Below are 142,344 nucleotides of genomic sequence, written 5' to 3' on the forward strand. Positions count from 1 at the left end.
GGACAGGAGAGGAGCAGGATTGTCCCAAGCGAGAGCCAGCAGTGTCAAGGAGCTGTCCCAAGGAGCAGACGCTGCAGCCCAAGAGCTGCCCTGGTGGGACGATGTGAGTGAGCCAAAGCTGTCCCAAAGGGAGGAAGATGTGAGCAGGCAGGAGCTGTCCCAGTGGGGACACAACATCAGCTCTGGGCTCTGGGACAGACCCTTGTGCCCAGTGAGTGACGAGGAGCCTCAGCCCTGTCCCCCAGAGGGGCCCGGCTCTGCCAGCCCCGTGGGCACAGAGGTGGCAGCAGAGGCAGTGCCTGCCCTAATGTCACGGTTTGACGCTGGCCCAATGCCTGTGCCCCCATGAAAATATACTTTTTTAACATAAATGCTGTGAGATGTGATCAGGAACAGAGCAGTGGAGGCTTAAGCTTAACAATAAAGGAAAAAAAAACTTTATTAAACTACTACTACTAGAAATGACACACACGGTAAATCTAGTATGAAGACCTTCTAAAACTCTCTTCCTCCCCCTACTTAATTTTTAAAAAACTACCGTGAGACACTCCCCAGGATTCCTGATCAAGTTGCCACTTTTCAGATGATCAATATTTAGTTTATTAAGGGAGAGAGGAGTCTCTCTTGCACCATAGACCCCCCCCAGGAAACACAATTGCTACTCTTGTGTTTCCATGTCACACATGGCACTGCCTCGAGAAAACCTGTTAGTGTGACACTTTCTTTTTCATGTCACAGCGCTCTCACTGCTGTGCATGGGCAGACTGCTCAGAGGGCTCCTTTAAGGATGCTTTGCTACGGACTAAAAGAGACAACAGTTTAGCTTCTCATTTTGGGACTACAGTCCCCCCCTGTTTCTTCCTCCCCTGGGGCTGAGGGTTTAAGAACAGAGATCATCTTCTTCCTGAAGACAGAGGGCATCACCACACCCTCCTCAGCTTTTTTCTGTTCTTGCCATTTCTGTGTTGGTAGTTGCTGAAGCAGGTTTCTTTGGTTTACTGTTGTATTCCTTTAAAAATGCAGTCTTTATTGCAGGAGAATTTGGTTCAGTCCTTGGTTAACAGGAAAAGTCAAGCTAAAAGTTACTCTATTATTTCCTCCTGACTAAAAATTTCTTCTTTTAACATTTCAGGTCTTGGACTGTCTCTCTTCTACTTTAAATCGAGGAGGAGTAATATTTTACAAAGCTCTTATTTCTTAGGATAGGGTTAAAAGTTCAGACTCCCCGGATGGCTGAAATTTCTGCCTAGAACTTAACTTCTACGCTGGGCACCTTCCCGCCCCCTTCTCTTCCTCCTCTGCCGGCAAACTCCAGGTACTGTCAAACTCTCTGTCTCTTTCCCTCTGGGGGGGAACAAAGGCAGCTCCGCTTCTCTCCACCCTTCTGTCTGCAGGAGCTGGCTCGGTTGCAGTCCTGCAGCTTTTTGGGTTGACCTCGACCAGGCTCCATGGCCTGCCCTCTGCCACCCAGCCTGTGGCTGGGCAGGGGAGAGTCTGCGCTAAAGAGAGACAGTTCCCCTGGGAGTTCTTGCTCTTAAGCCCCTGTGCTCTCAGAGGCGTGTTTATACCTTCAGTGCTCACTCTAAATGCTAATATCTAACCCTGACTATTGACTGCTGTGACTACTAACTTTTTGAAAAAAATCACTTCTGTGTCAAACCATGACACCGAACCAGCGCCTCTCCTTCCCTACAGAGTCCCACGGAGGCCGAGCCGGCAGCTGCTGCCCCGGCAGGAGCTGCTGAGGACGAGGAGGAGCCCCCCGAGCCTCTCCTGTCCCAAGGGGAAGATTTGGGAGACCAAGAGCTGTTCCCGGGGGAGGATGATGTGAGCTCCAGTTCTGGGGAGAAGCCTGTGGGCACAGTGAAGGAGGAGGACACGCAGACTTGTCCCTCGTCCTGTGATGAGGAGCTGTCCCAGGTTGAAGAGGCCATCGAGCTCTCCCCAGGGGACAGCAACACTGAGCCAGAGCTGTCCGAAGTGGAAGAGGAAATCGAGGACATTCCATGGGATAGCACAAGTGACCAGATGCTGTCCCCAGTGGAAGTGGCCATCGAGGTCTTTCCAGGGGACAGTGAGAGTGTCCAGGAGCTGTCCCCAGAGGAAGAGGACACCGAGGTCTCTCCAGGGTACAGCATGAGTGTCCAAGAGGTCTCCCCATCAGAGGAGGGCATCGAGGTCATTGTAGGGGACAGCATGAGTGACCAGGAGCTGTTGTCAGTGGAAGAGGCCATCGAGGTTGTTCCAGGGGACAGCATTAGTGTCCAGGAGCTGTCCTTAGTGGAAGAGGACGTCGAGGTCTCTCCCGAGGACAACATGAGTGAGCAGGAGCTGTCCCCAGTGAAACAGGACGTTGAGGTCTCTCCAGGGTACGGTGCGAGTGTCCAGGAGCCATCCCCATCAGAGGAGGGCACTGAGGTCATTCCATGGGACAGCACGAGTGACCAGGAGCTGTCCTCAGTGGAAGATTTTTAAAAATAGTATCTTTTAAAAATAGTATATAAAAATAAAATTTTTCTTTTATTAAATCTATTGATGGCAGAGATGTTGCTTCTAACTACCTTTTTATGACTTTTGACCCAGATGTATCTATACTGGTTTATCTGTAGCATTTGTTATGCCTTTGGAGCTCCATGTACAACAGCCTAGTGCCATCGAAAGTTGTTTTAGCTCTCCCTATTAGACTAAAACCCTGGTTTGTTGCTCCCAGAGTGACTGACCCCCGTGTGTTGGGTGTCCCATCGCACAGCCCCGGCCCCGCTATCTGCACAGGGGATTTGGCCCGGGGGCAGCCGTGCGGCGCTGCTGCCGCGGCCGAGCGCAGCCCTTCGGGCCGCTGTCCGGGTGCCTTTGGAAGGGCACGGACACAATTTCAGCGCCGTGTGTCTTTGTGCCGCAGGTTTGTGCTGCCTGTGCGGGCGGAGCGGGGCCGGCGGGAGCCGCGCTGCCCTCAGAGCCCCTGAGGGCGGCAGCAATGGCGGCGCCGCTCCCTCAGCGCCCGGGCCCGGCCCCGGCGGGCGGGGAGCCCTCGGCAGCGCCCTGCTGGCAGCAGGGAGCGAGCCCCGGCCCGGCCTCTGTGCCCGGGGCAGAGCCGCAGAGGCCAGGGCAGAGCCGCAGGAGCTGCTGAGGACGAGGAGCCCCCCGAGCCTCTCCTGTCCCAAGAGGAAGATTTGGGAGACCAAGAGTTGTTCCCGGGGGAGGACGATGTGAACTCCAGTTCTGGGGAGAAGCCTGTGGGCACAGTGAAGGAGGAGGACACGCAGACTTGTCCCTCGTCCTGTGACGAGGAGCTGTCCCAGGTTGAAGAGGCCATCGAGCTCTCTGCAGGGGACAGCAACACTGAGCCAGAGCTGTCCGAAGTGGAAGAGGCAATCGAGAACATTCCATGAGACAGCACAAGTGACCAGGAGCTGTCCCCTGTGGAAGATGACGTCCTGCTGGTTTCAGGGAACAGCCCGACTGATGGGGAGGTGTCCAAAGTGGAAGTGGCCATTGAGCTTAGTCCAGAGGACAGCACGGCTCTTTCCCCAGAGGGGCCCAGCTCTGCCAGCCCCGTGGGCACAGAGGTGGCAGCAGAGGCAGCCCCTGCCCTGCCCAGCGCCTCTCCTGCCCCAGGCAGTGCCACGGAGGCCGAGCCGGCCACTGCTGCCCCGTCCGGAGCTGCTGAGGAGGCAGCAGCGGGGTCAGTGCTGGCAGTGCAGGAAGGAACGGACGACTCCAGTGAGGAAAGGAAATTTTGGCAATTCATGGATGGCCTGGAGCCTGTCCTGTCTGGAGACCTAGAGCTGTGCCAGGATGCATCTGACTGTGAGCAACTCACGGGGGAAGATCTCCCCCACGGGGAAGGTGAGGAAGTCATGAGCTACCACCAAGTCTCTGACCGGGATGAATATTTAGAGCAAGGCCTGACCCAGGGAGAAGTCAGCAGCTCCCAAGATCCCTCGGACTGGGATGAATACACCGAGCTGTCTGGAGGAGATGTCTTCAGCTGTGCAGAACTTTCCAACTGGGAAGAACATGTTGGCCAAAACGTGTCCAGAGGCAATGGCAGCAGACCCTCAGGACACTCCAGTGGGGAAAGCGACAGGGACACGGGGCTCGTGCAGGAGAACTGGCCCAAGCACAGCATCAGCACCAAGCCCTTGTACCCCGAGGATGATGAGTGGGACAACGTGAGCATCCTGGAGCTGCCTCCAGAACAGGAGGAAGTTTTTGCGGCAGGCGGGCTCGCAGTGGCCGTCCCTCGGGAGGCCTGGGTGGAGTGCCCAGCACAGGAGCCGTGCAGCCAAGGGCCGGCGCCTGCCCCGCACAGCCCCCCCAGCCCCTGGCCTGCCCGGCTGCGAGCCCAGGCCCTCCGCGGGCAGCCAGCTGCCCCCAGGAAACGTCCCTCCCGCTTCAGGCGGGCGCTGCGGGCGCTGCGGGGGCTGTTCCGCTGTCCCTGCCTGAGGCCACGGCCGGAGGAGTGGCACATTCAGGGCACCGAGGGCAGCGAGTGCTCCCAGAGCCTCCCTCCCTGCCGGGCTGCGGCTCTCACGGGGCTGCCAGCACCAAAGGGAGCTGGGGCCGGCAAACAGGAATAGGGAGATGGCGATGGAGAACACCAACACAAAGGAGGTGACAAAGACCACAAAGACCATGAAGAAGATCTTTGAAAGATTAAGAAGATGATGAAGACAAAGAAGAATAGGCATTCAATAATGCTCTGCAGTGCGGGGCCGGGGCTGTCGTGTGCCAGCGTGGCCAAAGCCTCCCAGGGCTCGGGGCACAGCAGGGCCCACAAGGCCACCAGGCCGGGGGCTGCTCCGAGCCAGTTCCTGTCTGCCCCGCTGCTGTTGGGGTGCCGGGGGTGGCCCTTTGTGACACAAAGGGCACAGGGTGTCACGGCCCTCTGTGATGTGGGACGTGGTGGTGGCCAGAGAGCCCTGTGAGATCAGGGAGCCCCGCCCGGGCTGAGGGTGTCCAAGGGGCGCAGAGCCCTGGGGTGCCCAGTCCCAGGAGAGCCGCTCTCTGAGGAGGAAGCAGCTCCCTGGCTCTGTCTGCGCCAGACGCCGATAGCGATAGCGGCCGACAGCGACAGACGACGAGAGCGACGAGGGCAAAGCCAACTCCAACTCCTGGTCCCACAGCCCCTTGCCCAGCTGGCTGGAAGCCCCCAGCGGGCAGTGGTCGGGGGCAGTGGGCAGCTCAGTCCTGCCACGGGCACAGGCTGAGGAGGAGGAGAGGCCCCTCGCTGACATGGATCGAGAGCTCTCCCAGTGGGAAGATACAGAAGAGACATCCCAGAGAGAAGGACCAGGAGTCCAAGAAATGTCCCGGCAGGGAGCCAGGAGCAGCCAAGAGCTGTACCAAGGCCAGGTAGGTGTGAGAGTTTGGGAAGTTTCCCAGTACAGAGGTGGGACACACCAAGAGCTCTATGAACGGGAAGAAACCGTCAGAGCCCAGGAGCTGTCCCAGTGGGAAGAGGACAGGGAGATGTACCAAGAGGTGTGCGAGCAGGAAGAACGTGTGACAAGCCAAGAGATTTCCCAACGGGAAAGAGATGGGAGTGGGCAGCAGGAGATGGGATAGGGAGAAGAGGAGAGATGCCAGGAGCTGTCCCTGCAGAGAGATGTGAGTGTCCCAGAGGATTCCCAATGGGACGATGCCCGAGAGCTTCCCAGAGGGAAGGTGAGAGGTAGCAAGACCTCTCAGCATGGGGACAAGATGTGCACTCCCACATCTCCCAGTGGGAAGACAGGAGAGGAGCAGGATTGTCCCAAGCGAGAGCCAGCAGTGACAAGGAGCTGTCCCAAGGAGCAGACGCTGCAGCCCAAGAGCTGCCCTGGTGGGACGATGTGAGTGAGCGAAAGCTGTCCCAAAGGGAGGAAGATGTGAGCAGGCAGGAGCTGTCCCAGTGGGGACACAACATCAGCTCTGGGCTCTGGGACCGACCCTTGTGCCCAGTGAGTGACGAGGAGCCTCAGCCCTGTCCCCCAGAGGGGCCCGGCTCTGCCAGCCCCGTGGGCACAGAGGTGGCAGCAGAGGCAGTGCCTGCCCCAACCAGCGCCTCTCCTTCCCTACAGAGTCCCACGGAGGCCGAGCCGGCAGCTGCTGCCCCGGCAGGAGCTGCTGAGGAGGAGGAGCCCCCCGAGGCTCTCCTGTCCCAAGAGGAAGATTTGGGACACGAAGAGTTGTTCCCGGGGGAGGACGATGTGAGCTCCAGTTCTGGGGAGAAGCCTGTGGTCACAGTGAAGGAGGAGGACACGCAGACTTGTCCCTCATCCTGTGACAAGGAGCTGTCCCAGGTTGAAGAGGCCATCGAGCTCTCTGCAGGGGACAGCAACGCTGAGCCAGAGCTGTCCGAAGTGGAAGAGGAAATCGAGGACCTTCCATGGGATAGCACAAGTGACCAGATGTTGTCCTCAGTGGAAGACAACATTGAGGTTGTTCCAGAGGATGGCAAAAGTGACCAGGAGCTGTCCTCAGTGGAAGAGGCCATCGAGGGCATTCCAGAGGACAGCATGAGTGACAAGGAGCTGTCCTCAGTGGAAGAGGCCATCGAGGATATTCCAGAGGACAGCATGAGTGACAAGGAGCTGTCCTCAGTGGAAGAGGACATCGAGGGCACTCCAGAGGACAGCACGAGTGACAAGGAGCTGTCCTCAGTGGAGGAGGACATCGAGGACATTCCAGAGGACAGCAAGAGTGACCAGGAGCTGTCCTCAGTGGAAGAGGCCATCGAGGACATTCCAGAGGACAGCACGAGTGACAAGGAGCTGTCCTCAGTGGAAGAAGACATCGAGGGCACTGCAGAGGACAGCACGAGTGACAAGGAGCTGTCCTCAGTGGAAGAGGACATCGAGGGCACTGCAGAGGACAGCACGAGTGACTGGGAGCTGTCCTCTGTGGAAGAGGACATCGAGGACATTCCAGAGGACGGCACGAGTGACAAGGAGCTGTTCTCAGTGGACGTGGCCAGCAAGGTTGTTCCAGAGGTGGGCGTGAGTGACTGGGAGCTGTCCTCAGTGGAAGAGGACATCGAGGACCTTCCATGGGACAGCACAAGTGACACGGAGCTGTCCTCAGTGGAAGAGCACATCGAGGACATTCCAGAGGACAGCACGAGTGACAAGGAGCTGTCCTCTGTGGAAGAGGACATGGAAGTTGTTCCAGAGGACAGCACCAGTAACCAGGAGCAGTCCCCAGAGGAAGAGGACATGGAGGTCTCTCCATGGGACAGCCCAAGTGACCAGGAGCTGTCCCCTGTGGAAGATGACATCGAGGTGGTTTCAGGGAACAGCCCGACTGATGGGGAGGTGTCCAAAGTGGAAGTGGCCAATGAGCTCAGTCCAGAGGACAGCACGGCTCTTTCCCCAGAGGGGCCCAGCTCTGCCAGCCCCGTGGGCACAGAGGTGGCAGCAGAGGCAGCCCCTGCCCTGCCCAGCGCCTCTCCTGCCCCAGGCAGTGCCACGGAGGCCGAGCCGGCCGCTGCTGCCCTGTCTGGAGACCCAGAGCTGGCCCAGGAAGTGTCTCATGGTGAAGAATGCCTGGAGGAAGATCTGCCCCACGGGGAAGTCACGAGTTACCACCAACTCTTTGACTGGGAAAAGTATTTGGAGCAAGACCTGTCCCAGGGAGAAGTCAGCAGCTCCCAAGACCCCTCGGACTGGGAAGAATGCATCGAGCAAGTGCTGTCCGATGGAGATGTCAGCAGGTGGGAAATACTTTCCAACAGGGAAGAATGCATTGGCCAAGAGCATTCCCAAGGAGAAGCCTGCATTGGCCAAGATGTGTCCAGAGGGAATGGCAGCAGATCCTCAGGACACTCCACCTGCGAAAACGACAGTGACACGGGGCTCGTGCGGGAGAACTGTCCCGAGCACAGCATCAGCACCAAGCCCTTGTGCCCAGAGGAGGATGAGTGGGACGATGATGTGAGCCTCCTGGAGGTGCCCCCAGAACTGGACAAAGAGCAGAAATGGGAAGTTTTTGCGGCAGCCGGGCTCGCAGTGGCCGTCCCTCGGGAGGCCTGGGTGGGGTGCCCGGCACAGGAGCCGTGCAGCCAAGGGCCGGCGCCTGCCCCGCACAGCCCCCCCAGCCCCTGGCCTGCCCGGCTGCGAGCCCAGGCCCTCCGCGGGCAGCCGGCTGCCCCCAGGAAACGTCCCTCCCGCTTCAGGCGGGCGCTGCGGGCGCTGCGGGGGCTGTTCCGCTGTCCCTGCCTGAGGCCACGGCCGGAGGAGTAAAACAGACACGGAAAAAGATGAAGAAGATGAAGACAATGAAGGAGACGACGAAGACAATGAAGACAAAGACGACGAAGACAATGAAGACAAAGAAGACGAAGACAACAAAGACTTCAATGACAAAGGCTAAGAAGACAAAGAAAATGGAGAAGACTTATTTAAGAATAGATAGAAGAAGAATAGTAATAAGAATTTAGAAGTACTTAGAAGAAGAAGAGTAAGAAAATAAGAATTTAAAAATATATGTAAGAAGATGAAGAATAGGAATAGGAATAGATATAGGAATAAGAATAGGAATAAGATTAAGAATAGAAAGATACATAGAAGATGTAAAGAAGATGTACAGTAGTAGGAAAAAGAAGACTAGTAGGAAGAAGAATAAGAAGAATAGGAATAGAAAAATAAAATCTAATGGATAAATAAAACTAGCAAATAATTTATTTTTATTACATATTGTATATTTCTATTAAAGTCTATGATATAGAAACATTGCTATACCATATGCTGTGATTACGATACATTATAATGTCCCCGCACTGTTCCCGGTATTGAAGAATCTGTGTGTTTGCTAATAACGTTTGTAGGGCACAGGAGCAGAGTGCCCAGACTGCATTTGCTGTCTCTCAGAGGTGCCGCTGTATTTTCACAGGCAGTGGCACGGAGTGCCCTGTGAGCAGCGAGTGCTCAGCCCCAGCGGCAGCGGGAGAGTTCCCGGCCGGGCCGGCAGGGCAGGGCTGTGGCTGCTCTCTGCAGGCAAACTGAAGGCGCAGGTTGAGGCCGGCTGCGAGAGAGCTGTGCTGGGAAGCCCTTTGCAGCAAGGGCTGCTCCTTCCCAGGCTTGCTGTTGCTGTAAAGGTGCTGTAAAGGCTCTTTTCCCCGTTTGCACTTCTAGTTTGCATACAAGACATCCACCAGGGGGAACTTGCAGCTGACCCTCTGCTCCCCTGTCCTGCCCAGGGCCAGCTCAGCAGCTGTGGAGTCACTTCTGGAGTCCCTACAACTTCTACACCACACAATGGCTGGGGTTGGCAGGGACCTTACATCTCATGTCGTTCCAGTTGATTATCTCTTGCTCTGTGTCTCTTCTCTCTGACAGGGGTTTCCTCTTCCTTTGTCTCTCCCTTCCTCACACTTAGGAAATAAAATCCATGTTGTTGAATAAAATCCCTCTGTTGCCATCCCATGGTCTCATTTGCCTGTTAATTTGGGCAGAGGCCTCTCTCCATCATCGCATCGCGACACGTGGGCAGGGACACCTTCCACTATCCCAGGTGGCTCCAAGCCCCATCCCTGTTTTTCACTGTTTTAGGATAACTTTCAGAGAATCCCAGGATCACAGCTGCAGGGACAGCAGCTCCTGCTCAGCCCCTGCAGCAGCTCCTGTGTGACAGCAGGGCCGGGCCCTCCCCAGCGCCGTGTGGTGCTGCAGATCCATCCCTGGAAGGAGAGCTGCTCTTGGAAAGAAAGGCCTTGTGTTGGCATAAGATGTTTATTGGGGTTTTCGTTACCTTCAGTTATTTGTTGTGATTTTTTGTTGTTCAGGGCCTGATCATCTGCTCTTCATTTAGGAATGCTCCTCAGGAATAAATATCACTGTGTCTCTCCCTTTTTTCTTAACAGCCTCTGGACTTGAGCTTGTAGAATGGGATTTGGGATGTGTTCTAGGCCAAAGTTTGATTTTAGCATTCTTGTGATAATTATTTCTATTTAATACCAGTTTCTTGTTGCTCTGAGGGGCCATGACTCTACATGGAGAGTGATAACCCTTCGAAAGGGCAGCCTGAGAATAAATCATAAACCCAAACCTGTTTGTCTTCCTGCCCAGCTGAGAGAGGGGGAAATATCAGGGAAGTGAGAGGTTTGGGGGAATTCTCCACCAGTTGGGTTGTTTAGCCTGGAGGAGGCTGAGGGGACACCTCATTGCTCTGCACAACTCCCTGGCACTGAGGAGGGGGTCGGGCTCTGCTGCCGTGTCCCAAGGGAAAGGAGGAGAGGAAATGGCCTTGAGTTGTTCCACGGGAGATCCAGATTGGAGATCTGAAAAAAAATTTGCCCTGTCAGAGTGGTCAGGCCTTGGGATGAGCTGCCCAGGGAGGTTTGGAGTCACTGTCTTGACCTTGAAGGTGTTGTAGATTCATATGATAATGTTGGCTTTTCACAAATGTCACAGTGGGTTCTGTATGTGTGGTGCTAAAGTAACTTTGCTACAAAGAGATGGTTTTCATTCCTGTTGGTAATTAAGCTCAGTGCAATAGCTGATATGGGTGTGCTTGTGTCAAAATGCCTGCTGGGATGGGATAACACCCAATGGACACAGGATGAGGACACCTGGCCAGATGTGCCAGCCCTCAGCACTCCCTGCCTGAAGGCAGCGTGGGCTAGGGCCCAGAACTGGAGGCGATGATAAAAAAGGACTAAAAGCACAACCAAGGAATACACATGCTCTAAAAAAGTGGACCCAGGAAGGAGATAAGCCAAACAATTCTTGGAATTGGAATCTAGTTTGGGGAGAAGTCCACTGTGCATAAGGGTCTATGAATATGCAAAGGGCTGATGTCATGAAAAGGTATTTAAGGGGTGTCCCCGAAGGTAACGGGGTGCTCTTGACCTTTGCTCTGTGGTCCTTGTCTCCCACTGTCCTTTATTAAACTTTTTACATTTTCACAGCAGGGTGAACGTGTTTTTTTTTTTCTTTCAACCCTGCTAATTCAGTGATTCCGTGACCGCTGCGGCGCTCCAGCACCAGGCTGGGATTGACGGAGCTGTTTCCGCAGCGCTGGGTGCCCAGAGCGAGGAGAGGCTGAGGCAGCATCGCCTGGAGCCGAGCTCCATCTGCCGGGAATCTCAGCGAGCCACAGCGGCCACGGCACACCGGGAGCCTCTTCCTGCCCTGCCCTGTCCCCTCCTGCCGAGCTCCGCCGGGGATGCTTCCCCCTCGGGCCCACGGGGCACAGCAGAACTGGCCAGGACTGTACAGGCAGGACTGGCCAGGCCGGGCTCTGGCACATCCCTCCCCTGGCACAGCCTGGCAGAGCCAAAGTGAAGCAGGAGCAGCCCCGCTGTGCCTGAGGGGTTTCTGTTTCTGGGCTGCAGAATTGCACAGGTGTAACGTGCAGAGGTGGAGAACATCCCGAGTTGGAAGGGTCCTGAGAATTCCCTGAGTTAGGCACCTCCAGGGATCCCCCAGTGCCAGCCCTGCCCTGCCCAGACCCCCACCAAGCCCAGCCTGGGCAGCCCTGGCAGCGCTGTCCAAAGGCTCCTGGAGCTCCGGCAGCCTCGGGGCCGTGCCCATTCCCTGGGGAGCCTGGGCAGTGCCAGCACCCTCTGGGGAAGAGCCTTTCCCTAAAATCCAACATGACCCTGCCCTGGCCCAGACCCTGCTACTCCCTGGGTGCTGTCAGGTCACAGGAGCAGAGATTCTGATCTCTGCTGGTTCTGATCTCTGCTGATTCTGATCTCTGCTGTCCCTTGGGAGGAGCTGCAGACCCCAATGAATCCCCTCTCAGTCTCCTTTTCTCCAGCTGGACAAGCTGAAATCCTTCAGCTGCTCCTCGTGTGGCCCCTCCAGACCCTTCACTATCTCTGTCCCTTCTCTGGATGCTCTCTGAGAGCATTAATGTCCTCTTCACATTGTGGTGCCCAAAGCTGCTCCCAGGGCTCGAGGTGAGGCCACCCCAGCCCAGAGCAGGGCTGTGACCTTTGCAGCCCCGGAGTTTGTTCAGCTTAGAAGGGCCCACTCCCATCCTCTGACCCAAATGGTTTCAGCAATGCCATCCGTACAGTTTGTGTTTAACCCTTCCAGAGGCTGTGGAAACAGCCAAGGTGGCTTTTGTCCCCAGGGCCTGTGTCTGTGACAGTCGTGGCCTCTGCCTGTTTCCCCCATTAAGTCCCTCTCCTCGCTGACAGGGAAAAATGATTTCTTTTTCCATCCACCCCAGCTCAGCCATTCTCCAGGAAGACCTGAGTCAGATGTTTGGTACCTAAACCAAATACCTGAGGAAGGTGGGGAAGAGGGAGACAATTGCTGCAGGGAGACACACAGTTACTGAACCAGCCTAATGTAAACAAGATCTAAAGCAAGAGTTCAAAGTTATTAAAACTAGGGGAAAATGCCAAAGAAGGAAATTCTTCTCTGTTCAGTCACTCAGCTCCGAAGCCAATGAAACCTGCTTCGCTATTCCTGAAAGATGATTTATGGGCATGTTTTTATAGTGCAGACAACAACAACAACGACTGTGACCCTTTTCATCCATGGAGCTCAAAGGGCTTCTCAAAGATCAGCGTCACTTGTGCAAGGAGGAAACTGAGGCACGGGGAGGGAGGGATTTTGCTCCAGCAAGTGGAGAAGCCAGGGATAAACCCTGAGTTAGGAACAATCTGTGCTAAGATGCATCACTCAGCAAACAGAAGTCCCTCAGAAACAAGGAGAAATGAGAAAAGAGGCTCCTGAGCAATTGAATTGAGAGAAATGCTGAGCAGCACCTGGGAGAAAATGAGGTTGTTCTCCTCCTTGAGGTATTTCCCTTCAGCAGCAGCACAGAAGAGAACCTAATTTCTAGGATGTTTATTTTGTCAAGGATAGAAAAAAAAAAAATCATGAGTTTTTGGTTTGGTTTGTTTTTTCCCCCCAGCTTTTTACAGCTGGAGAAACCACAATTTAGTAGGGACTGCTCTTGCATCTTTTGAATAGACAATGAAAAACCTCATTCTCTTAACAGAACTGGGGTTTGTCTCCTAGGGCTTTTTTCTGTTTTCTAATTGCAATGTCCACCTGGGAGGGATAAGAGATTGGAAATATAATTTTGCTTATTTAAAGGTTTGGAATAAATTTGACCTCCTGCTTGGCCCTCTTGTCCCCCAACTCCCTCTTCCCTCCTGTGCCACCAAAACTGTCTTTGTGTGGGAGGCACATCTCAATATCCCTGTTGAAATTACTGCAAACAGGCACAAAAATATCCCTCACAGAAGTGTCTGGAGGGGTGTCTCTCTGCCCCCACTCTCCTCTGAGTGTTCTGTAGGGTTGAGAAGTGGCAAAATTCACCACCCACAAAGAGGGGACTCCATGGGAGACTCATTTCTCATCTTTAGTGGAACCACGCTTGGAAACTTCTGGAATGTATTACGTGGTGTCTCAGTGAGAATTTAGGTGCATGGAAGATTTTAGGAAGTTGAGAATGTCCAGCTTGGTCATGGGACACTGAGGAAAGAGATGAACATTTTCAGCAGGTGATATGGCTGAAGACCCAGGGAAGTTGGGTCCCAAAAAAGGGACCCCAAAAATCAGCCCAGACTAATGGGATCACACTGGGAAAGGCAGGACTAAGAGGAAAAACAACACCTTAAACACCTTTGGGCTGCAAAATCATCCAGGTGACCCCTTGGGGTCACAGCCACGGCCTGGACAGCACTGAAAATCAACCAGAATCCCTGGATTTTGGCCTCTCACACCTGGGGCTGGTTGGAAATATTTGGGCTGGGCTGTGGTGCAACCTGCTGACTCACCCCAGCCTTGTCATGCTGCCTCCCACAAAGTGACAATCCTGCAAGGGCCAGCAAACCCAGCATTGGCAGGCTCCAGCCCTTGGCAGCAAAAGATCATTCAGCTTTCATCATTTTCAAAAGGATGCCGCTGAACAAATTTTCAGGGCCACACTGACAGATTTTTTTGCCATCTGCAGTAAGTTTAGATTTTTTTTTTGTGCAGAAAAGTTTTGATTTTCCGTTCTAAAAGAGAACAACTTCCACTCATCCAGCCCTGAAATCATCATTCCCATGGGATGGAAACGCTGGCTGGGATCACACATCCCTCAGAAATCACCTGTGCTGGGCTGACATCTCCGTGCTCCTGCTCTGCAGGAAGCTGGGGAAATATCAGAGATGAGGGATTAGAATTCAAAAAGAAAGGAAGATTTTCTTTCCTCCCTCCTCCACAAATTTAGCCACAGTTTTATGGGCAAAAATGAAACGGGAAACGTTCCTGTGTAAAATAACCTTGACTCAGAACAACTCATGTCAGAGGGGAAGGGTGAAGTTTGCCATAGAGGCTTCATGTAGGGATTTTGCTGGTTCTGTGAAAATCCACTGATTTTCAAGGAATTTCAGGTCCCTTCTAACCCAAACCATTCTGTGATTCTATGATCTGGGACGTCTCACTCCTGAGGGATGCTGGTGTGAGAAAACAGGGAAATAAACTCCAGCAGGAATAAGCCTGGTGGTGCTGAGCAGCACCTTCAGTTGTCAGAGCTCCTCAGGAGCCGTGCCTGGGTCTCCTCTGCTCACGGGATGTGTCCAGTGTAAATCTGCCACTTAAGCTTCCCCAGAAAAGCTGCAGTAAATTTTCTAGTAAATGTATTATTTCTAGTAAATTCCTGCTAAAATGATGGCTTCAAAAACACCTGTGTGGAAGAAATATTTTACCTTTTCCTTACGTGGTGGCTCAATGTTTTCTTGTTTTGCTTATGCATTATTAATCCTCATCAAAGCAAGCTCAATTTGTGTGAGGTTCTTTTTTTTTTTTTTCCTTATTATCTTTCTTTTTTTAAAAAGATGTGATAAATGTTGTTAGTTGTTAGTCTAAGAAGTCCAGGTTAATGCAAATGCAGGTACTACTGAATTTGAGTTGCTGTGGAGCTGTATTGATGTGTTGTGTTCCTGTGTTTGAGGCACTTTTTGGTGCTCCAGGAACAATTCTGGGTCAGGAGGGAGCAGCTTCCCTCTCTCACTGCTGGCCAGGAGCACCCTGGTGCTAGATTTTTTTTTTTTTTTTTTTTTTTTTTTTTTTTTTTTTTTTGTCTCTTATTTTATCCCGTATTAAACTTTATAGAAATTCTTTATCTTCTACTCCGTTTTTCACACTTCCCTCAGGAAAACGAGGTTTTTCCAAAGCCCTCAGCGCAGCGCTGCCCCCTCCTTGTGCTGCAAGCAGGCTGGGTTTGAAATCTGTGGATTAGATTTTCTCCTTAAATTGTTTTATCCTCCCGTCTAAAAACCCAAACAATTCCCAGACAGTGACTCGTGCTGACTAATCCAGTCTGGGAGACTTCGAGGTGTCCCTGTAACTTAAAACCAGCAAACAAGCTTCCTAATTCAGTAGCTAGACATTCCAATGAGGACCTGGAGGTTCTGGGCTTTTATTTTCCTTCTCCTCGGGGTTAAACATGCTTTTATCTGCGCTGTGCCTCCCTCCCCCAGCAGGCAGGAGTTGGGATGAGCTGGAATTTGGACATTCCTTTCCTGCCTACACTTCAAAGTCCTGCTCCACAGGGCATCCCGGTGGCAAAGTTATTGGGAGCACTCGAGCAAGGGAAAAGCAGGGAGCAAAGGTGGAGTTCTGCCAGGAGAACGTGGGGTGCCTGTGGTGCCCTGGGAAGGCTGAGCTAAAGCAGAGCTGGGCAGAGCTAAAGAATAAAGCAGGGATTTATTAAAGGATCTCCTCCATGGATCCACCTTGGGCAGCAGCAGAGCCCAGCCAGGGCTGCAGCCAAGAGGAACCAAAATGGTCCCAAAATGCACGAGCGCTCCCGGGGGCTCTCACTGGGATCAGCTCTGCTCCATTTGCACCTTGCAGTTCATTGTCCCATTCCAGCTTTAGCCCAGGCACTCCCATCCTGCTTGTTTTTCTCTCTCCAGCCCACGCTGTTTGTGCTCCTGGGCCTGAGCTTTGGATCATTTGTCCTTGGTGCCCAGCTGGAGAATTCCTTCTTGTTTTGTCTCCCTGCTCTGTGCAGAGAGCTCACCATCCCCTGATACGAAGCTCAGACCCACACACTAAAGCAGCACAGAATGTGAAAAATATAAAAGCTGAAACCTCAGTCATCACCTGGAGTAATAATTGAGATATTCCCAAATCATCTCACAGCCCTGGAAGAAACTCAGTGTCGCAAAAAGATGCGGGGACAAGGAAAAATGGTATTTTTGGCCCTTTTACAGTGCTGGGCTGAGTCAGATTTTAGTCATGTCTGGAAAGCACAGGGCCATTACAGTGGCAGCAGTGACAGATTTCTGAGCTCTGGAGGTTGTGAACAAGCTCTGTCTGGGAGCAGATAATGCAGTTTATTGTCTGCTCCGTGACCACACACGCTGAGCCAGGAAGCAGCATTCCAGGGAAAGGGATCTCGCTCCTGCCCCACGCATCCAGCAGGGTTGTGCTGCCACGGGGAAGGGGAGAAGCTGTGTGCACCCAAGGGAACACACCTGGGTTATTGATCCAGAAAATCCCTGTGGGGTTGGACACACACCTGGGCTATTGATCCAGAAAATCCCTGTGGAGATGGACACACACCTGGGCTATTGATCCAGAAAATCCCTGTGGAGATGGACACACACCTGGGCTATTGATCCAGAAAATCCCTGTGGAGATGGACACACACCTGGGCTATTGATCCAGAAAATCCCTGTGGAGATGGACACACACCTGGGCTATTGATCCAGGAAATCCCTGTGGGGTTGGACACACACCTGGGTTATTTTTCCAGGACACCTGTGTGGGTTTGGACACACAGCTGGGTTATTTTTCCAGGACACCTGTGTGGATTTGGACACACAGCTGGGTTATTTTTCCAGGACACCTGTGTGGATTTGGACACACACCTGGGTTATTTTTCCAGGACACCTGTGTGGGTTTGGACACACACCTGGGTTATTTTTCCAGGACACCTGTGTGGGTTTGGACACACAGCTGGGTTATTTTTCCAGGACACCTGTGTGGATTTGGACACACAGCTGGGTTATTTTTCCAGGACACCTGTGTGGATTTGGACACACACCTGGGTTATTTTTCCAGGACACCTGTGTGGGTTTGGACACACACCTGGGTTATTTTTCCAGGACACCTGTGTGGGTTTGGACACACAGCTGGGTTATTTTTCCAGGACACCTGTGTGGATTTGGACACACAGCTGGGTTATTTTTCCAGGACACCTGTGTGGATTTGGACACACACCTGGGTTATTTTTCCAGGACACCTGTGTGGGTTTGGACACACACCTGGGTTATTTTTCCAGGACACCTGTATGGATTTGGACACACACCTGGGTTATTTTTCCAGGACACCTGTGTGGGTTTGGACACACACCTGGGTTATTTTTCCAGGACACCTGTGTGGGTTTGGACACACACCTGGGTTATTTTTCCAGGACACCTGTGTGGGTTTGGACACACACCTGGGTTATTTTTCCAGGACACCTGTGTGGATTTGGACACACACCTGGGTTATTGATCCAGAAAATCCCTGTGGAGATGGACACACACCTGGGCTATTGATCCAGGAAATCCCTGTGGGGTTGGACACAAACCTGAGTTATTGATCCAAAAAATCCCTGTGGGGTTGGACACACAGCTGGGTTATTTGTCCAGGACATCACTGTGGGGCTGGGAACACACCTGGGTTATTGATCCAGAAAATCCATGTGGAGATGAACACACAGCTGGGCTATTGATCCAGAAAATCCCTGTGGGGTTATACACAAACCTGGGTTATTTTTCCAGGACACCTGTGTGGATTTGGACACACACCTGGGTTATTTTTCCAGGACACCTGTGTGGGTTTGGACACACACCTGGGTTATTTTTCCAGGACACCTGTATGGATTTGGACACACACCTGGTTATTTTTCCAGGACACCTGTGTGGGTTTGGACACACACCTGGGTTATTTTTCCAGGACACCTGTGTGGGTTTGGACACACACCTGGGTTATTTTTCCAGGACACCTGTGTGGGTTTGGACACACACCTGGGTTATTTTTCCAGGACACCTGTGTGGATTTGGACACACACCTGGGTTATTGATCCAGAAAATCCCTGTGGAGATGGACACACACCTGGGCTATTGATCCAGGAAATCCCTGTGGGGTTGGACACAAACCTGAGTTATTGATCCAAAAAATCCCTGTGGGGTTGGACACACAGCTGGGTTATTTGTCCAGGACATCACTGTGGGGCTGGGAACACACCTGGGTTATTGATCCAGAAAATCCATGTGGAGATGAACACACAGCTGGGCTATTGATCCAGAAAATCCCTGTGGGGTTATACACAAACCTGGGTTATTTTTCCAGGACACCTGTGTGGATTTGGACACACAGCTGGGTTATTTTTCCAGGACGCCTGTGTGGATTTGGACACACAGCTGGGTTATTTTTCCAGGACACCCATGTGGGTTTGTACACACAGCTGGGTTATTTTTCCAGGACACCTGTGTGGATTTGGACACACACCTGGGTTATTTTTTCAGGAGCTGGACGGTGCCTTGAGGGCTGATGGTGCTTAATGAGCCCTCACCGCCAGGTGTGTGGGAGAGCACGGGGACAGTGGCCTCTGTAATTACAGCTCATTAAAAGCTGGGTGTGAAGTGCCACAAGAAGTCAACAACGTTTTGCCTTCACCCTTGGCAGCCCCTCCTCTCACCACCTGCAGCCTCCAGCCTTGGTCTTCATCACCTTCTGTGCCCTTTCTTCCTCCTCCTCCCTCTTGAGCAGCCACACGGGGTGGGGGGGTTGAGTTGGACATTCCCAGTTGTCCAAACTGGTGTGGTGGGGTCACCTCTGGGTCCCAAGGGCTGCCCTGGATTCCCATGGGCTCTGAGCTCCCTCTTTTCCTGACAGGGAGGAAGGCAGAGAGCAGGAGAGGGAGCTGCTCCCGCTCCCTCCCCTCAGCCGGCATCGAGCAGGTGCCGCTGCTCTGGAGTGGCACAGCCACGCTGGAAACTGGGGAATTTGGGGATGGGAGGGATTCTCCTCAGTCCAGCTGCCTGGCAAGGAGGAGGACACGGCCCTTCCCACAAGGACAGGGAGTGGGATCCATGGATCTGCTCAGAATGGGACCCATGGATCTGCTCAGGGTGGGATCCATGGATTTGCTCAGAGTGAGATCCATGGATCTGCTCAGAATGGGATCCATGGATCAGCTCAAGGTGGGATCCATGGATCGGCTCAGAATGGGATTCATGGATCTGCTCAGGGTGGGAACCACAGATCTGCTCAAGGTGGGATCCATGGATTTGCTCTAAGTGGAATCCATGGATCTGCTCAGAATGGGTTCCATGGATCTGCTCAGAGTGGGATCCATGGATTTGCTCAGAATGGGATCCATGGATCTGCTCAGAGTGGGATCCATGGATTTGCTCAGAATGGGATCCATGGATCTGCTCAGAGTGGGATCTATGGATCTGCTCAGAGTGGAACCCATGGATCTCTTCAGAGTGGGATGCATGGATCTGCTCAGAGTGGGATCTATGGATCTGCTCTAAGTGGAATCCATGGATTTGCTCAGAATGGGATCCATGGATCTGCTCAGAGTGGGATCCATGGATCTGCTCAAAGTGGGATCCATGGATCTGCCTTCCCTTCCTCTCCATGGATCTGCTCTGGGATTCATGGATCAGCTCAGAGTGGATTCATGGATCAGCTCAGGGTGGGAGCCATGGATCTGCTCAGAGTGGGATCCATGGATTTGATCAGAGTGAGATCCATGGGTCTGCTCAGAGTAGGGTCTGTGGATCTGCTCAGAGTGGGATCCATGGATCTCTTCAGAGTGGGATTCCTGGATCTGCTCAGAATGGGATCTATGGATCAGCTCAAAGTGGCATCCATGGATCAGCTCAGAGTGGGATCCATGGATCTGCTCGAAGTGGGATCAGTGGATCTGCTCAGAATGGGACCCATGGATCAGCCCAAGGTGAGATCCATGGATCTGCTCAGAGTGGGATTCATGGGTCAGCTCAGAATGGGATCCATGGATCGGCTCAGAATGGGATCTATGGATTTGCTCTAAGTGGAATCCATGGATCTGCTCAGAATGGGTTCCATGGATCTGCTCAGAGTGGGATCCATGGATCTGCTCAGAGTGGGATCTATGGATCTGCTCAGAGTGGAACCCATGGATCTCTTCAGAGTGGGATGCATGGATCTGCTCAGAGTGGGATCTATGGATCTGCTCTAAGTGGAATCCATGGATTTGCTCAGAATGGGATCCATGGATCTGCTCAGAGTGGGATTCATGGGTCAGCTCAGAATGGGATCCATGGATCTGCTCAGGGTGGGATCCATGGATCGGCTCAGAATGGGATCTATGGATTTGCTCAGGGTGGGATACATGATCTGCTCAGGGTGGGATCCATGGATCTGCTCAGGGTGGGATCCATGGATCCATGGATCTGCCTTCCCTTCCTCTCCACAACCGGAGCTCTGCTGCTGTGTTCTCGACAAAATCTTTGAATTCCAGCAGCCTGCTCTGTTCAAAAGAGCAGAGAGCTCTTTTGAGCAGCCTTCAAAACCCAGCAGCAAATATTTCTGCTGAGATGCCCTTGGGTGTCATATTTTTGGGTTTGTTTTGACTATGGCTATTTGTGGCTTCTTTTCCTGCGTGTCCAAGCCAGCGACGAGATAAACACGTGCTCTGCCTCATCATGCACCTCGAGGGAAACGCTCTTGGGTTTCACGGGGTTGGAGGAGGAATCTGCAGGGGAGTCTCTTCAAAAATATAAGTGCAGTATTTTAGGGTCGTGCTGGAAAAAATGTGAAGGGGCCACGCTGAGCAGGAAAACCAAAAACCACATCAGAGATGGGGGCGCTGAAATTTCTACCTCCAAAGAGGCACCTGGGATCCAGTCACTGGTTTTTCTTAGTGCTTTGGCCTTAATTTTAAATAGATAATATGGATTATTGTTTGAGAGATGGGGGGTTACTCTACGAGCTGGCAAAAGAAAAATGCACCTTTGGTACTTTGCTTTGTAGCTGGTTTTTCACTTCACTGAGAGGAGCAGCTGAAAGCCAGTCCTTTTATATATAATATATATATGCAAATTGCATATAAAAATATATAAAATACACAAAAACTAAGTAAAAATAGATAAATTATATATAAAATATATAACAACCTGGTCTGGAAGGTGTCCCTGCCCATGGCAGGGGACTTGGAACTGGGTGATCTTTAAGGTCCCTTCCAACCCCAACCATTCTGTGATTCCCTGATTATTGTGGAGAAGGATATTACTGAAAACTTCTTTAATATAATGAAATACGTTGTGCGAGGCCAATATCAGAAGGTATTTTATCTATATCTACAGATGCCTGGATACAGAGTCTTTCAAAATGACCTTTCAATATATTTTGCTCATTTTGAAAGCTTGGTACACCCATAGTAATGTTTCATTAACACTTTTGTTTCATTATTTATTTAAATAGGAAAAAAAAATATGAATCTTTTAAGTAACATGACCTTAAAATCTGTTTTGGTGCTCCTTAAGGAAGGTTCAAACCATCAGAAGTGAAAAGGATCCAATCCCAAGAAGGAAAATATGAAGAAAAATAAGAGCTGTAGATGAATTTGAAATGCTGACATTTCATTGAGAAGCCAGGGACAAAATGCAATTATTGGACTTCTGTAGATGCAAAATCTCATTTCATGGAATCATGGAATGGTTTGGGTTGGGAGGGACCTCAAAGCCCATCCAGTGCCACCCCTGCCATGGCAGGGACACCTCCCACTGCCCCAGGCTGCTCCAGCCCCAGTGTCCAACCTGGCCTTGGGCACTGCCAGGGATCCAGGGCAATCCACAACTTCTCTCTGGGCAGCCTCACTGTAAAGCTTCCCTCCTGCTTTGGTGTCCTGTTGGATTTCAGGCTTTTCACCAGCAGAAAAATACCATTTTGACAAAAAAAGAATGAAATTGTTGAAAACCAAGAAGTATGGTAACCAGTTTTTGATGTTGTGAGTGACACACGCTCAGCACTCTCTTCTTGATGGTTCCTTTTCCCCCTGAGATGTTGGGGTTTTTTTTCTCCCAGGTAGAAAAAAAAAATGCACCAAGCCCACGTGCGTGCTTGTCAAACATTTTATTTGTCATTCACACTAATTATGATATTGAATTTACAGAGGAAACTGTGGTACAAAGAAAGAAAGAAAGAAAAGAAAGAAAGAAAAAAGAAAGGTGTTCATTAGAACTACTGCAGCAGTCCAGCTGCTCTGGGTAGTTGTAATGAATTCTTCTGTGGTGCTGGACACAACCACCCCTGTGGACAGCAGGAATTTACCCCGGGGTGCTATCTAGAGATTCCTGGAGTGGGGAAAAAAAAAAAAACAAACCCTACTCTATTCTCTTTTCCTATCTGGTTCCAAAAATCAGCAGCCACCCTCTGCCCTCCCTCCCTCTCCAGGAAGAAAAATCCCTGCTAATCAACCCCCCCCCAAAAAAAAATCCCCAACCTGATGGTTTCCCCTTCAGGAAAAGTTCAGCGTGAAAGGGAAAAAGTTTTGTAAACATAACCAGAAAATGCTGAACAAATTCCCTTTGGTGCCACTCTGATGGGGCTTGTCCCCCCTCAGCCTCACTAACTCCCACTGAAATTTTGGTTTTAAAAAGAGCTGGAATTGTCCAACCCAAAATACCACAAATAATCCACAGATTTTTTTTTTTTTTGCACATTTGTTTCCCCCCTACCACAAAAAAGTGAAGGATGTTGGATAGAGACCATGCTATAACTGTTTACAAAAGTGAATAAAATGTAGTTCCTCTTGAAGCTTAAAAACAACTAATTTGGAAAAGAAATAAGTCTCACTACAGTATTTCAGCAAACACAAAGGTAAGTTCATTAAAAACACAGAGAAAAAAAAAAAGAGAAAAATGCAGAGTAATTACAAGCACTAAATATTTTGGCTAGGAAGCTTTGGAAATCTATTTACAGACATAAATACAAGTAACTCTGGGGATGCAACTCTCGAAGGACAAGGAGAAAAACGCCGAGTGGTTGGGAGTGACCCAGCGAGGTGAACAAAATTCCAGCGGGAAAATGGTACAAGGCAGGAAAACAAGGCAGAGTTTTGCTCCGAGGACAGAAAACGGATCCACTCCTCCCTGAATTTCAAACACACCCACGGGAAAAGGTCACCCAGGAAGCAGCAGTGAATGTTTCAAGAGCGCAGGAAATTTGGGACGTTTTGGCAAAGGCTGTTTGGAGGAGAGGATTTCTCTCCTTCCCGGCGGAGAATTTGGCATCGTTGTACGAATCAAACCCTTCACAGCTGGGGTGCTCTCTGCATCCTCTTCTCCCTGCATTAAAGCTCCTCTGCCATGCCCTGGGAGCGAGCAGGAACTCTTGAATGGATTTAAATGTTGTTGGAGAGGGAAATATTCGTCCTCAGAGCCAGCAAAATTTACACTGAAGATGTTTGACGTGGCCAAGGAGCTGTGTCTTGTGAAAGGAGCAACCAAGTTGAGAGGAAGGACAGCCAGGAGATGAATTTTGGGAGGGTGAGGTACCTAAAGCACTCTGCTGACTGCAGCTCCAGAGCAGAAGCACGAGAATTCAATTTTTCTGATTCCATTCAGCCCTCAGGATGTTAAAACTATATAAATATACATATATTATATCCATATAAAAATATATTTATGCACTCTAATTTGGAGATGGGGATGAGGGAAATGTTTTACCCAAATGTCTTTTTTTTTTTTTCTGCCTGTTACGTGCCCTTAAAATATAAGAGGAAAGATGTGAGAGCATTTTCACAGCCTTGAAAAACTGTGCCATCCTTAGTGATGGCTACAAAACCAAATATTTGAGTAAAATGTGGTTTCTGATGAGTGAATGCACAGAAACCCACAGCGATTAAACAGATTAATCGCCAGGGATAATGAACTTGGCTTTTCCTTTCCTTTTCAGTGTTGGACATACCCAGAGAGGTTGGACCCCAAAATTTGGTTGCTGGCAATAAAAACACGGGAAACACTGGGAAATTCCAGAAAAGTGTCAATAAGGACACAGGGGAATGTGGTGGTGACCAGTTCTGTATTTCCTCATCCTGTTCGCACCAGGGAGAGCCAAATTAAACCTCACCTTCAGCATGAGTGGAGACAAAGGAGAGGCACAGACGTAAAAAATGTTTGATTTAGAGTCTGAGAGCTGCCAGCTCCCTGTTCCTGTGAATCCCTGATTTTTTAGCTTCCAGGGTGGGTGGGTTTCAATTCTGAGGGCAGAAAGGGCTGTGGCAGAAAGGAGGTTGTGGTGTCCCACAGGACTGGCAATGTGGTGACCACAACAACCTCACCTTGGTGGCCACAACCTCACCTTGGTGGCCACAACCTCACCTTGGTGGCTACAACCTCACCTTGGTGGCCACACTGAGCTCGCCTTGGTGGCCACATTGACCTCACCTTGGTGGCCACAACCTCACCTTGGTGGCCACATTGACCTCACCTTGGTGACCACATTGACCTCACCTTGGTGACCACAACCTCACCTTGGTGGCCACATTGACCTCACCTTGGTGGCTACAACCTCACCTTGGTGGCCACACTGAGCTCGCCTTGGTGGCCACATTGACCTCACCTTGGTGACCAAAACAACCTCACCTTGGTGGCCACATTGACCTCACCTTGGTGACCAAAACAACCTCACCTTGGTGGCCACATTGACCTCACCTTGGTGGCCACAACCTCACCTTGGTGGCCACAGCCTCACCTTGGTGGCCACATTGACCTCACCTTGGTGACCACAACCTCACCTTGGTGACCACATTGACCTCACCTTGGTGACCACAACCTCACCTTGGTGACCACATTGACCTCACCTTGGTGGCTACAACCTCACCTTGGTGGCCAGACTGAGCTCGCCTTGGTGACCACACCAACCTGACTTCTGCCACTGGGCTGAACTCATGGAATCATCAAATCATGGAATGGTTTGGGTCAGAAGGGACCTTAAACTCACCCAGTGCCAGCCCTGCCATGGCAGGGACACCTCCCACTGTCCCAGGCTGCTCCAAGCCCCTGTGTCCAGCCTGGCCTGGGCACTGCCAGGGATGGGGAATCCACAACCTCTCTGGGCACCCTGTGCCAGGGCCTCACAAATTTCACAGGGATGAATTTATCCCAAATATCCCATCTAACTCTGCCCTCCTTCATCTTACTACCATCCCCCTCTTCCTGTCACTCCATGCTTTTTGTTAAAATTCCCTCTCCGGGTCACCTGGCCCCTCCTGGCTCCTCCAAGCTCCTCTCCTCTCCCTCCCTGCCGTGTTTCCACTCCCAGCTCCGTGCACTTTGGTGGTCCAGTCACAAGGCAGATGTGAGAGCTGTAATCAATTACGATTTTAACTGAGAGCTGTAATAAATTAGGGTTTGAGTCGCACAGAACGTGCCGAATGGATTCTGCAGCAGAGCTACTGCTCAGTGATGTGGGACTTTTTTTTTAGGGTACTGAAGAGGTGAGAGTCCAACTATAGAAATGCTACAACCAGGGGGGTCTCTGTATTTCTGTATTCAGCAGCGTCTCCAGACTTCCAAAATGTATTTCTGATAGAATTTGGATGTTTTCTGTCTTTTTTTTTTTTTTTTTCAGAGCAAACTCTGGAAATAGAAAGGATATTCCATTAAATGAAAAGCACAAGGCCATGTGTTTTAACAGAAACATTCTGGGCTTTTGCTGAGATCTCTTGAAACACTCCCTATTTTCTGCACAAAAACGACCTCATTGATAATGGAAATTCTTCGATTCTTTTCAATACCAAAGTGCTACTGCATCCAACTCAAACAAAGAAGCAAAATCATATATATATATATATAAAAAGAGAAAACTTGAAAAAACAAATGGTTTTAAATAAGTCCAGCTGTTTTGCTGCCTGCAGCCAAGGATCTTTTTAATTTGAATCCTTTTAACTTCTTTATTTTTTTTCTTTTTTTAAACATCAAACACTGATCTAAAGTCCTGCTTTCAAATACTCTCTGAGTTGACCTGCAATTGTTTCTCTGGTTTGAGAGGTACATTAAATAATAATCAGCTCATTTGGGACGCACACGTGTCAACATCAGCAGTTTGGAGTTAAGGAGTAGTACAAGAGCTGCGTTCAGAGCAAACCCTCAATAAAAATAGTGCCAAAAACGTTACAGTGACATCTGATACGTTTGTGCTGGGACGACGGGCAGCGGTGACGGCTCCGTGCTGAACCTGCTCGTAGTAAAACCCTTGCAAGATTTACTACAGGGCACAACATTGGCTACACCAACTTTAAATACCTCTTCTCCCAGGAGATGCAAGTGGAAGGGTTGTCCAGGCCCCGGCCTTTCTGGAGCTTTCCAGAACAAGCCCTGTCTGGGAAGGGATGTGTTTGCCAGCAGACTGGAACGTGGCTTTTGTGCTGAGCAAATCTCACCCAGACTCCATCAGAGCCAGGACTTCCCCCTTGCCATGGGAATCACAGAGCCAGGGAATGGTTTGGGTTGGGAGGGATCTTAGAGATCATCCACCAAAATTGCCATGGGCAAGGACACCTTCCACTGTGCCAGGGTGCTCCAGCCTGGCCTTGGGCACTGCCAGGGATCCAGGGGCGGCCACAGCTTCTTTGGGAAGGGCCTCCCCACCCTCCCAGGGAAAAATTCCTTCCCAATTCCCATCCAGCCCTGCCCTCTGGCAGTGGGAAGCCATTCCCCGTGTCCTGTCCCTCCAGTGGGCAGGTATTTAATTAGGGAATATTGAATTTGCCTTAGGAAGTATCTACATCCTGATTGCTGATCCTGAGGGTCACCACAGGTGACAAAGTAGGAGGAGGGAGAGATGACTCCACCACTTGGAAAGGTACAGAAATTCCCAGGGATTTTGGTGCCTTCCAGCAGGAACTGGGCACCTCAATGCCTTTGGGGATCTAAGCTGAGTAAAACGAGAGTGAGATAATTGTAAACAACATTTATAGGGAATTAAGAGGTCACTTTTGCCCATCGTTATTCCAGCCTTTTTCAATGTGAGAAATTTGACTTTGGCTGCTACCAAAAAAAGGCAATTGCTGATATTTTTTTTAAACACAGGCATATTTAAATAATAATAGTATCAACAAATAAGAAAAGTCTAAATATCAGGCATAAATATCAATGAACTCATCAAAGAAATACAGTAGTTGAAAATGACCCAAGGCTGTAGCCGTTGTGTTAAAAAAAAAAAAAAAAGTCCAAGAGATAAAAAGTTAAATTAACTCATTGAAAAAGGGGCTGATTCTTTCAGTTGACAAAGCAAGAAAGAAGCAAGCATGATTAAAACAAAAAAAAGAGCAAAATCTTTTTTTTTCTTTAGCGATTTATAAGGTGCCAAGAGAAATAAAACAAATTAGATGCAAAGCAGGATGAGCTGCATCCTAAAAAAAAAAAAAAAACCAAAACAAAAAAAACCACCAAAAAACCTAAACCCAAAACAAAACAACAACAAAAAAAACCACCCAGTAATAAAAATTTCCATGTTCTTTGGAATATACAAACAAAACAAAGAAAAGAAAGAATGAAGTCCAACATATAAAACCTCTCATTCACAGCATTGCTAAAACAGAAGCGTTCACAGTTTCCCTCTGGGAATCTTCCTATACTTCCTTACACTTAAGATGTCCCTAAGATGCAGTAAACTCGCTAAGATTTAGTTTTGTTTTTTTTGGTTTTTTTTTTTTTTGTATTTTTTTGGTTTTTTTTTTTTTTTTAAGGTTCTAAGTCTTAAAAATAGAAGTGAACCGAAACACTCTTTCAGGGCTGTGGAGACCTTCAAGCCCAGGCACGTCGGGAAGCCACAGGCCTGGAATCAGGCTGGATACCCTTCTACCCACCCTCGCTACCTCTGCACCACCAGCTGGGCCGTCCTCCTTTCCAGAAGCTCGTTCTCCTGCCGGGAATTCTTTGCCGGAGCGACGCGGCTCCACCAGGGCCTGGGCAACGAGAGCCACCACCCCTGGGAGCGCCAACTTCGGGAGGGTTTGCTCCTGAAACTCACGGATGAGCGCGGCAGGGCCCGCAGGGAAGTTTCTGGGATCCCTCCGGGCGCCGGGAAATGGGAAGTCCGTTAGTCCTGACCCTCGAGCTCCTCCCGACCTCCTCAGTACGGCCTCCACACGGCCTCCTCCAGCCTTGCCGTGCTGGCCATGTTGGTGGGCGAGTTGCTGTGGCTCCCTTCGGCCTCCACCACGTCGCTTTGGTTGGGCAGGTTGGGGTTGAGCAGCGCGGAGCCCGTGGAGGCGTTGGTGCAGGGCGGGTGGATGCGCGGCGGCGAGCGGTCCCCGCCGGAGATCATGGAGAACTGGTAGGAGCCGGCCGAGGTGCCGTAGTACAGGTGGTAGGAGGGGGAGCTGGTCTGGAAGGGGCTGCCCTGAGCCTGGGAGGAGCCGGGGTAGGGCGGCGGGAGGTACGTGTGGTATCTGGTGGCCGTGGACATGGCCGACATGCCGATGCCGATGCCGGAGCTGACGGGCGTGGGCGTGTAGGTGAAGGCTCCCGGGTAGTGCATGCGAGGGTCGGAGATGGACGGCAGCGCCGGGAAGGAGCGGTCGATGCCCACCCGGGGGTCGCTGAACGCCGTCAGGTCGGACGCTCCTGGGGGGAAGGGAAGGGAAGGGAGGCGGAGGGATTGTTATGGGATCCTCAGGATTAATTAAGTCAGGAGGAACCTGTGAGATCGTCGAGGCCCGGCTTGCTCCGTGCCCAGCTTGTGGCCCGGAGTGCCACGTCCAGCCCTTCCTTGGGCACCTGCAGGGATGGGCACTGCAAAGCTCCCTGGGCAGCCCCTGCCAAGGCCTGAGCAGCCTTTCCATGGGAAATTCCTGCTGCTGGCCAAGCTGAGCCTGCCCTGGCCCAGCCTGAGGCCGTTCCCTCTCCTCCTGTCCCTGTTGCCTGGGAAGGTCCCCTCTGAGCCTCCTTTTCTCCAGGCTGAGCTCCTTTCCAGCTCCCTCAGCCCCTCCTGAAGCTCCAAGCCCTTCCCCAGCTCCTTACAGAATTCCCTGTGGCTGGAAAAGCCCTCCCAGCCCATGCAGTGCCAGCTGTGCCCACCTTGTCCCCAGCCCAGAGCTCTGAGTGCCACCTCCAGGGGACACCTGCAGGGATGGGCACTGCAAAGCTCCCTGGGCAGCCCCTGCCAAGGCCTGAGCAGCCTTTCCATGGGGAAATTCCTGCTGCTGGCCAAGCTGAGCCTGCCCTGGCCCAGCCCTTGTCCTCTCACTCTGAAATGCTCCACAGGAGAGTCAAATCCTGCTCTGCTTCGTCTGACATCCATGGAGTTACCTCTGGTCCCATCCTCTCTTTCCCTGCCCGGATTAAACAGGAGGAGCAGATCCTCTTGAGGAAGGATCCTCCTCGTGACTCAGGTTAATGGAAGGTCTCATCCCCAGAGCTGGCAGCTCTGCCTGGTTAAGATAACAACAATAATTACAGAAAAAAAAAAAAATTCCAGAAGAAAGACAACTTCTCCTGGCAGCCAAGGCGTGGAGTCTGCAGCAGAGGAGCCGCGTGCTGAAGGAAATACTCCTGAGGAGCAGCAGAGGGAAAACAAAGCTCTTGGCTCTCCCCAGATTCCAAGCCGGAGCAGACTGAGTCTGGGATTCTTGGAGCAAACACACTCCAGAGCCAAGCTGTGAAAGCTCCTCAGGACACATCAGCCCGCCTCGAGGAGCTCCTCTTAATTTCTTAATTTCTTAGAAGAGCTCTGAACTTGCTGTTTGCTTCCTTCAGAATTTGCCATCCATTTTTTTTTTTTTTTTTTTAATGGAAAATGAATGGGAACACATTTCATTCCCCTAAACCCCGTCACCTTTAGGTTTAACATGGGGAAACACACGATGGGATGGAGCAGCAGGAGCTTTGGAGGAGGCAAGGCTAAGGTGGCATCTGCCAGATTTTAAATGTTACCTCCACACCTCATTCCTGAGAAACTTCCTAAAACTGCCTGGATACATCGTTAATCAGAGGAGGGTTCGTTCTGCCCTGGCAAAAAGCAGAGTAATGACATTTAACGTCAAGATGGTTCAAATGTATCCCACACTGTTGTTTTTTCCTTGGAGACACCAGGTCTTGAGTTGGGAGGGCCTAAAATCCTCCTCAGATTTGCTCTTTGTTCTGCCAAGGAGAAAATTTTTTTCAAGTGTGAGTGACAGAAAGGGTTGTGACGGATTTTCCCAGGAATGCTGAATGACATTTAATGTAAGGAATTAGAACAGGAAAAGAAGGATGCTGATGTGGGAACAAAACCTTTCTAGGTTCCTTCACAAGGCATGGAGAAACTCTGCCAGCTCCAAGGAAAATCCCTGTGGCCATGGGCAGAAAAATCAACTCTGTGGAGAAGGACCTGGGGGTCCTGGTGGAAAACAAAGGGGAATTCTAATTTTTTGAGTTTTTGATTTCTAATTCTGTGTAAATAAAGAATGAGAAATTTTACAGACTTTTTTTTTAAAAAAAAAAAAAAAGAAGAAATGGCTCTTTCTGAAAAGTTCCCTGTGTTTTCAGCCCTCTCTACAATGCACTTATCACCCAGACCTAAGAAATAATTTAGATTTGGTGTGAGGCTTCCAAAGCAAGCTCTACATGACAACAACAGAGCAGGCTGGAGCACGTTCAAGAGGTTCCCTGTGATCTCAGGAGAAGCCCTGAGCCTTCAAACGAGAGCAAGATGTGGAGTTAAAGGAGGGATTTTTGCAAAAGCTCTATGCAAATTAGAGTGATATGGCTCTCACTCATTTATAGAAAATTCCTGCTGCTGCGCACACGGCTTGGTTCAAGATGTGCAGGTCAGGGACAGTTAAACTGGGTGGAATCGGGGTGGCTTTCACTCCCATTTTTCTGGTGGCTTCTCAAACTCTGCAGGACGATTTGATGGACGTGGAATACAAGAAATTCCAGTGCAACATCTAAAACGTCCGACCCCACCATCCTGCAGCCAAAACCTGCCGTGCTCTGCTCTGGATTTAGAGGGAGGGAAGGAAACTGAGCTGGAATATCTTGGAATGTCTCGGAATGCCATCCATTTCTTGGCAATCTAATTTTAATCTCTCCCTACACCTTCAAAGTGCTGCTTTCCCTCCTTTTCCCTTCTTTTTTGGCAATGCTCTGTTGGGCTCCCAACCCCAGGAGCAACCTGGGGTAGTGGAAAGTGGGGCTGGGAACGGGATGGGCTTTAGGGTTCCTCCCACCCCAAACCAGTTTGGGGTTCAGGCTGGACACCAGAGGGAATTTCCTCCTGGAAAGGGTGGCCAGGCCTTGGGAAGAGCAGCCAGGGAAGGGCTGGAGGTGGCACTCAGAGCTCTGGGCTGGGGACAAGGTGGGCATGGGGCACCGCTGGGACTCGATGACCTTGGAGATCTTTCCCAGCCCAGTCTGTGATTGGTTTATCAAACACAGCTCACTCGTTAAAATTCTCTTATTTCTCTGCTCTTCCCACAGATCCCCCAAAACTTGGAATGAGCTTCGCCCAGAGAGCTCCTGCAGGGCTGGGGCAGCACCTGGGCCACCAGTTTGTCACCAGGGAGTGTCCCCTTGGCATGGAGAATCCAGGGGTGGGGACAGGGCCACCAATTGCCACTGGGAAAGTGTCCCTTTGGTGTGGAGAATCCTGGGATGGGGACAGGGCCACCAGTTTGTCACCAGGGAAGTGTCCCCTTGGCATGGGGGCAGCAGGGGTGGGGCCAGGGCCACCAATTGCCACCAGGGAGTGTCCCTTTGGTGTGGAGGACCCAGGGGTGGGGACAGGGCCACCAATTTGCCACTGGGGAAGGTCCCTTCGGCACGTAGCGTCCAGGAATGGGGACAGGGCCACCAATTTGCTACTGGGGAAAGTCCCCTTGGCTTAGGGGCAGCAGGGGTGGGGACAGGGCCACCAGTCCCTTTGGCATGGAAGGACCAGGGATGGGGACAGGGCCACCAATTGCCACTGGGGAAGGTCCCTTTGGCATAGAGGACCTAGGGATGGGGACAGGGCCACCAATTGCCACTGGGGAAAGTCCCCTTGGCTTAGGGGCAACAGGGGTGGGGACAGGGCCACCAGTCCCCTTGGCATGGAGGACCCAGGGGTGGGGACAGGGCCACCAGTTTGTCACCAGGGAAGGTCCCCTTTGCATGGGGGCAACAGGGGTGGGGACAGGGCCACCAATTGCCACCAGGGAGTGTCCCTTTGGTGTGGAGGACTCAGGGGTGGGGACAGGGCCAGCAGTTTGCCACTGGGGAAGGTCCCTTTGGCATGGAGGACCTAGGGGTGGGGACAGGGCCACCAGTTTGCCACTGGGGAAAGTCCCCTTGGCTTAGGGGCAACAGGGGTGGGGACAGGGCCACCAGTCCCCTTGGCATGGAGGACCCAGGGATGGGGACAGGGCCACCAGTTTGTCACCAGGGAAGTGTCCTCTTGGCATGGAGAGTCCAGGGGTGGGGACAGGGCCACCAGTTTGCCACTGGGGGAGCGTCCCTTTGTCATGGAGAATCCTGGGATGGGGACAGGGCCACCAGTTTGCCACTGGTTTGGCATGGAGGACCCAGGGATGGGGACAGGGCCACCAATTTGCCACCAGGGAAGTGTCCCCTTGGCATGGGGGCAGCAGGGGTGGGGACAGGGCCACCAATTGCCACTGGGGAAGGTCCCCTTGGCATGGAGGACCCAGGGGTGGGGACAGGGCCAGCAGTTTGCCACTGGGGAGTGTCCCTTTGTCACGCAGGGCCCGGGGGCGGTGTCCTTACCTGAGAGGCGGCTGGAGAGCTCGGCCGTGAGCGAGGTCATGCCGCCGGCCCGGCCAGGTGAGATGGGCGTGGCCGGGTGCACGGCGGGCGTGGCGATGGAGCCCAGGTACTGGTAGGACTGGTCGTAGGACCAGGGCGGCGAGGGCTGCACCTGCCGGGTGTCTGCAAGCACAAACACACCTAAGGGACAGGGCCCGGCAGGCCAAGCAGAGGCTGGAAGTGCCCTGCTGACTCAATTTCAGCTCTGTAAATCCCCCCTTGTCAGGAGGACTTCAAGTGAGTTTCTTTCTGTAACATTATTTGATTTTATTTAATTTTTTTTTTTCCCCATGTGAAGCTTTTTTGCTGTTTCCCATTAATACCAGGCAGGAAAAATTACACACAGAATCACTAGGTTGGAAGAGACCTTTAAGATCATCAAGTCCAGCCCATGCCCTAACGCCAGAGAAGAAGAGAGGGAAAACCAGATTAAAATTTCCGAGGGGGAAACTCCTCCTCGCTCTTTGGGGCTGTGCGTTCACTGCTCTTTTAGCCAAAAATTGTCATGAAGGCCATCAAGGAGACCTCAGAGCCCACCCAGTGCCAGCCCTGCCATGGCAGGGACACCTCCCACTGCCCCAGGCTGCTCCAGCCCCAGTGTCCAACCTGGCCTTGGGCACTGCCAGGGATCCAGGGGCAGCCCCAGCTGCTCTGGCAATTCCATCCCAGCCCCTGCCCACCCTGCCAGGGAACAATTCCCAATTCCCAATCTCCCATCCAGCCCTGCCCTCTGGCACTGGGAGCCATTCCCCCCTTTGTCACTGCAGTTCCTGGGGGATGCAGGCTCTCTGTAAAACCACCAAGGGATTCTTCTCTGGCCACAGGACCAGTTTGGATGAGGTTTGGAACCAGAGAAGCCCAAAAAGGAGTTGGTCCAAATCAGTTGTCTCAACTCTCTCCTGCTTGTTTCATTTTGCAGGTGAAGTTGGGATTTTCTAATACCTCATTTTTGTAGAAATCAAAGTTTCCTCTCCCCTTTACCCACCCAAATTTTCCCCCTATTTTTAGCAAAATCTTTTCTATTTTCTTCAGCTTTACGAGCATCCTCCTGCAGCTCCTTTAAGTAAAATCTTTTCTATTTTTAGTAAAATCTTTTCTCTTTTCTTCAGCTTTACGAGCATCCTCCTGCAGCTCCTTTAAGTAAAATCTTTTCTATTTTTAGTAAAATCTCTTTTCTTCAGCTTTACGAGCATCCTCCTGCAGCTCCTTTAAGTAAAATCTTTTCTATTTTTAGTAAAATCTCTTTTCTTCAGCTTTAAGAGCATCCTCCTGCAGCTCCTTTAAGTAAAATCTTTTCTATTTTTAGTAAAATCTTTTCTCTTTTCTTCAGCTTTAAGAGCATCCTCCTGCAGCTCCTTTAAGACAATTGCCTTGGATGAAAAAAAACCAAATGCTGGATGATCTGCATGCAGATATCGAAGGGAAATTTCCCAAGTCTGAGATGAGGACTTTGATCTCCCATCAGAAAGCCCATCTGGAAAATATTTTTTTGTTGTTGTTCTTTAAGGAGATGAGTTTTACATTTTGTTTGTTCCAACTGTTTAGAAGGCAGGATTTATCCAAAACTCCCAGCTTCTCAAAAGCCACTGGTGAAGTTGCAGATTGAAGTTAGATTTTTCTGCTGAGTAACAAGTTCAAATTCAGACATTATTAATATTTAATTTTTTTTTTTTTTGCAGGCAGCCTTCCTTCAAAATAAAACCAGCTGACTGATGTTGGTAAAAAAGCGACATCCAGCTATGTTAAATGGGCTTTAGGAGGAACAAAAAGAGCACAAAACCTGCTGAGCTCTGGATTGCAGCATCACCTGGGCGTTAATTTATGGTCGTTAATTTATGGTCGTTAATTTATGGTCATTAAAGGGCCCAGGGAGGGACAGGAGGGAATCCAATCTCCAGGGGTGGCATTAAAATAAACACCCCAGAGCATCCCCAGCGTGAGCCAGGTCTGGGGTGACGCTGCAGCTTTCGGTTAATTCAGTCACTGCTCCCGAATTTCAGCAGGCAATCCATGGATTTCAGGGCCTCTCCCGAGTGCTGGAGTCCCAGGACCAGAATTCCAACAGGGAATCCCAGCCAGGGGATGGAAAGTGCCTCGTGCAGTGCTCCTGCCCGGGGAGCCCTGGCTGTGCTCTGCCACGGGCCCCTCTGTCACCCCCTTTCCGAGGGCTCTGCTCAGCTGCGTCCTGGAATCCCAAAATTCCTGAATCCTGGAATCCCAGAATCCCGGAATCCCGGAATTCCAGCATCCCAGAACACCCTAATCCTGGAATCTCAGAATATCAGAATTCCAGAATCCTGGAATCTCAGAATCCCAGAATCTTGGAATCTCAGAATCCCAGAATTCCAGAATCCTAAAATCCCAGAATACCAGAACACCAGAATCCCAGAATTCCAGAACACCAGAATCCTGGAATCTCAGAATTCCAGAATCCCAGAACACCAGAATCTCAGAATTCCAGAACACCAGAATCCTGGAGTCCCAGAATTCCAGAATCCTGGAATCTCAGAATCTCAGAATCCCAGAATCTCAGTATCCCAGAATCCTGGAGTCTCAGAATTACAGAATCCCAGAATTCCAGAATCTTGAAATCCCAGAATTCCAGAACACCAGAATCCCAGAACTCCAGAGTCCCAGAATCCTGGAATCCCAGAATCCTGGAATCTCAGAATCCCAGAATTCCAGAATCCTGGAATCCCAGAACACCAGAATCCTGGAATCTCAGAATTCCAGAATCCTGAAATCCCGGAATCCCAGAACACCAGAATCCCAGAATTGCACAATCCCAGAATCCCAGAACCCCAGAATCCCAGAATTCCACAATCCCAGAACCCCAGAATCCCATGGACACCAGTAAGAAGAGGCATGACAAGATGGGGGAAGCAGGATTTGTCACAGATTTACGGAACCCTGAGAGACGAGTGGGTTTAAATCCGGATTCTTTCTTTTAGTGCCCCTGAAATGAGCACCCCGGGATGGGTGAGGTTGGAGGGAGCCCAGGGGGTCACCGGTGCCACCTCTGGGTCACCCCGGAGCCAGGGGATTGTGGATACTCTGGAATATCCCAGGGAGGAGACTCCAGCCCCTCGCTGGGCTCTGCTCCAGCTCGGTCCCTGCCCAGGGCAGCAGTTCTGCCTCCTGGGCAGGAATTGCTGGGCTCAGCCCCTGCCCGGGGCTCTGGGGCCATGGCTGGGCCTGGAGCAGAGCCTGGGGCTGCTCTGCCCTCCTGCACACTGGGACACACTGGGACACACTGGGACACACTGGGACACACTGGGACAGACTGGGACACACTGGGACACACTGGGACACACTGGGACACACTGGGACAGACACACAGGGACAGACAGGGACAGACAGGGACAGACACACAGGGACAGACAGGGACAGACTGGGACACACTGGGACACACTGGGACACACTGGGACAGACACACAGGGACACACAGGGACAGACACACAGGGACAGACTGGGACACACTGGGACACACTGGGACACACTGGGACACACTGGGACAGACACACTGGGACAGACTGGGACACACTGGGACAGACACACTGGGACAGACTGGGACACACTGGGACAGACTGGGACAGACTGGGACACACTGGGACACACTGGGACAGACTGGGACAGACACACAGGGACAGACTGGGACACACAGGGACAGACTGGGACACACTGGGACAGACACACAGGGACACACTGGGACACACTGGGACACACTGGGACAGACTGGGACAGACACACAGGGACAGACTGGGACACACAGGGACAGACTGGGACACACTGGGACAGACACACAGGGACACACTGGGACACACTGGGACAGACTGGGATGGACTGGGACACACTGGGACACACAGGGACACACAGGGACAGACTGGGACAGACACACAGGGACAGACTGGGACACACTGGGACACACTGGGACAGACAGACTGGGACAGACTGGGACAGACAGACTGGGACAGACTGGGACAGACTGGGACACACTGGGACAGACTGGGACAGACACACAGGGACAGACTGGGACAAACTGGGACACACTGGGACACACAGGGACAGACTGGGACACACTGGGACAGACTGACTGGGACAGACAGGGACAGACACACAGGGACAGACTGGGACACACTGGGACAGACTGGGACAGACACACAGGGACACACAGGGACAGACTGGGATGGACAGGGACAGCCAGAACTCACAGAATCCCAGAATCACTGGGTTGGAAGAGACCTCCAAGAGCATCGAGTCCAACCCAGCCCCAGCCCCTCAGCTCAGCCCTGGCACCCAGTGCCACATCCAGGCTTTGTTAAACACACCCAGGGATGGTGACTGCACCACCTCCCCGGGCAGCCACTCCACAACTTTATCACCATTGCTGTAAAAAACTTTTTCCTGATACCCAACCTGTGTTTCCCTTGGTGCAGCTCGAGGCTGTGTGCTCTGGTTCTGTCAGTTCCTGGAGAAGGAGCCCAAGCCCAGCTGGGCACAGCCACCTCTCAGGAGCTGTGAGAGTGCTGAGGTCACCCCTGGGTCTCCTTTTCTCCAGGCTGAGCACCCCCAGCTCCCTCAGTGGTTCCTCACAGGGTTTGTGTTCCCAGCCCCTCTCCAGCCTCGTTGTCCCCTCTGGATGTGCTCCAGCCCCTCCATGACCTTCCCAAACTGAGGGGCCAGAGCTGGGCACGGCACTCGAGGTGTGCCCTCACCTGTGCCAGGTACAGGGGCAGAATGAGCTCCCTGCTCCTGGGAGACCCAGGGACACACAGGGACAGACTGGGACACACAGGGACAGACTGGGACACACAGGGACAGCCAGGGACACACAGGGACACACAGGGACAGCCAGGGACACACAGGGACAGCCAGGGACAGCCAGGGCTGAGGCCCCTCTCCCTGGGGCTCCTCTCCAGGCTGAGCAGCCCCAGCTCCCTCAGCCTCTCCTGGGCACGGAGATGCTCCAGGCCCTTGCTCAGCTCCAGGAGCTCTTGTCCCTGCTGTGCTGAGGAGCCAGAGCTGGACACAGCACCCAGGGGTGCCTCCAGGGCTGGGCACAGGGGCAGGGTCACCCCTGACCTGCTGGGAATGCTCATCCCAATGCACCTCAGAAGGAAAAACATCACAAAAGCTGTATTTTGACTAAAAATCAAATAATGAACCGAAATCTCCGGAAGAACGTCCACAAAAATCCTGGAAGCACCTGACCTGCCCCATCCATTTCCTGTTATCTTGACCTCTGGGGTCAATGCCAGCAGCCCCAGAGACCCCCTTTATTAATCCCCTCATCCCATTAAGTCTTTCTTAAGTGAAGGTTCAACCAACCAATCAATTTTCTGTCTTGGTACCTGCATTCCCAATCCCTGAACTCGCTCTTAAAGATTCCCTTTTTGCCATCAGCCTGGTTAAGGAGCTGCACTCTGCTCAGGGATGTTAATATAGTGAATTATAGATGTACACACACGAAAGCAGGTTGTGCTGATAACCCCAGGCATCACCCTCCCAGTTCTTTTTAATAAAAAGTGGAGAAAACCATCCCTGGAATTGCATTTTTATGGCCCAGTTTCAGTACCAAGAGGCAAACCCAGCTCCCAGTAAAGTTTGCATTTCCAGCTGCTGGATCAAGGGCCTCAAACAATATTTAATTTCGAGGATATCTGCTTTCCTTCAGCTTTCAGGTTTCCCAAAATTAAACTGGAATGGGTTGGAATTGAACCCATAAAAAAAAAAAAAGCAACAAAGTCTTTCCTGCTTTCCAAATAAAGAGGGCTCAGGAGCTGGTAGCTTGGCATGGGGAACTGAAGTGGTTCAAGTTAATCTGGTGAAAATCTGCTGCAAATAAACGGGAGCTGCTTCCCAACTTGGAATATCCGTGAAGACATTTCCAGGCAGAGCTACTTCAACACAACCTGAAGAGTTTTGGGTCCTCACAGTTTTCAAGCCAAACAGGATCCCCCAAACCATTGAAAAGCAGCTGAAAACGACACAAAACCAGGGAAGTTGGTGCCCAGCCCTCCCAGCGCTTCTCCCACTAGCGATTACTTTCCATTTCTGCTTTTTATGGTGTGAGAAAACGCATTTCAAACATGAAAACAGTTATTAATTGCACCCAACCCCTGCAGGGCCAGAATTATGGTGCAATAATTCACACCTCTCTGCGCAGCTCTCCCGTCCCCTTCCCTCCCGCCTAACACCCCATTAAGCACCGACTATTGAACCGTCTTTCGTGCCTCGTCTTGTTTTATTGCCCCGAAATCGCGGCGCTCTCCGGGCGCTCAGCAGCTGTAATTAACAGCTGTAATTAACCCGTGCAGATGTTGCGCAACCTTTAACGATTTAACCAAGCGCGCTCTGGGGGGAGGGACGGGGTGAAAAAAAAAAAAAAAAACCAACAAAAAACTACCGAGAGCGGGTCTCCCCTTGGCGGGGTGCTCGCTCCGGTTTCCCGGCTGGTTTCCCGGCTGGTTTCCCAGATGTTTTCCCAGATGTTTTCCCAGATGTTTTCCCAGATGTTCGCGGTCCCAGCTGTGCCCGCGGGTGCAGTTACGCGATGTGGCCGCTGGGTGGCGCTGGCGCTCCGGGCAGCGCCGGTCCCGCGGAGGCCCCGGACCCCCCTGAACCCCCCAAAACTCCTCCTGAACCCCCCAAAACTCCTCCTGAACCCCCCAAAACCCCGAGCTGCGGCTTCCCCGAGCCCTCACCGCGCTCTGGGAACGGCTCCTGCTTGTTCCCAACCGGGAATTGCCTAAAAATGCATCCCTGTGGCTCAGGGCACTGTGGGTGTCCGAGAGAGGGATGCGCAGGAAGGGGCATGGAATGGAATATCAGGGAATATCCTGAGTGGGAATAAACCCACAGGGATCCCCCAGTGCCAGACCCCCACCAAGCCCACCCTGGGCACCCCTGGCAGCGCTGTCCAAAGGCTCCTGGAGCTCTGGCAGCCTCGGGGCCGTGCCCATTCCCTGGGGAGCCTGGGCAGTGCCAGCACCCTCTGGGGGAGAGCCTTTCCCTAAAATCCACCCTAAATCCCTCCTGGGCCAGCTCCAGCTGCTCCCTGGGTGCTGTCCCTGTGCCAGGAGCAGAGATCAGAGCTGTCCCTTGGGATGAACTGCAATGCCAGTGAGTCTCCCCTCAGTCTCCTTTTCTCCAGCTGAAAATCTCTGGATTTTGAACAATCCAAATCCCCTCAGCCTCTCCTTGGATGGCCCCTGCAGGCCCCTCCCCATCCTCGCAGCCCCACGCCCAGGTGGATCCGCCCAGAGCCGGAGCCATCCCTGCCCAGCAGGACCTGCCCGGGGAAGGGGGACAAACAAACACCTGCCAGCCACAGGAGCCTTTCCTTTCCTCGGTGTGACACAGAGCAGATTTTGGCTCCAAAGCTGTTATTGATAGCCCAGGACAAAATGCAGAGTAACCCGATCCCCTGAACGGTGTCGGTGCTCAGGGCAGGGGGATGGAAAGAGGAGATTTAAGGTCCCTTCCAAGCCAAACCATTCTGTGATTTTAAGAACTTCCTTCACACCTCACAGGATGAAGGGTCAAGGCCCCTGCCAAAAGCACAGCACAGCTCCTGAGCTCTCACAGGACACTGGAAAACTGCCCCAAAGCACCGAGGATGTAGAAATCTCTGGGACATAGAAAGTCCTGGGATGGTAATTCCATGTGATTCTGTTTTGCAGGGGGTACAATGTAAGGCACGCCTCATGGGATCACTAAATCCCAGACTGGTTTGGGTTGGAACGACCCTAAAGCCCACCCAGTGCCACCCCTGCCACGGCAGGGACACCTCCCACTGCCCCAGGCTGCTCCAGCCCCAGGGTCCAACCTGGCCTTGGGCACTGCCAGGGATCCAGGGGAATCCACAACTTGGAAAAATGAAAGGATCCCTACAAAAACAGTGTCATCCTGCCAGCCCTAGGAAGCCATAAACCAGCAAATTTCAGTGGGTGATTCATAAACCCCGGGTCAGATTTTTCCTTGAGGCCGCAGCAAAAACCCCCTCCCTATTTCAATATAACAAACCAACCACACCACGCCGGCTAACAGGACAACCCCACAAGATTTTTATATCCTGACCAGAAAATGCAGCCTTAAAAGCTCCAAACCCAAAGCAGGTAACAGATCCCGGAGCAGCCGGGGGCCCGGGAGCGTGGGGAGAGCTCCGTGTGCCCCGCCGGTCCCACGCTGCTGCTGCTGCTGCTGCTGCTGCAGCTCCCAGCCCGGATCCCGGCCTGACCCCGCAATCCCAGGAGCTGCGGGAAGCAGCAGCAGGGGGGCAGTCAGGCCGTGGAGCAGGGTGGGCTGGTGGGGAGCAGGTACACCTCGGAGCGGGCCAGACTGCCGCCTTCATCCTCCTCTCATTCCCTTCATCTCCCTCTCACTGCCACCTTCATCCTCCTCTCATTCCCTGCAGCCCCCTCTCACTGCCGCCTTCATCCTCCTCTCATTCCCTTCATCTCCCTCTCACTGCCGCCTTCATCCTCCTCTCATTCCCACCTTCATCCTCTTCTCATTCCCACCTTCATCCCCCTCTCACTGCTGCCTTCATCTTCTTCTCATTCCCACCTCCATCTTCTTCTCACGGCTGCCGTCATCCCCCTCTCATTCCCTTCATCCTTCTCTGATTCCCACCTTCATCCTCCTCTCATTCCCTTCATCTCCCTCTCACTGCCGCCTTCATCTTCTTCTCATTCCCACCTCCATCTTCTTCTCACTGCTGCCTTCATCCCCCTTTCATTCCCACCTTCATCCCCCTCTCATTCCCACTTATATCCCCCTCTCATTCCCTTCATCCTTCTCTGATTCCCACTTTCATCCTCCTCTCATTCCCTTCAGCTCCCTCTCACTGCTGCCTTCATCCTCCTCTCATTCCCACCTTCATCCTCCTCTCACTGCTGCCTTCATCCCCCTCTCATTCCCACCTTCATCCTCATCTCATTCCCTTCATCCTCCTCTCATTCCCTTCTTCCTCCTCTCATTCCCACCTTTATCCCCCTCTCATTCCCACCTTCATCCCCATTTCATTCCCATCTTCATCCCCATTTCATTCCCACCTTCATCCCCATTTCATTCCCACCTTCATCCCCATTTCATTCCCACCTTCATCCCCCTTTCATTCCCTCATCCCCCTCTCATTCCCACCTTCATCCCCATTTCATTCCCACCTTCATCCCCATTTTATTCCCACCTTCATCCCCCTTTCATTCCCTCATCCCCCTCTCATTCCCAGCTCCCTTCCTGCCTCCCGGATCACCCCTGCCCGCTCCCAAGGACCATTCCCTGCCCCAAACACCTCCTCCAGGCGATTTTTGCCCAGCCAGGACGGGGAGAGGCGGCGCGGGCAGCCCGGAGTGCTGAGCACTGAATTATCCACTATTTCTGTCCGCGCAAATCCCGCCCCTCCATCCCCGCCGCGGCCACGGGAGTTGCGAAATCGCTGCCGCCGCCGCTGCCAGGCTTTTCTCTCGCGAGTTGCACAAATTTCTGTCACTCACACGCAACAGAGGCCGAAAGTGGCTCCGCAATTCCGGCCCGAAACAGCAGCTGACAGCGGGCACGGGCTGCGAGCAGCTCGGTGCTGTCAAAGTGGAGGCAGAGCCGAGGAGAGCCGGCTCCTGAATTGCCCTGAAGGCTTTTCTGAGGCCGGGATTTGTCCCCCTCCCCCTTTGCCTGGTGTGATTTGCTAATCTTTCCAAAGGGAAACTTTTTTCTGGTGTCACTTCCCTCGGAGTGTGAGGCAAGGAACGCTCTTGACTGGGCTTGTTCATTCACAGAGGTGTCTTGCCCAATCGAGGAAATGACCTGTGAGCACAGAAATACTCCGTGTACTTTTGAGCTCGGCAGAAAGATGCCAAAAGCTGCCCTAAAAAAAAAATAAAAAAAATTCCAGTTCGGCCTTTCCTCCTTCCCCGCGTTTGCCATCACCTCGCTCCTGTCTCTGCCTCTCTCCCCGCTCCTTTTCCTGCCCCAGCAGCTCCAGGTGGAGCAGCGGGAGGCACAAAAGATCGGGAAATGATGTGGAATGACTCCGACCTCCTCTCCCTCAGAAGCCAGGCATCCAAAATGACTCAGTCGCCCTCTCCCTCCCTCCCTCGGGACGCAGCAAATCCCCAGCACAGCGAGAAAGGTGCGGCAGTGCCGGCAGCTGAAGCAATTAGTCATTAGCATAAATAAGGGGGACTTTCCAAAAGCCGAGTCCATCCCGGGCAGGGCAGCGGCCGCACAAGGCTGGCATTCTCGGAGCTGGAAAATTACCGGGCGGACTGTAAAATTCCACCAGCGGCTCCTTTTTTGCCCCTGCGGGGTGGTTCCTCACCCGGTGCCAGCCTGTGGCACCGGGGGCACAGCACGGAGCCACCCCCGGGGCGCTGCGGGCTCCGCTTTGCCCCCCGCGGGGAAAGTTTTCCAAGGGTTTCTCCTTTCCGTGGGAATTTACAGGAGAGGAGCTTGCCCTGCGCTCTCCGAAGCCCCTTGGAGGCTGCGGACAGGCGACAGGAGCCGTTGTGGCTGAGAGTGACGGTGACAGACGCGTGGCTGGAGGGGTTGGGGCGGGAGAGGCTCCCAAATCCCCGGCTATGTCCTGGGACAGGGATCTTTGGCAGGGACCTCCCGCCTCAGTGTTTGCTTTCGCTTCATTTCGCAGTTCCTGCAGTTTTGAAAAGGCTGGAGGGGTTTTGGAGCCGCTAAAAAACCTTTGGGGTGAGGGAGTGAGGGAGTTTCTCCGCGCTGAGGCATCACCTCCTGAGATTAAGCAGACAAACATCAGCCTCAAGCAGAAACCTTTCAAACGAGGAGGCTCAGCCTCTTCTAGCTGTGCTGGTGAAGATTTTTTTTCGCCAGCTTTTCTTTAGAAAGAGCTGCCAGGGAAAGAGGAAAACCAAAGGGTGTTTTCTTTAAAAAAATCCTTCAGTCTCCTCACATCCGTGCCAATAAAGTTGGTGCTGCAGTGATAGCAAGATATTTGGAGATGATCTGGAAGGCAGCGGGAGAAAGCAACTGTGGATATTTTGGGGATAAGGGAGGGTATGTTTATATAGATAATGTTCATCCCTCAAATTTATAGATAATGTTCATCCCTCAAGTTTATAGATAATGTTCATCCCTCAAGTTTATAGATAATGTTCATCCCTCAAGTTTAATGCTGCCTGAAGGAGCTGCTTAGAGCTTTACACGCACCGTGCACCCCAAAGAAACCTGTGGGGTCCCCTAAAACCCCCTGTGAGCGCCAGAAGCAGGAAGCGCAGCCGGCCGCGAGCTGTGAAAAGCGGGATTTCACAATCGCAGCGCGGGTGCTGCCCTAGCAGGTCGGTACATAAACTGCTCAGTGAAACATAAACCATCTCTCTCCTCCTCCCGGGCCGGCGTCACCGCTGCGGGGAGAGCGGGATGGGCCTTTGTGGGCACATCGCAGAGGTGCCGCTGACAGCCCGCCTCGGGAAGCTGAGTTTTGCGAATTAAGGATGCATTGTTCTTTGTCTCGCAGGTGTGAGTCAGCCCGGAGAGCTGCAGGTATTTGTTCAAGAGGGAGACTCCGTCCCACCCCCATCCTCCTCTTCCCTCCTCCCCCCCTCCCCGCTCCGGCGAGGAATGAAAAAAAGGAATTCAGCCTTGACCTTCCCCTGCTGCGGCTGCCCGGGAGGAGCCGCCAGACTCGGTGTCGCTGCCGTGCCCTGCCCTATCTGAGTTTGTCCCGAAGCCCAGACGGACAGCGGCAACTCAGGGACGCGGCACGGGGATGGCGGGGGCGGCTGATGCCACCCCTGGCCCCGCTGTGCCCTCCTGGCAGGTGACACCCGCGCCCCCCGTGCCGCTGCCCGGGGCACGGGGTCCTTGGTGACCTGCACGGGGACAAGGGGGGTGGCACCTCCTGGAGCTGTCACCGCTCCCTTGTCGTCGCCGTAAATCCGCGGGGAGAAATCCAACCTCTCCGATCTGCAGGGGGGATCCCCCGCGGGAGCCAAACCCTGCCAGGTGCCACCTCCTGTGCCACCCGTGCCCTGCGCAGCCTCCAGGTGCTCCAGGTGCCACACGCTGCTCCCCCCGAGCCGCTCGCAGCTGACGAGTTCCTTGATCCCCACGCTGCCCCCCGAGGAATTCCCGCAATCCTGCTTTTAGCTGGAGCACGGCGAGGGCAAGGCTCGCCTTCAGCTGAGTCACAGCACGTGGGAATTACCTGGTGTCACCCCGGCAAGGAAAGTTCACCCGCAGCCACACAGCTTGGGGAGATTTATCTGCTTTGTGCTGCTTCGGTGTCGTGCCGGGCTCAGGCGGGGGCAGCGCTCGGCTAAATGAGCCCGGGCAGGGAAATCGTGCCCCGGGAGCACAGACACGGCGCCTGCACATGGGGAACAAAGGCAAACAACGCCGTCTCTGCTGCCCCAGCTGCCGGCACAGCACCCAGCCCACCTGAGAGCTCCACTCCGGAGGTGTCGACCTCGCAGCTAACCTGTCTAGACTGCAGACTTCGCTGCCAGCGGGGCAGAGCAGACACTTGTGGGGTTCAAGTTGTTTCACCCTAAGGGAGACATCCCAGCCGAGCCAGGAGGGTGAATCACAGCCCAGGAACAGCTGGTTTTCTCCTCGATGGCAGAGATACCCGATGACTGTGTCAGACACAGACACACCGTGCACAGATGGCTGGAGCTCAGCGAAGTGAAATCCCAGCCTGGACAGACCTCAGAAGTTTCTCTTTCATGGGGTGAAGCAGGACTGAAGGAAATGGAGAGATGTTCCCTGAGCCAGCACCTGGAAGTCCCACTGAGTCACTGCTTGCAGACATGTGGTCAAATCATGGAATTATGGAATATCCTGAGTGGGAATAAACCCACAGGGACCCCCCAGTGCCAGAGCCCCACCAAACCCAGCCTGGGCACCCCTGGCAGCGCTGTCCAAAGGCTCCTGGAGCTCTGGCAGCCTCGGGGCCGTGCCCATTCCCTGGGGAGCCTGGGCAGTGCCAGCACCCTCTGGGGAAGAGCCTTTCCCTAAAATCCAAACTTAATCCCTCCTGGCCCAGCCCCAGATGCCCCCTGGGTGCTGTCCCTGTGCCAGGAGCAGAGATCAGAGCTGTCCCTTGGGACGAGCTGCAATGCCAGTGAAGTGTGACCTCAGCCCCCTCTGCTCCAGCTGGGCAATCCAAATTGCCTCAACCTCTCCTCATGTGGCCCCTCCAGACCCTTCACCATCCTCATGTCCCTCGTTTGGACACTCTGAGAGCTTTAAATCCTTCTTATATTAATCCTTCCTCTCCTGGGCAAAGCTTCCACAGCCATGGGCTGGACCTGCTGCTCCTGTGAGGGTGTCCTGATCCCCTGGAGCCCAGCCCCAGACCTTAAAATTCACCTCATCCCACCCCTGCCATGGCAGGGACACCTCCCACTGTGCCAGGCTGCTCCAGGCCCGTGTCCAGCCTGGCCTTGGGCACTGCCAGGGATCCAGGGGCAGCCCCAGCTGCTCTGGGCAGTCACAAGTTCCTGTCACAGTAAAACATTCCCAGCTCTGTGTCTGCATTTCAAACGAATCCGAGGCTGGAAGCCCCTCGGATGTGTTGTCCCCGCTGCAAAATCAATGCCTTAAAGAAAAGGAGAATGGAATGAAGGAGCTTCTGCAGTTCACTGGGGGATAAATGGGTGAGCACAACGTGGCCTCAGGTGTCTCCCCATGCTGTGAGCTAATTACTCCATATCCAAGTCCTTTAGCCTGAAGATAAACAAAAAGTCCTCATCAATCTCTTCCTTTCCACTTTCACTGCTCCCTCCTCTTTTCCAGCATGAAAGCAGTGGAAGAAAAAGTTGCTCTCTGGAGCTTACAGTCATTTTATCCCCCACCAAACACTGACCTTGATGTGAACTAATTAGGATGGCAATAGATTATTAATACGAGTGGGCAAGGTGAAGTTTTGTCAGTATAAAAGAGGCCTTTGAAGATAACAGCCATTTCCACTTTCATGATGCCATCCCAAGTGCTCAGAAGAAAGCCTGGAAACTAATAAAGGAGAATTCATCCAGGGGCACCGAGTCACCCCCCAAACCCTTGTTGAGGATGGCAAACGAAAATCTGCTTGGATTCTTTTAAATCCCCTCACAGATCAGGATTAAAAACAACTTTTGGTAATGAGCAGATCTCTGATGATCTAAAGACACCCTGGCTCATTGACTGGGGAAGGAAGTGACATATCAAATGCAACCTTCACACTGGAACAGCTGAGGTCACCTTGAGAGAAATGCTCCTGAATGGAGCCTCTCTCCAGAGTGCAGCTTTGATTTCCACGGGGAGGCGAGGTCTTCTCCACGTGAGCATCTCTCTGTACAGACAGTCTGCCTTAGAACCACGCACAGATTGTGTTTGCAAAGGAAACTGAGGAATTGTGGTCCTAAACGGAACCAGACTTGTTGAAAGCTCTCCTGAGGGATCTGCTCCCCAAAACTCTCAGGAGATCTGCAGAACCCAGATGGAAAATGAGTCAAGGCCAGAAGTACGTGCTGAAAGCCCCAGCCCAGTGCCTTGTCAGGGGCACTCAGGCCAGAAATCCATTTAAAATCCCAAGGAAATGCTTTGCTTCCTCTCCGAAATCCCTCAGCTGAGGAATGCAGCAGCCCCTTCCACCCGACCCGGCCACGGGAGGTGGCAGCAGGACCTGTCCCTGAGCCACCCTGGAGCAGAGAGGCTGGAGGGGCCCAGCTTGGAGGAGAAGGAGGGGAGGAAGGCAAGGACTCATCTCCCTCTCACAGCTGGGGGATGAGGGTACAAGACATTCCAGCTCAGCTGGAACATCTGCTCTGCTGGACACCTGGAAATGTCCTTCTGCATTTCATGGGCTGATGGAAAATCCTGAGGGGGAATAAACCCACCAGGATCAACAATCCCAGCCCAGACCCCCCACAACCCCACCCTGGCATCCCTGGCAGTGTCCAAAGGCTCCTGGAGCTCTGGCAGCCTCGGGGCCGTGCCCATTCCCTGGGGAGCCTGGGCAGTGCCAGCACCCTCTGGGGGAGAGCCTTTCCCTAAAATCCGACCTAAATCCCTCCAGCTGCTCCCTGGGTGCTGTCCCAGCTCAGAACAAGCTGCTTCTAAAGCTGAAGGGGAAGGGAGCAGGAGCTTTGAGGGTCCAAGTGCTTCTCTCAGGTGTTTCTGAAGGTGACAAGGACAAAAATCAAATCAACGCACACAGCGTCCCTTCAGTGTCCTTCCAAAGCAAGGTGCCAAAAGTGACAGCCCTGAAGAAGCAGGCAGAGGGCTGGGAATGCTCAGGGATCAGCCAGAAATGCTCTGGACACAGACTCTGCCTCAGGCTGCCCCAAAAAGGGGATTCACCTGGCAGTGATGCTGGGAGGAGACCTGGGGGCAGCTGCTGAGGTCCCAAGTCCTGGACACATCCCTGGCCCTTCTCCTGGGGCTTTTCCTGTGGGGAACCTGGGACAATCAGACAGAATCCCAAATCCCCGGGGCTGGAAAAGCCCTCCCAGCCCAGGCAGTGCCAGCTGTGCCCTGTGCCCACCTTGTCCCCAGCCCAGAGCTCTGAGTGCCACCTCCAGGGGACACCTGCAGGGATGGGCACTGCAAAGCTCCCTGGGCAGCCCCTGCCAAGGCCTGAGCAGCCTTTCCATGGGGAAATTCCTGCTGCTGGCCAAGCTGAGCCTGCCCTGGCCCAGCCTGAGGCCGTTCCCTCTCCTCCTGTCCCTTTTTCTGAGCCCTGTCCCGGCTGTCCCCTCCTGGCAGGAGCTGTGCAGAGCCACAAGGTCCCCCCTGAGCCTCCTTTGCTCCAGGCTCAGCCCCTTCCCAGCTCCCTCAGGAATTCTCCAGCCCCTTCCCAGCTCCCTCAGGAATTCTCCAGCCCCTTCCCAGCTCCCTTCCCTGCCCTGGACACGCTCCAGCCCCTCCAGGTCTCTCCTGCAGGACCAGAACTGGACACAGCCCTCGAGGGACCTCATCACACAGGGACAATCCCTGCCCTGCTTCCCTGAATTTTGTGTCCTTGCATCCCTCTCCCGAGCCAGGTTTGTGTGCAGGGAGGTGTGAGCAGCAAGGGTGGGGTGAGGAATAACAGCGTGGAAGGAAAGTTGTAATCCTGTAGTGAAAAGAAGTGTCAACACATGTCAAATGTTGCAAAATGTCCCGGCGTGGAAGAAATTCAGTAATTCCCAGTGTGAACCAACAAAGTGCTGTTGTTTTGCCAGGCTCAGGAAGATTTCTTTTCTGGAACAGGAAATGCTGGATGTTTTATACAAATAGGAGTTTCACTTTCTGTATTAAACAACTTCAGAATTGACCTTTAGATACCAAAGCCTGACCTTTAGCTACCAAAAACTGCTGGATTTGAAAAGTCCAGCTTGCTAAAATCTCTTTTTTTAACACAACCCCATGACCAGCCTGTCTGCCCCGAAATATCCTGCAAAATTCTTCTTCTCCCTTAGCAATTGTGAACCTCTGAAACATCAAGAAGTTTTTAGAAACTCGGCTGAACGCATCTGAACTGCCCCAAATCTGCTGAGCAGAGCAGTTTTGGGCAGCTGTGGCAAGGAGAGTCACGGCTCTGAGTAAAAGCAACTTTTCCCATTTCAGAAACGATCTCAAAGCTAAACATAATCTTGATATGTAAGCAAATATTATTTAAATAGGGCTAAGAGCAAATATTTTTTTTTATATTTACCGTAAAAACCCAACGGAATGGCAAAAAACCAAGGTTCCTGTTGATTATATTGGTGATTTGGTCAGGATGGAAAAACTTCAAAAACGGAATTATTAGTATTGAATTTAAATATTTTTTTTACATCTGCGTTTCCACAATTAAAAAAAAAAAAAAAAACAGCAGCATTTGGAAACAATTAGTTTGAATTCATCCACAATTATACATTTGCTGGTGTTGTTTTGCAGTTGTTGATATTTTGAGGCCGCCAGAGAAACAAAACAACAACAACAACAACAAAAAAAAAAAAAAAAAAAAAAAAAAAACCAAAAAAACCCCTTTGTTTATTTGTGCAGCTCTTTCATCTGGTTCAATTAAGATGCTGCATTACTCATTTTTTCCCCTCCATGATCCCAAAATTATTTTGGAGCTGCATTGGCACCTCCTGCCAAGGAATTAAGCAGGAAAGGGTTCATCCCCCCATCCTCCAGTATGGGGATTTTTGAAGGAATTTGAGATGGGACTTTGGAGTTGTTTTAATTATATGATTTTTTTTTTTATCTTCTATATAGATAGGAAGGGTGAGTTTGGCTCACAACTTTACTGCATTGCTTAGAGGGTCGTAAGTCTTCTAGTTACAAGACTTTAAAGATTTCTTGACTAATAAAACACTGCTAGCAAGGATATTTTTGGTTTTGACTTAATCTTTAAGTATTTCATCTTATGGATTCACAGTGTGAGCTTTCTTAGCTAATCATGTTATAACACACAAACTTCCAGTTCTTTCTCTTTCTTTTTCCTTTCCTTTCCTTTCCTTTCCTTTCCTTTCCTTTCCTTTCCTTTCCTTTCCTTTCCTTTCCTTTCCTTTCCTTTCCTTTCCTTTCCTTTCCTTTCCTTTCCTTTCCTTTCCTTTCCTTTCCTTTCCTTTCCTTTCCTTTCCTTCCTTTCCTTTCCTTTCCTTTCCTTTCCTTTCCTTTCCTTTCCTTTCCTTTCCTTTCCTTTCCTTTCCTTTCCTTTCCTTTCCTTTCCTTTCCTTTCCTTTCCTTTCCTTTCCTTTCCTTTCCTTTCCTTTCCTTTCCTTTCCTTTCCTTTCCTTTCCTTTCCTTTCCTTTCCTTTCCTTTCCTTTCCTTTCCTTTCCTTTCCTTTCCTTTCCTTTCCTTTCCTTTCCTTTCCTTTCCTTTCCTTCCTTTCCTTTCCTTTCCTTTCCTTTCCTTTCCTTTCCTTTCCTTTCCTTTCCTTTCCTTTCCTTTCCTTTCCTTTCCTTTCCTTTCCTTTCTTTCCTTTCCTTTCCTTCCTTTCCTTTCCTTTCCTTTCCTTTCCTTTCCTTTCCTTTCCTTTCCTTTCCTTTCCTTTCCTTTCCTTTCCTTTCCTTTCCTTTCCATTTTTTTGTTTACTTTTGTAACTATCTTTATGTTTTCTATACCTTACACTCTAAAACTCTAACCTTTCTTCTACTTAACGTGTCTCTGCTTCAAACTATAAATCCACATTCTGGCTTCCAGCACCTACGTTTGGAAGCCTTTTCTAAAGCCAGATCAAATCTTGTGTTTAATTCTAAGCTTTAGCTTACAAGCCCTGAGATTTCTTGACATTTCAAATTCCAGCAGCTCTTCCCATCCTCACCCTCTCTCTGAGCCAGCCTGAACTTCCAGATAAGCCCAGCATGAGACACGAGGAGGCAAAGCCAGACAAACACGCAGGCAAATGTTGGAAGGATTTGGGCCCCGAGGCAGAAATGCTGTTTGTGGAGGCTGGAGGAGCCATTCCTGCTCCCCACGAGCCCAGCAGAGCTGGAGAGTGGCCACCAGTGGCCTGGGAGAGGTTTGGAGGAGATAACATCGAGCTCCTGTCTGCCTTTCTCACCTCGGGGCCTTTTCCTGGCTGCTCCAACAAGGGCGTGCAGGCACGGGCAGCAGGAGCTCTGCCATGTGCCTCTGTGCTCACTCCTCACACAGTTCAGCCCTCATTTTCCTGCTGGAGGCCACCCCAGCAAGGGCAGAGCCTCAGCTGGAGAGCAAAAAGTTGTGTTTTGGTGGGATTTGGAGCTTTTCCATCTCGCTGGGTACGAGCGGGGTGGAGGCGCCTCACTCTCCTTTTTGCCTCCCTGCTTTTCTGCTCAAGAAGGAGTTTTGGGGCAAAGAATGGCAGGCTGCAGCAAGAATGACACAGTCAGAGAATCCCAGGATCATCGAGGTTGGGAAAGATCTCCAAAATCATCCAGTGCCAGCTGTGCCCCGTGCCCACCTTGTCCCCAGCCCAGAGCTCTGAGTGCCACCTCCAGGGGACACCTGCAGGGATGGGCACTGCAAAGCTCCCTGGGCAGCCCCTGCCAAGGCCTGAGCAGCCTTTCCATGGGGAAATTCCTGCTGCTGGCCAAGCTGAGCCTGCCCTGGCCCAGCCTCAGGCCGTTCCCTCTCCTCCTGTCCCTTTTTCTGAGCCCTGTCCCGGCTGTCCCCTCCTGGCAGGAGCTGTGCAGAGCCACAAGGTCCCCCCTGAGCCTCCTTTGCTCCAGGCTCAGCCCCTTCCCAGCTCCCTCAGGAATTCTCCAGCCCCTTCCCAGCTTCCCCACATGAACAGGTTAAATGGAAAAACTCGCCCAGAACCTTCCCCCCTCTGCCACCAGCTCAGCACCAGGAGTGACAAACCAGGAAGGGCAGGAAAAAGTTCTTAACCATTCCAGCTTCCACAGGAGGCGCCTCTAAGACATCTGTGCTGCACAGCTGGGGGACAAAGAGTGGCTGAAGGGAGAGCACGAGGGCAGGGATGAACAACCAAAGCAAATATCTGGTATTTAACCCAAACCTACTCTCAGCCTGAAGTCGTTCCCCTTTGTCCTGTTGCTCCATCCCTTATAAATAATCTCTCTCCATCTCTCCCTCAGGTGTCTTCCCCTGAATATCCTCTAAAATTCTTATTCTCCCTTAGCAATTCTGAACCTCTGGAACATCAGAAAGTTTTTAGAAACTCAGATATATTTTCCCACACAGAAAAGAGGGACATGCTCCATCCCAGCCTGCCTTGTGAGGAGACAGCACTCCCTCAGTCCTCCCTTCATTTTTTTTTTCCTCCTTCCAACATGAAAAATAAGTGGGATGACAGCCTTTGGTGGAGATGTGTGCAACAAGGCCCTCATTGTCTCAGACAGGTGTGAGATTGGGATTGAGTGGGTGCCAAGAGCCCCGGTATCAGCGCCAGCTCTGCGAGCTGCAAACACTCCAGCCCTCCTGTAATCCCACTGCAGCCAGCCAGAGACTCAACAGTTTAAGGCTTAAGACACACACACACACACACACCATAAATCAGAGGAGGATGTACCAGCCAAGCGTCAGCTCCTTGGGCAGATGCCTGCAGACCGTCTGTGCTCATCAGACCTGGCCTCGCTGGCTGCTTGGAAACATTTCGGGTTTTTTTTTTTTCTCTCAAGATGAGAGGCTGGGTGGAGCAGCCAGCTCAGACACATTTCCATGTGCCCTATCTTGCCCCAACAGCCCTCCTCTGCTTGCTTTCTGGAGGCAGCTCGGCTCGTAAAGTCTCTTTATTCTGAGTGCAGGAGGGAAGGAATTACATCTTGGGGAAATGTTTAATGTACAAATACAAAAATCACATGGACGTGCCCTCGGTAGGCACCACCCTCCTGAAACAAAACTGTGCCCTGCCATGGGAGTGTGGGAGCCTCTGAACATGATCAAACAAGCACAGGGATTAGCACAGCTGTTTGTCTTTTTCTTTCTTTCTTTTCTTTCTTTCTTTCTTTCTTTCTTTCTTTCTTTCTTTCTTTCTTTCTTTCTTTCTTTCTTTCTTGCTTTCTTTCTTGCTTTCTTTCTTCTCTCTTTCTCTCTTTCTCTCTTTCTCTCCCTCTTTCTCTCCCTTCCCTTCCCTTCCCTTCCCTTCCCTTCCCTTCCCTTCCCTTCCCTTCCCTTCCCTTCCCTTCCCTTCCCTTCCCTTCCCTTCCCTTCCCTTCCCTTCCCTTCCCTTCCCTTCCCTTCCCTTCCCTTCCCTTCCCTTCCCTTCCCACAGGTGCCAGGTGGATGCTGGAGACCACGCTTGGCACAAGAGCCTGGCACAAACACCCAGGGATGGGTTTCCCTCATTGGAGATGTCTCCTTCCCTTTTCATGGAATCCCTGAGGCTGGAAAAGCCCTCCCAGCCCAGGCAGTGCCAGCTGTGCCCCGTGCCCACCTTGTCCCCAGCCCAGAGCTCTGAGTGCCACCTCCAGGGGACACCTGCAGGGATGGGCACTGCAAAGCTCCCTGGGCAGCCCCTGCCAAGGCCTGAGCAGCCTTTCCATGGGGAAATTCCTGCTGCTGGCCAAGCTGAGCCTGCCCTGGCCCAGCCTGAGGCCGTTCCCTCTCCTCCTGTCCCTTTTTCTGAGCCCTGTCCCGGCTGTCCCCTCCTGGCAGGAGCTGTGCAGAGCCACAAGGTCCCCCCTGAGCCTCCTTTGCTCCAGGCTCAGCCCCTTCCCAGCTCCCTCAGGAATTCTCCAGCCCCTTCCCAGCTCCCTTCCCTGCCCTGGACACGCTCCAGCCCCTCCAGGTCTCTCCTGCAGGACCAGAACTGGGCACAGCCCTCGAGGGGCCTCTCAGAGCCAGCCCAGAGGGACAATCCCTGCCCTGCTCCCGCTGGACACACAATTCCTCACCCAGCCCTGCTGCCAGTGGCCTCTTGCCCCCCTGGGCACCCCTGGGCTCGTGTCCAGCCCCTGGCACCAGCACCCCCAGGGCCTTTCCTGCCAGTCCCACTTTCCCACTTTTGTCCTTTTGAAGTTGACACAAGTGCTCACTTTTATGCTCTGTGGCAGAGCAGCTCCTGCTTGCTGGTGGATTCCCTCCCCCGTGAACTAATTAATCCTGAAGTCAGATTTGCCAATGGTTTTGCATGGAAAATTGCTCATATTTATGTAGCTCTCAAGGATATCAAAGGATTTCACTGTGCTTTGGAGCAGTTATTCACAGGTTGCAGGATGAGGGGCATTGTTTGGACGTGGGGTTTGGCAAATGAAATCCACCTTTATGCAATGAGAGCTGAAAGCATCAGCAGTGCTCCCCTTGCCCAACCAGCTGTAAATCATCACCCTACGAAAATCAAGAGCTGCTTTTCACTCAGTGTTGTCTTTCCTAAGGGCCAGAGGATGCAGCAATTTACAGGAATTAGTTCCATGCAAAGGAATCTTGGTTTCGTTGGTTTTTGTTGGTGTTGATCACCTGAATTTAATTTGCAAGGAGCTGAGAGAGCCCAAACTGGCCAAGTGATATGTTAAATAATTGATAATTGTGATTAAACGTGCAAAAGGCCAAGAAGAAGGGGAATTGTCCACCCTGGAGAGGAGAAGCTTTGGGCTGAGCTCAGGGTGGCCTTGCAGGGCCTGGAGGAGCCCCAGGAAAGCTGGAGAGAGACAATTTCCAGGGGATGCAGGGACAGGAGCCAGGGAATGGCTCCCAGTGCCAGAGGGCAGGGCTGGATGGGAGATTGGGAATTGGGAATTGTTCCCTGGCAGGGTGGGCAGGGGCTGGGATGGAATTGCCAGAGCAGCTGGGGCTGCCCCTGGATCCCTGGCAGTGCCCAAGGCCAGGTTGGACACTGGGGCTGGAGCAGCCTGGCACAGTGGGAGGTGTCCCTGCCATGGCAGGGGTGGCACTGGATGATTTTAAGGTCCCTTCCACATCCAAGCAATTTCTGCTAGAGAGGATGACAACTCCAATTGTTCCTGCTTCCAATTATTTCTACTTCATCCCATTTTTGTGCATCTGACCAAGGACATTCCAAACATCTCTCTGGGTAAATATCCCTGAAAGTTCCTCAAGCTGAGCACCAAACCCTGGAAGCTCCCAGAATCCCTGATACTGAGCTGAGCGTTCTGCCCCTCACAGAGAAACCAAAGCAACCTCTGACACAAACCTGGGAACTTCTTGTTGGAAATCAAACCCAACCCGAGAGCAAACCCTCGAATTTTTAATGGCCCTCTTAAAGATCCTTTTGTTTTTCCAGGCTTTTAAGAGAAGAGCTGTACAAATAGGCTGGGAATGGTGGGATGGAGCCAATTTGATTATCTCATGTGCACATCCCAGCCCATTGTTCCTCACCTGTGAACAATCCCCCGCTTGTTGGGGTCATAATAGGCTGAATACACAGGGAAAGCTCAGCCACGAGTTTGCTAAGGGTGTTGTGTGTACTCAGCCACATAAAAGGAGCCCTGTGAGCGCTGGCACCACCTGGGCTCAGGAGGGAATGATCCTGTTGGATGCCATGTCCTGGTAAAGGCCTGGCAGAGGAGGCTTTGGAAGGAGCCCCCCCTCCAAGCCGTGGATAAATCCCAGAATCAAGGTCGGAAAAGACCTCCAAGGTCATGTGGCTGATGCCCACCCAGCCCAAAGCACTGAGTGCCATGTCCAGACCTTCCTTGGACACCTCCAAACCTCCCTGGGCAGCCCCTTCCAAGGCCTGACCGCCTTTTCCAGGAAGAAATTTTTCCTAATTATCCAACTGAACCTCCCCTGGCACAGCTTGAGGCTGTTTCCTCTCTGTCCCTGTTCCCTGGGAGCAGAGTTTGGAGACGTTCAGTTCGGAATTGGAGGGCAAAGAACACCTTCAATTACAAAATCCAAGTGTTATCTTCTGGCACCTGGGCAGCACCAGGTGAAGGAGAAGCTGTTTTCAGTGGGTGTTTGTTTTTAGGGTAAGGAGCCCTTATTTGTTTATTTCTTGGTTGTTTTATTTACCACGGAAGGTAATTTGAGCTCTGCTATCCAAACCTTGGCGTGTTCTGCCAAGAGGGGATTAAAGAGGAGAATGCTGTGGAAAGAAACTGGGTTTGTCTGTAAAGAAATCAGATTTGATTTACCGGGGTTTTGCAATCAGTGCTTTTAATCTTCCTCATGACTGGGACATTCAAAGGCCAAGAAAATGCTTTGAGGGCCAGTGGGGAATAACCCCAAACTCGAGAAAACCTCAAATGCTGAACATTTGCCATCCAAACTTCAGAATCATGGAATGGCTTGGATTGGAAGGGACCTTAAAGATCATTTTGTTCCAACCCCTGCCATCGGCAGGGACACCTTCCATTATCCCACGTTGCTCCAAGCTGGCCTTGGGCACTTCCAGGGATCCAGGGGCAGCCACAGCTGCTCTGGGAATTCTATTCCAGGCCTTCCCACCCTCATGGGGAACAATTCCTTCCCAATATCCAGTTTAAACCTGCCCTTGGGGCAGGCAGAGATATTTACTTTAAACACCTCCAGGATGAGATGAGATTAGCCCTGGGAAAGAGCAGGGAGGCAGACTGAGGTGTTTCCATGGAAAAGGAAGAGCCCCAGGAGACAGAAACGTCCCCTGAGGTAGAGCTGAAAGATGCTGCCCCAAAAACGAGGAGTAGAGCAGGGAGAGGCTCCACCTTGGAGAGGTGAGAGAGATAAAGCAGCCAGGAGTGAGCCCAGGAAATTCTCTGGGAGAATCCTGGCACGAAATTCCTGCCCTGGGTCAGAGACCAGCTCCACTTTCCCAAGGACATAACGGAGAAGGGCTCAGGGAGTGGAAGGGGATCAAACCAAACAAACCAGAAGGAATCGCTGTGCAAGTCCAAAACTGAACTGGGAATACTTGTCCCTGCCTGCCAGCTCTGCTCTCAGGATCCATCAGCTCTCCCGTGGTAAGAGACATGGACTGATTAACGAAAAGAAAACTGTGCCTGGGCATGAGCTGCCCAATTTTCGAGCTGCCTAAAGATTCAGGGAGAGGGTTTTCCAAAGGCAGCTCCATAGCTGGGACTGGTTTCTCCATGATTTAGGTGGACACCGTCAAAAACCCTCCTGAAACACCCTGCTGCTTCCTGAGTTTTCCTAAATGCTCTGTAAAAAAAATCAACCTCTCAATTATTTGCCTAAAAATATCATGGAATTCGTGTCAAAACGTAGAACAAAATACAGATCTCTCAACTTCTCTGCTTGAAACACAAGATTTGCTCTTTGTTTTGTTATCCTTGAGGATGCTTCAGTGTGGTGGGAAAAAAGCAGAAGAAAAAATTGGTGGAAGTGGAGGTGTTGCTTGGGGACTGAGAACATATTTGTTGCTTTTTCAACCCCAGGAAGTGCCAAGCATTTGGAATATGAAGATCGGTATCTCAAATATATCGACACTTGGAAATCTTGCGCGTTAACCACCATGACATAACTCTTTCCATTAGTTGATGGAAGAGCCAAACAATTTCAAGCCTTTTTTTTTTTTTTTTTTTTTTTTTTTTAAATTTTCCAAGCTGGATGTGAGGCTCTTGAGCAAGGCTGAGGCCCTGGAGCTGGGAATGCTGCCGGGAACACGGGCAGGTGTTGAGGAATTGGATCCTCACCTCGCTCTGCCCCGTGTGGGAGCTGCACCAAGGGAAATACAGGTTGGATATCAGGAAAAAGTTTTTTACAGAAAGGTTGATAAAGTTGTGGAGTGGCTGCCCGGGGAGGTGGTGCAGTCACCATCCCTGGGTGTGTTTAACAAAGCCTGGATGTGGCACTGGGTGCCAGGGCTGAGCTGAGCTGTTGGGGCTGGGTTGGACTCGATGCTCTTGGAGGTCTCTTCCAACCCAGTGATTCTGGGATTCTGTGAATGAAGGAGGGACAAATCTGTGGCTGAAGGGAAGGGATCCTGGAGGAGCCAGACAGATCCCAGTGCTGGAAAGGCAATGGAGGCTCCAGCACAGGTTGGATTTATCCAGGGATTTGCTGAGGACCACGTGGGAACTGGGAGCTTGCAGGGAAGGGTTTTATCTGGAGACTGAGATACAAGAGGGGAAGGGGTTGAGACTCATGGAATCATGGAGTCAAGGAATCCTGGAATGGTTTGGATTGGAAAGGACCTTAAATCCCACCCAGTGCCAGCCCTGCCATGGCAGGGACACCTCCCACTGTGCCAGGCTGCTCCAGCCCCAGTGTCCAACCTGGCCTTGGGCACTGCCAGGGATCCAGGGGCAGCCCCAGCTGCTCTGGCAATTCCATCCCAGCCCCTGCCCACCCTGCCAGGGAACAATTCCCAATTCCCAATCTCCCATCCAGCCCTGCCCTCTGGCACTGGGAGCCATTCCCTGGCTCCTGTCCCTCCAGGCCTTGTCCCCAGTCCCTCTGCAGCTCTCCTGGAGCCCCTTCAGGCCCTGCCAGGGGCTCTGAGCTCTCCCTGGAGCTTCTCCTTCTCCTGGACATTCCCAGCTCTCCCTGGAGCTTTTCCTTCTCCTGGACATTCCCAGCTCTCCCTGGAGCTTCTCCTTCTCCTGGACATTCCCAGCTCTCCCTGGAGCTTCTCCTTCTCCTGGACATTCCCAGCTCTCCCTGGAGCTTTTCCTTCTCCTGGACATTCCCAGCTCTCCCAGCCTGGCTCCAGAGCAGAGAGAGAAGATCCCAAACGTTCTCCTGCCTGTCCTGGAGAATTAAAACTCCCTGGAATCAGCCAGTGGTGCAGAGTGGAAGCAAATTGTGGGCCTGGAGAGCATCTCGTGGGCCCTGCAGCCCAGCCACACCTCGTGCTCTGCACTTACGGAGCAAAATCCACCTTGAATTCCATCTTGGTGTGCCTGAGAGCCCCTGGAAGGCATCCAGGGCTGCTCTGATCCTTAGGAGCCATCTCCTCATTTCCAGCCTAAATTCATTGACAGTTTAGAGGAGAACAATTTGTTCTGGAGCCAGCACCAAATGGTTCTGCTCCCTCCCTGCTGCAGAACCTCTCTGCGTGGTTAAGGACCAGAATTATCCTTCCTCTCTGTTTTTTGGAGGGTTTTTTTTTTTTTCTGGTGGGTTTTTTGTTTGTTTATTTGGTTTTTTTTTTTTTGTTTTTTTTTTTGGTTTTTTTTTTTTTTTGTTTTTTTTTTTTTGTTTTTGTTTTATTAAGCTTGGGATTGAAAGGGTTTCAGATGGTATTTTGTGTTTAGATTCTGATCTTTATTATTTTTAATTTATATTATAGTCTTACAGTTGTGAGCTTTGTAGTATTTTACCAACAAAATGGCCTTGTATCTATTTTTAGAAATTTTTTAAGGAAAAAAACTGTTTAATTAAAAATTGATACTTAAATTACTTTTAACTTAATAACTAATTATTTGTCTTTCATAATGTGCATTTTTTGTTTAATTATAAAATACTATTTAAACTGATGAAAAAGAAGGACTAGTTTTTGTTCTAAAACTTGTATTTTGTTTTCCATCTATTACTATATTTTAAAATTTTAAATTCTGTAAGTTTTATGACATATGATATTACACACTTCTAATTAAACTCCACACCTATAATCTCAGTTTTATTATTGAATTTTGGAAGCTTCTCCAGGGCCTCAGGTCAATGCAGTGTTCTCCTGGGGGTCAGGGCCTGGCAGCACAGAAAGTCCCAAATTCTCAGCATCCAAAACTCCAACACCTCCCTTCCTTTCTTCTGGAAAACTGGATTGATCTGGCTCTGCCAACCCCTCCTTTAAATCAAGGCCTCGATTCCTCTGTGTCTCCCACCTGTGTTGTCTCAAATTGTTCTGCCTCAAGTTCCTCCCGGGGAATTCTCCCCGGGATAAAGGAGATTCCCAATGCCACAGCTGCAGTTCCTAGGGCTGATCCCATTCCTGGGTGTCACCACCCCTGGGCTGGGTCACAGCTGAGGAAGGCTCGGCAGAGATGAACTCTGACAGCCACTGAAATTTATCCCGGTCCAAATCAGCCCTTGGGGAGGATCCAGGTGGAATTACAGACCCAAATCTGTAGAGTTTTTAGTGCATCACAACACAAATCCAAATGGAGTTACAGACCCAAATCCAAATGGAATCACAGACCCAAATCCAAACGGAGTTACAGACCCAAATCCAAATGGAATCACAGACCCAAATCCAAACGGAGTTACAGACCCAAATACAAATGGAATCACAGACACAAATCCAAACGGAATTACAGACCCAAATCCAAATGGAATCACAGACCCAAATCCAAACGGAGTTACAGACCCAAATCCAAATGGAATCACAGACCCAAATCCAAATGGAGTTACAGACCCAAACCCAAATGGAATCACAGACCCAAATCCAAATGGAGTTACAGACCTAAATCCAAATGGAATCACAGACCCAAATTCAAATGGAATCATAGACCCAAATCCAAATGGAATCACAGACACAAATCCAAACGGAATCACAGACCCAAATCCAAACAGAGTTACAGACCCAAATCCAAACGGAATCACAGACCCAAATCCAAATGGAATCACAGACCCAAATCCAAACAGAGTTACAGACCCAAATACAAATGGAATCACAGACCCAAATCCAAATGGAATCACAGACCCAAATCCAAACGGAGTTACAGACCCAAATACAAATGGAATCACAGACCCAAATCCAAATGGAATCACAGACCCAAATCCAAATGGAGTTACAGACCCAAATCCAAATGGAGTTACAGACCCAAATCCAAATGGAATTTCAGACCCAAATCCAGATGGAATCACAGACCCAAATCCAAACGGAATTACAGACCCAAATCCAAATGGAGTTACAGACCCAAATCCAAATGGAATCACAGACCCAAATCCAAACGGAATTACAGACTTAAATCCAAATGGAGTTACAGACCCAAATCCAAATGGAATTACAGACCTTAATCCATAAGGAGTTAGAGACCCAAATCCAAATGGAGTTGCAGACCCAAATCCAAATGGAATCACAGACCCAAATCCAAATGGAATCACAGACCCAAATCCAAACAGAATTACAGACTTTACAAACCCAAATGGAATCACAGACCCAAATCCAAAAGGAGTTACAGACCCAAATACAAATGGAATCACAGACCCAAATCCAAATGGAGTTACCAACCCAAATCCAAATGGAATCACAGACCCAAATCCAAACAGAATTACAGACTTTACAAACCCAAATGGAATCACAGACCCAAATCCAAATGGAATCACAGACCCAAATCCAAATGGAGTTACAGACCCAAATCCAAATGGAGTTACAGACCCAAATCCAAATGGAATTTCAGACCCAAATCCAAATGGAATCACAGACCCAAATCCAAACGGAATTACAGACCAAAATCCAAATGGAGTTACAGACCCAAATCCAAATGGAATCACAGACCCAAATCCAAATGGAGTTACAGACCCAAATCCAAATGGAATCACAGACCCAAATCCAAATGGAATCACAGACCCAAATCCAAACGGAATTACAGACCCAAATCCAAATGGAGTTACAGACCCAAATCCAAACAGAATTACAGACCCAAATCCAAATGGAATCACAGACCCAAATCCAAACGGAATTACAGACTTAAATCCAAATGGAGTTACAGACCCAAATCCAAATGGAATCACAGACCCAAATCCAAATGGAATTACAGACCTTAATCCATAAGGAGTTACAGACCCAAATCCAAATGGAGTTGCAGACCCAAATCCAAATGGAATCACAGACCCAAATCCAAATGGAATCACAGACCCAAATCCAAATGGAATCACAGACCCAAATCCAAACTGAATTACAGACTTTACAAACCCAAATGGAATCACAGACCCAAATCCAAAAGGAGTTACAGACCCAAATCCAAATGGAGTTACAGACCCAAATCCAAATGGAATCACAGACCCAAATCCAAACAGAATTACAGACTTTACAAACCCAAATGGAATCACAGACCCAAATCCAAATGGAGTCACAGACCCAAACCCAAATGGAATCACAGACCCAAATCCAAACGGAGTTACAGACCCAAATCCAAATGGAGTTACAGACCCAAATCCAAATGGAGTTACAGACCCAAACCCAAATGGAATCACAGACCCAAACCCAAATGGAATTACAGACCCAAATCCAAATGGAATTACAGACCCAAATCCAAATGGAGTTACTGACCCAAATCCAAACGGAATTACAGACTTTACAAACCCAGTGGAAGACGTGGCTCCTGCTGTCAGGTGCCCCATTCCACAGGGGATGAAATGATTGAGTAAAAGAATTATGTGGAGGGGCAAAGCCAAGAAAAAAAAAATGGGCAATATATTAATCTGTAATATTATAGTTATTATATATATATAATATTAATACATGTAAAAATATAAAATATATAATAATTCTAGAACACTTGCAGTTATTTAGTTTATTTTGCACACCTTAGAGGATCATGGAATGGTTGGGGTTGGAAGGGACCTTAGAGATCATCCAGATCCAGGGCAGGGTCACCTTCAACCATCCCAGGCTGCTCCAAGCCCTGCCCAGCCTGGCCTTGGGCACTTCCAGGGATCCAGGGGCAGCCACAGAGAGGATCTTTAAAGCCCCTCCCAATCCAACCCAAATTGTTCTATAATTCTATAAAACAGGAGGTTTATATCTATATTTGTAGTAGGGAGGTGTGAAAAAGCAGGGATTTTTCCTCAGGGTGGATTTCCACGGGCCAGAATTCCAGAGGAGTTGTTCTGCGTGTGCTAACCCAGCTGGCGTGCTCATCAATTTGGATGCAAGCTGGTTTGTGACACCACAAATGGACACCAGGATGGCACTCCTAAAGTGCTCCTTGAAAAAGGAAAACTCTGGAAGTTACTGATGGAATTCCATTTCGATATTATCTGCCGAGCAATAATTGCAAATCACACAAAAGGCATTTCTTTTATGGAAAAAAGATATTTCTCTCTATAAAATTCCCTTTTTTTTTGATGGAGCCACTTAGAGCCCTGCCAGCTCCATGGATGTGGTTGGCAAAATATTTTGGGAAAGCATCTCCACTTCCACAATTTTCCTGTGGCTGTGGCACTGGAGCTCCGGGTCCACACCACAGGGTGGCTTCAGCTCCTTCTTTTCTGTTTTTGGTGGCTGCTGGCACGGAAGGGAATGGGGAGGAGGAAGATAATTTCCTCCTCTTCACCCAGAGCAGGATCCCGGTGGAAATTCCCACTCCAGGAGATGGAGGGGGATCCATTCAAGGGGATCTTCCCTGGTCAGGATGGACAAATCGTGGCGGGGAAACCTTCTGGGGGTGGAGAGAACATCCAGAAGTGCTGGATCCAGCCCCAAGGAGCAGAGCTGGGAGGAGAAGTGCCGAGCGCAGGCAGCACTGGCTGGACTTTCCAGGGACTGTTTTTTGGGATGGAGAGGACTTTAATCCAGTGGGAAGGGGGTGATCTGCTGGGAAAGCACCACGTGCTGAGGGGAAACACCAGAGTGTCCAAAGGGAATGGGATTAATCAGTTTTTAACCTATGGCACAAGGGGAAGAGCTGGGAATTCCCTGATCCTTGGGGAGCCTCTGGATCTGTTTGGGAGCTGCGAGCACACCAAGCCCAATGCCCAAAACCGCCTGAAAACTGCATTTTCCAGCAGCAAAATGTGGGGGGCAGAGTGACAACCCCATAAATCCCTCCTGAAACGCTGCAAATTCCTCAGGTTCTATTAACACACAGCTTATGGAGCGAAATTAAAAACTAAAATATTAAAAACTGGGGCTTGATCCAGGCAGAGAAGGAACAGAGCCTGTAATTCCCTGGTTGTAATTCCCTGGTTCCAGTGCTGCCCTTGACTCTCCTCCTGCTTTTCACGGGTTCCTGGGAACCCTGATAAACCCAGGCTGTGTTTTTTGTCCAAGATCCCGATAGCAAGGACCTTGAAACGTCTCTTAAACAAAGTGTGGTGCACCTGGAGGAAGACAAAAGCCCGGCTCGGAACAAAATAATCCCTCAGTCCTCGTGTTTGGTGTTAATTCAAAGAGCTGAGCTTTAAATGATCTCCCTGGCTTTGTTTTCAGGGCTAATTCTTCCCTTCAAGAGCTGTCACAGCAATTTTATTCGAGCCTCTCGTTTCCAGGGATTTTAGATTTGGTCATAAAAGTGGGAAACTGAACATCTAAGGTTACAAAATTTGCTTTTAAAAGAGCAAACTCAGGTATTTTAAGGTTATCAAAGCCTTAAAAAAGAACCAGAGGTGTAGCTTAAAGTGATTATTTGTTTTCCCTAGAGGAAACAGCTTGATTTAATTTATTTTTCAATAAATAATTAATAAATCCCCAAGTGAAAACATCCAAACAGTTGGAAAAGAGTGGAGAATATTCAAGGCCAGGTTGGATGGAGCTTGGAGCAACCAGTGGAGGTGTCCCTGGTTGGTTTTAAGGTTCTTTCCCAACCCAAACCATTTTTTGGTTCTATGATTCTGTGAACATTTTTTGAGCTAATTAAAAAAAAAAAAAAAAGTTATTTAATTGCACATTTTTGGATGATATTCCTAACCCCATTTATTTATGCAATTTATTAACTTCACATCGATGCCTCCCCAAGAATCCTCTGGGCCTGAATTTTCAAATATTTCTGTTGGCCCTGCAAAAAAATCTGCTGTAAAGGAAACTTATGTTCATATTTTTTTGGAATTACCCACTCTGGTTAACTTGAACCACTGTAAAATTAAGAATTATGGATTTAGTGTCTGGCCCAGGCTGGTGTTAGGAGAAACCCAACCTTAACACATATATTATATATGCACTACAAGTAATGTATGATATAAATTATATAAATAAAATAAAAATAAAATTAAAAATAAAAAAATAGGAATAAAAATAAGAATAAAAATAAAGATAAAAATAAAGATAAAAATGAAAATAAAAATGCTTTTCAAGGCTCTAAACCCCTCAGCACAGCTCACATGGCTCTGCCTGTTTTTTATTTTCCCCTCTGCACAAAGGAAGGGGTGAGTTGAGGTCAGGATCTCCTTTTTCTCTGCATGGAGGTCAAATTCTTTGACATTTTACACTCGGTTCTGGCACAAAAATAATCTCTCAACCTAAACCATGTGGTGGAAGCTTTTCGTCCCCTCCTGTTCCCCTTTGGTCTGGGAATTGGCCATGGTTAAAACTTCCAAGGGAACAGGTGGACGTGGCTCCCTCCTTGTGATATGAAAGAAGCATAAAAACTCGATTAAAGCAATTTATGGGCTCTGAATTCAACTCCTAACGTGGATTTGTATGCGTGACATGAAAGGTTTTATTCTTTTTCTTCTTATATTCTTTATATGATTCTTTTTATTATTCTTGATAGATCCTTTTTATTATTCTTTTTTCTATTTATTTTATTTGTATCCGAACAAAAGGTTTCATTCCCCCGTTCGAGACTCGCTAAAATAGGAAGTTGAAATTACCCTCAATCCTTTTCTAGCTGAAAACCTCAGCAAATAAACAGTGGTTTAGTGGCATGGCAACCTGCCCCTTGCAATCCAGGAACTGCTCTGAGATGCCTATTTTAGTTTGGTTTTTTTTTTCTTTTTTTTTTTAAGATAAGTGGGTTTGGATGAGTGGAGGAGCAACTTCTGGTTCCTGCTCGTGGGAGTTACAGCAAAATTTTGGGATGCTGCTTGGAATTCAGCAATGGATGGAGGTTTGGTCTTATAAAAAGCACTTTGTGCTCTCTTTGGCGAGAAAGTTTCACCAGAAATGCTCCAGGATGCAAAAAGGGCAGGAAGGTGTGAAATGGGATGTTCAGAATTGGTTTGGTTTTCATGGAATCACGGAATCCCAGACTGGATTGGGTTGGAAAGGATCTTAAAGATCATTTTGTTCCACCCCTGCCATGGCAGGGACAGCTCCCACTGTGCCAGGCTGCTCCAGCCCCAATGTCCAACCTGGCCTTGGGCACTGCCAGGGATCCAGGGGCAGCCCCAGCTGCTCTGGCAATTCCATCCCAGCCCCTGCCCACCCTGCCAGGGAACAATTCCCAATTCCCAATCTCCCATCCAGCCCTGCCCTCTGGCACTGGGAGCCATTCCCTGGGTCCTGTCCCTGCATCCCCTGGAAATTGTCTCTCTCCAGCTTTCCTGGGGCTCCTCCAGGCCCTGCAAGGCCACCCTGAGCTCAGCCCAAAGCTTCTCCTGTGCAGGTGAACAATCCCAGCTCTCCCCTCCTTTGTTTTGGAGGCCTCTGCTCTGAAACTGAATAACCAAAAATAACAATAGAGAGAAATGAAATATCCCAGCTCACACAGGAGATAAACCCTAATCCAACCACACTTTGGTCACCAAGGGAAAAATGATGGTCCTGGAGCTTTTTCCCACCCCATCTCTTTTTTTCCAGCTGTGAAAACATGACCCTGAAAAGATGAGCCCTGAACGTTAAAAGGTGATGGTAAACAGGCTTCAATTTGGGGTTTATTTTCCTGATATCCACTGCAAGCCTCAACAATTCCATCCTGCATGGATAACACCCGTTTGGGAGGGAAAGTGGAAGCAGGAGAAGAGGAGAATATCCGTGAGGAAACATCCATGGCTGAGCTACATCCACAGGTGAATCACAGTAAATCCTGTCTGACACAGCAAAGCCCAGCCACCTCCTACAGCTATTCCCAGGGGGAGCAGCTGGATCCAGGCCCTGCGTGAAAAACCCATCGGGACTTCCACGGGGAAGCAGGGAAAAGGGATCCTGGGAGTCAAACCCGATACTCTGCCAGGCAGAAAGTGTTCCCAAGAAGCTGAAGTACGCGAGGCTGCCACCGATACCACCACCCACGCCTGCTCTGCTGAGCAGCCACAGGAAAATTCGGGTTTTTTTAATAGGAACGGAGCCGTGAGCAGGAGAAAGGCAGCGTGGTTTGCCCTGCAAATCAGGGAGAGAAGTGAGGGAGAATGTGAGGGGTTGGATCCTTCACCTGAGCTGACCTGGAATTGCTCCAGCCAGGGAAAGGAGCTGGGCGGTGCTTCCAGTTTTGCTTTGTAGGGCACATGGTCATTTGTTGATCTTTAGTAGTAAAATCAGGAGGGTTTAGTATGGTTAGATTGGGGTTTTGGGGAGAAAAATCTTCCCTGTGAGGAAGGCACAGGTTGCCCACAGAATTTTGGGGCTGCCCTATCCCTGGAAGCATCCGAGGCCAGCTTGGACTGGGCTTGGAGCAACCTGGGAGAGTGGAAGGTGTCCCTGCCCATGGTTTGGGTTGGAACTAAATGATCTTTAAGGTCCTTTCCAACCCCAACCATTCCCTGATTCTATGGTTATCAAAAATACCCGAAACCCAGCAGATTTGTAATAATTCCACTAAGCCACAGACCTCCCAAACCCTGGGAATAAAGGAAAGTTCCAAGAGTTGCCTGAGGTGAGTGATAACCTTTCCTGCCTGCAGGAAAGAGCACCCTGCTCTCAGAAATAAATCCCAAAACAAGAACTTCTCCCGATTCCCTGTAACTATTCCTCTCCAAAATCCCAGCAGAGAACCTTGACTGAGCCCATTTCCTTCTGGCTGGAAGAAGAGAGGAAAAACTCTGGTAGGAACAGCACCTGCTAAAACCAGCACTATCCCACTTTTTTTTTTTTGGGTCCCTCTCCCCATGAATCTGCATTTTATTAGTGCTCGGTGACCTGACCCACTGCCCAAATTTCAGCAGGAATTTTAGCAGGGACAGACTCAGCTCCAGGGGATGCCAGATACAATTCCAAGCTGGATGACTCCGTTTCATCTGAGCCTGGGAGGAAATCAGACTCCTGAGTGAGCCTTTTGCAGGTTTTCATTCCAACCACCAGCCACAGACACACCTCCAGAGCAGCCTGTGCTAGGAAAGCCTCAGCACTCAGAGGTAATTTTGGGGGAATGAAGCACTTTGCAGAGCTCTCTTTGCTGCTGCCTTCCTGGGAAAGGTCAAAGCAAGGTTTTGACAGCATTTCCCCTCTCTCTCCAGCACACTCATGGACAAATGTCCATTGGGAAATACACCTGGAACAAGGCCTGGCTTTGCAAGACAAACAATGGTTCTGCAGGTTGAGGCAAACAAAACCCTTGAGCTGTGCTGACGCTGGGAAGACACAGGATGGGCCCCTTAAAACCTGCCAGGCTTCCCAAAATCCAAACATCTGTTGGGAAGCTCCGCTTTTCACTCCTTAAAGACTCTCATGTGTCAGAGATCTCCAAGGAGAGCCCCAAAGAGATGGGGCCATGAGCCCACGTAGGCTGCAGGGTAGAGGTGGGTGAGCACAGGGAGAACTAGAATGGACCTCTTAAAACATTCCCAAATTCCCAAATTCAAACATCCAGGCTTCTCAAAATCCAAACATCCATTGGGAAGCCGCTCTTTTCACTCCTTAAAGACTCTCATGTGTCAAAGATCTCCAAGGAAAGCTGAGAAGAAGTGGAAACAGAGCAGGGCTGCACTTCCCCATAGGCCGCAGGGTGGAGGGCTAGAATGGCCTCCTTAAAACCTGCCAGGCTTCCCAAAATCCAAACATCTGTTGGGAAGCTCCTCTTTTCACTCCTTAAAGACTCTCATATGTCAAAGATCCAAAAACCTCCAAGGAGATCCGCTAAGAGATGGAAGCACAGTGGGGCCATGAGCCCGTGTAGGCCGCGGGGTGGAGATGGGCGAGCGCAGGGAGGATTAGAATGGACCTCTTAAAACATTCCCAAATTCAAACATCCAGGCTTCCCAAAATCCAAACATCCATTGGGAAGCTCCTCTTTTCACTCCTTAAAAGCTCTCACATGTCAAAGATCTCCAAGGAGAGCCAAGAAGAAGCACAAACAGAGCGGGGTTGTGAGCCCCCATAGGCCACGGAGTAGAGGACTAGAATGGACTCCTTAAAACTTGCCAGGCTTCCCAAAATCCAAACAACCATTGGGAAGGCCCTCTTTTCACTTCTTAAAAACTCTCATGTGTCAAAGATCCAAAGATCTCCAATGAGAGCCCCAAAGAGATGGAAGCCCATCAGGGCCGTGAGCCCGCGTAGGCTGCAGGGATGGAGGTGGGTGAGCGCAGGGAGGATTAGAATGGACCTCTTAAAACATTCCCAAATTCCCAAATTCAAACATCCAGGCTTCCGAAAATCCAAACATCCATTGGGATGTTTGAACATCCCATTGAACATCCTCTTTTCACTCCTTAAAGACTCTCATGTGTCAAAGATCCACAGATCTCCAAGGAGATCCGCTAAGAGATGGAAGCACAGTGGGGCCATGAGCCTGTGTAGGCCACAGGGTAGAGGTGGGTGAGCACAGGGAGAACTAGAATGTACCTCCTAAAACATTCCCAAATTCCCAAATTCAAACATCCAGGGTTCTGAAAATCCAAACATCCATTGAGATGCTGCTCTTTTCACTCCTTAAAGACTCTCATGTGTCAAAGATCTCCAAGGAAAGCCGAGAAGGAGTGGAAACAGAGCAGGGCTGCAATTCCCCATAGGCCGCAGGGTGGAGGGCTAGAATGGCCTCCTTAAAACCTGCCAGGCTTCCCAAAATCCAAACATCTGTTGGGAAGCTCCTCTTTTCACTCCTTAAAGACTCTCATGTGTCAAAGATCCAAAGATCTCCAAGAAGAGCCACTAAAAGATGGGGCCATGGAGCCCCACAGTGGGGTCATGAGCCCGTGTAGGCCGCGGGGTGGAGATGGGCGAGCGCAGGGAGGATTAGAATGGACCTCCTAAAACATTCCCAAATTCCCAAATTCAAACATCCAGGCTTCCCAAAATCCAAACATCCATTGGGAAGGCCCTCTTTTCACTCCTTAAAGACTCTCATGTGTCAAAGATCCCCAAAGAGGTGGAAGCCCAGCAGGGCCGTGAGCCCCCGTAGGCTGCAGGGATGGCGGTGGGTGAGTGGGGGGAGGATTTCGGGTACTTACCCTGAATCTGACTCTGAGGCTGAGGGTTAAAAGCTGTGCTGTGGTTCAAGGAGGCTCGAGGGTTGGGTGTGGGGGCTGGGTGGTGTGGGCTGACCCTCATGGCCGTGCGACGCAACTGCTCCAGCTCGCTCAGGCGCTCAGAAAAGGACAAGCTGCCGGGCTTTGTCTGCTCATCTATTTTCTGCCGATGTCCTAGTGTGGGAGGGGGGGGAAAAAGATCAGAAAAGCTCACTTGGTACATGAGGTCGGTTGGTTTTGGTTTATTTTTATTTTTTTTTTTTAATCTTGTTTTTGCAACCCCTGATCTGCTGGCGAAGGTCCTGATGTGGGACTGTCTGAAATGAAATTGAAATCACCTCTAAAGCATTGCAGTCTTATCGTGGGGCAGCCTGAGATGTGCCCTAGGCTGAGGAACCAGAGCCACTGAAAATTTCAGGGCTTTTCTACTCTTCCCGTGGTTTCTAAAAGGAGGAAACGGCTCCTGTGCTAAACCTGCACTGGGATAACTCCTCAAAAATTCCATCCCAGAATTTCACCAAGCACCACAAGCAGACAAGTGCTACGGGGCTATAAAATAACAAACCAAATCACATCCTGGTTTTGGGTTCTTTTGCAATGGCTTTATGGGCGGGAAATAAACACCGGCAGAACTGAAACTGGGATAACGAGGTTTCTCTTGGTGCCACTGGGAGCTTCAGGAACCCATCAGACACTCAGCTCCACGAGAGGAAATGCTGAGTTTCGAGGGCACAGGGGACTTGGGCACGGCCACGTGGGAATTACAGGGGCCAGCACTTCCCAGAGCAACCCTTGGAGCACATTCCACATGAAGCTCTAGGGCTGGGAGGGGACAGGGAAGGTCCCAGAGAGCCAGGACAGCATCAGGACACATCCAGATTCAGCTGGAAGGACTGAGGTGACACATTTCTACTTTCCACTGCCCCGGGCTGCTCCAGCCCCAGTGTCCAACCTGGCCTTGGGCACTGCCAGGGATCCAGGGGCAGCCCCAGCTGTTCTGGCAATTCCATCCCAGCCCCTGCCCACCCTGCCAGGGAACAATTCCCAATTCCCAATCTCCCATCCAGCCCTGCCCTCTGGCACTGGGAGCCATTCCCTGTGTCCTGTCCCTGCATCCCCTGGAAATTGTCTCTCTCCAGCTTTCCTGGGGCTCCTCCAGGCCCTGCAAGGCCACCCTGAGCTCAGCCCAAAGCTTCTCCTGTGCAGGTGAACAATGCCAGCTGTGCCAGCCTTTTCCAAGGTCCCAGCCCCGAGGCTGCCAGAGCTCCAGGAGCCTTTGGACAGCGCTGCCAGGGATGCCCAGGCTGGGGTTGTTGGGGGTCTGGGCAGGGCAGGGCTGGCACTGGGGGATCCCTGGGGGTCCCTTCGGCTCAGGACACTCCATGGTTCTATTCTATGTAATTCCATGATTTCTGCACATTGGATTTGTCTCAGGACATCGGCTGCCTCATGGATCTTTGTGTCTTATCCTGTGTCCTTCTTTCCATTGGGCACTGCTGTCCTGCCAGGAATGCAGCCCAAATCTCAAACATCTTCATTTTTCTACTTGTTCCCTTGAAGAAACAGGGAAACTTGTGACAAGGAAAGGGGGAATGGCCTTAAGGTAAAGGAAGGCAGGGTTAGATGAGATATTGGGAATTGGGAATTGTTTCCTGGCAGGGTGGGCAGGGGCTGGGATGGAATTGCCAGAGCAGCTGGGGCTGTCCCTGGATCCCTGGCAGTGCCCAAGGCCAGGCTGGACACTGGGGCTGGAGCAGCCTGGCACAGTGGGAGGTGTCCCTGCCATGACAGGGATGAGATGAGATGTTCTTTAAGGTCTTTTCCAACCCAAACCATTCTGTGATTATATAAAAAAAGTAGGCATTATTTTATTTTTTTATCCGCTATTCCTTATTCCACACTCCCCCCTTAACCTTTAATCCATAAACATTCCTAAAAATCCCACTCTCAATGTTGAATATCACTGAGAAAGCAGCAAAAAGTTCTCTGCAGAGCCCTGCAGGCCCCTTCCTCTACAGAGAACTCTTTCAAGCCACCCTGACAGCTCAATCAAGACACAGGCCCATTTTATGCACTAAAAGGAAAATGTGCATTTAAAAGCAGTTCCCAGTAGCTGCATTTCTAAAATTAAATTTTATAACTCGTCTTATGGTTCCAAATCTCAGTGGCTCGGCATTTCTTCCCGTTGCCAGGCCCTTTGGCACAGCTTGAACTGTCTCAGATTCCACACTGTGCTGTAAATTATCCCAAGGGGAGGGGGAGGAATTAAAATGTAAAAAGACATATTATATAGCAGTGGTTTCATCATTAAAGAGACCCATTAGGGCTTAAAAAAAAAAAAAAAAAGAAATAAAAAAGGAGGGGAGAAGCAGAGACAGATGAAAAGGACTTTTATCTGACGTTCTGGTTGGTCGGGAGCAAATGCTGCATTTGTCAGCAGAGAAAAGCTGGAAGTTCCTCAAGCCTTGGGCTCCTGACCCTGGATGTGAACGCCAACATGTGGAGTCACACAAGATGTGTAAAATACCTCATCCACGGGGATTATTTTAAGCTCCAGCAGGCTCAACCCAGGGCTGGCAGAGCCAAGAGCCACATCCTTCCAACTGCAGCCCCACGCTGGCGTTCATTCCTGATTTCGGATTCTCCTGGGACACCTCCAGCTTTTAAAGGAGAGCAGGAAGGCCAGGTTTGACCCCCTGTGACCTCCCCTTCCCCTCCCAGACCCTGCAGTGCCAGGCTGGTGGGAGGATCTCTGCCTGTTTCACAGAATCCCAAAATCCCTGAGGCTGGAAATGCAGGATCCCAGCTGTGCCCAGCTGTGCCCTCCTTGTCCCCAGCCCAGAGCACTGAGTGCCACCTCTGCCAGGCATCTCCAGGCACGGGCACTCCAAACCTCCCTGGGCAGCCCATCTGAACGTTTAGCAACCCTGTCAGGGACAAAATTCCTCCTGATTTCCAAGATATCTTCCTACCCTGCATCCGCTGAGCGAAACTTGGACCTGCCCACCCCTTCCCGTGCTGCCCCAGAGCATCCAGCTGAATTTTGGGGGTGTTCCAGCCTCCTGCGTGGAGCCTTTTCCACAGCCTGGGATTCCCAGGAGTGCAGGGGGCACGGCCAAGATCTGCCTCATCCCTTGAATGTGGGGAAATTCCATTTGTGCCAATGCGAGGGAGAAAGAGCAGCACCAACAGGTTCTTCCTCAGGAGAACTCCGCTGCTTTTGTGGCTACATTTTCATTTTTGAGTGGGGAAACACTCAGAAGCAAGGCCAGGCAATTGTCACCTCAAGACACAGCTCCAAAAGTGCCTCTTCACCCTCCCTGTCCCCAGCCAGAAAATCTAGTCATTATTTCTCCTCCTCTGGCTGCACAGAACCTGTCTGGCACCAAAGTGTGTCAGGAGAACGTAACGAACGTAAATATTTCTCCCAAGCCACTCTCCAAGCACAGGCAGCCCTTTGTGAGGGCGACCTGTATTTTGGTGTTTATTAGCTGTGCTTTGAAGTTCCCCTCTAAACACCTTGCTGGAGCAGGGAAAAGATCCTCAGCTGACCCCTGGGAAAGGCAGCACTGCTATTAACCCTTTTTTTTTTTCTCCAGGTGGAAAATGGAATGACAGAGAAATGCGGCGCCCTGCCTAGGGCCAGGAGGTGACCCTGTGACAACCACTCTGCTGGCAGCCCCGTGCGGTGGCCACAAGCCCACGGCTGCCTTTTCCAGGATGAACAAGAGCAGCAGGAAGGTGTTTGGAAGCTGCTTTGGCTCGGCCGAAGCACTTTGGCCACAAATCTTTATGAAAATCGCTCCAACTTCCAGCTGTTGAAGGAAAAGCCTTGGCACGGAGCTCACACGAGGTGGAACCACTGCCGCCTTCCCCTCCTCGTGTCCCCGGAGATTTTTTTCACAAGGATCAATTAAGAGAAAAGAAAAAACGAACATTTTTCCCCTCAGCTTGTGTTTGGGATGCTGCAATAAACAGGACACGCAGCCAACTTGGCTAAACCACAGGATTTGGGGACTTTTTGCCTTTTTTTTTTTTTAGATTATCCCTTCCAAACACTGCCTGAGTGAGGTCAGGAGGGTTTTTTGACATGGAATATTTTTTTTGACATGGAATATTTTTTTTGGACACGGAATATTTTTTTTTTGACATGGAATATTTTTTTTGACATGGAATTTTTTTTTTTTACATGGAATATTTTTTTTTTGACATGGAATTTTTTTTTTACATGGAATATATTTTTTGACATGAAAAATTTTTTTTTGACATGGAATTTTTTTTTTTACATGGAATATTTTTTTTGACATGGAATATTTTTTTTTACATGGAATATTTTTTTTTGACACGGTATATTTTTTTTGACATGGAATATTTTTTTTGACACAGAATATTTTTTTTGACACGGTATATTTTTTTTGACATGGTATATTTTTTTTGACACGGTATATTTTTTTTGATATGGAATATTTTTTTTGACACGGCATATTTTTTTTCACATGGAATATTTTTTTTGACATGGAATTTTTTTTTTTTGACATGGAATATTTTTTTTTATATGAATTTTTTTTTTGACACGGTATATTTTTTTTGACATGGAATATTTTTTTTGACATGGAATATTACACAGGGAGGGCAGGGCTCTTCCGAGCCTTTCCCAGCGAGGCAGCACGAAAGTGCTTCCCCTCTTAATGGCAGGGAAATGCAGTTTTATGGACTCTGAGAGCCTGTGCAACACTCAGGCCTGGCCTGCAGCCAGGTGTCAGCGCTGGGGACGTGCAAACGACAGCAGCAAAGCGCCCTGGCAGCCCCTGCTTCTGTGGGAACCGCGGCTCAGGCTGCGATTCACAAGGATGAGAGCAGTGCAGCAAAAGAAACAAAATTTCCTCTGAAATTTCCCTTGAAATTCTGAATTTTCCTTTAATTTTTTTTTTTTTTTTTTTTTTTTTTTCAGGCATCCTTAGATGCCTGTCAGGCTTGGAGAGGCAGAATTGGGCAAAGCAGAAGCTAAGGAACTTTTACCTTCCTTTGAAATTTTGAATTTTCCTTTAATTTTTTTAAATTTTTGCAGGCATCCATAGATGCTTTCAGGTCAGAAAGGCAGAACTGGGCAAAGCAGAAGCCAAGGAACTTTTACCTTCCTTTGAAATTTTGAATTTTCCTTTAATTTTTTTTTGATTTCTGCAGGCATCCATAGATGCTTTCAGGCCCAGAGAGGCAGAATTGGGCAAAGCAGAGGCCAAGGAATGTTTACCTTACTTTGAAAATTTGAATTTTCCTTTATTTTATGTATTTATTTTTTAATTTTTGCAGGCATCCTTAGATGCCTTTCAGGTCAGAAAGGTAGAATTGGGCAAAGCAGAAGCCAAGGAATGTTTACCTTCCTTTGAAATTTTGTATTTTCCTTTTTTTTTTTTTTTTTTTAAATTTTTGCAGGCATCCTTAAATGCTTTCAGGTCAGAAAGGTAGAATTGGGTAAAGTAGAAGCCAACGAATGTTTACCTTCCTTTGAAATTTTGAAATTTTCTTTATTTTATTTATTTTTTTTTTTTAATTTTTGCAGGCATTCTTAGATGCCTTTCAGGTCAGAAAGGTAGAATTGGGCAAAGCAGAAGCCAAGGAATGTTTACCTTTCTTTGAAAATTTGAATTTTCCTTTATTTTATTTATTTATTTTTTAATTTTTGCAGGCATCCTTAGATGCCTTTCAGGTCAGAAAGGCAGAACTGGGCAAAGCAGAAGCCAAGGAATGTTTACCTTCCTTTGAAATTTTGTATTTTCCTTTTTTTTTTTTTTTTTTTTAAATTTTTGCAGGCATCCTTAAATGCTTTCAGGTCAGAAAGGTAGAATTGGGTAAAGTAGAAGCCAACGAATGTTTACCTTCCTTTGAAATTTTGAATTTTCCTTCAATTTTTTGTTTTTTTTTTTAAATTTTTTGCAGGCATCCTTAGATGCTTTCAGGCTCAGAGAGGCAGAATTAGGCAAAGCAGAAGCCAAGGAATGTTTACCTTCCTTTGAAATATTGAATTTTCCTTTAATTTTTTTTTTTATTTTTGCAGGTTTGCTTTCAGGCTCGGAGAGGCAGAATTGGGTAAAGCAGAAAACAAGGAATGTTTACCTTCCTTTGAAAATTTGAATTTTCTTTTATTTTATGTATTTATTTTTTAATTTTTGCAGGCATCCTTAGATGCCTTTCAGGGTCAGAAAGGCAGAATAGGCCAAGAAACCTTTAGCTTCCTTTCAAATATTGAATTTTCCTTTAATTTTTTTTTTTATTTTTTCAGGCTTTCTTTCAGGCTCAGAGAGGCAGAATAGGCCAAAGAACTTTTACCTTCTTTTGAAAATTTGAATTTTCCTTTAATTTTTTTTGATGTTTGCAGGCATCCTTAGACGCTTTCAGGCTTGGAGAGGCAGAATTGGGCAAAGAACATTTACCTTCCTTTGAAATATTGAAAATTTAAATTTTCCTTTTATTTTTTGGGGGGAAATTTTTGCAGGCATCCTTAGATGCTTTCAGGCTCAGAAAGGCAGAATAGGCCAAGGAACTTTTACCTTCCTTTCAAATATTGAATTTTCCTTTAATTTTTTTTTGATTTTTGTGGGCTCAGAGAGGCAGAATAGGCCAAGGAACTTTTACCTTCCTTTCAAATATTGAATTTTTATTTTTTCCTTTCATTTTTTTTTCGATTTTTGCAGGCATCCTTAGATGCTTTCAGGCTCGGAGAGGCAGAATTGGGCAAAGCAGAGGCCAAGGAAAGGCATTGCTGCTCTCCTCCTTCCAGCTGGAATTCTTGTGGAAAACCAGGGCCACTCTCCAAGTAAACACTGCTGGAATGGGTTGATGGAAATCCCTGTGCATGGCAGGGGTGGAATCAGGAGATCTTTAAATCCCTTCCAAACAAAACCATTCTATGATTTCATGATATTTTTTTATTTTTTTAGTCTTTTAATCAAGTTTTTCCCTCTTAATTATTCCACTCTTCTGTCTCTTGCTGCCATCCACTCCCATTGTTTTTTGGGAGTTATTTTTTTTAAAAATTCCTCTCCTTTTATTATTATTTATCCTTTATCCTATTATTGTTATTCATTATTTATCCTTTTTCTTTCTTTATTTTCCAGTTTCAGTCATTAAACCACTCTTATCCCAACCCAGGGTTGTTTTTTTTTCCCCCAAATTCCCCAACTCCCCATCCCACCATGGAAGGTTGGGGGTCAGTGTGGTTTTAAACCAAAACAGGGGAGTTTAACTAAGCTGAGCCTTTGTCCCTGAATTCTTCCCTTTCTCTCCTCTTTTCCCATGTGGAAAAGGGAATTTCACACCCAAAAAGTGGATTATTCCCAGGAAAATGCAGAGTCTGGCCAAGCTTTACCAAAGTAAGGAGTGAGTTTAAAGAAACCTGTCTGCCTTAGAGGCACTCTGGACCTTGATCCAAGCGTCCTCTCTTTTCAGGCCTGGTTTTATTCAGGGTTTTGGGTTGGCTCCAGCTTTAGTGGGGTAAAAAATCACCAAAATTCCATTGTGTCCAGTAAAAAATCACCAAAATTCCATTGTGTCCAGTAAAACATCACCAAAATTCCATTGTGTCTGGTAAAAAATCACCAAAATTCCATTGTGTCCAGTAAAAAATCACCAAAATTCTATTGTGTCCAGTAAAATATCACCAAAATTCCATTGTGTCTGGTAAAAAATCACTAAAATTCTATTGTGTTCAGTAAAAAATCACCAAAATTCCATTGTGTCCGGTAAAAAAATCACCAAAATTCCATTGTGTCCAGTAAAAAATCACTAAAATTCTATTGTGTTCAGTAAAAAATCACCAAAATTCCATTGTGTCCGGTAAAAAAATCACCAAAATTCCATTGTGTCCAGTAAAAAATCACTAAAATTCTATTGTGTCCAGTAAAAAATCACCAAAATTTCATTGTGTCCAGTAAAAAAATCACTAAAATTCCATTTTATCTAGTTAATAAAGTGCTAATTTAGTGCCTTGGGGCTAAAATGAATGTGATTGTTTTGTATAATGATGAGAGGAAATGTACCCATATCATTCCAGGAAGTGAACACACCGTGTTCAATGCAAAAAAAAATTATATATTCTTATAAAAAATTAATTTCTCACCCACAGAAGTGTTCAAGGACAGGGCTTGGAGCAACCTGGGACTGTGGAAAGTGTCACTGCAGGGCAGGGGTGAAATGAGACGAGCTTTAAAGCCCCTCCCAACCCAATTTTGTGTTTCTATTAATTCAAATATAACACTTCTATATTATTACCAAGCTGGGAAGTGCTTTAAAACAGAAATGCTTTCATCTATAATGCAAAAAAAAAAAAAAAAAAAAAAAAGCATTATTATTTTGCTAACAATGCCTAAAGATTGTTTTCCTCCGTGCCAGCTATCCCAGGAGTGAAATTCTTGGCCCACCCTTTTTCCTCTCTGCACATCAGAAGGATCAGCTCGGTGTCAGAGCTCACCAACCTCTCCTCCACGGCTTCAAAAGAATGTAGAACCCCCTAAAACCAGAATTAGACACAAACCTGATTGCTGTGGTGAGCACAAATCAGGCAGGCAGAGTCACCAGTGCAGTGGTTTTGGTTCGTTAATTTGAGATTTTACTGATTTTTGAGATTTCTCGCTTCATGCATTAAAGAGTGTGGTGGCTTTGGTGCTGGTTAATCACTAATTTCTTGCTCTGAGGTGGGATTAGGAGAAAGCCAAAGCAGGTTTAAAACTTTAAAAGGGTGTAAAGAGAAATGAATTAGCAGTAACTAAAAGAAAGAGCAATAAGAACCAGAATAAAATCTTTAGAACACTTCTCCTCCCCCTATAACTTTTTCACTGACAATGTAAAGAAACAAAACCTAACATTTCAGTCAGTTTACTGCCTCTAGAATAGCTTTTTAAGTTTTCTTCTTTTTAATGTTATGGAGACTTCTCTACAAGAAAAAGTCGTTTTCAAAACCAGAACATTCAGCAATCACTTTTTTTTTTTTCCCCTGTTTTTTTTTGTTTTTTTGTTTTTTTTTTTTTTGAAGTGCTGGGCAGCACAAGCCTCATTTCCAGACATGGAACCTGGTGGCAGACAGGAGATTATCCCAATATTCTCATGCCCTGTCTGTAATTAGTTGGGGCTGGGAAATGTGGGAATGAGGCCCTGACTCCGTGGCCAGGCTGATCCAGAGGAGCTCTGGGACACTGGGAAACCCTTCCAGGTAAATTCTCCCTTCAGTTCCCCCACAAAGCTCACCCTGGCTGGAAAAATCTGCTCCTCTCTTGGAATAACTGCAGGTAAAATGATGTTTGTGCTACAATCCTGTGCTGAGCATTTCAATTTTCCACCAAGTGATCCCATTTTTTCTGTGGACAGTGACTCCAAGAAGGTGAACCAGGATTTACAGATTCCTGCTCTCCCTATTTTACCTGAGGAAACCCCAGGGAGCTTCTTGCATCTCCTTTGGAAGTCCTGGAATTTTTTCCTTATGTGTTTTAACAGTAGTTAAACAATATTTTAACAAGATATTTTCCTGTAGCTCTTTTAAAAATAATTTTAAATTGTTTTAGATTTTTTTTTTTTTTAAACACAGGTAGAGGAAAATTTGTAAAAAAGAAGAAATTCCATCCCAGGACAAAGCAGAGCAGGTGGAAGTGTCCAGATCAAGACCCTCTTGTCTGATATATTCTAGAAAATGAACTTCAGCTACAGAATCCCAGGATTTTCAGGGTGGGAAGGGACTTCTGGAGCTCTCCCAGTCCAGGCAGGGCCACCTGGAGCAGCTGACACAGGAACTCATCCAGGTGGGTCTGGAATATCTCCGGAGATGGAGACTCCACGCCCTCCTTGGGCTTCCAATTTCCAATTTTCTGCTCTAATTTCATGCTGGGAGCCCTTTCCATCACTGAAACTCAGCCCAGTTGTGTCAGGAGAGCTCTGGGGGGAACATTCCTGGCGAAAAGGACGAGTGGAGGCTGTGCTTTCCCTCTCTCCACATCCTCCAGGGTGTCTCCCACTCTTTCCCTCCTCCAGAAGAACACAGAAAATCCTCAGGTCTATCCCAAGCTCCCAAATACAAAGAGCAATCCTGACACATTTCCGGGGCAGGAATTTTTCCTCCTCTCCCCCAGCTCTGCTGGTGAGGCCTGTGAGGTGCAAACAGCAAAGCACAAGTGTATTTCCACTAAAACCACAATTATTTTGGGTAGATCCACCTCAGCTTCTGCTGAATCTGGGCCCTCTCTCTCGTGGAAGTGTAATTATTGCCTGGAATTAACCCCAGGAATTAGGTCATGGCAGTGAAGTAAAAGTCACGGAGCGTTTGGGGTTTGGAGGGAAGAAGTTGATCATGAAATTTAAATGAGTTTGTAAAATTACAACCTTTGCTTTCTCTTCCTTTATCCCCCTTCTCAACTTCCAAGACCCCAAGCCCTTGACAAAGTTTGAATGAGTCCCAAGCCAAGCATGGCTTTGCCAAAAGCCTCTTTTGTTCCTTTCTGGTTTGCATCTTCCCAAAGTGCCCCAGGAATCCCCTCCAGCCACGGCTGAGGCAGCAGAGCTGCAGATTTGGCTCAGAGAGAAGGTGCAGGATGAGGCCCAAGCAGCCAAGCACCAGCTCAGGGAGCAACCAAGAAAAAAAAATAAAATACAGGCACAAAAATCCTCCTCTCTCCAAGGGAAAGCTGCTGAAAACTCATGGAATCCTGGAATATCCTGACTTAGGAGGGATCCACAAGGATGATCCAATTCCAATTCTGCCCAGACCCCCAACAGTGCCACTCTGGGCATCTCCTGGAGCTCTGGAAGCCTCGGGGCCGTGCCCATTCCCTGGGGAGCCTGGGCAGTGCCAGCACCCTCTGGGGAAGAACCTTTCCCTAAAATCCAACCTAAATCCCTCCTGGCCCAGCTCCAGCAGGAGCTGGCCCTGGGGAGCTCTGCCCTCAGTGTCCTCTGCTCCAGCTGGACAAACCCAGCGCCCTCAGCCCCTCCAGACCCTTCCCCACCTTCAGAACCTCCTTGGGACATACTCCAAGAGCTTCTGATGTTCTGTTGAGACACCCAAAACTGCCCCAGGACTCGAGGTATAAGAGCAGCCCTTGGGAGAAGGTTCTGTTTCTGCTGGACACAGAGACCTCGCTCAGGCACCTCAATCGCGTTTCTGGAGCCTCTCCTCATCCTGAGTGTCTTAGGTTGGAAATGGGGCTGTGTGTTCTGTTCCCATCAGAGCTGGGGCAGTTCTCTGCTGTTCCCTGGGCAGTTTTTTCTTTATCTCTCCCACAGCCAATCCTCCCTCCAGGAGATCTCTTCTGTTCATGGGCCATTAATTATTAATTATCTCCTGTTCATGGGCCATTAATTATTAATTATCTTCTGTTCATGGCCAGTGAGTGTCCCTGCATGGCTGAGAAAATTCCATCATCCCATGGGGAGATGCTGTGCCCAGGGGAGGAGCCAAGCATTCCTACCTGGATACAATCTGAGGTTTTGGGAAACCACAGCAGCCTTTGCCCACTGCATTCCCAGAGGAGCAGCTTTCTGCCCCACTGCATTCCCAGAGGAGCAGCTTTCTGCCCCACTGCATTCCCAGAGGAGCAGCTTTCTGCCCCACTGCATTCCCAGAGGAGCAGCTTTCTGCCCCACTGCATTCCCAGAGGAGCAGCTTTCTGCCCCACTGCATTCCCAGAGGAGCAGCTTTCTGCCCCACTGCATTCCCAGAGGGAGCCCAGGCCCATCTCCAGCAGCCCTGGAGCTCCAGAGGAAAACTCCAGCCTTGTCCAGGATCCTGCTCCAGCAGAAGCACAGCTGGCACTGCAGGAGGGCTGAGCCCCCATGGAATGGGACTGCTGCCACCACCCTGACCCACAGCCTGCCAGGGCCTGCTCTGACTCTGGCACTCGTTTGGTTTCTGTTTTGTTTTTTTTTTTTTTTTTTTTTTTTTTGTATTATTGCATTTGTATTTTTAATTTTCCTAGTAAAGAGCTGTTATTCCTACTCCCATATCTTTGCCTGAGAGCCCCTTAATTTCGAATTTATAACAATTCAGAGGAGGGGGTTTGCATTGTCCATTTCAAGGGAGGCTCCTGCCTTCCTTAGCAGACACCTGGCTTTTCAAACCCAGACGCGGAGCAGGAACAGCCAGGGGTGAGGAGATTTGTCACCTCTGCAGCGACTCCAAACAGGACAATGGTTGTACAAACAGCGGGGGAATTGCTCAGACAGGAACATTTCATCACGAATGTCTCGAGGCAGTGAAAGGTCCCCATCACTCACCCTCAGCCAGGGCTGAACAAGGCACCTGCCACTAAAAGGTCAGGTCCTGTGCCTCGGTGCTTACGTAAACCAGGGCGGTTTGGCAACGCCAAATTCGATTTACTCCCTGCAGGTGCTGACTGCTCTGACTTGGACCACTCGGAGCTTTGCTCCTGCCCGAGAGAAGAGCATAGCTGGGGCTGCACACCTCCCTTGAACTTCACACCTTTGCTTTTACCAAATCCAGAGCCTGCTGTTGCCACACCATAGTTGAAAATAGCTGCTTTTCCACAGAAATGAGTTTGGCCATTTTAATCTGCTGGTTCCTTCTCTGGACTAGCTCCACTGTGAACTCATAAATTTCACGTGGTTCTGCCTGGGTTTTATTTTAACTTCTGGAACCCTTTTTTTTTTTTTTTCCTTTTTTTTTTCTTTTCTTTTTTTTTTTTTTTTTTTCTCTTCCCTGATTTTCTCTGCAGCTGCAGGGAGATATAGTGAGCTACTGTGGAGCACTCTGAAAGCAGGGCCTCTGAGAAGTTTCCAAAGTGGATACAAGCAGGTTATTCTTTGCCTTGTTTTCCTTGGCTCGGCCCGAGCGGCTCGGGGTGAGTCAAACTGGATTAACTTTCAAGAGGGAAGTGGTGTGGTCAACCCAAACTGTTTGTGGTGAGATTGGGAAGATACATGGGGCAGGTAATGAGGAACAGCCCGTGGTGCTGGTTGGAGGGAGGAATCAGACAAACAGAATCCTTAATAATGAAATCAACACTGTCCCATAAATGTTTTTTGTTTTTTGTTTTTTTTTTTTCTCCTGCAGCTTTATGTGCTGAGGGTTGTGACACAGCCTGGCTTTTCTGGACTGGTCAGCCCCAGAAGGTGGCCTGGTGGATGTGAGCCTTGATGGACTCGAGCTCCAAACTCAGAGGAAGAATAAAGGAGCAAAGCTCAGGCACTATTAGAAAAATAAAATGTCTCCATGTTTTGTTTATGAGTAGGGAAATTCTTTCTGCTGTCTCCTCCCATTTTTACGTGCTGTTCCTAATCTGTTCCATGATTAAGGAAGGCAGGGAAGATGTTTCCATCCTTCTGTCTCTAGGATGTGTTTAAGTGATTTATGAGGACATCGTGTCCTTGTAGGACAACACCTGCCCTGATGATTCCCAGGCAGAGCAGAGATGGCCTCTCATGGAATCACGGAATGGTTTGGGTTGGAAGGGACCTTAAAGATCCCTGTCATGGGCAGGGACACCATCCACTATCCCAGTTTTTCCAGTCTGTCCTTGGCCCTTCCAGGGATCTATTCAGCTTCTATTCCAAAACCTCCCCAACCTCCCCTAGGGAACAATTCCTTCCCAATATCCCATCCAGCCCTGCCCTCCTGCAGCTTAAAGCCATTCCCTGTGTCCTGCCACTCCATCCCTTGTGAAAAATCCCTCTGCAGCTCTCCTGGAGCCCCTTTAGGCACTGGAAGAACACAATTCTCTCCCAGGCATTCTCTCTCTCCTGCTTTGCACACCCTCACGCAGCACAGACACAGGATCAGCCTGACTGAGATTCCTCGTGAACACTGAGAGAAAATTCATTCCACAGAATTGACAGAATCCCAGAATCACTGGGTTGGAAGAGACCTCCAAGAGCATCGAGTCCAACCCAGCCCCAACCCCTCAGCTCAGCCCTGGCACCCAGTGCCACATCCAGGCTTTGTTAAACACACCCAGGGATGGTGACTGCACCACCTCCCCGGGCAGCCATCCCAGCATTCCCAAAGAGCAGGAGCACAAATGGAGGCGCAGAGCAATAGTAAAGCCTTTTTTCCATTTCCACGCAGGTGGATTTTTGCCAGGTTTTGGCTTGCTCCATATATTCTAAACCCTTAAACTCTGAGTTTCCCACCCTGTGATATTACACACTTCTAATTAAACTACACACTCATAATCCCAGTTCTGTCATTCCATTTTGGAAGCTTCTCCAGGGCCTCAGGTCAATGCAGTGTTCTCCTGGGGGTCAGTGCCTGGCAGCACAGAAAGTCTGGAATTCTCAGCAGCCAGAACTCCAACAGATTTTCACTCCTTGCAGTTGTATTTTAAGAAGAAAACAGGGGCTGTTCACTGAAAATGCCACGTAGCCTTTCCCTTACACACGTGGTGTTTCGGGGAACCCGTAAATAAGGAATCTCCTCAAAAACTGAGGCTTTAAAAAAAGATCCTGCACTGCTAAAATCTTCTGTAGCAAACTGAAGTGTCTGAGCTCTCCATGAGGGGTGAAAATTTCCCTCTGCGTCCTCCCAGCCCCCCGAGGAGCTGAGGAAGGAGGGATCAGCTCACAGAGGGAAGGAAAACTGAAGGAAAACTTCTCATCTGCCAGTCCTGAGGGACAGCGGGATTGATGCGCCAACATCCCAGCTTTGCCAGCAAATCTTCTGGGAAGGGGAAAGGCAAAATAACTCCCTAAAATCCACAACAGGCTCCTCCACTCCACAAAATAATTCCCTAAAACCCACCACAGGCAGCTCCTCCATCTCCAGGCCCATCCTTTCCCAGCCCCAGCCTCTGCCTCAAACCTTTTGTTCCCTCAATTTTTCCTATTCCTGTGGAAAATGTTCTCTTCCCCCAAGATCTTAATATTCTTCTCTGCTTTTAACAGCTATAAAACCTCTGTAGAGAGTGCAGTTGGCAAGAGAAAGTCAGGCCTAGTGAGGCATGTTCAGAAATAATCTACGTTCAGCTGATTCTGGTTTCGTCACCGTTCAGAGCACTTCCCCCAGATTTCAGCAGAGGGACACCAAGGAGGGCCACCAAAAGTATTAGATTGAAAAATCATGTTAATTCAAGAGGGGTGAAAAAAAGAGCTGTGTGGGATGAAGTGACTAAGAAAAGGGGTTGAAATAATTTCTGCAGGACTAGGCCTGACTTAACTTCATTCCTAACCCACAGGGCAGCAGCTCTGGCTTCCCGAGTCCCTGATTTCTCAAGGAAGGAGCTTGGCCTGCCAACACTTCTGTGTTTCATTTTAAAAAACCCAAAATGATTTCGGAAGCAGTTCTATAGGATCTACTGCACTCCCAGAAAAGCAGTGTTGTCACCAGGTTTCCCGCTCCACATATTTGACCATTTCATTAAACTAAAAAAATTACAAATTCCCTGCCTCCCATCACGCGTCTCAACCCTCCAGCCTCAGCAGAGAGACTGATAAATGCCAGGGAAAACAATCCCATCCCATATGGAAAAGGAGTGTCTGCACCATAAATCCGCAAGGATGGGAGTGTTAAAAACCTAATGAGGTTTTGATAGGACATGAAGGATCCTCACCATCACTGCTCTGTGCCAGGAATTCCTAAAAATCGAACAATCCATTGCGTTGCCAACCAGATAAATTCCATAAATGCATAAAGGGGCTACAAAAATGCTGGAGAGGGATTTTCACCAGGGCATGGAGTGACAGGAAAATGGGGAATGGCTTTAAGGTGTCAGACAGCAGGGTCAGATGGGATATAAGGAAGAACAGCTTAGGAGTGGCTGGAAAGGTGACATGAAATAATGGGATTTATCTCCAGACAAAAGGCATCGAAACCAAGAATCCCTGTCTTTCCTTAATGAGATCCTTTATCTGTTAGAATTCAGAGATTTGCAAGTTTGGTTCAAAATGAAAAAAAAAAAAAATGGAAGAATGTATTGGAAAAGAGGTGACTTTGCTTTCGTGCAGAATTTATATAATGGAATGGTTTGGGTTGGGAAGGACATTAAAAATAATCCCTGCCATGGCAGGGACACCTCCCACTGTGCCAGGCTGCTCCAGCCCCAGTGTCCAACCTGGCCTTGGGCACTGCCAGGGATCCAGGGGCAGCCACAGCTGCTCTGGCAATTCCATCCCAGCCCCTGCCCACCCTGCCAGGGAACAATTCCCAATTCCCAATCTCCCATCCAGCCCTGCCCTCTGGCACTGGGAGCCATTCCCTGGCTCCTGTCCCTGCATCCCCTGGAAATTGTCTCTCTCCAGCTTTCCTGGGGCTCCTCCAGGCCCTGCAAGGCCACCCTGAGCTCAGCCCAAAGCTTCTCCTGTGCAGGTGAACAATGCCAGCTGTGCCAGCCTTTCCTCCCAGCAGAGCTGCTCCAGCCCTCTGCTCATCCTGGAGCCTCCTCTGGGCTCTCTGCAGCAGCTCCAGCTCCTCCCTGGGCTGGGACCTCCCTCCTGTCTTTTCTCCTAAGTAACTCTCTTGGAGGAGAGTTACTGAATCTGAATCCTTCCACTAAAGTTTAATCCTAATCCACCACTGAAATTTAAATGTTGGGTGTTTTCCAGTAACAAAATGGTTCATTTTTTATGGTTTCTAAGTTGTTATTTGGTACAATTCAGCCTCAGCTTCCAAAATGAGGCACTTGCAGGAGAAAATGAGCAACAAATAATGGCATTAATATTATTTCAGCCCACTGAAATAATGAAAAGGATTTTTTGGAGAAGAGTTTGACTCCTGTTATTATTATATTACGAAAAGGTTCTTGGGGTTTCCCTAAAAATGACCTCAGGAAGGACAAGATTTCTTTCAGAACAGAACCAGCAGCTTTTTAGGCTCCTTCTCAACTCCTGCTCAGCAATATATTCCCTCTTCCCCCACCCCTCAGCATCCCACTCTTGGATTTTTTTTTTTTCCCCAAAAGTATTTGGGAAAAACTACATATCCAACAGGGAATAATCATATTTAATGCCCATCTTAACTTCAAGCTAAATCCATGTAGCCTTTTCCTTTCACATCACTTTCAGGCACCTGGGCCATGAGTGAATTTTTCAGAGCTGTGTAGGTTAAAACAATTCAATGAGGAAAAGCAGAAAAAAGCAGTCAAAAGAAGAAAAAACCCCGAATTTTTCAGCAGATGTACACAGCAGGTCAAATGGCCTAAGGGAAATATTTAATTTAGGACTCAGACTATTTCTACCAAGTTTCCTGACCAAAAGTATTTTCATCAGGAGCACTACTCTTGATCTGGTTTCTGCTAATGATTTTCCCTGTGGACCTTGCTCATAAAAACAGAGATTGCTTTATGAATCATAGAATCAGAGAAGTTGGAGAAGAAAATGATGGGTTAGGTCATCCTGCCCTTCTCCCTGACAGTGCAGCAGGATTTCTTTTCAGACAAAAAAAAAAAAAAAAAAAAAAAAACCCATTTTGAAAAGAAGCATTTATTCAGAAGTGGGGAATAAAAATGCTCAGTTCAAAAGAGGTTTTAAAAATCCATAATGAAAGCAGGGGAGGAAGAGCCAGGTTTTTAAGTACCTTGGCTCTCTTTACGAGCTGTGACAATTTGAGAAGTTTTCTCAGGGTAGGCACAGACAGGAATCCAATGGGGGGGGAAAAAAAAAAAAGGAAAATGTGGAATTCCCACAAATGGGAATTTATCACAATTTGGAGTGCAAATTTAGACGTGCTGCTGGACAAAGAGCTGCACATCCCAGCAACCACGGATGATGGGATGTGCTGGAACACAATGTCCACGGGCCTTTGTGCAGAGCAAAGGTGGCCCTGTGACAGTGCTATTGTCACCCGTTGTCACCTCCACACATCCCAGAGAGCCCAAAAAGCCACAGAATCCCAGAAAGGTTGGGAGAGCCCTTCAGGATCAGTCCCACGTTCAGCACCACCAGCATCACTCCAATCCATATCCCCACATCCAGACTCCTCTGGGACAATTCCAGTGACCCCAAACCCCCCTGGGCAGCTCATCCCAAGGCCTGACCACTCTGCCAGGGAAAAATTGTTCCTAATCTTTCATCTGAATTTCCCCTGGCCCCTTGCACTTATTGGAATCCAGGCTGTCTGAGAGCCATCAAAACCACGAAGGAAATGAATGAAAAAAAAAAAATTGTTGTTGGAGTTGGTTTTAGGAAATTAATCAAAAAACTGTCGTTGGAGTTGGTTTTGGAGCTCAGCAGGTTTTTCTTGATCTCTGGAAGACAGCAGGACCTCATTTTGTTCCCATTGCTCCACAGATCTCTGGTGAATCAGGAGAATCTTGGCCTCTTTGGAATTCCTTCAGCTCAAGTGACTGAGTCATGGATCTGGGGGAATGCTCCCAAATATCGATTACTGAAAGGAAAACACTCAAATCCAGCAGTTTTTGTTTTGATTCCCATGCCAATCCAAGAAAGCTGATATCCATCTAAATCCCTCCAGTCCACAGCAGGCCTGGATTCACAGGGCTCACCACAGATCCAGGCCAATCCATGTGTCCATCCAAGGAATTGAGGGAAAAAACATCAGAGTGGCTGTGGCTGTGATTTGGAAATCTTGGTGAGAAGTCAAATTTGAGGACTTTGAAGCCAACTTAAAAATGAAGGGAGCAAAACAGAATCACTGGAAAAGCTGGGGGTGTGCGGCCCGGGGAGGAGAAGGCTCCAGGGAGAGCTCAGAGCCTTCCAGAGGCTCTAAAAAGAGAAGGACTTTTAATGCAGGCAGAGAGTGACAGGAAAAGGGAAACGGTTTTAAAGAGATGGCCGGGTTAGATGGGGTTTTGGGAAGAAATTCTTCCCTCAGGGGGTGGTGAGGCTTTGGGAAAGGTGTCCCAGAGCAGCTGGGGCTGCCCCTGGATCCCTGGCAGTGCCCAAGGCCAGGTTGGACACTGGGGCTGGGAGCAGGGACAGTGGGAGGTGTCCCTGCCATGGCAGGGCTGGAATGTGATGAGCTTTAATCCCTTCCACCCCAAACCATTCCATGATCCCACAATCCCTTCTGTGCTGCGTCATGAATGACTCAGCAATAAAAAAAGCTCTGAATTCCTGCTGGGGAGGATTCCTGCTGGTGGGAGCCCAACCTTTCCTCATGAAGTGCCTAAAACCTCGCTCTCTGTGCAGTTAATTTGCCTAAAACAAGGGATCTGAATTCCAAGGAAGCCTTTGCATGCATTTGGGTCGGGCAGATGCGAGCGCTGCTTCCGTATGGATCATATCTCCACTTCCTTTTTAAAATGCAGAATCTCATTAAATATTAACTCCTCTACCAACTGAAGAATTGATTTCCAGCAGAAGGTTTGCCTGCAGGAGGATTTTGTTTCAAGCAGATGCATACTCAAAGAACTAAAGCTTACTTGTTGCCTGCAAACCGTGAGCATGCCCAGGTAATTGCATATGCAAATCTGCAATTTGAATACGCAAATATTTTTTTTATGTGCGCAGCTGCCTGGTTCACTGAGGATATTTTTCAGGGACAGTTCAAACCACAATTTAAATAAAAAAAACCCAAACAACAAACCAAAGAAATAAGAATAAATAAATAAGAAGCCTTGCTCTGACAGAGTATTTGTTTTAAGGCCTGTCCTCAAATCCAAAAAATATGTCAGATTTTGCCACTAAAAGCACGGCTCGTGATGCAACACAGGTAAATGAAAGCTCTAGAAGAAAACCTGAGTTGTCTAAGCTATTTTAGCTGAAGGATGAAACATTTCTTTCCTGGTTAAGCAGCCCCAAGCTGTGAGTCTCATTCCCTGGAGGGTGTTTGAGTCCTGCTGCTCTGTTCTCCCGGGACAATTCCACTTAAGCAACATCCAGAACTTCTGCCAAGAGTGTGGGAGGGGTGCAAGAAACTCATCCCAAACCTCAATTTACATTTTGATAACAATATGCAAATGCCCCGTTGGGGTGGTGACTGAGGCCAAGATTGCCTCTGATGAGCAGAGGGCTGGAGCAGCTCTGCTGGGAGGAAAGGCTGGCACAGCTGGCATTGTTCACCTGCACAGGAGAAGCTTTGGGCTGAGCTCAGGGTGGCCTTGCAGGGCCTGGAGGAGCCCCAGGAAAGCTGGAGAGAGACAATTTCCAGGGGATGCAGGGACAGGACACAGGGAATGGCTCCCAGTGCCAGAGGGCAGGGCTGGATGGGAGATTGGGAATTGGGAATTGTTCCCTGGCAGGGTGGGCAGGGGCTGGGATGGAATTGCCAGAGCAGCTGGGGCTGCCCCTGGATCCCTGGCAGTGCCCAAGGCCAGGTTGGGACAGTGGAAGGTATCTGGGGTGGAATGAAATGATCTTTAAGATCCCTTCCACCCCAAAGCATTCCCTGATTCTGTGATGTCTCCTTGCACATCTGCTCCACCCTCACTCCATTTCACCCCAGAGCTGTCTGCCCTCAGCACCTGAACAGAACAACCCCTGTGTGCAGGGCTGGGCATTCCCCGGGAACATAAACTCCTTCAGCTCCTCCTTGTGCTTTATTCTTTTAAAAAAAGGGACAAAAGAGAGGAAGGAAGGAAGGAAGGAAGGAAGGAAGGAAGGAAGGAAGGAAGGAAGGAAGGAAGGAAGGAAGGAAGGAAGGAAGGAAGGAAGGAAGGAAGGAAGGAAGGAAGGAAGGAAGGAAGGAAGGAAGGAAGGAAGGAAGGAAGGAAGGAAGGAAGGAAGGAAGGAAGGAAGGAAGGAAGGAAGGAAGGAAGGAAGGAAGGAAGGAAGGAAGGAAGGAAGGAAGGAAGGAAGGAAGGAAGGAAGGAAGGAAGGAAGGAAGGAAGGAAGGAAGGAAGGAAGGAAGGAAGGAAGGAAGGAAGGAAGGAAGGAAGGAAGGAAGGAAGGAAGGAAGGAAGGAAGGAAGGAAGGAAGGAAGGAAGGAAGGAAGGAAGGAAGGAAGGAAGGAAGGAAGGAAGGAAGGAAGGAAGGAAGGAAGGAAGGAAGGAAGGAAGGAAGGAAGAAGGAAGGAAGGAAGGAAGGAAGGAAGGAAGGAAGGAAGGAAGGAAGGAAGGAAGGAAGGAGGAAGGGAGGAAGGGAGGAAGGGAGGAAGGGAGGAAGGGAGGAAGGGAGGGAGGGAGGGAGGGAGGGAGGGAGGGAGGGAGGGAGAGAGGGAGAGAGGGAGAGAGGGAGAGAGGGAGAGAGGGAGAGAGGGAGAGAGGGAGAGAGGGAGAAAGAAAGGGAGAAAGAAAGGGAGAAAATAAAAGAAAGAGAAGATAGATTTGCTGTCTGTGAGAATCACTGGGCTCTCCCAAGCTGTCCCACAGCTGAGGCTCAGGGAGCTCCTGGAAGCAGCAAACCATGGCATTTATTCCTGTTTGCAGGGTGCCTGAGCCTGAAGGGTTTGATCAATGCCATATTGGTTTGCAATGCTTTAAAATGCCCTTAACCTTTGAAAAGCCAGAAATGACGTGCCAGGTATTCGCTGCCCACCTTTTTACCAGCATCCCTTCTGTCAGCTCTTGGGTTTGGGCCAAGCCAGGCCTGGCTGGATATTTCAGAAATGCAAGTCACTGGATACCAGCGAGAAAGAACACTTCAGGAAGGCAGGAGAAAAACCATTTCAAAGCTTAAAACATTCCCATTTCTCCACATGCTGCTGGATTTGGTGTGGATGGGGATGAGCCCCTCCATTAAATCAGTTTATCCCTCTGGGAATTCTCTCCTGAGCTCACTTACTTCGGGGTTCCCGAGGTCCATCCACTGTGATCTTGATGGCTCTGTGGTACGTGGCCACTTGGGGAGGGTTTGTGAAGACAGTGATCGTCAGAGTGAAGCTCTTCCCTGCAACGGGAAAAAAGAAAACGTTTCTGAGCAAAAATAATCCTTGAGCGAGTGTTGAGAAAAGCAAACCCCTCGTTTCTGGTAGAGCTCGAACACCCTGCAAGGCACTGAAAGGTTTTATGGGGTGTAGAATCGTGGTGCTGGATTCATTCCCTCCGTGGCACCCGCTCAAAGCTTTCGGGGAAACAAAATTAATTTGTATTTAAATCATCTACACTCTGTTTGTTAAAGAAAAGGCGGTTACCCCTAAGAGTCAGGGTTTATCTGATATTCCTGACTCTGGTGTGTTACCTGGGCTTTCTAAAGGGAGCTCGTTCAGGGAGGTTGGGAAATCGTGGCTGGATTTTCCAAAACTGCCACGGGAATCTGAGCAGTCTGAGCAATCTGAGCACTTTTCAAACCAAAGAGAAGTGAGTGCTCAGATCCCCCAGGCAGGCTGTAAAATCCCACACTCTGGCTGAGGCCAGCAGTTCCATCTCGTGAAGCAGAGCCCTACTGAAAATCAGCAATGCCAAGAAAGAAGGGAATGGAAAAAAAATTAACAGCTCATCCACGGAGAATTAAAACATTTTTATGAAGCCACAGCAGAGGACAAGGCTCAGTTTCTCTATTATTCAGCAAGAAAATTGTGAAGGCTTTTTCCAAGTTGTTCTGTGCAAGGCATGGCTCTGTTTTGGGGAAAGTACCCTGCTGGAACCCTGGAGAATTTCAGATTTTTCTGTGCTGCCAGGCCCTGACCCCCAGGAGAACACTGCACTGACCTGAGGCCCTGGAGAAGCTTCCAAAATTCAATAATAAAACTGAGATTATAGGTGTGGAGTTAGAATAGAAGTGTGTGATAGCACAGGGTGGGAAACTCAGAGTTGGAGGGTTTGGAATGCAGGAATAGATAGAAAGCAAGGTGGAGGTTTTAGGGTGGAGGCTGCTCCTCCTTCTCCTTCTCCTTCTCCTTCTCCTTCTCCTTCTCCTTCTCCTTCTCCTTCTCCTTCTCCTTCTCCTTCTCCTTCTCCTTCTCCTTCTCCTTCTCCTTCTCCTTCTCCTTCTTCTCCTTCCTTCTCCTTCTCCTTCTCCTTCTCCTTCTCCTTCTCCTTCTCCTTCTCCTTCTCCTCCTTCTCCCTCTCCTCCATGGCTTTGGGTGGTTTTGTGCAATTGGATCAAAAAGTCCCCATTGTGGGCACGGGTGGTTGGGTATTGGGTTAAAAGTGAAAATAATTGAGGTGTCATTTCTGAATTGCACAGTTTATCCTTAAAAGGCCTTGCAGAGAGAGAGATGGGCTCCATTTTTAGTTTGTTGGAGTGAAGTGCTGCAGAGCTCAGGGTTTGTGAGACTGTGACAGAGATGAGAACTGATAAACACCTGAGTCCCAACAAGAAATACCCTCTCGCACATTTAGAAGACAAAAGAAGACAAAACTCCACATTTACTCGTGGCATTTGTGAAGGAGCAGAGGTGACGTTCTGCATCTTTGAGAGGACCTCAGCTGATGCTGCTGGCCGTGGCAGCAGTATAAAAACAGTGCCTGGCAGCAGCTCCAGCAGCGTTATCTCAGCACCAGGGGAACCAGGGGCTGGCAGGGATCTCTGTTCTCAGCCAGAGCCCCCTGAGAGCGGCGGCCAGGAATTGCCGTAAGGAAATTGGGCTCTTCCTCCCTCTCCCTCATTTCACCACCTGCCTCCAGCCTGAGTGAGGAGTTCCTTCCCTTCCACTCATTTTTGTTGTTTGCTTCAGTTAGCCCTATAAATAAGGCCAAATTTCAGTAGAAATTTCAATAGAAATGTCAATAAAAGTATAAAAATTAAATAGAAGTAGCTCTATAAATAAGGTCAAATTTCAATAGAAATGTCAATAGAAATTTCAATAGAAATTTCAATATAGAAATTTAATATCCTAATAGAAATTTCAGTAGAAATGTAAATAGGATATTAAATAGAAATGTAAAAATGAAATAGAAATAGCCCTATGAATAAGGCCAAATTTCAATAGAAATTTCAATAGAAATTTCAATAGAAGTATAAAAATGAAATAGAAATAGCTCTATAAATAAGGCCAAATTTCAATAGAAATTTCAATAAAAGTATAAAAATTAAATAGAAATAGCTCTATAAATAAGGCCAAATTTCAATAGACATTTCAATAGGATATTAAATAGAAATATAAAAATGAAATAGAAATAACTCTGTAAATAAGGCCAAATTTCAATAGAAAATTCAATAGAAATTTCAATAGAAATTTCAATAGAAATTTCAATATAGACATTTAATATCCTAATAGAAATTTCAGTAGAAATTTCAATAGAATATTAATACAAATATAAAAATTAAATAGAAATAGCTCTACAAATAAGGCCAAATTTCAATAGAAAATTCAATAGAAATGTAAATAGAATATTAAATACAAATGTAAAAATGAAGTAGAAATAGGTCTATAAATAAGGTCAAATTTCAATAGAAATGTCAATAGAAATTTCAATAGAAATTTCAATATAGAAATTTAATATCCTAATAGAAATTTCAGTAGAAATTTCAATAGGATATTAAATAGAAATGTAAAAATGAAGTAGAAATAGGTCTATAAATAAGACCAAATTTCAATAGAAATTTCAATATAGAAATTTAATATCCTAATAGAAATTTCAATAGAAATTTCAATAGGATATTAAATAGAAATGTAAAAATGAAATAGAAATAACTCTATAAATAAGGCCAAATTTCATTAGAAATTTCAATAGAAATTTCAATTAAAATGTAAATAGGATAGTAAATCGAAATGTAAAAATGAAATAGAAATAGTTCTATAAATAAGATCAAATTTCAATAGAAATTACAATAAGAATTTCAATAGAAATGTAAATAGAATATTAAATAGAAATCTAAAATGGACAGGGATTTTCTTCCTTTCCAACACAGAATTCCCTGTAGCACTAAATACAACACCTAGACCACTGAAACAGAGAGAGAATTTAAAAATGTACTTTATTTACTGGCCTAATCTGCAATATTTCCATCTGACTTCCAGTTTAGGGTCTGACTCCTGCTGCTCTGCTAGAACACAAAATCAATTTATTTCATCAGAAGGTTCTGGAGAAGGTTCTAGATAGAACACAAGTGCAGGGAAAACCCCAGCGATTGTGAAATGCAGTAAAACGCGGCCACAATTCCAGCCCCTAAAACCAGAATAAAGAAGAAGAGGAAGAAACCCACAAGGATCACCCAGTCCAACACTCAAGGGAACGGCCTGGACAGGGATGTTCCTTCTTTCCAAAACAGAATTCCCTGTAGCACTAAATACAACACCTAGACCACTGAAACAGAGAGAGAATTTAAAATGTACTTTATTTACTGGCCTAATCTGCCAGTAAATAAAGTACATTTATTTCCATCTTGCTGCCAGTTTGGGGTTTTTTTTTATCAACTGCTCAGCCAGTTTGGGGGTTTTTTTTATCAACTGCTCAGCCAGTCTGGGTTTTTTTTTATCAACTGCTCAGCTGGAACACGGTGTCAATTCATTTCTTTAGAAAGTTCTGGAGAGGTTTCTATACAGGAAATAAATGCTGGAAAAACCCCAACAACAATGGAGCAAAACGTGGCCGTAATTCCAGTCTACAAGACCAGAATAAAGAAGAAGAGGGAGCTGATTTTCTTCTTTTAAAAGATTTTTTTTTTTTTTTTTTTTTCCCAGAACAGACTCGACCGAGCCTGCGTGGGGCTGTGACATGAGCTGGCAGAGCAGGAGGACACTTGGGTCACTCCTTGGACTCATGAGCCACATCCTGGTTAAGCACAGCCCCCAGAACCATAAACCTGGGTCACTGCTGCTCGCCAGCAATCCCACCTGGCTTTTATTCCCTGCTTCTTCTGCCCCCTTTCCATCCAGCTTTATTAAGTGGTTTTGTCATCCCTGAATTATTCATCGTTTATGGGGGTTGGTTGACAAAGGTTGGATTGGAGGGGTTGGGAGTTAAATGTGGGGTTTGTGGGTATTCCTGCTTTGGGATGACAGCAGGGCCATAAATATCTCCTGGGTTTTATGTGTTAGGATACAGATTCTATTTCCAACAACGCTTGCATAATACACCCAGAGAGTCTGCACAGATTGCCCAAAAGTGGGTCAGGCAGAGAGGACCTGACCTCGCTGGGGACTGGAAAAAGGGACCAAACACCCCCAGAAGTCATCCTGAAATTCTGGCCTTGTTTGGGTGCCTCCAAAAGTCACAATGGAAGCGTCACAGGAGTCACAGCAAACCAGCACCGTGAGCTGACATCAAAATCCGAGAGCCTCTGGGTTCAATGTTCCCATGAATCGATGGAAAACCACCCAAAAATCAGCTCAGGGCTGCGTGGATGGAAGCCAATCGTTCTGGGGTCATCCTGGGTGTCTTTGTGAGGATGGAGGGGGTTTTGGGGTGCAAGAGCCACTTCAGACCCCGTTTGTCTCCAGAACTATCCCTGGTGGTTCCTGATACAGGCGCCTGCTGAGCACAAGGATGAAATTCTCCAGAGGTGGGACAGGGCTCTGCCTTTGGAAACCCTTCCCACAGGCATCAAGGCCTCAAATGTGTGAGGGTACAGCCCAGGATTCAGTGCTCCCATCAGCTCTTCCCTCCCAAGCAGGGTAGGAGAAATCTCTTGGGAATGTTCGTTATTGCAAGAGGTGTGAGGTCAGAACCCTTCCAGAAAAAGCAATGGCAACAGGAGCATGAGGCTGAGGTTGGAAATGTTACCTGGGCAATCTCGTGGGGGGTTTGGTAGAGCCTGGGCTTCAAAAGTGCCTTCAGGTGTCACTGATTTGGGAGCTGAGGTCACGGAATCCCCAAATCCCCGGGGCTGGAAAAGCCCTCCCAGCCCATGCAGTGCCAGCTGTGCCCCGTGCCCACCTTGTCCCCGGCCCAGAGCTCTGAGTGCCACCTCCAGGTGCTCCTTGGGCATCTCCAGGGATGGGCACTCCATCACCTCAGATGGATTCTGAGTTGTCCCCACGTTTATAGGGTTGCTCAGGAGGTCCCTTGAGACTGGGCAAAACTGAGAGAACCTCAGAGGAAGAACAAAGCACGGAGTTCAAGAGGGAACGGCCTGAGGCTGGGCCAGGGCAGGCTCAGCTTGGCCAGCAGCAGGAATTTCCCCATGGAAAGGCTGCTCAGGCCTTGGCAGGGGCTGCCCAGGGAGCTTTGCAGTGCCCATCCCTGCAGGTGTCCCCTGGAGGTGGCACTCAGAGCTCTGGGCTGGGGACAAGGTGGGCACAGCTGGCACTGCATGGGCTGGGATTTTCCAGCCCCGGGGATTCCATGAAAAGGGAAGGAGACATCTCCAATGAGGGAAACCCATCCCTGGGTGTTTGTGCCAGGCTCTTGTGCCCAGGGTGGTCTCCAGCATCCACCTCCCCCCGCCTTGGACAGCAGGAGCTGCAGGTGGATGTGGCCAGGAGCAGGAATCACCCCAGCAGGGCATCTGGAGCTGCCCAAGGAGCACCTGGAGGTGACACTCGGAGCTCTGGGCTGGGGACAAGGTGGGCATGGGGCCCAGCTGGCACTCCATGGGCTGGGAGGGCTTTTCCAGCCCCAGGGATTCTGGAATTCTCCGTGATTCCACGCTCAACCTCCAGGATCAAAGCCTCTGCCTGCGCCCTGTGCTGCAGTGCAGGGATTTGGAGCCCCATTCCAGGTCCATCCCGCTCCAGAGGCTGGAGCAGGAGCAGCTGCCCTCCAGCAGGGTCCTGGGGGTCTCCAGATCCGCCCTGCAGAGCTCTAGAGGGAGCAAGAGGCTCCTGAGCTGCTGCCCCAGGAACGTCTGGGAGGAACCCAGGGGGAGAACGTGAATTCTGGGTGACACCAGGGTCACATGAAGCTCCCGTGTCCTGCTTGAGTCATCCCTGAGCGCTGTCACCATCAGCTGGGGCTGCCGGGGGGGCAGGAACACTTCTATAAAAGTGGCTGCATGGGCAGAGGGAAAAGGGAGTGAGAGCTGTTGGGAAAAGAGATATAATCTCTAATTGATCTCTAATTGATCTCTAATATAATATCCAATCTGCAGGTATCAGTCCAGTCAATAAAGTGAATTTTTAAATTCTCTCTCTGTTTTCGTGGTCTAGGTGCTGTATTTAGTGAGGTATTTTGGAAAGGAGGATGATCCCTGTCCAGAACCCAGATCCCTGTCCTTGAACCTCTCACTTCATTTTGATCCTCCAAAAAAGCCAAGGACAAAGGGTCATCCCAGTGGGAACAGAAAAAAAATGGAGTGAAACCTTCAGAAATTTGGCTGTGGAGGAGGGAGAAAAAGGCAAAGAGATGAGGTTGGTGTAATCCCTGCCTTTTACTTTTGGGCTTTGTCCTAATAAACCTTTGTGCCGTTAAATTTGGTTTGGTTGTTTGGGTTTTTTTCTTTTTAGAAAAATCATTACTGAAAATTATTAAATAAAAAGAAGGGAAAAAAAAAAAAGAAGGAAAGCAGCCAAGAATGTCTGTGCTGACAAGGACAAAAGGCATAGGTGGAAAACTATGAAATGTGAGGCCCAAATGCAACTCAAATGACATTACAGACATTTCTATTCTATTAAGGAGAGAATTCCAGGTTCTAGGAAGAAACAGGATGATTTTATTTTGGAGGTTTTTTTAAATCCATTTTCTACCTTTTAGCCCCTTTGTACCGGTATTAAACCACGCTAAATGATCCATTTCCCCCATTTTTGTGGCTCCTCACAGCACCTCCCCGGCTCTCTGCCAAAGCCAGGAGCTCTCCTGCGTTTAAACATCTCCAGGATGCCGTCCACACGTCCCACATCCATTCCCAAATGTCACCTCCCAGACACTGGGGCCAGTTTTTTGGCTGGTTCTTATCTCTGAGCCCTCCAAACCGGATCAGTAAGTTGAGAAGGGCTGAAACCACTTGACCCGTCATGAATGAACAGCTGCTCATCCTGGCACTGAAAGGTTTATTTTTTTTTTTTTTTTGCAGGTGTTCGAAGCCTGCACGAGGCAAAATTCTGTGCTCAGGTGGCTTTTTTCGTGATGGTTTGGCACAGATTAAAACTTTGCCTCTGATGCTTGATCTGGTGCTGTTTCATCAGAAGAAGAAGAAGAAAAAAAACAAAAACAAAAACCCAAACCAACAAAACTGCAGCTGGAGCAAGAGGCATCAAAAAAAAAAAAAAAAAAAAAAAAGAACATGATTTGTTTACCAGCAGCACCACAGATGCCACTGGATTTAAATATGAAATAAAGCTGTTATTCACCTCAGCTGGAGACGGTTTGTAAATTGTGACCACCGCAGACCAACGGTCCAAACACCCACATGAGGGTGGTGGCGCAAAAAAATGCACCAGGGAGAACTTAAGAGACTTTCCCAGGGCCTAAAGGAGCTCCAAAACAACTGGAGAGGGACTCGGGACAAGGGAAGGAGGGGCAGGAATGGTTTGGGATGGGGGAGGGCAGGGTTAGATGGGATTTTGGGAAGGAATTCCTCCCTGTGAGAGTGGGGCACAGAAAAGCTGTGGCTGTCCCATCCCTGGCAGCGCCCAAGGCCAGCTTGGAGCACCCTGGGACGGGGGAAGTTGTCCCTGCCCATGGCACTGGAGGATTTTTAAGGTCCTTCCCAACCCAATCCATCCCCTGATTCCAAGAACTGCCCGTGTGAATCAGTCACAGGGGGAAACGGAGCTGTTCCCGTCTTTTTATGGGGTTTTTTTGGGGGGGGTTCAGGCACGTGTCAAACTGGAAATTTGGGAGGAACACCTCCTTCCCTCCTGCCAAAGCAGGATAAACCTGACCTTGGGAACATTTCTCACTCCAGGAAGTTCTTCTCTCAGTGTTTACACAGCAGCTCCTCACCCAGATGAAATCTCCAGCGCTCTAAATCAATAAATGCTTTGTTCTGGATTTCTACGGGGCCAAAAGGGGTCCTGCTGCAAACTGGAATCCCCAGGAATATGGGATTTTTTTTCACAATATAGCTGGAAAAGCAGCTCATCCCTGCAGGGACACGGCTGGTCCTGGCTTTTACCTTTTCCTTTCCTTCCCAGCTCCCAAATCCTGAATTTTTTTATGCAATAGGGTTGGAAAAGCAGCTCATTCCTGAGCTGGTCCTGGCTTTTACCTTTTCCTTTCCTTCCCAGTTCCCAAATCCTGAATTTTCTTGCAACTCATTCCTGCAAGGACATGATTTCCTTTTCCTCCCCAGCTCCCAAATCCTGATTTTTTTTTCCACAATAAAGCTGGAAAAGCAGGGACATGGCTGGTGCTGAATTTCCCCCTTCCATTTCCTCCCCAGCTTCCAAATCCTGATTTTTTTTTTTTTTTTCCCACAATAAAGCTGGAAAAGCAGCTCATTCCTGCAGGGACATGGCAGGTGCTGGCTTTTCCCTTTTCCCTTCCTTCCCAGCTCCCAAATCCTGATTTTTTTATGCAGTAGGGTTGGAAAAGCAGCTCATTCCTGAGCTGATCCTGGCTTTTACATTTTCCTTTCCTTCCCAGTTCCCAAACCCTGAATTTTCTTGCAACATTTGTGGGAAAACAACTCGTTCCTGCAGGGACATGGTTGGTCTTGGATTTTCCCTTTTCCTTTCCTCCACAGCCCCCAAATCCTGATTTTTTTTTCCAAATTAAAGCTGGGAAATCAGCTCATCCCTGCAGGGACACGGCTGGTGCTGGCTTTTCCCTTTTCCCTTTCCTTCCCATCTCCCAAATCCTGATTTTTTTTTTGTCATAATAAAGGTAGAAAAGCAGCTCGTTCCTGCAGGGACATGGCAAGTGCTGGATTTTCCCCTTTCTTTCCTTCCCAGCTCCCAAATCCTGATTTTTTTTTCACGATAAAGGTAGAAAAGCAGCTCGTTCCTGCAGGGACACGGCTGGTCCTGGCTTTTCCCTTTTCCCTTCCTTCCCAGCTCCCTGCAGCACCCCAGACATGCCCTTCACACTCTTCTCCTCCCTTTCTCCACGTTTTTTCCCCTGGCTAACAATTCCAATTCTGGGCTGGAAAGCAGCAGAGCTGCTGTGGCGCTCCCAGAAGGTTTCGTCTTGGGGTGGAATCCTTTCACTTCTTTTGGTGAAATCAAAATAACGGTGCTCAGCCAAAATGCACCAATTATTTTGGCACTTCTAACCTCAGGCAACGCAGGAATTACATTGAGCAACCCAAATTACATCACGGAAACCAAGTAATAGAGACATTGTCAGGCTCAGCAGGCACCCAGATCGAATTTGACTTTATCTGGGTGATAAGGGAAGTCCCTGTCGCTCTTGGGGGAGATTTTCCCTGATCATTTGCTTCTTTCGGAAGTCAAAAATATCCACCCTGAGCTGCAGACATGAATTATTGACCCAGGCAGATGTGGGAGCTGCTGCTGCTGCTCTTGGTGTTATTTTCCAGCTGTTCAAATCAAGGTAACTCAGGCCCTGAGTTTTGCTGCTACCTGGGATTTCAATTCCTTGGAGGAGAGCTGAAAAGGACAAAAACTGGGGACAAAATTGGGGACAAAAAATTCTGGGGACAAAAATGCTTGGGAGGAGTCTCAGGTAGATGCAGGTTCCATGGAAAGAGAAAAATCAGCATGGGCAGGAGGTTGGGGCTGCTCCGTGCCTGAATCAAGGGATGGACAGACCCTGGGGGATCCTCAGAGGAGTTTCAGGTGGATCCCAGGATACCAAAAAAAGCACAAATATCTTGGGAAGCTCCCCTGGAGGAGTCTGGGGCTGCTCCCTGAAATCTCAGCTGTCTCAGGGAGGTGGGAGGGAGGTTCTAAAGTCACTTTTCCCCTCTTTTCTTGAGCTGCACTGGCACCAACACTCCAACCCCTTCCCTCAGAGAAATGATGGGACGAGCACCCAGCGTGCCAAAACGTTATCAGAGCCAATTTCGAGCCACATTTCTGCCTCAGTGCTGCTTTTTAGCCCTTCCTGGAGCAGGCAACACCTTCAGCATCTCACCCGGAGCCCTCAGAAGCCTCTCCCTGGCACAACAGGCCGTGAAACCTTGCAAGGGTGGCACTGAGCTCACTAAAACAGCCTCGATTTTTCTGTCTGTGGGGTTTTTTTTTATTTTTTTGGGAGGGGGGCAGATGTTTACACTCGAATTTGACAATTTGTGCGCAGCCAGTTTCACTTCTGTGCTGCTGAGGGGTTTCACTTCCCCGGGCCGTGGGCTGGGGTGATGACACCATCCTGTGCTGCTCCCTGCCCTGCCAGCCTGGCAAGGGTGGAAAAGGGCAGCTGGTGGCACCTGATGGCACTTCCCTCCTCCAGCAGCTTGGATTTGGTGGGCATTCCTTGGAAAAGTTTGTGGATTTCACGTAAAACAGGAGTTTCACAACCGGGTTCCTGTTCTCCCTCTCTCAGGCTGCTGCTGGTGCCACCTTGGTGTGGTTTTTCCTGTCAATGTGCCCGAGCAGAGAGGCCACAAAAGCTCAATTTGTGGTGTTTAGAGAATGAAAATATGTGGCAGCTGAGTTGCAGGGGTAGGAAATGGCCGTGGCCAAAGATCAGGAAGGAGCTGAAGGAGGAAAATACATGAGAATCTGGGAGAGGTTGGAAATAAAAGAGGCCATAAAAAAGAGGAGGCCTCTGAAGGCAGGGTGTCCTACAAGGGAATCACAGAGTGGTTTGGGTTGGAGGAACCTTAAAAATCATCTCATCCCAACCCTGCCATGGCAGGGACACCTCCCACTGTGCCAGGCTGCTCCAACCTGGCCTTGGGCACTGCCAGGGATCCAGGGGCAGCCCCAGCTGCTCTGGGGATTCTATTCCAGGGCCTCCCCACCCTCATAAGGAAGGATTTTTTTTCCCAGTATCCCACCTAAACCTGTAATTTTTCACTTTGAAGCCATTCCCTGTGTCCTGTCCCTGCATCCCCTGGAAATTGTCTCTCCCCAGCTTTCCTGGGGCTCCTCCAGGCCCTGCAAGGCCACCCTGAGCTCAGCCCAAAGCTTCTCCTGTGCAGGTGAACAATGCCAGCTGTGCCAGCCTTTCCTCCCAGCAGAGCTGCTCCAGCCCTCTGCTCATCCTGGAGCCTCCTCTGGGCTCTCTGCAGCAGCTCCAGCTCCTCCCTGGGCTGGGACAGGGCTGGGGCAGCTCTGCAGGTGGGCTCTCACCTGAGGGGGCTCAGGGACACAAAAGCCACCCCAGGGTGACCCCCAGGAGCTGCCACAGCCACGAGTCACCTCTGGCAACCCCAACGACCCCAAACACCGAACCCCCAGGAATGCCCTGGCTGCTGATGGCCAATTCCAGGGTGGGTTTTGAGCTCTGGGAGGAATTTGGCTGCCAGGAGCCTCATTTGTGTCTCAGCATCCTGAGCTCCCGTGGAAATCCCGGCTTTGGGGCTTTGTGGTGCTTCCTGTGGATGTGTCACCAGAGTGACACCAACCTCTGCTGAATGGGTTTTTTTGTCCTCAAAACCAACCCCAGAGCACTGCTGGAGCTGAATTTTTGTGGTGGGATGCTGCCTGAGACTGCAAGCCTGCAGATCAAGTTTCCAAAATGGATTAAAAGCATGAAATCCACGGAGCAGGGAGAGGGGGGAAGGAAGAACAATTTAATGGAAAAGCCGAGCAGCCTCTACCTCTAAGTGAAGCTGCTGCAGTAACCACCATAAAATTCTGATGAATTTGGGTGGAGACAATAATTACAGCCCAGCAGGAGCAAAGTGCTTGGGGTGCCCGGCCCTGGCACGAGGAGATCTCAACCAGAGCCCTTAGAAACAAGAATTATTTTTAAAATATTTGAAGGCTTGAATTAGAGATACTCAATTTCCACCAACATAATGATTGAACACACATTTGGGGGTGAGTGGAGTGATTTTTGCTCCAAAAATGGCTCTGATTAAATTTTCTGATGTTTCTGTGCATGGGCTCCCCAAAACCTGAATCTTTGCTTCCAAGCTGTGATCTAAATATGAGGGAATTTTGTTTTGTTTTTTTTTTTTTTTTCCCTCAGTGCAACATCATTTTTGTTTTAAATAAAGTGCTCGTCTGGAGCAGAGCTTGGGCTGCTTGTGGAGTGCTCAGAAATGAGCTGACCTCCACAAACTGCCCTGACTGCTGTGTCACTGCTGAGGAGTTCGGGGAAAGGGAAAAACAGGAAGAGCAGGTGGAAAGGACAGCTCGGGATGAAATGGCTCCACTGCAAAGCTTCTCCCACCTTCTCACTGAAAATGCCTTGGGATCCTTAAGCCTAATGATAGTCCTGAGCCCAGCTTTCATTTCAGACCATTCATCAGCTTTTTGAGGTAGAAATTATCCCCCAGACTTTATAGGGATGACAGAGACAAGGAGAGGTTAAGGCCCAGATTCACGAGCGGATTTATCCGTCTGAAGTGGGATTAAATCCAAAATTCCACCTCTCGCCTCTCCCCTTCCCCCCAGTCCAGGGGGATTTCTGGGGAAAATCCCTGAAAAACACCCCCAAGCCCTCGAGGGCTCAAGCCCAGGCCCTCAGAGGGGTCAGCTGGCCTTGACCTGCAGCCTCTGTCCCCTGCCCTTGGTTTGGAAGCTGCTGCTCTTTCTCCAAGGAATGGAGAGAGACAATTTCCAGGGGCTGGAGGGACAGGACCCAGGGAATGGCTTCAGACTGAGAAAAGGAAGGCTTATATTGGATATTAGGAATTAGGAATTGTTCCCTGTGATGGTAAAGAGGGGCTGGGATGGAATTGCCAGAGCAGCTGGGGCTGCCCCTGGATCCCTGGCAGTGCCCAAGGCCAGGTTGGACACTGGGGCTGGAGCAGCCTGGCACAGTGGGAGGTGTCCCTGCCATGGCAGGGCTGGCACTGCTTTATCCTTAAAACCCCTCCCAACCCAAACCATTCTGGGATTCTCTGGCTGCTTTTCTGTTTGAACCTGTGATTTCTTCTTCCCTCGAAGCACTTTTCTCCTCCTTTGCCTAATCCTCACACCAGGCAAACCTCATGTCCTGGCTGTTGTGGTTTTGGCACATCCCATTCCGAGGCACGTTCACGGCATGGTGCATTGTCCTGTGAACTTGGAAAAATCCCTTGGAGACCTGGATTTTGCCTCAGTTCCTCTCCCTTTTGCAGTGCCAGGACACAGGGAAAGGCTCCCAGTGCCAGAGGGCAGGGCTGGATGGAAGATTGGGAAGAAATCCTTCCCTGGGAGGGTGGGGATGACCAGAGCAGCTGTGGCTGCCCCTGGATCCTTGGCAGTGCCCAAGGCCAGGTTGGATGTGATTCTGAACGAGCTGGGATAGGAAGAATTGTCCCTGCCCATGCCAGTGGGGTTGGAATGAGATGATCTTTATGGTCCTGTCCTTCCCACCCCATTCCATGGTTTCATGGCACAGCTGGGAACAAACCCTGGGCACGGCTCCAGGCAGAGGCTGCAGCGGCAGGGAGCAGGGAAGGTGTGGATTCCCTGGAAGAGCAACAACGCCCTGTCTGAGCAGGAAAGGCAAGGAACCCTTGCACCACCATCATCAGGGCCGTTCCTGCAGTGAGGAGTTCACAGAATCACAGAATTCACAGAGTGACCAGGTTGGAAGAGACCTTCAGGACCATCGAGTCCAACCCAGCCCCAACACCTCAGCTCAGCCCTGGCACCCAGTGCCACATCCAGGCTTTGTTAAACACACCCAGGGATGGTGACTGCACCACCTCCCCGGGCAGCCACTCCACAACTTTATCACCTTTCTGTAAAAAACTTTTTCCTGATACCCAACCTGTGTTTCCCTTGGTGCAGCTCGAGGCTGTGTGCTCTGGTTCTGTCAGTTCCTGGAGAAGGAGCCCAAACCCAGCTGGGCACAGCCACCTCTCAGGAGCTGTGAGAGTGCTGAGCTCAGCCCCTGAATTCCACCTGAAGCAGATCAATCCCAACCTGAGCGTTCCTCCAGGAGCTCTCTGAGCTCAGCAGCTGCCCTGGGGCTGTTTCCTCGGAGCTCATTTGCTTGGAGCAAGGAGTCTCCGTGCTGTCATCCCACTAATGCAGCTCCCATCGATCCCAGAGCTCAGAAAAGCCCCGGGGTCACTCGATGGATATCCAGGGAGGGGGAGAACGCTGCCATTACCAACCTGGAAGCTGCCAGCTTCCAGCTCTGTGGCCTTGGAGGTGAGCAGGGCTTTGTGCACAAAGTCCAGCCCGTGGAAAATCTGTGGCTTTGCCAAAGCTTTTCCTTCAGTTCCTCCCCTAAATTTCAGGGAACTGATGTGGACACACGGCTCCGAGCACCGCCCCTCTGGAGAGCTCTGATGGCACCGAGCCCTCCAGGCAGCTCCTTCCCCCTCCAGATCCTCCTCCCCACACACCTTCAGTGGGAAAAGGCAACAGGAGTTTAGGAATTTAGGATCCTTCCTTGCATCCTTTTCTGAGCCCCGAACCTGCCCTGGTGCTAAAGGCTTGCATGGAATTCCCACCCTGTGCCCAGAGGCTGCAGCTCTCCAAGGGGACTCCCAGAAAAACCATCCAGAGAGGGAGGAAAGGGGGCAGAGATGAAGGGAATAACGATTTGGAGAGGCTGAGAAAACTCTGTGGAAGCAATATGGTGGGAAAAACACTGGGGAGCAGGATGGGGGCAAAAAAAGGTGGAGAGAGGCAGCGTTAAGATAGTAAAAAATTGTTTTAAAAGTCTATTATAATTTTTTTTTTTTTTTTTTTTTTTTTTTGCTCCTAAAGGGTTTTTGGAAGGGAATAGAGACTGATTCAGCTGGATGAGGGTTTATGCACATGACTGTGCTGGAAAAGACTCTCTTGACAGCGATTGTGAGCCACTGATTTGCAGCATCCTCACTCCTGCTCAAGTCCTGTGGCCAGCTCTAAGCCTGATTTATCTCCCAGCAGGATTTTATTTTGGTCACAAAATAGCTGCTCTTATTGGAGTTGGGTTATGGGCACACACATATCCACAAAAATCAGTATATTTTGACCAGAACTCCAGGAGTTCTGAAGGGTGGCACCAAAAAAACAAACAGCAAAATAAAAACAAACTTGAAAAAAAAAAAAAAAAAAAAAACCATCAAGAGAAGAGCTGCGGGGCAAACAGATCTCTTGAAACTATGTAACCTTTTCATCTAGAGAGGTACTTCGTTTTCCCTAAACAACATTCTGGGAAGTCCTTTTATCAAGGCAAAAAAAAAAAAAAAAAATTGGGAAAACGCTCGGAGCGTGGCGTCTGCCTCATCCTCGCCGCTGCAAAAATGTGCAAGCGGAGCTGTGCAGAACCAAAAAATAGATTTATTGTTATTGGACTGAGGGCAGTGGTTCAGCACTTGGCATGGCCACTGTTTACAGCAGGAATGCTCCCGGAGACAGGAAGTTCTCCGAGCCCTCTGCCGTTATTTTTCTCCTGTTGACGCGTTCGGAGCGGGAGTTTATTCGCCCCGATGAAATTTTTAGTGACGAGGCAGAGAGGGGCTTTTGGGAGCTGGCAGAGCCATTGTAGGTGTGCTCAGCCTCGTCCCATGGGATGGTTTTGGGGAGTCCAAGCCCTGTGAGGAGCAGCATCATCCACGGGGTTAATTTCACAGCCGTGGATTCCCAGATCCGGCTGCTCGGAGCGAGGGAGCACCTTGGGCACTGGGAAAGGCTTCTCTGCTCCTTTCTTCCTGGCATTGAGGTTTCCATCCCTTTGGAGGGCTGGGTTTGCTGCTCAGCCTCATCCCACGGGATGGGTTTTGGGAGTCCAAGCCCTGTGAGGAGCAGCATCATCCATGGGGTTAATTCACACACCCCCAGCTGCTCGGAGCAAGCCCACAGCACCTCGGGAAGGGGATTTCCCCTCCTTTCCTCCTGGAACTGCATCCCTGATGAGGTTTCCAGCCCTTTGGAGGGCTGGGTTGGGCTGCTCAGCCTCATCCCATGGGATGTTTTTGGGATTCCAACCCCTGTGAGGAGCAGCATCATCCATGGGGTTAATTCCACAATCAGGGATTTCTGAATCCGGCAGCTCGGAGCAAATGTGCCCAAGGAACCCGGGGCAGTGAGAGCGGCTTTTCCTCTCCCTTCTCCTTTCCTCACATCCCTGCCAAGGGCCAGCCTGGATGGTTTTTTGGGAGTCCAACCCTTGTGAGGAGCAGCACCATCCATGGGGTTAATTCCACAACTGGAGATTTGCACAACCCAAGCTGCTCGGAGCAAGCCCAAGGCACCTCGGGCACCGGGAAAGGCTTTTCCTCTCCTTCCCTCCTTCCATTGCCTCCCTGCCAAGGTTTCCATCCCCTTGGAGGGCTGGGTTTGCTGCTCAGCCTCGCTGGGATTGCACAGAAGTCTTGGCTCAAATTAATGACGCAACCAAGCCACCCTAAATCACTCAAGAAGAAACGTATCACTCCTGGCCTCTGGTTTTTAGGGGAAAATTCAGCTTTCAGAACAGAATGGAGGGAGAAGAGTCCTTGGAGAAGAGTCATGGAAGCACAAAGAGCCTCTAACACACGCCCAGGGCTCAGCCCCTTCCTTTCACAGAGCCATGGAATCATGGACTGGTTTGGGATTGGAAGGAACAGTAAAGATCATCCAGTTCCCTGGGCAGCGACACCTCCCACTGTGCCAGGCTGCTCCAACCTGGCCTCGGGCACTGCCAGGGATCCTGAGGCAGCTCTGGGAATTCCATCCCAGCCCCTGCCCACCCTCATGGGGAAGAATTTCTTCCCAATATCCAAAGAAAATTCCAATTCCCGTTCCCTTCCGCTGGCTGTAGCATCCTTCAAATTCCACATCCTTATCAATCCAAACTCCAAATAAAAATTTGATTTTAAACTCTATCAAATGACCATTTTTTTTCCCAGCTGATTGCTGACGGATTTCTCCTGTTTTCATCCCATCTGGCAAACTCTGCTTATTGTGACTCCAGGATCTGATCCCACGTCCCCTGCAGCATTCCAAAGGCTTGGATCAGAACCTGGACGCCTGCTTAATACTGGTTTTACGACCCTGCTGAAGGGCAGCATCCTCTGTTTTGCACATACTTTTATAATTTTGAGCACATTTCAGTCAAAAAAATAAAATCCATTTCAACCAAGTGCTCAAATAACGCAGCCTGCACAGAAGGAGCAAAATTCTGGCTTGGGATGACCAATAAAAATAATTGGATTTGGAATCCTGGCCAGTAATTTTTGGAGTTTGAGTATTTTTGAGATTTTTGTCTTAGAGTGATTTTTTTTTTTTTTCCCTGGGAACGATATCCAGAGGGAAGAGTCCTGAGGGCAGAAATTGTGCTTGGTAAAATCTCTCATGTTCTACAAAGCTACACCTGCTTTGGCTCCGTGGAAATTGAAAAATATCACAAAATTTACTCCAGTTCCTCTAATCCTGAGGAAATATATGCACGGATTTAATTTTCCATCCTGTCCAAGGTGCAGTTTTTAAAACTCTCCTGGAGCTGCAGCTCTCAGGTTTAGATTGAGATCTCCTGCAGCAAGCCAAGACACTTCTCCATTAGCTACTCTTAGGATAACCCATTAATAATCATTTTCATCTGGAAAACATGTTTATTTTTTGGGGATTTTTTGGAATCTTACATCCTCCAAAGAAGATAGGAACTGGGATTAATGATTCCATGAGGAAAATATGTCGTGTTCCCCAAGCCACAGAGCTTTCCCTCTCCAAAATAACTATTTATTTTTAATTTTAGCCAATGAACTTCTACAATGTCAGGCTTTTTTGCATCAGATCCATTTCATCAGAGTGACCTAAACCGGTTCTTTATCCACTAAAAAAACAGGGATACGTTGCAGCAGGAGCAGTTGGAAGCCCGGAATGTTCGCGAACAGAGGGCGAAAAATCAAGATTAATTTTGTTTTAAGCAGGTAATCAGGCCAAGGGGGGAGGCTGAGATTGGCTGGAGTTTTAAAAGGACATTTTTCTTCCCGAAATGACTCCCAAGCCAGACGGGCAGGTTTGCCCAGTAGCATTCTCCAACTGGGCTGAGGAATCGGAGCCTTGGATCCCGGCCAAATCCAATGGAAATCTCTTTGGTTGAGGAAGAAAAAGCCAAATTGCTTTCCTGCCACATCTCCAGGTTTTGGGTGGCCTGTGACAGTCTCACTCCTATTTTGGGTGTGAAGAAAATCGAATGTTTTGGGGTTTTTTAGCTCAAAACAAGGCTGAGCAGCACGGGGCAAACTCTGGGTGTTGGGCACAGAACTTTGGCTGATATTTGGTGCCAAATATTGATGAGGGGAAATCAGCCCCCAGACCAGGGGGATTTGCTGTCACCCTCCTCCCAAAACCAGGTGGAAAACATGGAAAATAATCTTTGGTGCAGACTGTCTTGCTGCATTTCACAGAAGAAATTGAAATTATTTATGAAGCGTTTCAAGAATGGGAATTTCCTCCTCGGAAGGGACAGAGCTGTGGCTGCTGAAGGGGATTTTAATGGGGATTCTGATGATCACCACTCAACACTGTTCCTGATTCTCCATCAGGGATTTAAAAGAGGGATTTTAAATCCCCTGAGGGACACAAGGAGCCTCCACTGTGGCCTGAACCGACGTGAACTCTCAGCCCCTGCTCGCACAACGCCCCTGGCACCGCATTATCACCGGTGGCACTGAGCTGATCCCAGCTCAAATATTCCACGGCAAACAAAGTCGGGGTTCATTTTCCTGCAGCCAAGTATCAAAGGCAGCAGTGCCCTTTGAAGCAGCCACCTTCTGCTGCAGGCTTTGTGCAAATGCCGCAGAACAGCAGCTCCCAAATCCCCGCACAAAGGCAAACAATCCCCACCTTTGGAAAACAATCCCCTGGCGGAGGAGTAAACAAAAGCATCCATTAGTCACCGCCCCAAAGATGGGCAGGTGAGGATGTTGAACCTGGGAGCCTGACTAAGAGCACGCAGCATTCCCAAATCCCTCCACTTAAAGGATCCTCAGCACCTGGCTCTGGATAGCACACCTGGAAAGCCCGGGGTGGTGTGTGAGCGGCTAAAGGAGCGGGCTAAGGGTTCCCTATTCCCAAGAAATAGGGCCTGCTTTGTCCCAGCTGCTGGATTTTGACCTTGAGGCTCCCCCAGTTGCCTGTTGTGATTTCCAGCCTCATTACCATGGCCAGGAACTGAACTACAGGTTTGTTTTTATGAGCTTCTCCAGCACTCTGCCAGCTATTCATTTGAATCTTCTAAACAGTCAGCTCTGAATCATAATGCAAATTCCATTTACTGAAAAGGTGGTACCTTTAATATTCCAAATGACCACGTTTAATGACTGATACTTTTAGACATTACAGCATCCCTGATGTTTTCAGTAAATGGATATAATTTGCTCTGCATTACCCTATTATTATTCCTCGCTGGCATTACAAGGCGACGTTCTCAGCTGCGGGTGTTTTCCATTTGAAGACGGCCCAAACAACACAATTTGAGAGGCAGCTGCCTCTGTACCCTCAGCTAAAAACGCTGCAGCACCCAGAGGAAAACTGGATGGGGATTTTATTCCTAAAATGTGTTTAGTGCTCCGGCAGGGCCGCGCTCCTGCAGCGTTGCGGCGCTGTTTGTGTTGGAAGGGTGTCCATGGGTGCTTTTCACTTCAAAGGCGAGGAAGGGCTGCTGTGTATAATCAGGAGAACTTCCTCCTCTCCAGCCTGACACATCTCCCGTTTGGAATAAAAGCCAGAAGTGGGTCAGCTTTGGGACTCTCCTGGAAATCAGGAATCCGTGTGTGGAACCAGGACATGGCTTGGGTGTCACATGGGAACAGAGGGAGGGGAAAGTGGTGAGGAAGGGGCAGCACTCCCTGAATTCTGAGGGACACCAGAGCACAAATTGCTCCAAAATGAGACCTCCTAAAGTTCAGGAGGTGCTTCCCTGTCACTAAGTTGTCCTGGAAAAATGCCGGAATACCGCAACGCCTTATTCCAATTTTAAAGACAAATTAAACAGAAGGAAAATACATAATAAAACAACTGAATTCACACTGGAAATGTGATGGATTTTCATACCTGGCCTTGCAAAAAAGAGAGAGGCTGCTCCTTCTCCTGAGCTTTTTCTGAGCCCCAACTCGCTGGCTTCTCTTTGGGGGTTTGACCCAACCTCCCTGAAGTCCCCTCAACATTCTGTTAGTTTATTTTAAGTGCTTCTCTTGGAATTGATGGGATTTAGGATTAAGGAGTGATGTTTTAAAGGGTATTCTGCTGATTATTTTGGGATGAAGCTTTGTGCACCTGCCCACTCATGGGCAACACGTCCTATTTGAAGCTTCCCAATATTTTTGTATAGTCCACTCTAAGTCAGCTTTCAACTCTTATTTGTTATTTATGCTTTTTATTTCTACCAGTAACTACTGGTTGTGGCAGAGATAAATCGGATTTTGAACCCCTCTCCCCTTCCTGGTCTCTCCATATTGCAGGAGACGTCAACTGCTGTGACTGTTGAATTTTGAGAGGAAAAAAGCTCAGAGAAAGAGCCTTCAGCAGGTCAGGAACCTGCGAAATTTTTAGATCTAGGTGGGAATTATTTGTATTTTTAGCCTGACTCCCTCTGTCGCAAAAATCAGTTTTTGCAGAGGCTGCAGGGGAGCCCCGAGATGACCACCAGCTGAAAATTCTCATTTTACATTGAAAATCGGCCACTTAAACCTAACCACGGGTAATAATGTGCTGCCTAAATTAGGAAGAGTGGCTGCCAGAGCCACTCTCTGGGTGGGTTTTTTTGGTTTTTTTTTTTTTTTTTTTTCCCCCAGCGGGATTTCACCGCTTAAAAACCGGAGCGACGCGGAAAAGCGGGAGGAAAGGCGGAAACCCGTCCCGCGCCTTGGGAACGGAGCCGCGCTGGATTTTCCAGCGTTCCCTGGTGGATAACAGCTCCCAGGGGCGGGAGATGGAGCTGGAGCACCCCCCCCGTACCTCTGCCGCTCCTGCCCACGAAGCGCAGGTCGTTGAAGCGCGCCACCTGGTTCTTCATGGCCGCCGTGGCGTTGCGCAGCTCCGCCGAGTAATTCTCGTCGTTCCCGGCCATCACCGTCACCAGGGTCCCGTCGGGGACGTCCCCCAGGGCCACCACCTGCGCCAGCAAGAGCAGAACCCTCAGTTTCCTAAGCAGAACCCTCAGTTTCCTAAGCAGAACCCTCAGTTTCCTTTGTTTCATTGAGAAGTCAAACCACGGGGAAGAAGCCGCGGTGAAAAATCTGGGTGGGCCAAGCGGGTGTTGGAAGCCGTTCCCGATTTGCTGGAATGGGAATTCTCTTCATTCCCCCAAGTGGTGGCCGGCCCCTTTGTTATTCTCTCATCGAGGGTTTTCAATTTGGTGATGGAATTTAAGGTCTGAAATGATAAGTTCCACGCACGCACGCCCGCTGCTAAATGGTAGCGTGGTGGTTGACTTGTTGCTGCACTAAAGTGTTTTCCAACCCGGATAAAAAATTCTTCTCCTCATTTCCTGGAGAACCAAAGCACCTAAGATAATTAAATTTTAAAATATCTTTATATTACCATAACTTATATTCTTTAAAATGCATCTTTTTTTTTTTTTTTTTACTCCTCATTGAGGATTTCTACCATTTTAAACCCGATTTTTCCCAATGGTTGGACAGAAATTCTTCTTCCTTGTTGCACCTCCGAAACACGCAGCATGATGTGAAATGAAAAATGCTCTGGGATGAAAAATACAGAAAATGAGCTTTCCAAAATCGCTGCAATTGTCCATAAATAAATTCAAGTAGCAGCGCTCGATGGTTTGATTTATATCAGGAGCTCTTAACAGAGCTGCCCAAGCAGAAATCCAGAGCAAGGCCGTGGAAAATCAGGCCTCAATCAAATGTTTAATCCCAATTTACTGAACAATTCCGTTCTTTCCTTCAGGAGCATAAAGCAAATAATTTTCAGACCTCACCCTCGAGCGGATGGATGGAAATCATGACCTGAACTAAGGACTTTCCCCTTTCCCCAAAATATTTGTGCTCTTTGGTGCCAGAATCCATCAAACCTTTAGGAACACTGGGTTTTTGATGAGAAGTATAAAGATTTCTGAACTTTAAGATTCTGATTTTTTTTTTTTTAACTGTTCACACTGGTTTAATGATGAAAAACTTGAATCTTCTTGTAGCTCCTTGAATTCCCCAAACAAATTCAACCTGCTGGAACTCCATGGACATCCGGGATCTCTCTCCGTGTCCTCTGACAAAAATCAGAGCTTGAATTATTTTGTCTGATTTTCTTTAGAGCCCAATGCCGTGTCCCCAATTCCACAGCACCGCCACCACAAAAACCCCCAAAAATCAAACCCAGAGATAAAATCCAGCTCGTTTTTAATTCCTCTTTTGCCCCCTGGAAGAGGAACCAGCCTCGCATTGCGTCCTCGAGTTGCAGCTCGAGATTTTCCTTCCTCTTAACATTTTCTGACTTCAGTCCAGGCAGTTGCAATTGGCTGAAGTTTGTCACAACCTGATTTTATTTCTCTTTTCTGATCTGTTTGCTCTTTAAAAACAGCATCAGCAGCTCCTTTACTTGATCCAGCCCTGATTTTTATTCCCCAGCCACAGCCACCTCCCAAAATATGAGAGAATTCTCCATTTTCAGGTATTTCCCAGCTTTTTTTTTTTTCCACGGGAGGCTGAGCTTTTCACTTCTGTCCTCTCCCTTCGCTCACCCCTAACCCTGATTTTCACTTCCACATGCAAAGCTAAAATCTCTGGGTCAAAATTCCCTCTTTACATCTTGATTTCAACTTCCTCTTTCCCCGTTCCTCCCCAGCCCCGATTTTTGGGTTTTTGTTCTCCTCCCTGTGCTGTAATTTGGTTTTTTGGGCCTGCACTCAGCTCGCCTTTTCAGATTTCCCTGATTTTGGCCGAAATGAGGCCCTGCTGGAAATGCTGAAGCTTGGAAATCCTCACAAAATCAGCAACTCTGCAGCCAGTTCTTAAAAAAATCCTGCAAAACCTTGATGCATCCACATCTAATAGACAAAAAACAGGGAAAAGGGAAAATCAGGGCATTACCCTGCCATGCAAATATTGAATTTAAGGGAATTTATGCCCGGATTTTAAGCTTTCATTAAGTTTTTCATGGATCCAGGGCCAGTTGCCTCTGACAGAAATATTTTAAAGCTGTCAAATCCCAACCTCGGCGATAAAAAACGGGAAGAAAAATCTTAAAACCGAGTCAAAAACTGACCCAGCCCAGAAAAGAAACTGGACTTGAAAGTCACAGACAATAGAAACAGAAATACAAATATTTACATTAGAAAAAAGACTAAACAGATAAGCTGGGACTTGTTACTGGAGTTATCAAGGACTTGGTTTTACTTCTTACCTCTAAAAATTTGCATTTCCCGAGGAGCAAGAAGAATGTCAGTCTTGCAGTGCTGTGGGGTATCTAAATTTACTTCTCCTGCATCAATTAATCCAAATTGGCCTCTTAAATGTAGATTTGGATTCTTAACAGCATTTGGACAATGAATTTATATGGCACCTTATTGGTTATTGCGAATCATTTTTTAATTTTCTCACAATCATTCTTAAATTTAGGAAAAAAAACAATGAAAACGGATCGCTTTGGTTGAAATAATATCCCAATCCTGCAGATTTCTTAGTGGATTTTTCTAAATGTGAGGAGAAAAGTCTCTGCCTGCCTCTTTTTATTCCTACAATGAACAAAAATAACAAATACTCGATCAAACTCAGCGCTTTTTGTCAGATACAAACTAAAATATTGGCAGCAGAGGAATGATCTGAAGTGAATTTATTTTTTTTTCCCTGGGCCAAACGATCTGAAAAATCCCGAATTTTTTAAAATGGCTTTGCAAATAGTTAATATTTAGTGGAAAACCACTGAGATGTAGCAAATCCTGTCAGGATTTATTTCTCAGCCGTCCACGGAGAGAGAATTCGGGGGGGAAAATGAAGAACCCGGAGCCAGCAGGTGCCTCCCAGCCCACCCTTCCAGGCTCTCCTCATGGAACTTTCTCCTAATTTTCGGGTGGGTTTGGTTAATTTTTTTTTTTTTTTAATTTTGTTTTTCTCATGGTTATTTCCAGGTGAAATTGTCGCAGTTTTTCCAAACTCCTCGAGAAGCTGCGTTTGGAGTGGGGTGAACGCTGAGGCTGCTGGGGACAGAGGAGGGAAAGCGGCTTGCGGGCATCTCTGAAACCCCTGGATTTTTTTTTTTTCCAGGGGGCGATTTCCACATCATCGGGGCATTCCCAGGGATGGGATGGGGATCGGGAAGAGCCATCTCTCCTGTCCTTCCTCCGGGATGTCACCCGGAGTGGGATCCCCCAGGAAAAATCGGGATTTCTCTCATCTCCCTTCCCGGCGGGGCTGAGCGCTTTTCACTCCCGGATTTTTTTTTTTCCAGCAGGAAAAACTTCCCGGCTAATTAACAGCCCGGTGCGCGGGGAAGAGTGTAATAATTAATCTAAATGTGGGAATTTCGGAAGTGACCCCGTGGTCGGTTCCTCCCTTTGCCCCGCTCTTATCTGCAGAAAACGAGAGCAGACACAATAAAACTTTTCCCTCCTCAGCAGGAATTCCCGAAGCTGAGCTGATTCCCTTCTCCCTCGTTTCTCCTCTCCCCAAAACACAGGAAAGGCTCGAGCCTGGTGGCCTCCGACACACAAAAATAGGTTATGCCAAAGCAGCCGGGGTTCAGTGACCGCAAAAAAAAAAAAAAACTCGGGCTTGGCAAATCCCGATCCTAAATCAAGCCCCGGGGCTCGCAGGAGCTGCGTGTCCGTGCGGCTCCCGGCTCGGATAAAAGGATAAGGAGAAGAATTCCCTTTTCCTCCCCTCGCTCGGGAGCCAATCTACAGCAGCAGCGAGAAAACAGCGAGTTCAGGGAGTCAGCGACAGTCCCGGGTCAAAAAAACAGCGTGAGCGACGGGAGGAGGAATTTACTCCAGGGGAGGAGGAATTTACTCCAAGGGAGGAGGATTTTCCTGGGAGCCGGGTAACGGGAAGGGAGGAAAGCGCCACAAGCATCCCCCGCACGGCTCGGGACAGGAGGGAGCCGGGATGTTCTCTCCCCTTCCCTCTTCCCATCTTTTCCCGGATTTTACTTGGATTTTTCTCCCTGCAAACGCGGGGAGAACTCCAAGCGGTCTGCCCGGGTTAGGCCGCGACTTTTGCTGCTGTTAAACCGGGCCAGTAAAAGAGGAAATGTGGGGTTTTTTTTGGGATTGTCGCTGGCTTGTTTTGTGGTGTTTTGTCCCTCCGAGAGTCCCTGGCAGGGGAAAGCCGGCACGTCCCGAGCGGGGCCGGGGCTGCGGGCGGCGTCCCCCGTGGGTAGCAGCGGGACAGAGGGACAGAGGGACAGAGGGACCTGCCACCACCCTGGGCGACTTCTGGGGGATCCCGGAGCTGCCCCAGCTCCGGGCCGCCCGTGTCCAGCTGCGGCGTCTGCTCCCCAGAGCAGCCAACTCTTTATTTTGGAAATAAAACGTATTGATTTCTGTTTTTCCCCCTTGAGCAGAGTTCTGAATGGGGAGAAGAGGGAGGCAGCGGCTGCAGGGAGCTTTTCCCGGCCCTTTCGCATTCCCCCGGCTGCCCCCGCTCCTGCCCCGAGCGCGGCCGGGAGCGGGAAGGACGGAAAGGATGGAGGGAAAGAGGGAAAGGAAAGGATGGAAGGAAAAAGGGAAGGGATGGAAAGGAGGAAAGGGTGAGAGGAAGGAGGGAAAGGAAAGGATAGAAGGAAGGAAAGGATGAAAGGAAGGATGGAAGGAAGAAGAGAGGAGAGGAGAGGAGAGGAGAGGAGAGGAGAGGAGAGGAGAGGAGAGAGGAGAGGAGAGGAGAGGAGAGGAGAGGAGAGGAGAGGAGAGGAGAGGAGAGGAGAGGAGAGGAGAGGAGAGGAGAGGAGAGGAGAGGAGAGGAGAGGAGAGGAGAGGAGAGGAGAGGATGGAAGAAGGAGGGAAAGGCTGGAAGGAAGGAAGGAGAGAAAGTAAAGCATGGAAAGAGGGAAAGGATGGAAGGAAGGAAGCGTGGAGCGAGCCGAGAGCAGATCCGAGCCCCCATCCCCGCATCCTTCCCCCCCCATCCCCACCCACCCCTGCCCAGGACCTACCTTGAAGGCGATGGGCAGCGTCTTGTTGCAGCGCCAGTGCGTGGGCAGCACGGAGCAGAGGAAGTTGGGGCTGTCGGTGCGCACCAGCTCCCCGGGGTGATCCGCCAGGACCTCCACCATGCTGCGGTCGGCGCTGCGCAGCTTCCCCGGCAAAGCCCCGCTGTGCTCGGCGCCGGGCAGCGCCAGCGGCTCGCTCATCTTCCCCGGGCTCAGCGTGGTGGAGGGCGGCGTGAAGCGGCGGCTGGTGCTGGTATCTACGGGGATACGCATCACAACAAGCCTTTAGAGCCACACAACACCTCCACTGAGTTCCTACAAAGCGGCCACGCGAGCGCAACTCCTCAGCGAGCCGCTCTCTGGGGACCAACATAAACGGGCGCGGGCTGAGCCCCCGCGGAGAAGTTGGTCCTGCGCCAGTCCCCCGAGTTAATTTTTTGCTGATAAGCCTTAACTCTCGGCTTCCTGGCCCGGCGGAACTGATCCCGTTAATCCGATAAGCGCGAGGGTCGTGCGGGAGCGGCTTTACCGCGGCCGGGACGCGGAAAGTGAGCGGGGCCAAAGCTCATCCCAAAGTGCCAGGAAAAAAGGGAAAACAGGGAGGCGAGCAAGCGCGAGAGGCGGTCGGGAACACGCGCAGAGCCTGCGCTCCCCCAGCTCCTTCCAGGTGATTTCTCTCCGGTCCCAAGAGAAAGGAAAACGCGCCGGCGTCTTCTGGAGGCAAAAAAAATCGCTCTTGGAGGGAAATTCGGGGCTGTTCTTCGGAGGAGGCGGATCGCGAGCTCGGCTTGCTGAGCAAAGGTCAGCTGGCTACAAGTGGATATAAATTCACGGCCACACACTCACCCACACGCACATCTACCGGACTTCATCAAATATTTACAATAGAATCTGTAGAGAATTTAAACACAACAGGAATCCATTAATGTTCTCCGCGAGATTTTCCTTTTCTTTTCTTTTTTTTTTTTTTTTTTTAAAGCAGCCTTGAAAATGAGCTTCAGTAGTTTGGTTGGCGTTGCTCTGAGAGCGCTCGTGTCACGACCTTTCAATCATTCTTGCGCAAAAAGGAGGAAAAAAAAAAAAGAGGAAAAAAATAAAAAGAAAAGAAAAGCTCAGTGCATGGCATTCACGCTTCAGATCTCTATCTTTGGTGTAACGCTTTTCATTAATTTAAAGAAAAGTCACAGCCGATCGCAAGCGCCGGAGCTGAGAGGTCCAACAGCTGCAAACTCGGGGTTGGGGGATGTTGGTTAAATTGTGGGTTCTCTCTGTGGTTTTGTGTGTGCAACAGCGCTCTCTCTCTCCCACTCACGTCCTCCTCAGCAGTCAGACCAACAGTCTGCAACAACTTCGGCGCTCGTTGCCAATTCTCTCTCTCTCTCTCTCTCTCTCTTTTTTTTTTTTTTTCAGTATCTCAGGCAGTCTTCCTCTAATTCGGCCACAGGAACCGGCTGCTTAACAATATTTGAACCGCAGCAGGTGGAAGGCTGCTTTGGCAAACATGGCTTTTCTCCCTCTCGTCCTGCGGGACGGAGCCCGCCGCGCACGCAGAAACCCAAAACCACCGGCGACGGCAGAAAAATTAAAAATTAAAAAAGCGGAAAAAAAAAAAAAAAAAAAAAAAAAAAAAAAAGCCCTCCCCACTCAGCGAAATCTCTACTTTTGAACGGGTGAAATCTTTCCTTCCGCGGAACGAGGCGGCGGCGGGAGGGGGTGACCCCACAACGGCGACGCAGGCGGAAAGCAGCGGGCGCGATCAAACCCCCGGAGCTGCCGGCCGGGTTTAGAGAGCAGCTCCAGCCTCCGCTCGGCCCCGAGCGCGTTTCCACGGCCGGGAACTTCCCGTGGGCACGGAGAATTCCTGCCGGGATGGGATGCGCGGGGCCGCGGTGCGAGCGCGCCCGGCCGGCGGCCGCCGGGCTGGCTGGAGGTGGCCGGGAGCGAGTCGGGGCGGCGGAGGCGTGCGGAGGAATGTCATTCCCCCGGTGCTTTGCATACGGGGAGGGCACCGGCCAATCACGGCCCTACCGGGGCGCGGCCGCGGGCCGGGGGCTCCCGGAATCGGCGCGGGCCCGAGCGCCGGCTCGGCGGGGACGCCGCCACCGCGCCTCGTCCCCCGGGGCACCGCGGCTCCGCAGCCGCCCGGCCACCGGCCACCCCCCGCTCCTGCCACCCCCCGGCTGTGCCCGCCTGCCCGCCGAGGCTCCTGCTCGCCCGCGGCTCACGGGCCGCCCGCCCCCGCTGCCCGCAAGGTGCCCGCAGAGCCGCAGACACCGCCCCGCCACATGCCCGCCGCCGGCCCCGCTCCTCCCCCGGTGGCCCCCGCTCCTCCCCGCGTGGCCCCCGCTCCTTCCCGGGCGAGCTGTCGGCGCTCTCTGCTCCGGAGCTTTTGGGGGGACGCCTGAGGGGGTCTCGGACACGGCCACCGCCGGCTCGGTGTCCCCGCCGCCCCCTTGGACAAGAGCGCGGCCCCGAGGGGCGCCCGGCGCCGCTCGATTTGTTGGGGCGGTGGCGGCGCTCCCAGCCAGGGCCATCCCTGCTGCCAGCCCTCCTCCTCCTCCTCCTCCTCCTCCTCCTCCTCCTCTGCACAGCCCAGCGCGGGGACAGCACCGCCGGGAACAGCTCGGGCACAGCCACAGGGCCACCAGCGGGTCGCCAGCCGCCGGTCGCTCTGAGCCCGCGGAGCCGGTAGCGAGGATGCTGGGTGGAGGCGGGGCTGCCGGGTCGGGCTGGGTTTTTTTGGTTTTGGTAGCTTTTTAAAAAATATTTTATCCCTTTTTTTTTTTTTTTTATGCTGGTCGCCGATTCCGCGAGCGTAACCCAGACCGGGAACGGGGCGATCCCGACCCGTCCCTGCCACTGCCGGAACCCAGACCGGGAACTGGGCGATCCCGCCCTGTCCCCGCCGCGCTCTCGGCGCTGTCTTTGCCCTTCCCTCCGCCAACTCTCACCCCCTTCGCCCGCCGCATCCCCGCCCCTCCCCGCGGCCACCCGCGGGCCGCCTCCGCCAGCCCCGGCAGCTCAGAGCAGCCGCGGCGGCGGGAAGGGGATGGATGGAGGGATGGAGGGATGGATGGATGGAAGGATGGATGGAAGGATGGATGGATGGATGGATGGATGGATGGATGGATGGATGGATGGATGGATGGATGGATGGATGGATGGATGGATGGATGGATGGATGGATGGATGGATGGATGGATGGATGGATGGATGGATGGATGGATGGATGGAGGGAGGGAGGGAGGGAGGGAGGGATGGATGGATGGATGGATGGATGGATGGATGGATGGATGGATGGATGGATGGATGGATGGATGGATGGATGGAGGGATGGAGGGATGGAGGGATGGAAGGATGGAGGGTTTCAGGTGGTCGCGGGGATCCCCCGGGGTCGCTCCCGTCGGGGGGAGCCGCGGCGGGGGCGCGCTGCGTGCAGTTCCCACGGTGGCCGCTGGAGGGCGCGCGCCACCCGCCGGCCGAGCGGCACCGGGGGCGGCGCGGGGGGACCCCGGGATTTGGGATTTGGGGTCGGGATTTGGGATTTGGGGTCGGGATTTGGGATTTGGGGTCGGGATTCGGGTTTGGGAGCGGCCGCTGCGGCCTCGGGAGCTGCTCCCATCACGGCCCAACTTGTCCCCACAGGGACTGAGACCTCCCTCATCCCGGGGACAGCGCTCCGGGATTTGGGATTTGGGGTTGGGATTTGGGGCGAGCTGCCACTGCAGCCTCGGGAGCTGCCCCCACCACGGTCCCTCCTGTCCCCACAGCAGCTGAGACCCCCCGCAGCCCCGACAGCGCCCCGGGCACCCCACGGGACCAGGGGATGCTCGGCTTTGCCGGGAGCCGCTGCGGGGACGGAGCACCAGCGAGTCCCTGCCTTTGGTGCTGCGGGGTTTAACGCAATTAAACAAGAAAAAAAAAAAAAATTAATTAATTAAACCCGCGGGGAGAGCTCGGCGCCTGCTGCGGGGAGAGGGATGCGCCGGGGTCCCGAATTCCCGGCCCGAGGGAAGCTTTTCCCGCATCCCCCCGGGCTCCGGGGTCCCTGTCCCGCTGTCCCCTGGCGGGGCACCCGGGGCTGCCCATCCTGGCACTGCCCAGGGGCATTTTCGGGTCCTGTGCCCCCCCCCAAAAAAAGCGCCCGCCCGCCGCACTTGCAACAGGTCCCTGTTTTTAAGCACAGCCGAATTTGGTGCTTGAACTATTTCACGCCAGGTTCCTAAATTTTTCTAAGTTTTAAAAATTTTTCTTTATTTTTTTTAATCCTGTGATTTCCACTTTTTTTTTTTTTTGCGTGCAACGATCCCGAATTTAATTTACTTTTCTATTTTAAGGGAAAAAAAAAAAAAAAGAGAGAGAAACATCGAGGCGAACGGCTGTTACAAACCACAGCTTAAAAAGCATCTGGGCTGTATTAGTGGCTGATAACTTTTTTACGGGCATGGCAGAGATAAGAAGAGTTATTTTACTGATGTGCATCCATCTGCTAAAACGCGAAAAAATAGCCTTTAATTGGTTCTCTTTTTTTTTAGTCCAGAGCTGGGGAGGATTTGACATTTAAACTCATGAACATTTTGAGCGGAGTTTCACTCCCTGCTTTGCATCTCGCCTCAATTCGAGCTCCTTGTAAACACAAAATAAACGCCAAATAAACACAAAATAAACACAAAATAAACACAAAATAAACACAAAATAAACAAACGCGACCCACGCGCGCGGGGAGACCCAGAAACCGGCACGATTTAGCAGAGAATCCGCAGTATTTCCATTTTTTTTTCCCCCCATAAATTCCCGGCGTTATCAGGATTTAATGTGGGTTAAAGGCGACAATTTTCTATTTCACTGCACGGAAGCTTTTGCGAGGGAAGGTGAGGAGTTAAAAAATCAGAGAGAGCAGCCAGGGCAAACACGGCGGGGAGGATATTTTGATATTTTGGTGCAGATCGAGCTGTTTATTTTACAGCCCCATTAGCACCGCCCGCACCTGGCTGCGTTTGGTTTTATTTTTTTTTTTTTTTTCCTCAGTTTTGTGGGGCTTTTTAAATTTTTTTCAGGTTTTTTTTTTTTTTTTTTTTACCAATTCTATTTATCCTCTCCTTTCTAATTTTATTTTTGCGTGGTAAGGAGAGCAGCTCTCAGCGCTGTTGGTTGTCCTCGTGTTGCTCCGGGAAAAAAAGGGAATTGAGCAGCTTTTGGGAATGAGAAAGGACGCGGAGCTGATGCTGCTCCTCCCAAAATGAGCTTTTTAGCATCCCTAAATTTAAGACGGGCGCTCGGGCAGGGTTTTGGGATCGCTTTTTGGGAATCGCCACGGGTGTTACAACTTCCCCAGTTTGTATTTTGACACCAGTTTCTATCCGCTGGAAACAAACCCCAAGGGATTTTCCATCCTCCACGGAATCCTCGAGCACAAAATCCCGATTTTTTTTTTTTTTTTTTTTCCCCCACACCGCAGCCGAGGAAAGCTTTGGAAGAGCCAGAGAGAGGCAGCAACAATTTCGGGGCGAATTTTAACCAGCCTTGAACAACGCAGGTCAATATTCCCTGGCCAAGTTCTTCCCTTTTGCACCTGAATTCCTTTAATTTATGCCCCCCAAAAAAATCCCCGATCCTACAAATCCCATTCATTCAGGAGCTGCTAGAAGCAAAACACACTTAAAACACCACCAGAAATGTATTTTTATCAGGTTGTTGAATTATCCCTGCAAATATTTATTGCGTTGGAGCCACTGCCTGAGCTGAAAAAATAAAAATCCTATAAATTAAATTATTTGGGGCTTTTAAAAGAAACGTTGCACAGGGAAAAGGGATGACAATTAAAAAAAAAAAAAAAAGGATTTTGTCCTTATTTCCTGCACGGGAAATCACCCAAAATGCCACCAGGAATGGGGTGGATGGGAATTCCCGGACTCCCAAGGGTTGGGAAGTGCCGAAATCCCTGCAGGAATTTTGGCTTTGATCTCTGTTACAGCCCCAAATCCCTCCGGGAGCAGCGAAAGCCTCAGAGCTCATCCCAGGCAGAGCAGGGGGGGGTGAGCAGAGAGAAATAACCCCAAATATGGGATTATTTGGGATCCGGGAAAAACTTCCCAGGGACTTGCAGCCCCTTGAGGACCCTCAGCTAATGACGGTGCTAAAAATCCCAAATCCTGTAGGATCACCGGGTGACAATGGCTAAACCCCATCGCTTTTAGGATCCTCAAGTGGTAACGATGGGTACAGTCCCAAATCTTTTAGGATCCACAGGTGAGAATGGCTAAACCCCAATCCCTTTTAGGATCCTCAGGTGAAAACGGTGTGTAAAATCCCAAATCCTTTAGGATCCTTAGGTGATAATGGCTAAACCCCAATCCCTTTTAGGATCCTCAGGTGAAAACGGTGTGTAAAATCCCAAACCCTTTAGGATCCTTAGGTGACAATGGCTTAACCCCATTGCTTTTAGGATCGTCAGGTGATTATGGGGATTTAAACCCCATTGCTTATAGGATCTTCAGATGAAAACAGTGGGTACAACCCCAAATCCTTTAGGACCCTCAGGTGACAATGGCTAAACCCCAATCACTTTTAGGATCCTCAGGTGATAACAGTGGGTAAAATCCTAAATCCTGTAGGATCCTTAGGTGACAATGGCTAAACCCCATCGCTTTTAGGATCCTCAAGTGATAATGACGGGTAAAATCCCAAATCCTTTAGGATCCTCAGGTGATAGTGGCTAAACCAAATCACTTTTAGGATCTTCAGGTGAAAACTGTGGGTAAAATCCCAAATCTTTTGGGATCCTCAGGTGATAATGGCTAAAAGCCAATCACTTTTAGGATTTTCAGGTGAAAACAGTGATAAAATCCCAAACCCTTTAAGATCCTTAGGTGACAATGGCTTAACCCCCTTGCTTTTAGGATCCTCAGGTAATAATGGGGCTTTAAACCCCATTGCTTATAGGATCTTCAGATGAAAACAGTGGGTACAATCCCAAATCCTTTAGGATCCCCAGGTGACAATGGCTAAACCCAATCACTTTTAGGATCCCCAGGTGCTAACAGTGGATAAAATCCCAAACCCTTTAGGATCCTCAGGTGATAGTGGCTAAAAGCCAATCACTTTTAGGATTTTCAGGTGAAAACAGTGGGTAAAATCCCAAATCCTTTAGGGATCCCGAGGTGATAATGACTAAAACCCCATTGCTTTTAGGATCCTCAAGTGATAATCATGGGTAAAATCCCAAATCTTTTGGGATCCTCAGGTGACAATGGCTAAACCCCAATCCCTTTTAGGATCCTCAGGTGAAAACAGTGGTAAAATCCTAAATCCTTTAGGATCCTTAGTTAACTACGGCTAAACCCCATTGCTTTTAGGATCCCCACGTGGTAATGGCTAAACCCCAATCCCTTTTAGGATCTTCAGATGAAAACAGTGGTAAAATCCCAAATCCTTTAGGATCCTCAGGTGACAATGGCTAAAACCCATTCCCTTTTAGGATCCTCAGGTGAAAACAGTGTAAAATCCCAAATCCTTTAGGATCCTCAGGTGACAATGGCTAAACCCCATTGCTTTTAGGATCCACAGGTGATAACTGTGGTAAAATCCCAAATCCTTTAGGATCCTTAGGTGACAATGGCTTAACCCCCTTGCTTTTAGGATCCTCAGGTAATAATGGGGCTTTAAACCCCATTGCTTATAGGATCTTCAGATGAAAACAGTGGGTACAATCCCAAATCCTTTAGGTTCCCCAGGTGATAATGGCTAAACCCCAATCACTTTTAGGATCTTCAGATGAAAACAGTGGTAAAATCCCAAATCCTTTAGGATCCTCAGGTGACAATGGCTAAACCCCATTCCCTTTTAGGATCCTCAGGTGAAAACAGTGTAAAATCCCAAATCCTTTAGGATCCTCAGGTGACAATGGCTAAACCCCATTGCTTTTAGGATCCTCACGTGGTAATGGCTAAACCCCAATCCCTTTTAGGATCCGCAGGTGAAAACAGTGTAAAATCCCAAATCCTTTAGGATCCTCAGGTGACAATGGCTAAACCCCAATCTCTTTTAGGATCCCCAGGTGCTAACAGTGGGTAAGAGCCCATCCCCTTTAGGACCCGGAGCTGTTTTCTTTCCCAACAGGACAATCCACGCTCTAAGTGTTCCAGGAGGTGAGCGTGGCTCCTCTTTGAGGATGTGGGGAATGATTTTCCGAAATTTCCTCCCAGAACTGGGCGGGATGGGCGCGGATCCGCACAAAAAAAGGGAATTTCCTTTCCTCACTCCAGCCCCCCATCCCTCGGAAATCGCACCCCAAAGATCATCCCTTGAATAAAACTAATTTTAGCTTTTTTTTTAGCCAGAAAAAGAGCAATCCTGGCAGGATTTTTGCAGGAATAATCTGAATTATCACCAGAAAAATCACATCTGTGCGTGGCAATATTTAACAAAGATTTGGGTTATTCCCTGCACAAAGCAGGGAGCCCTGGAATATTTGATTTCTCTGCTGGATCTGCAGTGTCCTGGGGAGCAGGAATTCCATCTGGACCATTCCTGACTGGACACTCAGAATCCCTGGGCAGGGATTTTGCTCCAAAAACCCTTTCCAACCTCAGCCCTTCTCTGATCCCAAGATTATCATGATTAAATTCCCTTTTTATCCCGTGCTCTCAAGCAGGAAATTCAAATATTCATTGCTCAGATGCCACAAAAAAAGACAACACCAGAGAATTCCTTCACCTGACAGAGCAGAAAAATCCCAACATTTATTCTGGAAGTGTCACAACGCCCTGGGCCGGTGAAAAAAAAAAAAGGCTTTTCCCTCTATTTTTCCTGCTTTGCAAAAGCTGAATAAACCTTCCTTGGAAGTGTGGAAGCAAAGCAGGGAAAGGGCAGGATTGTGCCAAGGGAACGGCCGGGCACAAATGTCAGATTTCAAGTTTCAATATTAAAATCTCAAATATTAAATTTTATCCCCTCGGTGCCAGGGTTTGCCCTATAGATACACAGCAAAATAGAGAGGTCAATAATATATAGATATCGTATATGTATTATTCATATATAACATGATATAACATAACATAACATAACATAACATAACATAACATAACATAACATGATATAACATAACATAACATAACATAACATAACATAACATAACATAACATAACATAACATAACATATAAACAATGTAACATAATGTAATATGATATAATATATAATATATAATATATAATATTATATAATTGTTATATAATTATTATATATTATATAATATATAATAAGATATAATATTATAATTATATAATTATAATTATATATAATATTATAATACATAATAACATATTATATAATATATTATATATAAATATATGATTATTATATATTATATAATAATAATATAACATAATGATATTATATTTTATATATTATATATAAGTTATATTAATATATAATATAAATATCATTATAATAATTATATATTATATATTATATAATAATACATTATAATATAATGAAATATAATGTAATATAATATATAACATTATATAATGTTATATAATATTATATAATATTATATAATGTTATATAACGTTATATAATATTATATAACGTTATATAATATTATATAACGTTATATAGTATTATATTATATTATATTATATTATATTATATTATATTATATTATATTATATTATATTATATTATATTATATTATATTATATTATATTATAGCCTATAAAGTGAGCTTCAAATTCCTATTTTTTTTATCCCAAGTCTGCTCCTGCTAAAGTTATTTTGGGATTTTCTTTGATTTTTTTTTTTGGTGAGGGATTCAAAACTCCTCAATCCTGGGGGCTGAACCTTTAACTGGGATGAAAAACCATCAAAGCTGGGATTGGGAACAAAACCATTGGGACCCAAATCAACCAACAAATCCAGACCCTTCATCCTCCCTTTGCCAAATATTTCCAAATTTCCGACCATCCCACCTGAAATTCCACCACACGGACATCATCTCCCCAAAAATATTTGAAATAAAAGCGATTTTTTTTTTGGCATTTCCTTATGAAGAAACGGCGGCACTTACAAAGATTTGCAAGGTTTTCCTCAGAGCAGCAAAACCTGCAGGAAATTCCTGATTTCCAAGAGAAATTCGGACTTTTAGAGGTCTGGGTTTTTTTTTTTTTTTTCCCCAAAATTCCCCAATTTTTGGTGTTAATCCTCACTCCACGACAAAGGAAAACTTTGGGAAAAGAAAGGAGTAAATTGAAAAATGGGGCAGACTGAAAAATTACTTTTAGAGGGTTTTTTCCCCCCCAATTTTTGCCGTTAATCCCCACTCCACGACAAAAGGAAAGGAAATAACTATTTTTAACCAAATAAAATAATCTTTACCAAAGAAAAGAAAGAATTTTTACCAAAGAAAATGAAGGATTTTTACCAAAGAAAATAAAGAACCTTTACCAAATAAATCTGCTTTTACTCATCAGGTACATGGTCTAGGAGATGTGCCCGGGGTTCATTTTTAGGGTTCATTTTTAGGGTTCATTTTTAGGGTTCAGAGATGGCCAAAACTCATTTTTAGGGTTCAGAGATTCCTTCAGGACCCCCCCCCAGTTCTTGCTGTTAATCCCCACTCCACGACAAAGCAACACTTTCAAAAACGAAAATCAAGTATCGTCACCAAAGATAATAAAGAATCTTTACCAATGAAAAGAAAGAATTCTTGCCAAAGAAAATAAAGGATTTTTTACCGAAGAAAATAAAGGTTTTTTACCAAAGAAAGTAAAGAACATTTTCCAAACAAACCGAATCTTTACCAAACAAATCTGCTTTTCTGCATCAGCTATGTGGTCCAGGAGAAGTGCCCAGGGTTCATTTTTGGGTTTATTTTTAGGGTTCATTTTTAGGGTTCATTTTCAGGGTACAGAGATGCCCACACCCTGCAGCACCCCTCCAAATTTTGCCATTAAATCCCCACTCCATGACAAAGAACAAGAAAATAAAGAATCTTTACCAAAAAAAAAAAAAAAAAAAAAATTACCAAGAAAATGAAGAATCTTTGCCAAACAAATCTGCTTTTACTCATCAGGTACATGATCCAGAAGTGCCCAAGGTTCATTTTTAGGGTTCATTTTTAGGGTTCATTTTTAGGGTTCATTTTTAGGGTTCCGAGATGGCCAAAACTCATTTTTAGGGTTCAGAGATTCCTACAGGACCCCCCCCCAGTTCTTGCTGTTAATCCCCACTCCACAACAAAGCAAGACTTTCAAAAACGAAAATCAAGTATTGTCACCAAAGATAATAAAGAATCTTTACCAGTGAAAAGAAAGAATTCTTGCCAAAGAAAATAAAGGATTTTTTTACCGAAGAAAATAAAGTTTTTTTACCAAAGAAAGTAAAGAACATTTTCCAAACAAAGCGAATCTTTACCAAACAAATCTGCTTTTCTGCATCAGCTATGTGGTCCAGGAGAAGTGCCCAGGGTTCATTTTTAGGGTTCATTTTTAGGGTTCAGAGATGGCCAAAACTCATTTTTAGGGTTCAGAGATTCCTACAGGACCCCCCCCCTCCCCCCCAATTCTTGCTGCTAATCCCCACTCCATGACAAAGGAAAAGAAAGAATTTTTACCCAAGTAAATAAAGGATTTTTACCAAAGAGAATAAAGACGTTTTACCAAAGAAAAGAAAGAACATTTACCAAAGAAAATAAAGAATTTTTACCAAATAAAATAAAGACTTTCTACCAACAAAAATAACAAATTTTGACCCAAGAGAATAAAGAATCTTTACCAAAGCACGCCGAGGCCGCTCTGCTTTTCCTCAGCAGGTACACGCTCCAGGAGAGGGGAGCTGCCAAACCAACGTGCCCAGGGTTCATTTTTGGGGTTCATTTTTGGGGTTCATTTTTGGGTTTAGGTTTTAGGGTTCAGAGATGCCCAAACTCTTCAGGACCCCCCCAAGTCTCGCTGTTAATCCCTACTACATGACAAAGGAGAAGAAAATAAAGAATTTCTACCCAAGTAAAAAAGGATTTTTACCAAAGAAAAGAAAGAACTTTTACCAAAGAAAATAAAGACTTCCTACCAACAAAAATAACAAATTTTGACCCAAGAAATGAAAGAATCTTTACCAAAGCACGCCGAGGCTGCTCTGCTTTTCCTCAGCAGGGACACGCTCCAGGAGAGGGGAGCTGCCAAGCCAAAGTGCCCAGGGTTCATTTTTGGGGTTCATTTTTGGGGTTCAGAGATGCCCAAACCCTGCAGGACCTTCCCAATTCTTGCTGTTAATCCCCACTCCATGACAAAGGAAAAGAAAATAAATAATCTTTACTAAAGAAAGAACATTTACCAAAGAAATTACAGACTTTTTACCAAAGAAAGGAAAGGATTTTTCCCAAAGAAAATAAAGACTTTCTACCAAAGAAAATAAAGATTTTTTTTTATCAAAGAAAATAAGCAATATTTACCAAACAGACCCAATCTTTACCAAACACATTTGCTTTTCCTCAGCAGGTAACTGGTCCAAGAGACTGAGCTGCCAACCCAAAGTGCCCAAGGTTCATTTTTGGGGTTCATTTTTGGGGCTCATTTTTGGGGTTCATTTTTGGGTTTAGGTTTTAAGGTTCAGAGATGCCCAAACTCTTCAGGACCCCCCCAAGTCTCTCTGTTAATCCCCACTCCACAACAAAGGAGAAGAAAATAAAGAATTTCTACCCAAGTAAATAAAGGATTTTTACCAAAGAAAAGAAAGAAGATTTACCAAAGAAAAGAAAGAACATTTACCAAAGAAAAGAAAGAACATTTACCAAAGAAGATAAAGAAATTTTACCAAAGAAAATGAGGAATTTTGACCCAAGAAATGAAAGAATCTTTACCAAAGCACGCCGAGGCCGCTCTGCTTTTCCTCAGCAGGTACACGCTCCAGGAGAGGGGAGCTGCCATCCCAAAGTGCCCAGGGTTCATTTTTGGGGTTCGGAGATGCCCAAACCCTGCAGGATCCCAGCAGCAACTGAACCCCAGCAGGGCTGAGCTTTTCCTTTTCCCTGCCTCTCTCCTGCCCCAGAGATCATCATTTACCAGGAGCAAATTGAAAAATGACATCCAGCCACACTTAGGCTGGGTTTTTTTTTCCCTCCATTCACCAAACTCACAGGAGATTTCCCATCCTCTCCTCTCCCTCCCTCTCTCCTTGTTTTTTTTTTTTTTTTTTTTTTTGCCTCGGGCATTTCTAGATGAATAATTCTCATTTTAGCTCCTCAAATGATTTTTTTTTCCTGCTCAATTCACGTTGAAGGAGGTGAGGATTTGAGTTCAAAGTTGGGCTGGGAAGGAGAAATTTGGGATTTTGCAGTTTGGGATGTTCAGGGATCTCCTTCCAGTAATTAATGCCATGGAAAATGACTTTATTAAACTCACAATATTTTATAGGCCCTGACAGCACATTGGTATCATGAAAATATCTTAAATATTGAGATATTTTCCTCCCCCCCCCACCACCCCCATCATTCCATGGGAATAATTCCTGGGATGGGAACGTTGAGTGAGGAAATAAATCCCTAAATGTGAGTCAGGATCTGCAAAACCTGAAATCCTTCTGGAGGAAAAGTGATTGCACCTCTCCGAGCTCTGGTGTTTAAAGGGAATTTGTCCTTCCTGGGCACAAATTCTGTCACATTTTATGGAATTCGGCATTTTCCTGGGAATTCATGGAGGAATAAACACAGGGATGAAAGCAGGAAAGAAAACCAAATCCTAAAATCTTAATCCAGACTCTGAATTTTATCCCATTTTTTAAACACAGGGATGAAAGCAGGGAAGAAAACCAAATCCTAAAATCTTAATCCAGACTGAATTTTATCCCATTTTTTGCCCATTATCCAAAATGCTGCAGGCACTGAACGAGTGAGAAATGCTGGAAAACAACCAAAATCCGAATTAAATTCAAATTTCCAGAGCATCTCCTGCCCTTGCTGATCCCTGGGTGATCCCTTCCCTCTCTTTTCCTGTTTTTATAATGGAAATCCAAATTTATTCCCTGGCCTTTCCCAGCTCATCTTCCCCTGATCTATTTTTCCTATTTAAAATTGGGGAGATGATCACTCTGGTATTTAAAGGGAATTTGTCCTTCCTGGGCACAAATTCTGTGTGAATTTTATGGAATTCAGCATTTTCCTGGGAATTCATGGGGGAATTAAATTCAATTCCGAATTAAATTCAAATTTCCAGAGCATCTCGTGCCCTTGCTGATCCCTGGGTGATCCCTTCCCTCTCTTTTCCTGTTTTTATAATGGAAATCCAAATTTATTCCCTGGCCTTTCCCAGCTCATCTTCCCCTGATCTATTTTTCCTCCTTAAAATTGGAGAGATGGTCACAGGGATAGGAAGACACAAAATCAAGCAGGAGAAGTTGGTTCTGGATAATAAATAGTTGCCAAAATCGTGGTTGATGTGGGGAGGGAGATTTGTTATTTGGGTTTTTTTTTTTTTGTTTTTTTTTTTTTTTTCTGGGATTTTTGCAATGAAATCAGGGAAAATACAAGGGGAACAAAACGTGGTGGGATTTGCTCCAGCTGAACATTTCAGTGATAGGATTTTATCATGAAACAATATATTATATATATTATTATTTAAATCAATTATTTTAAAATTGCTATATGATATATATTTATAAATATTTTTATATTGTACATAAATTTATATTATGTATCGATATATGGATGAATATATTTATAAATATATATTTTATTTCTATTATATCAATAGAAACTGTAAGTATAATTATTTCATTTATAATTATTATATTATTAGATATATTTATTATATTGTTATTATTTATATTATATTCTTATTTTATTTCTATTTTAAAAATATTATTTCCTATAAAAACACCAAAACTTCACTTGCCAAACTCCCAATTCCCTACAAAGGCTGGAATAGGAGGAAAATTTGGTCTTTCAGCTTTTCCAGGAGTTGCCAAAGCTGCTGCTTTGGGGGAGCAGATTCCACTTTCTGGGAATTCTTTCACCATGGTGGAAAGAAGGACCATGAAAAAAAAAAAAAACAGATTTTTGGGAAAAAACCCATCCAGAAACTCTTTGCTGCTGTGGTAATGGACAGGTAAATACAACAAAAAAGGAAAATACGACAAAAAAAGGAAAATACGACAAAAAAAGGAAAATAAAACAAAAAAGGAAAATACAACAACAAAGGAAAATAAAACCAAAAAGGAAAATACAAACACAAAGGAAAATAAAAAAGGAAAATACAACAAAAAAGGAAAATACAACAGAGTTTCATTGTTTTGAAAGGAGAAATGAAGGAATAAAGGAGAAAACCCAAGGAAAACAATGGAAAAAGAAGGGAAAAAAAGCAAATCCATGAAGTGGAACAAGCCAAACTCTCCTTTTCTTGCCCAGCCCTGGGCTGTGACATTATTTCGCTGTCACAGAGGATTTGGGTGAAATTCCATCAGCTGCCCCCAAGATGTTTCCTGCCCTTGGCACAATCCCCTCTGTTCCAGGGCAGATAAATCCTGGAGCTGCTATCTCCAGAATTCCTCCTTGCCAGCCCTCCAGGGCTCAGCTTTCTCCTGGTTTTTTTTTTTTTTTTTTTTTAATTATTATCAGTTTTCACCTCCCTTTTCCTCTGGTTATCAACGTGGGAGCACCTGGGGGATATTTGCATGGAGATAAGGAATGGTGGGGCTGGCTGAGGACATCAGATCTCCAGGGAAAACCAAATTGCAGCCCCAGGAGGGCTTGAATTTCAGGGTGGAATTCCTTCAGGAAAAAACCTGACTCGACACAAAGCTAATGAGACTGAAAAAAAAAACCCAAACTATTTTACCCCCTTTTTTTTTCATATTTTGGGGATTTTAGGGAAAATTCGTGAGGAAAACGCTCAGGTGAGCACTAAAAGTGAAATTTCAGCTCAATTTTGCCACTTGAGATGTTATAAAGTCAGCCTGGAGCTGGCAGGGACAGAGAGAAGGATTTGAGAACAGAAAAAAAATGAATTATTCTTATTTTTTTCTCCACTTTTTTTTTCAGCATTGAGCCAGAATTTAGTTGTGAGCCAATCCTTAGTGAAGGAAAACAGACATTTTGGCAGCTTTATGGCATGGTTTTAAACTATTTGCCTGAAAAAAAAAGTGGAAATAGTTGGGAATTCTGAGCCTTTTGTTGGTGTCCCATTAGCAGGGAATAGGAAAAGTGACCTGGATTTCACTTGGAACTTTCCAAAAGAATAAAAACAGCCCTGCTCCAATCAAAAATTAGGATTTTATCTCCTCAAATATTGCCCCTGGACTGCAGGAGAACCATTCCATGCCAATAAAAGTTTTCCTTCCTGGAATATTCCAGGCAGAAATGTTGGGAAGTTCCCACAAAAATCCCTCTTAATGCCTGAATAAAAAGATTTCTTGATTTAAATTTATCAAGCATGAGGGTTTGGGCTCCTTCTTGAAATTCTGGGCTTCCGTGGGCTCTGATATTCCAAAAAATCAGCCAAAAAAGGGAATTTAAATTTTCCTTCCTGGAATATTCAAGGCAGGAAAGCTGGGAGGTGATGGGCTCCCAACAAAAATCCCTCTTAATACTTGAATAAACTGATATTTCTATATTTAAATCTCTCAAACTTGAGAGTTTGGATTCCTTATTGAAATGCTGGATTTCTGTGGGCTCTGCTATCCCAAAAATCAGCCAAAAAAAAGGGAATTTAACTTTTCCTTCCTGGAATATTCAAAGCAGGAAAGGTGGGAAGTGATGGACTCCCAACAAAAATCCCATTTAATGCCCAGATAAACTGATATTTTTTCATTTAAATTTCTCAAACTTGAGAGTTTGGGATCCTTATTGAAATGCTGGGCTTCTGTGAGCTCTGCTATCCCAAAAAAAAACAGCCAAAAAAGGGAATTTCACTTTTCCTTCCTGGAATATACAAAGACAGGAATGTTGGGAAGTGATGGGGTTCCCACTAAAATCTCTTTTAATGCCTGAATAAACTGATATTTCTCCATTTAAATTTCTCAAACTTGAGAGTTTGGGCTTCTTATTGAAATTCCGGATTTCTGTGATATCCCAAAAAAACAGCCAAAAAAGGGAATTTAACTTTTCCTTCCTGGAATATCCCAGGCAGGAACGTTGGGAAGTGACGGAGTCCCACAAAAATCCCTTTAAATGCTTGGAGCAACTGATATTTCTTCATTTAAATTTCTCAAACACGAGGGTTTGAGCCCTTGGAGAGCTTTTGAAACCTTTTTTTTTGAAGCAGCTCGTTCCTCTAGAAACACAATTTCATGGGCAGGGGCTCAGGGAATTGCCAAACTCAGGGATGAGGGTGGATTTCCCAGAGAAATGTGAATGCCAGGGGGGTTTGGAATAAAGTGGATATTTCTGTGCATTTTCACCCTGAAATGTTGGAGCTGGACACGTTCTCCTGGGAAAAAGAGCTCGGGGAGATTTGGGAGCAACAGCTGCAGCTTCATTTGTTTGGAGCTGCCTGTGATGCATTCGAAAATGATCAAAAACTCGTTTATCCCCTTTTTTTTCTCTCTTGTCATGGCCACTCCTCCCATCAGCATCTCCCTCAATAAGCCCAAAAGTTGGGAAATGGACGGGAAATTTAGGAAATGAGGGAGCTTTGCAACCTGGGAATGGCTTGCAAAGCTTTAGACAAAATTTAAATTCATCCTGGGAGGTTTTCTGAGCACAGCCAGTGCAGAAATGAGATTTTTCTGCCAGCTCAGCTTCTCTCCTGGCCCTGGAGTTGGACCAGCACAGAAACCGACCCAGGGACTCCAACTGGTGTGGATCTGCTTGGGAAAACAGGGCTGGGAATGGTTTGGAGAGGGATTTTAAGGATCATCCACTGCCACCCCTTGAAATAAATCCAAACCAAGCCAACCACTGCTCCTGTTTGATAGAAACTTCTGATTTTTTGTTTGAAATTTTCCTCTTGATTTCATCTTAGAATCACGGAATGGTTTGGGTTGGAAAAATCCTTAAAGATAATCTAATTCCAAGTCCTTTCCATGGGGCAGGGACACCTTCCACTATCTCAGGTGGCTTCAATCCCTGTCCAGCCTGGCCTGGGACACCAGATCTGGGGGCCCTGACGGGCTCAGAGTGTGCTGGGTGAGAAAAAGGTGAAATCTGAAAAATGGAATTTTCTGCTGCCCTCAAATCCAAATGATAGAAACTCGGGGGTTTTTTTTGCTAGAATGTTGCTCTGGATTTAATCATGGAATCACGGAATGGTTTGGGGTGGAAAAATCCTTCAAGATAATTCCAAGTCCATGCCATGGGCAAGGACACCTTCCACTGTCTCAGGTGGCTTCAATCCCCAATGTCCAACCTGGCCTTGGGCACCTCCAGGGATCCAAGGGTAGCCACAGCTTCTTTGGGAATTCCATCCCAGTGATGAATTCCTCCCCAAAATCCCATCCAACCCTGCTATCCTCCAGTTTAAATCCATTTTCCCTATAAAAAGCCCCTCTCCCTCCTTTTCCTAAGCTCCCTTTAGGTTCTGTGCCACAGCAGAGCTGAAACAACCCCACAAATCCAAATCCAAACCAACCCCCGGCCAGGAGCAGGCAGAGCTGTCCCCACCCAGAAGCCACCAACATTTGTGGCACTATCCTGTAACCCTTGCACCCCTTATTTTTGGGGTTTGATGGAAGGATTGATGCCCGGTGATCCCTCAGGAAGTTTTCCCTCCTGTGTGGGGATTTAAACCTCCCCGGTGGATCTGGGATTTGTGGCCAGGGTGAGGTGGAGGTTGCTGGCCATGGAGAAGGTGAAGCTCTCCCAGCTTCTCCTGGAATTCCAGGAGCGGGGCCAGGGGGCAGGATATTCTCTAATTTAACCCAACACCCCACCCCACAAGGTAAGAACATTTCCAGTCAAAACCAATCCGTATTTTCCTGGTGAAGAGCTGAAGTTTTCATGAGCAGGCTTTTCTTTTTGCCTGGGGCTTTCTCAGGGTAGGATTTTTCATTTATCTCCTCAGATTATTTTTCTCTGCTCACTTGGAAGGGGATAAAAGTTGGAAATCCTGAGTTTTGCTGGAAAGATCCAGGTCGGGATTCAAAGTTCTGCTAAATATCTGTTTATCACCTCAGATGTGACCTGAGAGGCCAAAAAACAACATCAGAGAGGGCCCTGACAAAGATTCATCAGGAAACTTGAGTAATTTGATTTCTGCAGCGCCAGGGAGATGCCTGGAAATCACCAAACCTGGGAATTCTGCACCTGAACCCTGCAGAGCCAGAATTTCCACTGACCACAAAGAGGAGAAAATCACAGCTACATCCCAACTCTTCAGTTTTTGGAGCAAAAGCCATTCCTAAAGCTCCATGCAGCAATTTCCCAGGCCTCAAAGGCTGTTGGGATTTTGGTGAGGGGTTTAAAGGCGGGACTGAACCCCCCAGGGATCAAAGCTTGGTCTGTGCCGGAGCTGGAGCCTAAACCCACCCTGGGTGGGATTATTTGGGTGCTCAGCTGCTCTTTGCTCCCATTCCAACCCTTCCCAAGCTCCTGGCAGGGGGAAGAGGGACAAGAGTGAAGGGAGGAGACAGAGGGCTCAGATTTGGATGGAGTTTTCCAGCTGGGAAAGGAATTCCACAGCAAATCCCCCATTATCCCAGGGCACCCTCCCATGCTGGAGGTGACACTGGTGGGACAACCTCACACTCCTGGTGCTCTCCAGACTTTTCTCACTGAAGTTTTCCACCGCAAGAAGAGAAAATCCCAACCCCAATCCCACTTCTGAGTCACCTTCCCTGATTTGGATGAGTTTTCCAGCTGGGAAAGGAATTCCACAGCAAATCCCCCATTATCCCAGAGCACCCTCCCACACTGGAGGTGACACTGGTGGGACAACCTCACACTCCTGATGCCTTCCAGACTTTTCTCACTGAAGTTTTCCACCACAAGAAGAGAAAATCCCAAATTCCAAACCCAGTCCCACCTCTGAGCCACCTATCCTGATTTGGATGAGTTTTCCAACTGGGAAAGGAATTCCACAGCAAATCTTGCGTTATCCCAGGGCACCCTCCCATGCTGGAGGTGACACTGATGGGACAACCTCTCACTCCTGATGCCTTCCAGACTTTTCTCACAGAAGTTTTCCACCACAAGAATCCCAAATTCCAAACCCAGTCCCACCTCTGAGCCACCTATCCTAATTTGGATGGAGTTTTTCAACTGGGAAAAGAATTCCACAGCAAATCCCCCATTATCCCAGGGCACCCTCCCACACTGGAGGTGACACTGGTGGGACAACCTCACACTCCTGGTGCTCTCCAGACTTTTCTCACTGAAGTTTTCCACCACAAGAATCCCACATCCCAACCCCAATCCCACTTCTCAGCCACCTTCCCTGATTTGGATGGAGTTTTCCAGCTGGGAAAGGAATTCCACAGCAAATCCCCCATTATCCCAGGGCACCTTCCCATGCTGGAGGTGACACTGATGGGAAAATCTCAAGACCTCCTGGTGCTCTCCAGACTTTTCTCGCCAAAGTTTTCCACCACAAGAAGAGGAAATCCAAAATTCCAAACCCAGTCCCACCTCTGAGCCACCTTCCCTGATTTATTCCCCCACGGAGCAGCTCCCACAGACCAAGCCACGGGGAAAGCAGGAGGGGATGCCCCACCCAGGCCGTGTCCCCTCAGCAATCCAGGGACAATCCCAGCTGGAAAGGGGGACACAAAGTCCCAGCAGATCCCTCGGGGAAGCTGTGGAAGGGCAGGGAAGGCCCTTTCTGCTCCCGAGTTTCTTTCCGTTATTCCCATCTGGAGAATTTCACCTGCAGAGAACGGAGAATTCGCGGAGCATCCCAGATCTCTGGTGCTTTGCTTTGGGAGGCAGAACCCTCCCTTTTCCCCCCTCTTTTGGCTCCTGCTCCCTGCCCAAGAACGTTGATTAGGCTCGAGGGCAGAAGCAGCATTTTGCACTTTCCTCCAAGCCGGGCTTTCGACAGCGGAGCAAACCCAGCCTGGCTTTCTTTAATAATTCACAGGGCAGGATTGTGTGGATGCTCCTAACTGCTACTTAAAAGTAATTAATTGATTTTCTGACATATCAGTTAACAATGTATTGCACTGACATGAAGTTGGGGCTCTGCTCTTGATTGGGCTGGAGGCCTCAGAGCATCGCGCCGGGCTCAGGAGCTGAGCTGAAAACACTCTCAATTTATTCTGCTGTGAAAGGAAAGGCATTTTTTTTCCACGGAGGGTTGTCTCAAAACTCCCATCCACACTCTGCCTCCAACGCTGGCAGGGGCAAGGATTTCATTGTTATTTACAGGGGGCTGAGAGGGTTTAAATTTAGAACATCCGGGAGGTAGGAAAATACAATTTCTGTCAGCAGCACGCGTGGAGCTGCAGGAGGATTTTTGTGTGTTCGGAAACTGAGAGAGGTTTGGAACCCGGGTTGTTGAGAATTTTTAGACTTTCTGTGCTGCCAAACAAGAGAACACTGCATTGGACCTGAAGGCTTCCAAAATTGAATGATAGAATTAAAATTATGGGTGTGTAGTTTGAATAGAAGTGTGCAATATCACGGGGTGGAAAACTTCGAGTTTAAAGTTTTATAATATAATAATATATATATATATAAAAGATAGAAGTTTTAAGACAGAAGCTAGTCCTTCTTTTTTACCTTCTTCAACTTCTTCATGAGTTTAAGTAGTATTATGTAATTAAATAAAAAAGTCCATATTGTATGTCACAAGTAGTTAATTATTGAGTTAAAAATAAAAATAATTTAAGTGTCATTTCCTTAACGAGACAGTTTATCCTTAAAAAGCCTTATAAAAAAAAAAAGAGACATTTTTAGCTTGTTAGAGTTAAGAGCTGTAGAACTCACAACTTGTGAGATTTTATTTCTATTTATGATTTTATTTTTATGGGCATCTCCCCCAAATTTCTGGAAACCCAGAGATCTGGGTGGATGAGTCTGAAGCAGGAGGACAAAGAACCAGAACTCGTTTTTCAGTGGTTTTTTGTTTTGTTTTGTTTTTTTTTTCAGCTTTTTTATCTTTACAGGAGGTCACCACTTGTAATAAACCCCTGGGGCTGGGTGGCAACAGCAGGTTAAACAAATGATTGCGCTCCAGAAGTTCCAACCAGGAATATTCCGTTATAGCCAAACTACAGATTTCCCTGGCTTTAACGAAATTTAGGAGCCTTTATAAACTTCCCCCAATCCCAAATTCACAAATCTCCCGTTTATAGCTTAGGCTTGAAAGCTCTGCCCTGGATAGATGAGGGAAACTCCTGGAAAAATTCCCATTTTTTTTATAGAGGATATGAATTTACTTGCCTGTGATCTCTGCTTTGATATAGGGAATCCCATCATGGATAACCTGGGAGGTCACATCCCCATTTTTATGTGTCCCAGGGTGCTTCACGTGTTGAGCACTGCTTGGCTCCTGTTCCCTAAGAGATTTTTCCTCCTTCCTTCCCTTTCTAGGAACCACCACAGAAAAATTACTGAGGAGCAGAGCAACTCTCCCCTAAAAGTGCTTTTTAATTGATATTTCATGTGAAATGGCCTGTAGGAGGCTGCAGGTGCTTTTGCTGGATTTTCTGCTGCCTTTTCCAGTCATTTTTCTCCACATTCCCCCCAAAAAATCCTGCCATTTTTATCTCCTGTTTGTCAAGAATATCAGAAACATTTCTTCCCCCACCCTGAGCTGTCACCAGCTCGAGAAGCTGCTACAGGAAATTAATTTGCCCCAGACCACCCTGTTTATGCAATTACAGAATTATTTGGCTTCACTTCTGCGTGCAGAGCCTCACACTGGGAAACAACCTCCACCCTCCAACTTATTCATCACCAGTCACTGAGATTTCCTCATCTAAAATACCTTCAACACCTTCAGGACTTCTCTGAACTTAAATAACACTTTAAAAGCATCACCAGCACCAGCAACAGAGCGTTTTGTGGGGTGCTCATCTTCAGGGAAAAAAGGAGTTTTGGGGAAGAAGAGAGAATAATAATGCATTATTAACAGCCCACTCTGCAGAGGGGAGGTGTTGGAACCCTGGCTGCTGAGAATTTGGGATTTTCTGTGCTGCCAGGCCCTGACCCCCAGGAGAACACTGCACTGACCTGAGGCCCTGGAGAAGCTTCCAAAATTCAATAATAAAACTGAGATTATAGGTGTGGAGTTAGAATAGAAGTGTGTGATAGCACAGGGTGGGAAACTCAGAGTTGAAGGGTTTGGAATGCAGGAATAGATAGAAAGCAAGGTGGAGGTTTTAGGGTGGAGGCTGCTCCTTCTTCTCCTTCTCCTTCTCCTTCTCCTTCTCCTTTCTCCTTCTCCTTCTCCTTCTCCTTCTCCTTCTCCTTCTCCTTCTCCTTCTCCTTTCTTCTTTCTCCTTTCTCCTTCTCCTTCTCCTTCTCCTTCTCCTTCTCCTTCTCCTTCTCCTTCTCCTTCTCCTTCTCCTTCTCCTTCTCCTTCTCCTTCTCCTTCTCCTTCTCCTTCTCCTTCTCCTTCTCCTTCTCCTTCTCCTTCTCCTTCTCCTTCTCCTTCTCCTTCTCCTTCTCCTTCTCCTTCTCCTTCTCCTTCTCCTTCTCCTTCTCCTTCTCCTCCTCCTCCTCCTCCTCCTCCTCCTCCTCCTCCTCCTTCTTCTCCTTCACCTCCTTCTCCAAGGGTTTGGGTGGTTTTGTGCAATTGGATCAAAAAGTCCCCATGGCGGGCACGGGTGGTTGGGTATTGGGTTAAAAGTGAAAATAATTGAGGTGTCATTTCTGAATTGCACAGTTTATCCTTAAAAGGCCTTGCAGAGAGAGAGATGGGCTCCATTTTTAGTTTGTTGGAGTGAAGTGCTGCAGAACTCAGGGTTTGTGAGACTGTGACAGAGATGAGAACTGATAAACACCTGAGTCCCAACAAGAAATGCCCTCTCACACATTTAATCCTGACCTTGGCTAAAAAAAAGAAGCTAAAACTCAGCACACATCTTCAGAAAAACAGGAGTTTTGAAGAAGAGAGAATAATAATGAATTATTAACACCCACTCAGTGGAGGGGAGAAAGTGTCAAGATTTTGCTGAGGTCACGGATTGATTTTCTGACACAACAGAAGAGGAAGCTGTGGGAGCAGCCACGTGGATGGCAGTGTCAGATATCCAATTTATCCAATTTATCCAATTTATCAAATTCATCCAATTCATCCAATTCATCCAATTTATCCAATTTATCAAATTCATCCAATTCATCCAATTCATCCAATTCATCCAATTTATCAAATTCATCCAATTTATCAAATTTATCAAATTCATCCAATTCATCCAATTCATCCAATTCATCCAATTCATCCAATTTATCCAATTCATCCAATTTATCCAATTCATCCAATTCATCCAATTTATCCAATTTATCAAATTCATCCAATTTATCAAATTCATCCAATTTATCAAATTCATCCAATTCATACAATCCATCCAATTTATCAAATTCATCCAATTTATCAAATTCATCCAATTCATCCAATCCATCCAATCCATCCAATTCATCCAATTCATCCAATTTATCCAATTCATCCAATTCATCCAATTTATCCAATTTATCAAATTCATCCAATTTATCAAATTCATCCAATTCATCCAATCCATCCAATTTATCAAATTCATCCAATTTATCCAATTCATTCAATTTATCCAATTCATCCAATCCATCCAATTCATCCAATTCATCCAATTTATCAAATTCATCCAATCCATCCAATCCATCCAATCCATCCAATTCATCCAATTCATCCAATTCAACCAATTCATCCAATATCCAATATCCAATTTATCCAATT

At 48.4% G+C, this 142,344-nt stretch overlaps 2 protein-coding genes across 3 annotated transcripts; one reads left to right on the top strand and one right to left on the bottom strand.

Annotated features, from left to right (window-relative positions):
- Window positions 1–4,009: 4,009 nt before the first annotated feature.
- LOC128783562 (clumping factor A-like) lies at window positions 4,010–8,642 on the top strand. Its single transcript, XM_053934378.1, has 2 exons — window positions 4,010–5,355; window positions 6,063–8,642. The coding sequence occupies exons 1-2, from the start codon at window positions 5,236–5,238 to the stop codon at window positions 8,220–8,222; spliced, it is 2,280 nt and encodes a 759-aa protein (XP_053790353.1). The 5' UTR covers window positions 4,010–5,235; the 3' UTR covers window positions 8,223–8,642.
- A 19,068-nt stretch (window positions 8,643–27,710) lies between these two features.
- Window positions 27,711–117,844, bottom strand: RUNX1 (RUNX family transcription factor 1). 2 transcript variants are annotated; one of them, XM_053934379.1, is made up of 6 exons: window positions 117,550–117,844; window positions 112,402–112,558; window positions 91,536–91,640; window positions 69,909–70,100; window positions 32,675–32,836; window positions 27,711–28,555 (listed from the first exon to the last, which is right to left on the bottom strand). In XM_053934379.1, exons 1-6 carry the CDS (start codon window positions 117,817–117,819, stop codon window positions 28,062–28,064), a joined length of 1,380 nt encoding a protein of 459 aa, XP_053790354.1. In that variant the 5' UTR covers window positions 117,820–117,844; the 3' UTR covers window positions 27,711–28,061. The 2 variants fall into 2 exon arrangements, with proteins under 2 accessions (XP_053790354.1, XP_053790355.1); XM_053934380.1 differs by lacking the exon at window positions 32,675–32,836.
- Between the last annotated feature and the right edge of the window lie 24,500 nt (window positions 117,845–142,344).

Source organism: Vidua chalybeata, chromosome 2 (genome assembly GCF_026979565.1).
Source record: "Vidua chalybeata isolate OUT-0048 chromosome 2, bVidCha1 merged haplotype, whole genome shotgun sequence".
Classification (NCBI taxonomy): Eukaryota; Metazoa; Chordata; class Aves; order Passeriformes; family Viduidae; genus Vidua; species Vidua chalybeata.

Bases quoted from the DNA above. Each gene is read 5' to 3' on its own strand.
- LOC128783562 (XM_053934378.1), top strand. From the start codon at position 5,236: ATGGATCGAGAGCTCTCCCAGTGGGAAGATACAGAAGAGACATCCCAG. The intron at 5,356-6,062 runs GTAGGTGTGAGA...CCTTCCCTACAG, and splicing joins AAGAGCTGTACCAAGGCCAG to AGTCCCACGGAGGCCGAGCC.
- RUNX1 (XM_053934379.1), bottom strand. From the start codon at position 117,819: ATGCGTATCCCCGTAGATACCAGCACCAGCCGCCGCTTCACGCCGCCC. The intron at 70,101-91,535 runs GTAAGTGAGCTC...CTCCCACACTAG, and splicing joins TGGACCTCGGGAACCCCGAA to GACATCGGCAGAAAATAGAT. The intron at 32,837-69,908 runs GTAAGTACCCGA...TTGTGCTTGCAG, and splicing joins GCCTCAGAGTCAGATTCAGG to ACACCCGGCAGGTGCAGCCC.